The following is a 119,918-nucleotide window of genomic DNA, read 5'->3' on the forward strand; positions in this document are numbered from 1 at the left end:
CGGAAGAGGCACCTTCTGAGCTGGGCTGTGGTGGGTGAGCAGGAGTCCTCTGGGAAGGAGAGGGGAGGAGAGCACTGGCAGAGGGATGCGGGGGAGCGAATGGAAAGTGTGGTGTGTCCCCCCTGCCATGGCTGGAGGCCAGCGTCTGTTTAGAGAGAAGAGGAGTGACAAAGGCTGAGTCTGGAGAGGTGCGTGCTGGGGGGTGGGGGGCACTTTGAATGCCAGGCAAGGAGTGCGGGGCTGACGTAGCAGACACTGCGGGCTCATGCCAGGCATCGGAGCTTGGCGAACGTGGAGGGCAGATGGGCAAATTTGTGGGGGTGGCTGGGACCACGGGATACAATGCCTGAGCTGGCAGGATGGCTTTGAGCTCTCCTTCTCTGGAAAGCTCAGTTTTATGATCTATAACCTGGGTGCAAGAGGGGGACCCACTCCCAGGGCTGCCCAGGGACTCCCCCAAGGCGGTACCTGGGCCTGGGGCCTGAGGTAGGGGCTGGGCCGCCCCTGTCCTGTGACATGTCTCTGCTTCCTCTTCCTCCCCGCGTCAGCTGCAGTTTCACTCTCAGCTTCCAAAGAACAAACAGACTCTCAGAGCAGAGGAAGCAGGAAGCGCGGCTGCTCTGAGCCCAGCTGCCAGGGCGCTGGGACGGCAGGATGGAGTCCGTGGCCCTATACAGCTTCCAGGCCACAGAGAGCGATGAGCTGGCCTTCAACAAGGGGGACACACTCAAGGTAGGGTGGCCAGAGGGAGCTGAGTTGGCCCCACATGGGCTGGGGGAGGGTTAAGAACCAGGGGCCCGGGACAGCCCCCCAAACAGAGTCCAGTCGCTGGAGCAGGACAGGCCCAGCATCTCCAGTTATTGGCTATGTGATTCTGGACAAGCCACCTCTTCCCTTCAAGCCTCAGTCTCCCCATCTAGGAAACGGGGAGATGGTTAATGATCCCTCCTTTGGGACTGCCGTGAGGACTCAAGGAGACATGAGCATAGTGCCTGGCAGGAGTTGGTTCGACACCGAGTCTTCTAGGGAAGAATTTGAAAACACAGTTGGGGAGACAGAAAGAGAAAGGAAGACAGGGAGGACGGGAGGGAGACAAAAGGTCTTAGGAAAGAATCAAGTATATACACTAACCTACTGGGGCTAAAATAATTGTGATTTAAGTGGGAAGAATGAGCTTCCCAGCAGTGTGGAGAAAATGGAAAGTAGTCATGCTATAGCTCATTTCTTCTTGTCTGGGCCCTTTTGATGGACATCAAGCCTTCCAAGGCAGTCCAGGCAGAGGAGTTTGTGGGCTCTCTCTCTGGAAATGTTCTTGCTTACAAGTTTGTATAGGAAAGCAGAGCTCAGGGCCAGATTCAGGAGTGGCCACGCCAAGACTTAGGCATTGGAGCCGCCACTAACTCCTGCAAAGGAAGCCACTGCCCCCTCAGGCCCCAGTCTCCACGCCAGAGCAGTGGGCCTCAGACTGGCTGTCCCTCCACTCTGAGCCCTGAACCCTGCGCTTGGCCCCGAGCTTCAAGCACAGGAAGGGACAGAAGCTCCCGTTTGCTGACACCCTGATTCAGCCAGGGCCCGAGCTCAGCAATGCACCAACATCCCATTGAAGCTGCCAAGATGGGGAGGACGAGTGCCCTCATTTCACAGGTGACTAAGCTGAGGCACAGGGAGGTGACAGACTTGCTTGGTACAAGAACAAATTTGAACCTAAGTCCTTTGACTCTGGAACCTGCGTTCTGTCCCCCATGGGGCTGAACAGGCTGGGCTGGGGAGGGGAGGGTTGGCGTTCCCCGAGAGGAACCACGGCCAGTGAGGAGCTCCCCACTTCTCCATGCCAGGCTGCTAGCACCTGGGTCCCCTGGAGCTGCCGGCTGGGCCCCAGGGACATGTGGCAGCTGGGGACGGGGCAGGCTCAGCACCAGCTCTGTCTAGCCAGGGCGTGATCCTCTCTGTGGGACCCAGGTCTGCTTTAGAGGCCTTGTTTACCAATCTGAGAGCAGTTTGGGGTCCCTAGACCCAGATTTGAGGCATGGGAGGGAGGGGGACAGTGTGGAACTAGGAATGGGCGGGCAGTGGGCTCTAGCTGAGGCTCAGAGGGGTCGGCCAGGAGAAGACAGGGTGGGTCAGTGGGGGCCCCAAGGCAACCGTCGTGAAGACCATGACATCCCACTTCCCCCCCAGACCTCTGTGCACACCTGCCCCCGAGATTAGTCAAGTTTCCCACTAACCTCTGCTAAAGCCTTGGCCAACTCCTGGGGTGTTTCTTCAAACGGAGGTGCGGGCTGCTAAGGAAGGAGTGAGCTCACACGGGCCTCATCCTCAGGGCTGAGGACACAGCAGTGAACAAACAGCCCTGCCCTCCTGGAGCTCACGTTCCAGAGATAAGTGACGTCAGGAGGTAATAAACGGACTGAAGAAATCAACACAGGGAGATGGATGCAGAGCGACGGCAGAGGGAGGACGCAGTGGAACAGCTTTGGGTGGGGTCAGGGGTCTCTCAAAAGAGGTGACAGCTGAGCTGAGACTGAAGGATGAGTGGGAACCAGCCATGCAAAGAGCCGGGGGAAGAGAGCACCAGACTGGGGAAACAGCTGCTGCAGAGGCCCTGGGACAAGACCATATTAGTATGTTCAAAGAGTTGAAAGAGAGGCCTGTGGCTGAAGAGCCGTGAGCGAGAAGAAGGGGGTAAGGATGAAGCTGGGAGGTAGGCGGGAGTCAGGACCTGTGATGGATTTCATTCTAGATGTGAGTTGTGTTCACGGAAGGGTTTCCAGCAGGGAGAGGATTTGATCAGATTTGTTTTGAAAAGATAACAGAGGGAAGAGGAATGGAAGCAGAGAGGGGCTATTGCTATCTACTAGGTAGAAAGAATGTGGCTTAAACTAAGAAAAAATACACAACAAAAATGTCAAAATATTAACGTCCTTGATATGTAAAGAGCTCTTATAAATCAACAAGAAAATCACAAACAGCATAATAAAAAAATAGGCAAAGGATATGAACAGGAAAATTGCCAAAGAAGCAATGCAAGGAAGTGCCCAATTTCACCAATAACAAAAGATTTGCAACTTGAAGCAACTAACTATTTTCCATTTGCCAGATCAGCAAAATTTTATTGTAAAAAGAATCTCCTAAATTGTTGAGGGTGTGGGAAAATATGCACTTTTACAGGTGTGTGGTGGACAGGTAAAGTGACATAGTCGTTTTGAAGGGCTTTAAAAATATCCATGCCCTGTGACCCAGAAATTCATCCTCTGGGAAACTGAGATGTAATCAGAGATGTTTGTGCGTTCCTCCATGAAGGGCCCAGGGAGCATGCAGTGTGTCCCGGTCCTGGTCTAGGCACTGGCGACTCAGCAGGGAGAAAACAGACACAGTCTCTGCTCATGAGCTGCTATGCTCGTGGCAGATATGGGCCACAAACCAGATGAATAAGTAAAATACAGGGCTTGTCAAGTGGAGACAGCACAGCATGGAGAAGAATGAAGCAGGCGAGGGGTGGGTTGTGAGAGATGGCTGGGGAGGGGCTGCAATGCTGTAGAGTCAACCTCGACTGCCAGAGCAGTGATGGTACAAAATACTATAGAGCTCTAAAAACGCTATTTGGGGAGGGTATTTAATGACACAAAAATGCTCATGATGCAATGTTAAGTGGCAAAAAAGCAGAATACAAACATATGTCCAGTCAACTCCACACAGATGATCAAAGATTAATTGTGTGAAGGGAAAACTGACATTCACGCACTGGATTTGTGCCTAGAAAACAGACTAGGGGGCTGGCCCGATGGCGCAGTGGTTGAGTTCGCGTGCTCTGTGTAGGTGGTTTGGGGTTCACAGGTTAGGATCCCAGGTGTGGACCTACACACCGCTCATCAAGCCATGCTGTGGCGGTGTCCCACATATAAAATGGAGCAAGAGGGGCACAGATGTGAGCTCAGGGACAAAGTTCCTCACCAAAAACCCACAAGAAAACAGACTAGGAAGAATGTCCTGAGAAGCTAGCAGCTGTTGGTTCTGGGCGGCAGCCCCTGAGCGATTGGTTTTCTTCTTACTCTTGCCACACTTCCTCGATGTTCTCCAACCAGCAAGTGCTCCTTGCAGGACTGGACTCACGGCGGGGCCCTTACTCTCACAGTTGTGCAGGTGCAGGGTCAAAGCTTGCCTTTATTTCAGATTTTCATGGATTTTTTTGCATTAATTTTTATTTTTATTTATTTATTTACTTTTGCTGAGGAAGATTGGCCCTGAGCTAACATCTGTGCCAATCTTCCTCTATTTTGTATATGGGACACCGCCACAGCATGGCTGACGAGAGGTGTAAGTCTGCGCTGGAGATCTGAATCTGCGAACCTGGGCCACTGAAGCAGAGCGCACCAAACTTAACCACGACGCCATGGGGCTGGCCCCTGCATTAATTTTTAAATAGACTTTATTTCTTAGAACAGTTTAGATTTACAGAAAAATCCAGAAGATGGTGCAGAGGGGTTCTCATCTGCCTGCACACAGCTCTCCCTGTTGGTAACATGTTACATTATTAGCATGGTGCGTTTGTTACATTAATGGATCAATACTGATACATTATTATTAAGTAATGACCATATCCAGAGTTTTTGCATTAATTTTGATTTTTTAACACACTGCCTGAAAATACTATTTACCTTGATTCCCGAGTTCTTTGCAGCTCCCTTAAATTTTGTGCCTGAGGCACCTCACCCGCCTCATGCTAGCCTGGGACCCACTTTCTATAACCGTAAAAACGCGGCTGTGGTCCCCTCGTCCTCTCCCAGCCAGGTCTGCAGTGCGTGGGGCTGGTGGCCGGCTCTTTCTGGCAGGGCTGGGTGGGGCCGAGCCCCATGGCCTGTGCACTCACTCGTCCCACGAGCGTTTCCTGAGCACCCTCTGTGCACCAGACCTGGGCCCAGCAGCGCCCCCAGCCAGACAGATCCCGGCCGCAGGGAGGAGCAGACCACAGGGAGCAAAGCTCAGCTCTGGGCTTAGATGACAGCTCGGCGGCCCCGGGACCCATTCTGGACAGACGGTCTCAAATGTCACTTCCCTGGAACAGAGCCCCTGTCCCTAACAGGCCAGGCATTTTTGGGTGCACAGTATCCCACAGCTCCCAGCTGGAGGAGGGATGTGGGGGGTGGCTTCACCCCATCTCTCCATGGACAGCTTGGCCCCCAAGACCCAGACTCAGGGAGCTCACGGCCTCCATGGAATCTGCACGGGGAGGCTGACGGCACCTCAGACCCAACACAGCCACCCTTGAACTCACCTTACCTGCTCCCCAAAGCCATTCCCTTGGCAGCTGATGGCTACCAGCCCGCCAGCACTCAGGCCCAAACCCTGCGTCTGAGTTTTCTCGGCCGCTCCCCATCCGTCTCCCGTGCAGCCTGTCGCTGAATGCTGTCAGTGACTCTGCCAAAACCTACCCTGAATCTGATAGCTTCTCGGCGCTCCCCAGTCCAGGCCTCGATCATCATTCATCTGGGCTGGTGCAGCAGCTTCTCCCTTGGCCACCCCCCCCCCCGCTCCCGCTCCTAGCCCAGGCCCCACACAGCAGCCGTAACTCAGAGCCTGACCCCCTCCCAATGACCTTGCAATGGCTTGTCTTGGTTTTTAAAATAAAATCTGAACTGCTTCCTACCCTGGTGTACAAGACCTACGTTCTCTTGCCCACCCACCTCTCCCCGCTCTTCTCTCAACGCTGCCCCTCCCACCTCAGCTCCAGACACACTGGCCTCCTTTCTGTTCCAGGGACAGAGCTTGCTCCCACCTCAGGACCTTTGCACTGGCTGTTCCTTCTGCCTTGGACACTGTTCCCCACATCCTCTTACATCTGGTTCCTTCCTGTAATTCAGGCCTCAACTTACATGTCACCTCAGCAAGGCCTTTCTTGACCATCCCATCTGCCCTCTGTTAGTCCCTCTGCCTCCAACCAGACATCCTCCATCCATGTCTTCCTGACGTACGTTTTTTAGAGCATTTACCACTACGTTAAATTACCCGATTTACTTGATTCCTTCTGTGTCGCTTGCCTGCCTCTGCCCATGGAATGTAAGCTCCTCATCCCTGCTGTCTTGCAGGGCTCAGCATGTGCCTCACAAGCAGGCGATCAGGAATAGCCGCTGAGCAAGTGCCCCGGCCAGGGGACAGCGGGCAGGACGGCGGCCTGGGGAGGGCAGGGCAGGGGCGGGCGCGGGGCGAGCCCCACAGGGAGGAGCAGGTCTCCCTTCTCTGTGGGGCCGCTGTGTCTCAGAGGGCCTGCAGCTTGTGGGCAATGCTCACAGGCAGAATTCAGCTAATGTCACCATGGAGAACACTTCTGGGTCCTCAGAGTGGAGAGGACAGGAGCACAAACCAAACCAGAATGAAACAAAAGAGGGATTTGATCCAATATCTTACATCCACGCGTGCACACAGGACTTAGTTCACAAGACTCTGCCACGTCCAGTGCGGGCTGTCACACGGACGAGGGAGGTGAGGCCAAGACTGCAGAGAGTCAGAGGCAGACAGTGTCCAGAGCCCAGGCCCCAGGCGTCGTCCCCGACTCGCGGCATGGCCGGCGGCCCACAGGCCCCCACTGTCTCACTCAGTCGGGGGACTTGTTTTGTTTTGTTTTGTTTTCGGCAAAAGTTTTCCTGAGTCAGCCACCTGCTTCCGTCTGTCCCTGGGCTGCTGACCTTGCCTGGGCGACAGGGGCAGGAAGGAAGGGGCTCAGCGGGGCCTGGCGGACAGCCGGGGGTGCCCGCCTGCGAGTGCGGGGCCTGGCCTGGGCCTTGGGTGCGCGCCCGGCTCCTCCTGGCCAAGTCGGGCTGGCCGTGCTGCCACCCTTGCGCTGGCCTGCCCGGCCCTGCTCCTCAGCCCAGCCTGGGCTGCTGCTCCGCGCCCACCATTTTCTCTCAACAGATGTCCCCACTAGGATCGACTGATGATGAGAGCTGCTCAGGACTGACGGAGAGATGCCCCCTGGGCCTGGGTCCAGAAGCAAAGTGGGAGGTGGGGTGGGGTGAAAACTGATGGGCAGGCTCCCCCTGGACCAGCTGAGCCAAGACCCCGGGCCCCAGAGTCCCAGCTCACTGCATGGCTCCACCCCACCCCTGCTGTGCGGCCGTGTTCCCTTCCCCTCGCTGGGCCTCAGTTTCCTCATCCGTGAAACAGCCTCTGGTGATGTGGACCACAAGGGTTGTCTGAGAACCAGGTGACACACAGAAAGCATGCCCAGGGAAAGGAGGAGGGAGCCCCAAGCTTCGTGCTGTACCTACTCCCCAGGCCTGGCCGGCCCCTCCTGCCGCTTGGGTGCTCACCCGCAGCACCCCCGCCGCCACCCCCACCCCCGCTCTGCCTGTTTCAGTTCCTCTCGGCCCACCTGTGGGCTGCAGGGTCCACGCCACGGACAGGGAGCCATGTGACCTCAGCAGGCTAGGCCTTGGCCTCATCTCCCTTACTTGCTCCTGGCGCCTGAACCCTCCCCCACTGAATTGTCACCCGAGCTCAGACTATAAGGGCAATTTAAGTGCAAGTGGCCCCGGTGACCGCCACTAGGCACTGAGCTCAGGCTGGGGCTCCCTGACCTTCCTGGGGACCTCAGACCTTCACCCATGGCTCAGGGCATGGCACGCAAATGCTGTGGGTCCCCCACACTCCAGGGCAAGGCTCAGGAACCGAGGCCCCCCCAGATCTGTCCCCCAAACCCCATGGTCTGCTGGGGTCTGAAGCTCAACCCACCACCAAAACTTCCTCTGGTTCCCTGACTGTCCCACCTGGGGAGGCTATGACCCTCCTGGGGACAGGCGGCCCTGGGGCCAGGGAATGAGCAGGCCTATGGAATCAGACACAACTCCTGCGACCTTGGACAGGTCCCAAGCCCGATTCTGTGAAATGGGCCCCAGGGCTGCAACGGGCGGAACCCGCCCAGGGCCTTCAAGCAGCAGGCCCTCAGCAGGTGACAATTGCCCCTCCTTGGTGACTGAGTGGCCATGTCTCTTCTGCCCGCAGATCCTGAACATGGAAGACGACCAGAACTGGTACAAGGCCGAGCTCCGGGGCGCAGAGGGCTTCATCCCCAAGAACTACATCCGCGTCAAGCCCCACCCGTGAGTGGCTGCCACCCCAGCCCTGCGTCCTCAAGGCATCCCCTCCCCAGCCTCCATCTGTCTGGGGCCCCCAGTCTCTTCCCCAAGGGGGAGCAGGTGACAGAGATGTGAGGACATGTCCAAAGTGGTGGCAGAACCAGGGCCAGCCCAGGCCACAACACTGAGGACCTGGAACACCAGAGAACATCCAGGAGAGCCCAGGGGGGGACAGGCCCTGAGCTCTTAGCTGGCTGGGCCATGGGCTACTGTGCGGCCTCAGGCAGGTCCCTGTTCTCCCTGTTCCTCAGTTTCCCTATTTGTAATACAAGGAGGGCAGAAGCTCCAATCTGTGGAGGGTTCTAGAACTTTCTCTAAGAGGCTGGCTCAGCCCTCTGCAAGGGTGGGAAGTGAGCGGGGCGATGGAGGGGTGGAGGGGTGGGCAGGAAGCAGACCCTGTGGGCCCTGTCTTTGGAGAATGGGAGAGAGCTGGACATTGGCCAAGCAGAGTCTGGGGCTAGGGCAGAGCAGGAGTTGTGTGTGGGCCCCAGGTACCCTGTGGAGCCCCGGTAAGGCTCTCAGCAGGTGGTGTCCGATGCTGCTGCCTGGCAGTGGCCAGGGCAGGGCCCAGCCCCGGAATAGGCCTCAGAGGCCAAGAAGCTCTGAAAAACCAATTGGATATTCTTGAGATGATGGCTGAGGCAGGCCCAGAATATAGCTGCTTACTCAGTCATTCACAAACACTAGTCACAACCCCTGGGGGCCCAGCCTGGGTGATGCTGGAGACATATGAGGAGATATTGGGGTTAGAGTGGCCCCATCCTGTAGGAGAGACAGGACACAAAGTACGACGGGGGCCGGACCAGTGGTGGAGTGGTTAAGTGTGCACATTCCACTTCTCGGCGGCCCAGGGTTTGCGGTTCAGATCCCGGGTGTGGACATGGCACCTCTTGGCTAAAAGCCATACTGTGGTAGGCGTCCCACATATAAAGTAGAGGAAGATGGGCACAGATGTTAGCTCAGGGCCAGTCTTCCTCAGCAAAAAGAGGAGGATTGGCAGCAGTTAGCTCAGGGCTAATCTTCCTCAAAATAAAATAAATAAATAAATAAATAAATAAAAGAAAGTACGACACGGGGAGATAGTCAGCACTGAGATAACTAACCAGGGAAGGCTTTTCAGAAGAGGTGGCAATGAGTGAGGTTTTGAAGGATGTGTAGGAGTTAGCTAAACAGAAAAAGAGAAAGGCATTCCTGGGAGAGGAGACAAGGAGAGCAATGAGGGAGAACTCATGGCAGTGGGACTGGCAGGAGGGCCTCAAATGCCAGGCCCAGGGTGGTGGGAGTCACGGAGGTATTTGAGCAGAGGATGTAGACGCAGGTGACAGGGCCAGGCAGACTGGGAGCCGTCACGTGTGTGCGGCTGTGGGGTGGAAGGGGAGGGAGGTTGAGGGCCAGGGTGGGGCCTGGTAGGTATTTCCTCTTTATCTGTCTTCGAGTTATTTCCAATGCTGCCACCGCCTCCGGCTTCCTGTGCTGAGAAAGGCCCCGTCCCACCCAGGTCCCCTGCCACTCTGCCTGGGCTCCGGGTGCCCCTAGCCTCCCCCACAAAGGCTACAGCCCTGGGTTCCAGGCCCCACAGTGTCCCTCCAGCTGTGTGACGTTGGGCAGGTGTTTGCCCCCTCTGGCCTTACAATTATTCTCTTAGTAAAGTGGGGGCATAAGGAGAGAGACAGAGAGAACCCAGCCTAGGGCCACGAGGCAGGGCCGGGTGCCCCAGGCATCTAAAAGCCCACAGAGGACATGGGCAGGAGCGACCACTGTGGGCGCCCGGTCGGGAGGGTCCAGGTGGAGGAAACGGCCTGGTGGGGGCTGGGAGGCCAAGCGGGGTCTCTGTGTGCTCAGCACCAGGCGGCCTGCTGCGCGATGCCAGGCCTGAGGCAAGGCCCTGCCAGGGCAGTGGGGACCTAGCGAGGGCTCAAGCCTCTGATGCCCCTGGGTCCCTGGGGTCAGCTCTGCGCAGAGCAGGAGTGGGGGTCAGGCCCCCAACCCCACCGCCTGAGGCCACGCCCAGTGAGCTTTTTGCAAGCCTCAGGCTGCCCACCCTGAGACCTGAGACTGCAGGCACTCCGCTCGGCTGCCCGCTGGCCAGGGTGGGACCGGCACTCAGGCAGGCCAGGGGGTGCCGGCCACGTGGCCCCAGCGGTGAGGGCAGGCTCCTCAGGAGGGCTGGTCGCTGGGCCTGCGAGCTGTGGTGGGGGCTGCGGGGGAGCAGAGGCAGGCTCCAGGGAGCACCATGTGGGAGGCCCTTGGTCCGCCACCTGCAGGCGCCAGCGCCCCTCGCCCAGGGCCTGTGCTCGTCCGGTCCCACGGACGAGGAGAAGAGGCCTGGGGAGGCCGAGTGGCTTGTCCAGCCTCCCCCGCTGCAAGAGGCCGGCGGGGTTTGCAGGGCGCTGAGGGCCTCGGGCTGGGCTCCCAGGAGGGGCGGCTGAGCGTGAGAGCTGGGCAGAGTCTGACCAGACTTGCCCTGCAACCTTGTGGGGATCCCTGCCCCTCCTTGGGCCTCAGTGTCCACATCAGCAGCGTGGGGCCCATGCGAAGTGGCCAGGAGTGAGTGCTGCTGGTGTCGCCGCATGCGGCTGTCCTTTCAGCTCCCTGGGGCGAGCCCTGCCGTCCCCCCCTGGGGGCTGGGCCGGCCTCCCCGGAGGGCGCAGTTGCAGCACCCTTTGAGGGCGACAGCCGCCCACACACTGACGCCTCCTGTGGGGTTTTGTGGGTTCTTTGGAGACACCCGGGCCCTCAGGAAACCCCCGCTCTGGGCCCCTGGGCCCCAGCTCCTGCGGCACAGTACCTGCACCTGTGTCCTGCCGGACCTTGTGGCTGGAGGAGCTCTCTGCCCCGGGCCCCAGCTCCCAGCCCAGCCTCTGGCCTGGAGCCCTCCCAAAGCCCCCAGAGGGCTGCCGTGAGCCCCCATAGGCAGCAGCCCCCTTCACCGCCTCCCCTCCCAGGGAGCCCACCAGTTTGGGGGCAGCAGGGGACTAGAACCTCACTTCTGGGGCGTGGGCCCCTGAGAAGCAGTGCCTGAGACAGGGTACGAGGACGAAATGGAGCTGGGCAGGGAAGAGCCAGCAAGGGGTGTGGGGTCCACACAGCTACTGCCTGTGGCTGCTGCCTGTGCCCGCTGGAGCTCAATGGGGCTGGGGAGGCCGGGAGACAGAGCAGGTGCCCAGTGTGCCCACGGGGCGGGGAGCGGGGTGTCTATCCACCTGCTCCCCTCAGTCATCACTCGAGAAGCTTCCAGGGGCTCAGCCCACCCTGCACACAGGCCAAGGATGTCAGTTGCCAGAAAAAAGCATGTTGTTATCTGTGGAGCGAGAGTGGGGATACGGGCAGGACACCACCGGCATCTGCCACTGCACCTGACGCTGTATGCTCCGGGCCGGGGGCTCGTCCACATCCTGAGACAACAGGAAAAGTCCCACCTCACTTCCGCCCTCGGCGCCAAGCTCAGACTCAGGAAGCTCTCGCGGAGGGAGAGAAGGGGAAAGTTACGGGGACACAGAGGCTCTGACCCCCCCCTCGGAGTGGTGGAGCCAAAGCTGGGCTAAGGCACAGGGCCAGGAAGCCAGTCAGAGAGCACCTGGCCCCTCCGGGGTGGGCGAGGCCCCAAGAGGCCAGGGCTGCCTGGAGCCACGCAGCAAGATGGGCAGGGCTGGGAGAGAAGCTGGGCCCAGCCTTTCACCCCCGGGCCCTGGGGCCGGAGGGCTTGGGGGAATCTTGCAAGACTCGAGGCATCTCCCAGGCACCTTCTGTATGCCCAGTTCTGTTTGGTCAGCGGGAAAAGGACTTGTACCTGTGAGAAAAAGTCTAGGAGTCCCCAGTCTGTGCATCTGTGAAATGGGGACAGGGAGAGTCTTTCTCACCAGATCAAAGCTGCTATTGTTTTTGACATCCATTTTTATATTTTTTGACTTTTAAGAATCTACCACCTAAAACGGCAAAGCTCACCTGAGGCTAGCTGAGTGGAGGTTCACTGGGGTTGATTTTTCTCTTTTGATAAAGGTCTGTGTTTGCCTGGCATGGTGGGAAAGGCTGGGGCTTCAAAATGCTGGGATTGGGTCCCAGCTCCTGCCTGCCATAGCGTGTGACCTTGAGCCTGTGGCTTTGCCTCTCTGTGCCTCAGGCTCTCCATCTCTAAAATGGGCGCAGTCACAATCCTGCGTCCTGGGACTGCTGTGAGGAGCCGCGCTGCTGAGTGCCTGGCGCCTGGTGGGGTGGCCCAGCCTCCCCCTGTCTTCACCGGCCCTCTCTCTGCAGGTGGTACTCGGGCAGGATTTCCCGGCAGCTGGCTGAAGAGATTCTGATGAAGCGGAACCACCTGGGAGCCTTCCTGATCCGGGAGAGCGAGAGTTCCCCAGGGGAGTTCTCCGTGTCCGTGAAGTGAGTTCTGACCCATGAGGGTGTGCAGAGGAGGGTGGGAAGGGAGGCAGTGGCTGAGCTGGGCCTGGGAGCGCAGGACAGGGGGGCAGAGGGGGCTGCAGGGAACGGCGTCCTTGGAGGAGGGGCAGCTGGAGCCAATGCCTGGAAGCAGATGACCTGCTGGGGGTCGGTGAGTGACATGCACCCCAGGGTGTGGCCCAGAGCAGGGGTTGTGCCTGGAAAGCAGGCTCAGGACAACTGCAAGGCCTGGAGTGCCAGGCTGAAGGGTCTGGATGTTACTCCATGAGCAGTAAGGGTCCACCCAGGATTTGTCATGAGGAGGAAGGATGCCAGCAGCTGGTGCGGTGGGACAGACGGGGGGGCAGGAAAGCACCGGGGCCCAGGGCAGACGTCCAGGGTGTGCTCTGGACAGGGTCCCACTATCTGGTGACACAGTTGCAAGCATGGACCTGGGGTCAGCTGCTTGGGTTTAGATTCTGGCTCTGCCACCTCCCGGCTGTGTGACCTCGGGCAAGTCACTGTGGCTGTTTGTTCACACGTAAAATGAGCTGCTGCAGGGCATAAAGGAGTTGATGACCCAGAGGGACTAGAACAGGGCCTGGCGCTGGAGTGGGTGGCTGTGACGGGAGTGCCAGCTTTGTCATGGGGCCGCTCTGCAGGCATGGCGTGGCAGCCTCCGGGCCGTGCCGAACCCAATCCCAAAGGCCACCCCCAGGGCAACTGAGGAATCTGGATGGAAGGTTGGGGCACGGGGTGGGGGTGGGGGGAGGGCAAAGTGGTCAGGGCCTGGCTGGTCTCTGTCCTTCCTGCTCCCAGGGCAAAAACAGAGGGATCCGGACGCATGAATTCAAGGATGTTCATTGAGCTACATGCCACGTGCCCAGCTATTCTGGGGATTTGGGAAAGGACAGGGGAAAAGCGGCTGCCCTGGTGGCTTTATGTCTTCATGGGGGAGACAGACAGCAAACAAGGCCACAAATACAGCAGGAGCCAAGGTGTCAGCGATGGCCTTCTGAGGAGGTGGCGTCTGACCTAAGATCTGAGCCCGGAAGTGGAGGCCACCTGGGGCCCCGGGAATGAGGACCTGCCAGGAGAGACTTCCAGGCAGAGGGACTGGTGAATGCAGAGGCCCCGAGGTGGGAACGTGCCTGGGTGTGTCAGAGCCCACAGGGCGGCGCATTGCTGGGGTAGAGTGAGCAAGGCCGGGGCGGTGGGGGGGTGGGTACAGTCAAAGAGACGGGGGCCAGATCACAGGGTCTGACAGACCCTGACAAGGAGGCTGGGTTTTCTCTCGGCGACAGGGAGCCATGGAAGGTCTCGGGCGGGGGAAATGTGATTGGCTTCCAGGTTTCAGCTGATCACTCTGGCTGCTGTGAGGAGGAGGGACAGAGGGATAAGCAGGAGCCCTGGGAGGTGAGAGAGGAGCCAGGCAGGAGGTGGTGGCATCTGGGACTGTGGTGGGGGCTGAGGGGACAAGTGGCCATGTCCGGGAGGTGGCATGGATCTGTGAGGTGGGGACCACTGGCAATGCCAACTCTCAGGGTTGCTGTGGGCGCTGGGCATGGAGCCTGCACAGAGGAGGCACTCACTGCACCAGCTCTCGCTGTCACTAAGACAGTCCTGGGGGACAGCTGCCCGCGGAGGGAGGAGCGGGAGGTGGCAAGGCACGGGCAGCGGGGCTTCTGGGAGGCAGTGGCCGCTCTGCGTGTACCTCTGTGCGACGCCCCTTTTCCTGCCACTGGGTTGATTCACAGGCAGTGGTCCGACAATTCCCCGAAGGACGAACAAACACAAGACGCTGCTGCTGGTTGGCGCTGGGGCTGGGTGTGAGGAGGCACAGTGGGTGGGGCGCTGGGGTCAGGGGATCCCAAAGAAGCAGAGGGTGGCTCGGTGTCCTCGCGCGACTCCAAGCAGGCTGGGCCACGGTGGCCCGCGAGAGGGCCCCCTGCAGAGATGTACCTGGGGTTGACACCTTCCAGGTGGCCTCAGGCCTGCGGTGGCTGTGAGCCCTGTGACGCAGGCATTGCTCGTGGGTCCGTATCTAAAGAGCTCTTGGTTGAGTGTGATCAGCATGGGCATTGGAGCCCTGCGAGGTGGTGATCTCCCCGTCTGGGCCCGGAGGCATCCACGCAGGGAGGACCTGCACAGTCAGGAAGGCTACTGGGGGTTAAAATGATCCATCGTGAGGGGTCTCAGCACTCATCTTGACCCCCCTAAGCTGTGTCACCAGCCATCGCTTTTTTCACTTCCCTTTTCCCCTGAGAACAGCTGGCTACCCCAAGGGCAGGAATGGCTCTTGCCCTCTCTGAGCTTATTTCCCTATCTTAAAAACGGGAAGGCTGTCAGTGTGTGTGTGGGTGGGGGGCCGGGGGGAAGTGTACTGTGTCTTGGCCCTGACACCCCTAGGATGGTGGTGGGCACCTGGAGCCGCCTCCCCTCGCTCACCTCCCCACCCCCAAGGCCCAGCCCCGACTTCCCACCGGGCTCCCTGAAAAGCAGGAAATGGCAGTTTTCCAAGCGCTGGCTTCCAGGGACCTGGTCACCTCCTGGGAGTGACGCCTCCAGAGTGGCTTCTGGAACCAGCCCCAAAGCCCGAGTCACCCAGCAAAGCAGGGGCTCAGGGGACTCCCTGAGGCCACTTCTGGAGCCTGAGCTGAGCGGGAGGCGGTGGCTCCCCCCGGAAACCCCCTCTCCCAGGGGCTCGCCGGCCGAGCCTCCACCAGCGCCTGGTGCACTGCCCTCTCCTGGCGGCTTCTGTAAGCGCAGCCCGCCGCTCGTGCGCAGGCGCAGACCTGAACGCCTCAGCCTGCCGCGGCAGGACAGACAGGGCTCAAACCCAGGACGAGGTGGGGAAGTAGACACGGCGGGCCCGGGGGGCCTTCACGGTGGATGAATGAATGAATAAGGGAGATTCAGTGATAGCAGGCACATTCCACATGGTGAAGGAGGTGACATCTGAGCTGGGCCCTGAAGCAGGAGTTGGAGTTTGGTGCACAAAGAACAAAGAGGGTCTACCAGGCACAGCGAGGAGCACGTGCAAAGAGCTGGGGTGCGATTGGACAGCAACAAGTTGTCTGACCAGGTGGAGAGATGGGCAGTACCAGGAGCAGTTCTTGAGCAGGGGGCCAGCACCGATATTGACCTGGGAGGAGTCTGGGAGGGTCCCTCAGAGAAATCCCGGCGAGTGCCTCCAGCGCCACCCCTAAGGCGTCCTGGCCGAGTCCCCCAGGCTGGAATGGGCGGGAGCTCCGTGGCTCCGCTGGCTGTGGTTTGTGCACGCACCACCAGGTGGCGACCTTTGCCGTCGGGTTCGTCCAGCTGGGCTGGGGCTCTGGGGTCCTGCTCCCGCTCTGGGGTCCCTGTCTCCCATGGGGACCTTTCAGTGGCCCTTGGAGGACCACCGGGCAGGGATCAGAGTAGAAACTGAGACGTAGAGGGCGTGTGTGGCTAGGAGTGTGGGCTTTTGAGCAAGAATCTCAGCTCTGATGCCTACTAGCTGTGTGACCCTGGGCAAGTTACCCTCTGAGCCTCAGTTTCCCCATCTGTAAAATGAACACCTATGTAAAGTGCTTAGTGTGATGCCCAGCACATAGTAAGTGCTCCAAAATGCCAGTTATAGTAATTATCGTTATATTAACCCTCCAGGGGCCACAGAGTGCTTCCTGGCCCCTGCCCCTGGCATGCAGGGCTATTGGAGAAGGGGCAGGGGCCTGGGGAGGTGGGGACCCAGTTCTCGTCCTGGCTTGTCTCTGGACCTGCTGTTTTACATCAGGCAGGTCCTGGGTCTCTTCTGGCATAATGTCCTCATCTACGACGTGGAGATAGTCACCCCAGACCTTAGCAAGCCCAGTGACCTGATGACCACCCAGAAAAGTGACAGCTGAGTCAATTCGTGTGTGAGAGCTTCTGCCCTCGCTGGCTTGGCTCCTGGGGACTCTGACCCCACTATGCGGGGCATCTCCCGCAGGCACACGCCAAGCCCCATAAAGCTGTCAGAGGTGGGGTTAATGGGCCTGTGGGGCCTCATGGAGTGATAGTGGCCACGGCCGGCTGCCCTTTACAAGTTTACAAAGGGCTGTCTGCCTCCACCTCCAGGAGTACGTCTGAGCTGGCGGCCAGCAGGCCAGGGGCCACGGCCGGGGCGCCATGCCTGGGCTGTGTAACTTTTGCCCCACGCTCCAATTCAGGCTGCTGTGGATTCCTCTGTCATAAGTGACGGTTTATTCCCAAGTGAGCTGTTTCACTTCCTTCCAACCCAGAGGTGCCCTGGGGGTCAATGCACATCTGTTTGCTGTGCCTCTCTGTTCATTGAGCGCCTTCTGTGTGCCAGGCCCTGTTCCAGGTGCTTGGCAATCAGCCATGAACAAAATAGGGCAAGGTTCCCTGTCGTTTAGGTACTCATGTTCTACTGGGGTGACAGACAATAAGTGATTAGTAAATTATATAAAATCTTGGAAGATGATAAAGGTTCTTGGGAAAATAAAGCAGGAAAGAAGATTTATGCATGCAAAGACAGGGAGGAAGTGATCCCCAGAAACCCAGTCTGCAGGTAAGGAAACTGAAGCTCAGAGAGGTGCAGTAACTTGCAAGGAACAGCAAAGCTGGGGCCCACTGGCCCTCTGTGTCCTGACAGACCCCGTCTACCTTTCCACCCACCCTCCCTGAGACCCAAAGACCCAGCAGGAGTCTGTCTCCACTGGCCCCTCCTGAGGTCAGTTTGATTTGATGTCTTGTCTCCTGTGGTACAGGTGTCGCACCGCCCCCCCTCTTCACAGATGGGGACACGGAGGCTAGAGAAGGGCCATGTGTAGTGGAGACCACCCAGTGGGCAGTTAGCACCCAGGCCTCTGCCCAGGGGGTCCGCAGGCCCTGGCTGGGGCAGTCCTGGGCTTCTGAACTCACCCCAGCCTTGTTTATCCTCCCTGGGCTGCCACTGTCACCTGTGCTGTTGCCGTTGCCAAGCCAGAAGAACCTGCCAGGCAAGACTGGCTGCTGACCGGTCAGGCCCACTTGGTCCTCGGGCTTTCCAGACAGCCCCGGGCCGGCTGGCCCCTCAGCTCCCTGGTAGGTGGGTATGGGGGTCACACACAGAGACAGACACAGCCACAGCTGTTGAGAGAGGGACACACACATACAGACACTCTCACAGAGCAGGGAGAGTGACACACGCACACACCCAGACACGATGGAGACAGACACCTGACACACACACAGGCCAGGACACACGCGCACAAGCCCCGGACACTGCCCACTGTCATGGACCAGCTCCAGGTGCCCCCTCTTCCGGCGGTGCCCGGGCTCCGACCCCTCCGGGCTGCCCTTCCCTCCTCCGGCTCAGGAGGGCTCACCAGCAGGGCTGTCGGCACTCAAGTCGTCCCTCCCAGGTCAGGGGTCATCGGGACTCGGACTCGGTTCCCTCTATGTGCCCTGCAGCTCCTCTGGGCCTGGGGGTGGGGGTCGAGGTCTGGAGAGTCCATGGAGGGCAACCTCTGGTCTAAGGGGTCCTTGGACACCTCAGGGTGCACCCAGGCCTTGAAGGTTGGCTAAGGCCAAGACAAGGGCCCGGGGAGGCTGGAGACAGGCTGGCCTGAGGACAGAGACCCTGCCCCAGATGCCGAGGCCTTGGGCCGTCAGAAGGAGAGGGCCCTGCCTGGCCTCAGGCAGCTGCGGTCACAGGTCAGGCCAGGGGCCGGTGCAGCAGGAGGCGCCTCGCCGGGCCTCGGGGGCAGCAGCAGCTTTGCCAGCCCCTCTCCTCTCTGGGCCCCACTCTCCGACCAGGTGGGAGAGGGGACAAGACCTACCATTTACTGAGCACCTACTGTGTGCCACGCACAGGCTAGGGCTGGAAAATACGAGCTTCCCAGCTTTGAGAATTCTCAAATTCTTGGGTTGGAAGGTTCTAGAATTCCTGGGTCCTTGTCTCTTTGCCACATCTCATCTCTCACCTGCGGTTCCCCACTCCCTGACCCTCCTATACGATCAGGAAATGCTTTGTTCTAGATGACTTTCCAGGTCACTGAAGATAAGCTTCAGACACCAAGATGTTCAAAGTTCTGGTCATTTGGGGTTGAAATCTTTTCCAACCCACCACACCTGTGTGTGCCCCTGACCCAGAGGAGAGGGGACGCCTGAGCCCCAGACTCCTCCTTGGGGCCAGCACTGAGGCAGGGCGTTTGCCTCTGCTCTGAGTGGCCCAGATGTGGCATCGTTGGGGTCCCTGACCCCTGGCTTCTCTCCTGCCCAGTCATTGGTCACCTCACTCTGCTGCCTGGGTGCCACAGCCAAGTCCAGGGGCTGCGGAAGCCCCCAGCTCACTGGGATGGGGCCCCAGGGAGTCACTGGGCTCAGAGGCTGCCTCGAGGGAAGTGCGCAGCCTCGGGAGCCTGCAGCAGACAGGGTGGAGGTGCCGTTCACCCGCCTGCCCTCCTTCCGCCCCGGGAACACAGACACGCATGTCCCCTGGACGACGGCATGAACGGCTTAGTCACCTGGGAACACGCCTGCTGACGGCCCATGGGTGGCTTTGCCTCGGGTTCAGGGATCACTGCTCCCGTTGGTCGCAGGGCCTCGGGCGTTTCTGTCCTCTGTCCTCGTGAGGAGCCGGCTCCCTTTGAGCGAGCTGCCCAGAGCTGGGGGCACCCTAGAGAGGACATGGGCTTGTTTCAGGGGCAGGACCCCTGGAGGGCTGGCCTCGCAGCTCAGAGCTGACTGGAGAGGTTTCAGAAATCAGGCACCTGCCAAGCACTTAAGCCTTGGGCTGTCACGCTCCATTCCCCGAGTCCAGCCTCTCCCACTGGGCTACGCCCTCTGGGCCACTCCTGCCTCCCTTCCTTTCAGGGTCTAGCATGGGAGCCATTATGAGTAGCAGATTACAAGAAGGCTGTGCAAGGGGCTGAGGTACCCAAGGAGATGCCTGACTTTGACTGAGCGGGTCTGAGGCAGCTCTCAGAGTTCGGGCCATTTTATCTGGGCCTTGAAGCATGAGTAGGAGTTTGACTTGAGAAGAATTTGGAGGAAATAGTGTATGCAAAAGCCTGGAGGTGTGTTTGAAGGTGGAGAGAGAAGCTCTGGTGGTTCAGAGCCCTTGACTCAGGGAGGGTCCGGGGGTCCCACTGTGCCTCCCCCAAACACACACACAGACTGGAGGGCGTTTATCTTGGACAACTCTTTATCTGAAACGTTCAACAAAGCAGCATGCCGGCCCCAGGGCTGACAGGTGGAGGGAGTGAGCCCCAGGCAGGGACGGGCACTGCCTCCTGTTCGGGCCCTGGAAGAACTTGGACTGTGAGTCTGCAGGAGCTCAGGAAGCGGGTGCACCCGGCTTGTGAACGCACTGCGTCCAGAATCGTGTAAAGAGATTTAAATTTAGGACCAGGAGGTGTTTTTCCTTTGTGCTATCAAGTCTCCAGACCAGTGTGTGGTTCCCATTTAGTCCCAAACCAAATGAGAATACAGCCTGTGCTCAGGAGGCTGAGGAGGCCTCTCCCTCCCAGTGGCCATCCTGTGCCCCCAGCGCCCGCACCTGGCCACGCCCACAAGTCCGCAGGGTTTCCTGGATCTCAGCTCAGCCGGCCGGGTTCCTAAACTGGCTTGTTCCTGACGGGGAGCTGGAGCTGTTCTGTGTCGGGCCACCAGCCCAGCGAGGCCTCCCTCACCTCACCCACGGGGAGAGCAACAGTGTCCCTTCGACCCCAGCCCCGGGCAGGTGAGGACACTGAGGCCCCAAGAGGGGAGCCGGGGTGTAAGTCCAGGTGGGCTGACTGTGGAGCTGGGAAGGGTGGCTGCGATGTGGCCAAGCACGGAGGAGGAGGGACGGAGGGCCTCCTGGGGGTCTCAGCCCGGGGACGACACGGTGGAGTGGGACTGGACAGGGATGACAGGATCTGGGACACTGTCAGTGTCACAGTTGGAATCGTTATTGCTATTTTCATACAATGATCACCAATCGGGAAGCACGTCAGAGTGACACCTGACATGGAGGAGCGCAGACGTGGCCCCAGCTCCAGCCTGTATTGCTGTGTGACTCTGGGCAGGTCATGGCTGCACTTGGGGCCTCAGTTTCCTCACTCTACAAAGGGCCCTGTGCCAGGGAGGGGAATCACGATGGTTTGCGCTGCCCCTTGTCCTGGCCCATGCCCGCTCCACCTCCAGCCCCAGTCCTGCATGGCCTGTCCCGGTTTGGGACATGCCGCGTGTGGGAAGGAGCCGCGCAGGTCACTCTGCTCAGTCCCAGCCAGAACAGGCCCTGCCCCGTTGGCCTGTTTTGGAGAGGCAGGCTATCTCCTCAGCGGGGCTAGAAGGCGTGTGGGAGGATTTGGTGGTAGTGGGTCGGAAGACTGGGCAAAGGCTGGGAGATGGGAAGGAACGGGGCTCGTTGACTGCATCAGAGAGCACATGAAGGCAATGAGGCTGGACATGTAATCAGAGCCAGATCTTGAGTCTGAGGTGTTAAGATTTTATCCTGAGGGGAATGGGGAGCCATAGAAGGTTCTTGAGGTGGGGGCAGGTGTGGATGGGGAGGATGTGAAGCATCCAACATGCCTGAGCTCCTCTCACAGTGGCAGGCTTTGGCCTGAGTCAGGATGCTCTTAGGACTCACTCCTCAAAGGCCTGCAAGGGCCAGGAGGGGCCAGGGCAGGGAGAAGAACGTCAAGGCTGAGGGGGGTGTTGAAGAGCGCAGAAGCTGTCTGATTGCCTCTCTCAGAGGAACCCATTTAACATTGCTGATAAACCATAGTCAGCATTTTCTGAGCATTTACCCAGAAGGGAGCTGTTATTACAAGGAAACTAAGGTTCAGAGAAGTTAAATGATTTGCCTAAGGTCACACAGCCAGAAAGTGGCTTGGTCCAGGGCCCACACCCTGCACCCCATACTCCACTCCCAGGCTGGCCTCACCAGGTCTTATGTGGAGCGGGGTCAGTGGACCTGGGGACTGTCCTCCGCCACCGGCACCTTCTCCTGACTCCAGGTCTCACCAGGGGAGAGAAAGGCCTGGTTCCAGGGGGTGAGCAGGGAGGCCCGGGGCTGTGCCGGGCGGGGCTTGGCCACTGGGGCCGTCTGAGGTGGCCGTGGTCCTCTCCCCTAGCTACGGGGACCAGGTGCAGCACTTCAAGGTGCTGCGCGAGGCCTCGGGGAAGTACTTCCTGTGGGAGGAGAAGTTCAACTCCCTGAATGAGCTGGTGGACTTCTACCGCACCACCACCATCGCCAAGAAGCGGCAGGTCTTCCTGCGGGACGAGGAGCCCCTGCTCAAGGTAGGTGGCCGGGAGGCGGGAGGCGGGGCAGGCCGGCCGCATCGGCCTCTGAGCCGCCTCTGTCTTCAGGGGCCAGGACACCCGGTGGGACCGGGTCCCCCACCCTCCGCCAGCAGCCCCGTGTCGCAGGAGGAGGGGTCCGGCCCACGTGCAAAGTTCTATTCTGGTGGCGCTGCAGTGAGGCCACCAGGGTAGGAAAGGAGAAGAGGGAAAGGAAAGGAAGGAACAGAGTGGAAGTTCCATGGGGCAAACCACGTCTGGCTTGTCCCCAGCTCCTAGAGCAGTGCACGGCACACAGTAGGTGCTTAATAAGTGTCTGTTGAATGAAAGAAGGTGCTGACACCTGCTGAGCCTACTGAATGCCCTGCACTGAGCTGGAGCCTCGTCGTCCCCATTGTACAGGTGAGGAGACAGGCTCAGAGGGTGGTGACGTGACTCAGCCAGGACCACCCATGAGAAGCTGGCCTTGGGTGGAGTGTGGGGCAGCGTGAGTGTTCGTGGGCGAGGGCCTGGCCGGGCGCAGGGTGTGTGGGGGTCCGGCCGGCCCTCATCCTCACAATAACAGCAATTTGCCAGCCAGCCCTTTCATCAAGGGGCCCCGAGGACAGCTCTCACTCTCATTAGGCTGACGACACCAGCCAACGGGGTTATTAGCCCCGACATGCTGTTTGCCTCAGGTCGGCAAGGCCTGGGGCTGGAGGTCAGGACCCTGGGAGAGCCCAGTCGAACTTGGGCTCTGCAGAGGGTGTGGGGGGGCACCGCCATGGCCAAGGCCAGGGTGGGGGCTGAGGGACTGCTGCAAAGAAGCTCCAGCCTGCCCTGTTCCTAGACCCCGCCCCCTCACCATGCACGACGTTAGGGCCAGTTCACCCTTCAGCTGGGCCTCAGTTTCCCCTGTGTCCAATAAGATGAGCCCTGGGATCTGACATGCTAAGAGAGTCAGACAGTGCCTCGGGAGACCCCACTGGTGCACCTTCTGTCCCCCAGGACACTCCACCTCCTCAGCCCGACCCTGGGGGCCAGGTCAGCTGTGAGCTCTCAGTCTTAGGGACTCTCCCCGCCTGGGCCTCCATCTCCCAGACCTCTATCCAGTCCCCTCACTGCCTGGGCCGGCTCTGCCCTTGGAGAGCGTGAGGGAGCCAGGATGGAGCTGGGGGGCCACCTGAAGGCCCCCGTACCCACCGCCTCGCCCTGGCTTGGGCCCTGGGGTTGCCCACCCTGTGGGCAACTCCAAAGCTGCCTCAGTCCCCTGGGACCCATGCCGCCTCCTCCTTCCTGAGCCGAGAACCGCTAATTATAGCCTGCCCGATCCTATCGCCGTGCTGGATAAGATTCCACAGGCTCAGAGCAGAGATCCTGGTGGGACAGGCAGGGCCAGGGCGCTGGGCGTAACCGTCACGGTGCCGGGCTGATGTGCCTGCAGAGAGCTCTGGTCCAGCTGCCTTTCACAGGTGGGGAAACCGAGTCCCACGAAGGGCAGGGACTTACCCAAGGTCATCTTGGGGCATAGACAGGACTGGAACCTAGGCCTGAGAGCTGGGAGCAGCTCAAAGTGACAATCTCTCCCTCAAAGCTGGGCCAAGGGCAACAGCAGTAAACTCTGCTCTTAGCTACACCTCACTTTACAGTTTATAAGGCCCCTTCCTGTGGTTCCAGGGCCTGGAGTCAAAAGTTACCACAGCTGCTAGAGCCAGGGAAATGAGACCCCAAAAAGGGGCAAGGACCTAACCAAAGTCCTGCACTGAGGACCAGGACGCAGGTCCCCTGACCGGCCAGGCCTGTGGTCCCAGCGGCCGCCAGGACAGTCGTGTTGCTCTGTGTAGATGCAGTGTCCGTGCGCAGACCCGCAGGGGGCGGGCGCAGGAGGGCCGTGTGTGTGTGGGGGGGGGGGGGGGGGGGGGGGCGGGGTGGTGGTGGCCGTCTGTCCAAACTTGGAGGCAAAGGCACTTCAGCCCCAGTTCAGCCCGGAGGACTCTGCCCTCCCCACCTGCGGGACCCCTCCTCTGTGGGCCCTCCGGGTGAGCGGGTGCGGGGCTCCTGGGGCCCGCACTGACCGCTCCCTCCCCTGCAGCCGCCCCGGGCCTGCTTTGCCCAGGCCCAGTTTGACTTCTCGGCCCAGGACCCTTCACAGCTCAGCTTCCGCCGCGGCGACATCATCGAGGTCCTGGAGGGCATGGACCCGCACTGGTGGCGGGGCCGGTTCTGCGGGCGTGTGGGCTTCTTCCCGCGGAGCTACGTCCAGCCGGTGCACCTGTGACCAAGCGGGGCCGTGGGGCAGAGCCGGCAGACCCTCCATCCCCCCGACACTGAGGTCGAGAGAGAGGACGTGGACACCCCCTCCCCGGGTCCCACAGGGTGAGCCGAGGGCCTTGGACTGGAACGTGGGCCTCCTAACTGCCACCTCCCGCCACTTCACCAATTGGGACAGACTACAGCGCCTAGCATCACCCGGTGTTCAGGGGCCCACCGGGCACCGGGAGCTCCCAGGACTTCCTGCCGGCCTCTTCCCATTGGCCACCTGCTGTGTGACGTCCTAGGGCGGGCCCCAGAGCCCCGCCCACTCCCGCCATGATGGACCCATCCTCAGGGAGGGTTGAGGACTCCTAGGTCCACCCATTGCAGGCCCAACCTAAGGAACCCTGGGCTTGGTGGGTGGGTTCACCTGGGGCAGACTATCCCCTGGGCCTGCCTGCCCCTCCCGTAGAAGGCCCCTCAGGTATTGGAGAGGTGGCTTAGTCGTAAGGTCAGGCAAGGGCACTGCCCCCCTGTTGACCTGGACTGGCCAGACAGACTCCAAGTGGAGATTGCACAGCGACTTGGCCTCCATCTGGGCATCCAGCCCCCCCCCCACCCCCCCCAGTGCAGACATTTGGGCGGGGGCTGGAGGCCCTGAGGATGGGCAGTGGCGAAAGGAAGGGAGGCAGCTGCTGCTCTCCCGGCGGCCGGAGCAAGGCACAGGCTCTGAGGGGCAGGCCCTGGACGCAGCCCCCTGGAGACTCCACTCTTGTTCCACCAGCTCTTGTTCCACCCAGACCAGGGCCCAGGGGAGCTTGGGGGAACTCCAGGCCAGCTAGGAAGTTGGGGCCAGAGCTGGACTTTGAGGTCCAGCGGCATCCAGAATGGGGCGAGCAGTCTAGCGAGGCCCCAGCTTGAGGAGGGGCAGGGCATCCCCATGGGATGTGCGGCCAGCAGGGGATACTGAGCAACACCTGCCTGGAGCCTGGGCACCTTTGGGAGCAGGAGTAGTAAGGGCTTTGAATGCCAGGCTGATGGCGGAGGGGGTGGGGGGCAGGGAGGGAGGGGAGGGGCTCCTGTGGCATCTGGCAGCAGGTGGGACAGGGATCCCAGCGAGGAGGCGGCTGCAGGCCCCATCGTGGGCACAGGAGGCTCTCCCTCTGCCCGGGCTGGCCCGAGACCCTTCGAGCCCTGAGCTCTGGCAGGTTGTCCGCCCCTGACCTGGGCCTGAGTACTCAAAATAAAAACGGTAAAACGACTATAAGGATGTTCATCAGAAATCTAATTTTCTTTCCAATCACGACAACTCTTTTTGAAGTATCAAACTCTTTTCTCCCGTTTCCGCCCTAAGTTTTCATGGGTGCTGCTTTGCTGGCTCAGCCAGTCCCTGGGCCCTGACCCGCCATGGAGCCGTGAGGGGCCTCGGTGTCCTCATTAGGGAAGGGGTGCACCCCACGGCTCTGAGGGCTCCGGCCTTCCTGCCCGGGGACAGCATCAGGCAAAGTAGGCATAGAAGAAGATGTTGACGCATACGAGGAGGATGGCATTGAAGCCGCAGACACGGGCCCAGAAAGCATATTTCTGGGCTGTTCGGCTATCACCTGGAGGGGGTGGGAGAAGGAGAGAGCCAGCTGAGGGCCATAGGGCCATACCCGGCACCCACACCCGCAGCCCCCTCCTCAGGGTGGGGCAAGATGGAGTGCCTAGGGCCACACACGTACTTGTTTTGGCTCCTGGAGGCAGGGCCCGAGCCAGGGTCCACCAGGTAAGGTTCTCAATCTGCAGGGAATAGGGAGGGAGGGGGGTGTGGCAGGACGGAGGAGGACAGCGGTCAGTGACGGAAAGAAGGCAGCTGAGTTCAAAAAGGGCCGGGGCCAGGTCCAGAGACAGTTAGGGGCCAAGAGCTAGAATCTTGAGTCAGAGAGGGTCAGGGGTCAGAATGGGACCAGACTCAGAAGTTGTTAAGGGCCAGGGGTCAGGGATAAGCCTCGGAGGGTTAGGAGTCAGAGGCCAGCGCAGCTCACCTGAACACTTTCAGGGGGTGGCGTCAGCAGGCTCCCAGCCACCACCACAGCTCCACTGAGCACAAAGAGGGCGATGGCAAAGTGCAGGTAGTGCATGCTGCCGAGGACGGCAGGCCGCGTGTCCGGGGCGCCGCAGGGCGGGGCTGGGTGAAGGAATTCCAGGACCAGCCTCGTGGCGCCCACCGCCAGCCCCACCATCAGGCCCCAGAAGGCCCCCTGAGGAGGAGGAGGCAGGACAGCTGGGGCCGTGGGAGGAAGGCACAGGCGCAGGGCAAGATGCAAGCAGGCTGCAGCTCACCCACAGGGGAGGACAGAGCCCCACCCCACCTGCCCAGGCGCCCCTCACCAGCCGCCCACCTGCTCGTTGGCACGCTGCCAGAAGATGCCGAGGACGAAGACTGCTGTCACTGGGGGTGCCAGGGAACTGGTCACCGACTGCATGTAGATGAAGAGCTGCCCGCTGTTGGAGCCCTGCAGGACGGGGATCCAGGCCACGCTCACACCGATGAGCACCACGATGACCAGCCTGCGGGCAGGCAGTGGGCACGCTCACCCGAGGCCCTTCCCCAGCTTTCCCCCACGTCCCCCTGGTCACTAGGACTTGCTCTCGTTCTGCCCTTGCTGCCCCAGCTCCAGCCTTCTCCCTGGCCCCTGGTCCACCCCTCGGGGGTCGTGGCCAGTCCTGCCTCACTCCGGACTCTCCTCTGGCTCCCTGCGCCTGCAGAAGCCAACTCAGCCTGTCTGCTCCTTCTGGTCCCTGGGGGCTCTGCTGAGTCAGCCCTCAGAGAGGCCCCCAATGGCCCCCCAGGATCTCCCGCGGGTCTTCAAGACACCCAACCTCTCCATGGACGTCTATCTGGGCATTCACTTGCCTACTGTCTGTCTCCCCTCCCGGCTGGAGGCACCAGGAGGGCAGGAGCCTCATCTCTGGAGTTGACTGCTGCATCTCCTAGCACATAGTAGGTGCCCAATAAACACTGGGTGACTGCGTGAAAGACGTACTGCCCTCATATTTGGGCCAGACTGGCCTCTTTTAACACTGGCGGCCTCTGCAGGAGCTGTGACCTCTGTCTGGCACATCCATACCCCCACAGCCCTTGGCTGCTGACTCATATTCATCACAGCTCGACCCCGTCGTAAGAGTCCAAGGTTGGGAGCCAGGCGGCCTGGGCTTGGGTTAGGACCTGGACTTGGCTGTGAAGCTGGAGCCCTCTGACCAGCTCGTGTGAGCCCTTCCCCTCCCCACCCTGCGTGGGCTCCTTTTATCGGCTCCTGTCTGCCTCCCCACGGGGCGCAGGCCCCTCCACAGCAGGGACATGCTTCATTTGTTCATTCGACAAACCACTCACGAGGAGCCCTCCTGACTGTAGGGCTCTGTGCTGCTGAGTAGACCTGGTGATGAGTGGGCCCAAGTCCCTGCCCAGCATCCAGGGTCAAGTAAGGGAACAGATGAGCCTGTCACCCTGTGCTCAGGGCTGGGCTGAGGGGGCCCAGAGGAAGTATCAATCCGGGAGGTCTTCCAGGAGGAGGGGACCCTGGAGCCTTGAAGGTGTGTGGGATCCAGCTAAGGAGACAGAGCTGGGGTGAGGTGTCCCATCTGCTCCTTCCTGGCTGAGTGCCCCTTGCCCCTGTGTCCTGGGTCAGTTGGGAGCCCCTCACCCCCGAGGTGGGTGGTGGGGGAGACCCCTGGAAGGCCGCACAGGACGGCAGGGGCAACAGAGGCCGTGTGTGCAGCTGGGGTGTGTCCCCCTTGCTGCATGCCCACCCTCCTGCCTCCCTGTCTTCCCTTCCAGGCCCGAGGGAGAGGGTGGAGGAAGGAGGTGCCACCCCGATTAAGGCTAATTAACCCTCAGCCTGGCGGGCGGGCGGGTGCTGCTCTCTTCAAAGGCACAGGAGGGCTCCATTGACACCATCCCACCCCGCCCTCCCCACGCGGGTTCCCGCTGCCCGAGACCAGACTCAGCATCTCTGCTGCGCGGCCTGGGCTTCCGGGCTGGCCTGGAGGGGCCCTGGCCTTCCCACTGCCTCTGCGGTTTCCTCTTCTGACTCAGCCGCCTCCAGGCTGCCAGAGGGACCCCAAACTTAGAGGCCGTCCCTTCTGCCTGGAACGGCTTCTCCAACGCCTCCCCGGGCAAACCTCCCTCATCCTCCAAGGCCCAGCTCAAGGCCCTCCTCCAGGGAGCCCTCCTGACCAGCTCCCGCACACACACTGCCGGCGGCATGGCTGGCCCCACCAGCTCCATCGCTCCTGGGCTGCCGCTGTGGTGGCCGGGGAGCCCCTCCGGGGCTGGGGGCTCTGAGATCTCTCTGGATCCCCTGTGTTGCCCAGCTTGACACAGGGTACCCGGGAAGGCTCAGGCACTATTTGTGGACTGAGTAATAGACAAGGTAGACAGAAGGGGGTAGCAGGGGAGGGAAACGAAGGAGCAGAAGGATGGAGGAGTGGGCCTGGGGCTGGCAAAGACCAGGGCCCCAGACGCGAGGTCATCACTGGCCCCAGGCCTGTGCTGGCTGCTCTGGCACCCCCCACCTGATGAGACTGTCAGGTCAGTGGCACGCCCCTGCCTGCCCCTGCCCCACGATGGCCTCCTCCCCAGGCTTCTGGGTGCGCCCTGCTGCCCTCTCTCTGTAAGTCCCATCCGTCCTTGGATCAAGGCTTCAGAGATCCAAGACCCCACACGGTCTAGGAAACGCAGCTTGAACAGTGTTGTTGTAGGCAGGAGGAGGCTGGAGGTATGGGGGAGGTGTCCTGGCACTTCAAGAAGGAGGGATGGTAAAGCTGAACCCTGGTCCCACACAATGTTGGGCCCTTTCCACTCTACCGAACTGGCAGCTGGGACCCAGAGAGGGCGAGCCACCTGCCCTGCATCACACAGCCTTTCACCCACAGGGAGGCTGGCAGGGCCCAGCTGGGGCGGAGTGGGGCTTGACTGGGTGGAAGAGGTGGGAAGGAGGGCCAAGGGCACTGTGGCTGGGGGCCCAGGCACATGCTGAGCAGCAGGATGGCAGCCAGGTCCCCGCTCCCGGGATGCTGGAGCATGGAGGGGCTCAGGAAGGGGTCTGCGAGGCAGGGCGGGCTCCCCTGGCAGGGAGAGGCGGTCGGCCGGGCGTGCTGGTGCAGAAGCGTCCTGCAGGCGCGGAGAGGCTCCTTGTTTGGAGGCCGTGAGCCTGCAGATGAGCTCATGCTCGCTCGCCCGCTGCCTGGCGTGTCCCAACAGGGCCCTTCCGACAGAAGCCCGGCTTCTCCGCCTCACTGGGACAACCGCCCGCAGCTCGGGGGAGACCCCACCCTGAGGACGGGGGCCATGGGCTGCTTGCCGGAGGGCACATTGTTGGCCAAGCTAAGCACCCAAGGGCCAGGCCCCTGGACCAGCAGAGTGGGGGGGCCACATGGCTTGGAGGGAGACGGAGGGGTGGGACCCAGGAGAGGGCCCAGGCAGAGGGACACGTGCACACACTCGGAGATGCCAACCCCTCATCATCCACTGCTGAGTCCAGCCCTAAAGGACTCCCAGGTACTGGCAGAGCACGGGGCTGGAGGGCTGGGCCAGGTCAGCCCCTGCCCACCCCCATGGGGCGGGGCATCAGGGAGACAACTTGGATCTATGGGAGCCGTGTGTGCTGCGGGGGGAACCTGGCAATAGTCCCCTGTGGGCAGCTTAGAGAGAAAGAGAGGGGTTCATTCCTTGGTCAGGGGTATCAGGGAGGGCTGCATGGAGGAGGGGACACAGGCAGAATCTAGAAAGAGCAGAGTGAGTCCTCGAGGTAATAAGGAGGGGACAGGCAGGGCTAGGAGGAAATGGACAGAAGCTCAGCGGGGCTAGGTGCACAAGGGCTGGAGAGACAGCTGTGGCCTGAGTGTGGCCACTCCTGAGCACGGGCTCTAGGCCCTCTCTGGGGCAGCCGGGAACCACCAGGGGGCTAGGGGCCCAGATTTGGGGAAGACAGACAGATCTCTGGCATGGTTGGGGGAAGGGGTTCTCCCTGGCAGAGACTCCCTCAAGAGTTCAGCTCAGGGTAAGAGACGTCCCCGAGATGAGGGCTGTGACCGTGACGGCGTGGCCAGGAGAGTGATGAGGGAGCTGCGATGGACAGGATGTTCTCGCCTCTTCTCTCCTCTCCTCCGTGGCATCCTCCTTTCTCCAAATGGCAACCTCCTACTCACCCCTCAAAGCCCACCTGTGGTGGGGCCTCACCGGCTGTTCTCGGGCTGGGGAAGCCTACCGCCCAGCCCCTCCCCAGGGGCCTCGCACCGCCACCATACCGTCCCACCAGCAGCAGCTCCCGCTCGCCGGCACGGGGCCGCAGCCGCCTCCAGATGTCCATGGTGAAGAGCGTGCTGCTGCTGTTGAAGATGGAAGTCAGCGACGACATGAGCGCGGCCATCATCACTGCGATCATCAGCCCCCGCAGACCTGGGGCAGGGACAGGGGCTGCTGAGACCCTGCTGGCCCTCGCCCTGCCGCGGGAGCCCCTCCCGCCTGGGTCTCACTTCTGAGGCTCCCTCGGCATCAGCTATTCATTCACAAGCCCCTGTGAGCAGAGCGCCAGCCGGGAGGGGGCTGGGGGCGTGGGAGGTGGTGGAGAGAGACCCCAACATGGGAGGAGAGGTTGAGGACAAGGGGGCCACCTGTGAGTCTGCTGCTGGGGCCAGGCTGCTGGCAACATGGTCGGGGCTCTTCTCGGCCCCCCCCGTCCGGGCAGAGCCGCGCAGTGACGCAGCGCTTTCGCAGCCATGACTTCACTGGACGAGGGTTCCTAACCCTTTGACGGGTGAGGACGTGGACACGCAGAGAGGGGAGGAGCGTTGCAGAGGGGCCCGCAGCAGGCCAGAGGCGGAACTCTGGGAAGGGCTGGGGGAGCCCTCGGGGGGACCCTCAGCTCGGAGGTCCCACCCTGGACAGGGCAGCGGCCCAGGGTCCGGGGTCCCCCTCACTTCCTGTGTGGGGCAGCCCCCAGCAGGCACAGGCGGTCCTCTCCCTCCTTGGCTCTGTGGAAGAGGAGATGCAGTGCCCCAGGGAGAGAGAAAAAGCCACCCGTGACTGGCTGAAAATGAGTGAGGGGTCGCCATCGAGGTGGGCGAGGCAGTGCTGTGCAAAGCCTTCTGGGGAGCTGTGGGCTGGAGACGGACTGAGGTGAGGGAGGACCCAGTGCTGTGTGGCTTCAGGCTAGTCTCCCGCCTCTCTGGGCTTCAGCCTGTGTCTCCAAGGCCTCTTGTGTTTTTCCGTCAAGCGTCTAAGCACCTCCTTCAACTCTGCAGATTCCCCGTCTGTCTGTTCTCCACTCCCTGCCCTAGAATAAGCCTGACCCAGACCCCGCTCCCCTGAGGGCTCAGCTTTACAGGTGCCATTTGTTGCCTGGCTGGGTTGCCTGGCCCTGGTTCTGCATCTGACCCGCTGTGTGACCTCCAGGCATCCCACGCCCTCTCTGTTCACTTGTCAGGCTAACTGGGATGGGGCCCAAAGGAAAGTGAGTTCAATCATGGTTTTCTCCAAAACATTTCTCCACTCTCCTCCCTGCTCAAGAGAGGTGGATTAACTTGGGGCTTATTCTGCACCCACTTTGCAGACAGGAAGCTCAAGGCCTAGAGAGGGGTTGCGGCCCAACAATGGCTGGGTGTCATCCCTGGGGAGCTTAGTGAGCACCCCCAGAACCGAAGAGGAAGGTGAGGCCCAGAGGTGGGACCCACAGTGCAGCCAAGCCTTGCACCAGGCAGTTTCCCTACCTTATTAGGTTTAATCCCAGCAACAAGGCAGATGGGTGGGTAGGCGTCATTATCCCAATCTACAAATGAGGACACTGGAGCGCTGAGCAGGGGAGCGACATGCCCCAAATCTCTCTGCCAGCAAGTGGCAGAGCTGAGACCTAATCCCAGGTCTGTGTACTCACGGCCCTTGGGCCTCGGCTCCCGGGGGAGGGAGGAGCACAGTGGGGCCAGGAAGCTTCCAGTGGGGAGACCAGAGGGAGGGCAGCGGACACCCAAGGGTCTGAGAATCAGAGGGGAAACCCTCGAACTGCAAAGGGCCTCAGAAAGCTTAGGTGGGACCTCCCATAGCCCTTGCGGTATAGCCTATGCTTGCATACCTCCCGTGACTGGGAACTCACCACGCCGTATCCGACTGGCTGGGCTGCTGCTGCTGCCATGAGAAAACCTGCCCCTTAGTTCTACCTGTTGGCCGTGGTCTCTTGGGGAGGCGGAAGGTCCTGGCTCCTGTGGGGGCTTGAGCCCGTGGTCCCGCAGAGTAAGCAATGGGCTTGTGGCCAGACAGCCTGGGGTTTGTGTCTCAGCCACTCTGTAGCCCTGGACAGCTCACTTTCCCCTCCCTGTGCCTCAGTTTCCCCATCTGTAAAATGGGGCTGATAACGACAGCCTCAGGTTTTGAGAGGAGGACGCACGTTAATCACGCGTGGAGCCCTTGGAACAGTGGCTGGCACACGGTGCGTGCTGTGGGGGTTCTCTGTTATTATTATTTCCCTCTCTTCCCCGTGAGCAGAACATCCCACCTAGAGGTCACACAGTGTCACTCTGGGTCCAGACCTGCCTCCAGAGCCCCGGAGCCCCCCCGCCCTCCTTAGGCCCAGCGAGGTTCTGCCCCACGCCCCACCCTGACCCACCCAGGCGGCCTCACCGATAGGCATCAGCTCCATGACCAGCTTGGGGTAGGCGATGTTGGAGCAGCCAATCTCGGCCCCGCAGGCCCGCAGGCATTCAGAGGGCGCCACGCAGGCCACGTCATCTGCGCAAGAGGGGTGTCCAGAGTCCCGCACCGCCCACAAAACGCCCCCCCCCCCCAGAGGTGTGAGCACCTGGGTGGGCAGGACCCTGCTGAGGGCAGGAGCCTGGCCTGGACCTGCTCTGTCACCGCCTCTGGCCAGCAGCTGCTTGGCCCTGGGCCTCAGTTTCCCAGGCTGGGTCACAAGGAACAGGCTGGCCTCTGAGACCTGTTCTGGCCCCTAACCAGAATTGTTAACTCCCAGTCTGACTGCTGTCCTCTGTCACAATGTCTGCTCCCTGTCCCCACACCTTCTGCCGGCTGAGCAGGCTGCCCCTACAGCCCCTCTGGGCAGGAGTCTCCCTTCCCTGCCTCCTGCCCCCAGGCCCAAAGGGGCAGAGGGTGGCTAGAGAGGGGCCCTTCTCCCACCCCTGGGGCCAGAGCTTCAGGCCAGGGCCATTTCCCCCACCCCTCACCCCCTCACCCCCCAGCTGTCTCCAACAGCTTCCGAGACTCCAACCGTGAGGGGAGCCAGAGGAGCCCCGGCCTGGGATCGCTCAGCTGTCCACAAGACCCTCCAGCACCCAGGCTCAGCTCCTGGGGCCTGTCTCGTCCCTGCTCCCCTCCCACGACCTCCAGGAGCAGCCGCGCCAGGCCTTCCTGCCCTGCCCCCACGCTGGCCCCCTCCCACCTGAGGCCGGTCTGCCTGGAGCAGCTCTCCCACTCTCCCAGGAGCACAGGCTCAGAAGTCGCCTCCTCCATCTGAAAGCAACCCCACCCCACTCCCCGGGCCGTCTCCTCCCCCACCTCACTTTTCCTCCCTTGGGACCACCTGAAGACCCTCCTGGTGCCTCGCCCCTGGCTCTTGTGTGCTTGCGGGGGGCGGGGGGGGGGCGCGGTTCTCTCCAGCCTGCCTCACCCATCCCCCCATGCAGGCAGCCGGGGGGCCACCCCTGCCTGGCTCACCAGCACAGTGTAGACAACGGATAGAGTCAACCCCATGTTCACTTATTCCTCCATGAAATACTTTCTAAACACCTTTGACCCCTGACCCCTGGGATTTTCAGCAGGGCCCACAGAGCGTGGCATCATGGCAATTAAGGGGAAAGTTCAGAAACAGCAGCTGCCCACTGGCTCAGAGGGGACTGGAACAGAGCCCCTCGGTACAGGGGCTGCTGGGTGGTAGAGTTTCCACATGGGCATCGATGTTTCCAGGACTCGGTCCTCCCTGTGCAGACCGGGCACTCCTGGGTGAAGAACTGTCCCCTCCCCTCCATATGCTCCTTCTGAGAGACCCTCCTTAGATGCCCAGCCAGCTGGGGGGTCTCGGATCCCTTCCTCTAGCCGGTGGAGCTGGAGCAGCGTGCCCCCTCGGCCCCAGCCCAGTCCCCAGTCCAGCCTCTCTTGAGCTCCAGGCTGCCAGGACACCCGCTCCCTGCGGTCCCCCGGGCACCTCCAACCAGATGCATCCCCTCCCCCGCAGGTCCCAGTGATGCCTCCACCCTTCTCCCCCACCGCCCGCTAACCCCCCAGCCCCGTGGCTTCTCCTCCGTCACCCACCCGCCTCCCTCAGCTGCCCCTACATGTTGGGCACCGGCTCCTCTCTGCCTCCCTTCCATCCTCTCCATCCTTTCACAGTCACAACTTTCTCATACCAGTTACCTCTCAGGAACCCCTCCCCACCCGCCCCAGGAGCCCCTGGCTTCCTGGGAAAGAATCCTTTCCACACGGCACTTAAGGCCTTGACAACTGGCCACAGGACCTCCCAGCCGGCACCCATGCGCCAGCCACCTGGACCTGCTTGCGTGTCTGCACACACCCAGCACTTGGGCGCCTCCATGCCTTTGCAGACGCGGCCCTCCTCCCGGCGCTCCGTTCCTCCCCTTGTTTACCTCCTGCTTCATGGCCCAGCACAAAGGGCTTGTCCTCTGAGGCCTTCCCTGACCCTCCCCCACCCCAACCAGGGCAAAGCAGCTTCCTCCCAAGGGTTCCTATGGTCTCAGGCTGAGTCGCAATTGTTTGTTGTTATCTACTTTACCGCCCCCACCAGACTGGGAGCTCCCTAAAGGCAGACACAGGGCTTGAATCATCTCCCGGTCCCAGGTATCACTCAGGTCAGGGCTGGGCCCAGAGACCTTCTGTGAACAGTTGTGAATGAATGAGTGAGTAAGCAAGTGAGTGGTTGGGAGGAAGGAGGAAAGACACAGGAGGAGAGGAGGAAAGGGAGAAAAGGTCCCAGAAAGAGCCATGAAGGAGTTCAGGCACTGTTTGATCTAGCTGCCCTGCCCTATCATCTCCACCTCCACCGTTGTACAGATGAGAGAACTCAGGACCAGAAAGGACATAACTTGCCTGAGACACACAGTCAAACCCAGGACAGAGCCTGGGGCCCCATGGCAGGACTCTGGGGCCACTGGGGGTCCAGCATTCAGAGGGTAGGTGATGGGCCCCTTCTGACAGGCTCTGGGCCTGGACCAGCCAGCTCTGGCACTGGGAGGACCCAGCCCTCCTGGGAGGGACAGGTAAGGAGTCACAGCCACATAATGGCTCAGAAAGCCAGAGTCAGGAGATTCCGCCCGAGTTTATTCAGCCCATTCCAGCCCATTCGAGGCTCTGGGTATGGAGCACTGCCTCTGGCACCGCTGGCTCGCCTGGGTTTGTGCTGAACAGCAAAAAAAGAACCACCGCTCCTTTATGACAGCAGCAGAGGTGTCACCACTTAAACAAAGTCCCCTGAATGTGCCAACTCAGGAGTGGGTGGCCCCAGGCCAGCGAGGGCCAGGGAACAGGGGCGGCGGGGGGGGACTTCTGGGTTTGCTGCAGCACCAGCTTCTGTGGGCCTGGGAGCCCCCTACTGGGCTCCCCTTCTGCATCAGCACCCCCATCCAGGCAGGGACCTCGCCAGAAGCCTGGAGTTGCCCTCCCTGAGGCCAAGGTGAAGTCCACTGGGCCTAGTGATGGGCGATTACCCACCCCTCGCTGCCCCACCCTGCCCCCTCTAAGCCACCCTCCTTGAAGGCAGCAGAGGGGACTCCTAAACCCAGCACTCTGCCCACGGTGCTCCCCGTTCCTCCCTCCTGTGGCTCTCCATCCCCTGCAGGAGGAAGCACGAAACTCTAAGTGTGCCACTCAGGGCTCCCCACCCGTTTGGCCACCCTCACCCCTGCCGATTTCACCTAAACCTCTGGGCCTCCGTGTTTGCTGTTCCCTCCCCCGGGAATACCCTTCCCTTCTTTACAAACCCAGGGAGCTCATATTCACTGCTTTCAACTCTGCGGGTGTCCAGGCTCCCGAGGCTTTGGGGCAACATCCTCCATAGCACCAATCACTCTGTGACTGGTGACAGTCCTGCCTCCCCACAGACTACGACCATGGGGACCCAGGGAGGAGCCCGGCCCCAGCGGTGCCCAACACAAGTCAATGCATGACAGGCTCTGCTGGTGTTTGCTGACTGACTGAATGACCCTTTCCCAAGCTGGCCCCTGGACACACCACCCTGAGGAATAATCAAGGGGCTCCCCACTCCCCAACCAGGCCTGGCTCATCCCTAGGATCCAGTCCAGAGGTCAATGTCGTAGTGGTGAGCAGGCAAAAAGCACTCTGCCGGGGGTCGAGTCCAGCTGACTGTGGATGCTGGCTGATTATTCTCTGAGGCTATTTCCTCCTCTGTACAACCCCTCTGGGGCCATCCAGCACCCAAAAACTCAACTTCAACCTCAACTTCAAGACTTACACAAAAATTAACTCAAAATATATCACAGACTTAAATGTAAAACTATCAAACTTTTAGGGAAAAAAATAGGAGAAAATCTTTGGGACCTAGGGCAAGGTGGAAAGTTTTTAGACTTGACATCAAAAGCATGATCCATTAAAGGAAAAACTGACACACTGGACCTCATCAAAATCCAAAGTGCTTGCTTTGTGTAAGACATCTGTGAAAAGGATAAAAAGGAAAGGTACAGAAACAAATTCAGTAAAGTTGCAGAATACAAAATCTACATACAAAAATCAGTTGAGTCTCTATACGTGACAACGAACTATGAGAAAAAGAAATTAAGAAAACAATCTCTGGGGCCGGCGCGGGGTGCAGCGGTTAAATGCGCACATTCCGCTTTGGCAGCCTGGGGTTCGCCGGTTCGGATCCCGGGTGTGGACATGGCACCACTTGGCAAGCCATGCTGTGGCAGGCGTCCCACATATAAAGTAGAGGAAGATGGGCATGGATGTGAGCTCAGGGCCAGTCTTCCTCAGCAAAAATAAATAAATAAAATAAAAATAAGGGAAAAAAAAATAAAACAATCCTATTTACAATTCCATCAAAAAGAATAAGATACCTAGGAATAAATTTAACCGAGGAGGTGAAAGACCTGGACACTGAAAACTATAAAACAACGATGAAAGAAAGTGAAGACACAAATAAATGGAAAGATACTCCGTGCTCGTGGATTGGAATAATTCACATTGTTAAAATGTCAATACAACCCAAAGCAATCTACAGATTCAACACAATCCATACTAAAATTCCAATGATATTTCTCACAGAAATAGAAAAAACAACCCTAAAATATCTGTATGGAATCATAAAAGATCCTGAGTAGCCAAAGCAGTCTTAAGAAAGAAAACCAAAGCCGGAGGCGTCACACTCCCTGATTTCAAACTATGCTACGAAGCTATAATAAGCAAAACAGCATGGTACTGGCACAAAAACAGACACACAGATCGATGGAACAGAATCGAGAGCCCAGAAGTAAACCCACACATAAACGGTCAATTAAATGACGACAAAGGAGCCAAGAATATACAATGGGGAAAGGACGGTCTCTGCAATAAATGGTGCTGGGGAAACTGGACAGCCACATGCAAAAGAATGAAACTGGCCCACTGTCTTACACCATACACAGAAATTAACCCAAAATGGATTAAAGACTTGAATGGAAGACCTGAAACCACAAAACTCCTAGAAGAAAACATAGGCGGTAAGCTCCCTGACATCAGTCTTGGCGATGTTGTCTTTGGATTTGACACCAAAAACAAAGGCAATGAAAGCAAAAAAAACCTCAAGTGGGACTATATCGAACTAAAAAGCTTTTGCCTAGCAACGGAAACCATTAACAAGATGAAAAGGCAACCTATGGATTGGGAAAAAAATATTTATAAACCGTATACCTGATAAGGGGTTAATATGTATAAAGAACTCGTACAACTCAATAGCAAAAAACCCCAAACAATCTGATTTAAAAATGGGCAAAGGAACTGAATAGACGTTTTTCCAAAAAAGCAATACAGATGGCCAACAGGCACATGAAAAAGTGCTCAACATCATTAATCATCAGGGAAACGCAAATCAAAACCACAGTGAGCGATCACCTCACACCCGTCAGAATGGCTATCACCAAAAGGATGAGAGAAAACACGTGTTGGCAAGGATGTGGAGAGAAGGGAATACTCGGGTACTGATGGTAGGAATGTAAATTGGTGCAGCCACTATGGAAAATGGTACAGAGGTTCCTCAAAAGATTATAAAGAGAACTACCACGTGCCCCAGCAACCCCACATCTAGGATAGATACCTTAAGGAAATGAAATCACCACCTCAGAGAGCTATGTGCCCCTCTATGTTCATTGGAGCACTATTCACAATAGCCCAGACACGGGGATGACCTAAGCACCCACCAACAGAGGATTGGATGAAGAAGACGTGAGATAGAGGTACGTAACGGAGTATTACTCAGTCGTGAAAAAGAAAGACATCCTGCCATTCGCAACAACGTGGATGGAACTTGAGGGCATTATGCTAAGTGAAATCAGTCAGACAGAGAAAGACAAATACTATATGATATCACGTATACACAGAAATCTAAAAACGCTGAACTCATAGAAACAGAGACTAGAACAGTGGTTGCCAGGGGCTGGGGGTGGGGGAAATGGGGAGATGCTGGTCAAAGGGTACAAACTCCCAGTTAGAAGATGAATAGATTCCGGGGTCTAATGCAGAGCGTGGTGACTACAGTTCATAACATCGTATGACACACTGGAAAAAAAAGAAAAGCTACAGACCAGGAGAAAATATTTGCAGGCCACTTACCTGACAAAGGCCATATACATATGGAATATACAAAGAGCTCTCCAAACTCAACAGTCAACACCAAACAGCCCTATTAGAAAATGGGCAAAACACACGAACAGACATTTCTCTGAAGAGTACACACAGACGGCAAGAAGCACATGAAAATGTGTTCAATGTCACAGTCATCAGGAAAAGGCAAACTATCACGCGGCTATCAGCATGGCTAAAAGAAACAGCAGAGGCAACATAACACGCTGGCAAGGCTGTGGAGACGCTGGCTCACTCACACATGTTGGGAATGTACAATATACACACTATAATATGTCCACGTGTACCTGTATGAATTAATTTGTGTAATTTGTACACGAATATTCACAGCAGCTTGATTCGTAATAGCCAAAAACGGGAAACAACCAAAATGTCCCTCAAGAGGGGAAACGGTTCAAAGAACTACCGGCCGTCCATACCACGGAACACCAGTCAGCACAGAAAGGAGCAAGCCGCTGATGCACACCACCGCCGGGACAGACTGCCAGAGACGGAGGACAGACAAGCGGCCCAGGGGTCAGGGATGGAGGCATGGGGACAGCTGGAAAGAGGGAGATCTTGGCGGAGACAGAACAGCGCTGCACTTTGATTGTGATGGTGGTTACACAAATCTACACAAGTGATAAGGGTGCACACATCTACACACGCACACACACACAGGAGCACCTGTAAACTGGTGAAATCTGTGCAAGCCCCGGCTCGTACCAGGTTCACTTTTCCAGCCCCGGTATAACTGTGTTATAGTTATGCAAGATGACACCACTGGGGAAACCGGGGGAGGCTGCAGGTGACCCCTCTGTTGGTTTTTTAAACTACTTTCTGTGAATCTGTAATTAAGGGCAGGTAACTGCAGAGGTTGGAGGGCCAGAGGCCTTGCAGCCCTGGAGCCAGCAGTCTCTTCATGAACGCAGGGCCTCTGTGCAGCAGTGAGAGCAAAAGGAGAAGCTGAGGCCCCGAGGCTCCAGGACTCCCAGGGCAGTGCTGGCCCACGGGGCCCCTCTGTCCCCTCCTGGCCCTGTGGGGTAGGGAGGATGCAGGTATGTGTGCATGTAACTGGTAGGAGCTAGGGCACTTGTGGGACTGTGCTCAGGGAGGGGCCTGGCCTGGTCTTGGGGGCCACTAAGTTCAGACTCAATGTGACACCCTGGGGCAAGGGTGGAGCGCAGGCCCTGAGGCTTGAAGAGTCCGTGATGGGGACTGCAGGGGTGCTGTGGCTGGGAGACAGAGGTCACTGCTCAGGGCAGTGGGCTCAGGTGAGAAGGCCTGAGAGGCACATGGATGGGGTTGAGGGTCCTGGGGGAGGGGGGACCACGGGCCCAGGCCTAGAGATGTCACCAGCCAGCCCTCAGCAGCACAGAGCAGGGTCCTGGGCCCCAGTCCCAGCCTGAGCACAGAGCAGCCCCATCCAGGGCAAGTGTGGGGGATGGGAGGGAAGGGCTGGGCCAGGTGCCTGGCTGACTGGTTGTGGCACGAGATGGGGTGGGGGCTGTTTGTCCCGCCAGGTTTAATGGGCTTTGCTTTCCCCGCCCCAGCAGACTGTTTTCAGATGTGGTCCCCACACCCCCCATAACTGGGGTCCCAAGCCCCAGGGACGCGAGGCAGAGAGCCCGGCCTGACCGCAGCCCACAGAAGCCCTCTCTGGCCCTCCTGGCCCCAGGGTTCAGGTGGGACAGGCTCATCATGCAGGACCAGCCCTGGGTAGAAGGAAGGAGCCCTCCCAGTGGGGAGCAGGGCTTGGAACTAAGAACTGGGGAACTGCTCTGTCCACATCAGGCCCTGTGAAGGCTCCTGGGGTTGGGTCAGACCGTGCCTCCTTGGGGGCTCCCAGCCCAGTACCCCAACTCTACTTCCACAACTGGACAGCTGCGAATCTGCAGGGACATCCCGTCCCACCTGGGAAAATGGGCACAGGTAGGGATGGACTAGGGTCACCAGCAGGCAATGTGGGCGGGAGTGGAGCGGTGCCAAGGCTGTTAACTTGCTGTGTGTCCTGAGGAAGAACACTGTCCCTCTCTGGGCTGCAATGTTCCAGAAGCTATTGGACTTTGGTCCCCGAGCTTTTCATAATTCGGCCACCCGAGGCTGAGCGCAGCAGAGGAGACAGGCGCACACCCACCGACCGACCGCAGAGTCCGTCGGCCCCGCGGGGCGCGGGGGGGGGGGGGGGGGCGCGGGGGGGAGGGGGGTGAATCAGCTTCCGGCCCCGCCCCCAGGGCCGCACGTGACCGCAGGTGGCGGCGGCGGCGGCGGGGCAGCACTTAGTCACCTGCCGCAGCCCGTGCCCCCGCTCGCCCGCGCGGCTCCTCTCGCCGGCTCCGCGCCCGCCCGGTAAGCAAGTCCGGCCCGCGCCCCCGGCTCCCGGCCCCCGCGCCGCCGCCGCCCACCGCACTCCCCAAGCCTCCTCCGGGCAGGCCCCTCGGGTTGCCGCTCCGGCGCCCGGGATTTGGAGACCCCCCCTCCCTTCCCGGAAGCCCTCGGAGTGCGGGGCGCCGCTGAGCCGAGCCGGGGCCGTCCGGGTTCCTCTCCTGCTGCCGCTCTCGGAAACTCCTGGGAAGTTCCCCGCCTGCGCCCGCCCCCCCCCCCCCCCCAGGCGGCCTGGGACCCGGGTAGCTCCAGAAATCCCCTGGGATGTGGCCCCGCGGCCCCACACGAGACACGCCCGGCCCCAGGCCGCGTCCCCGCGCCGCCCCCCGCCGACCCCGCCCCGCCCGGCCCCTGCACTCTGCCCTGACCCTCCTCCCTCCTCCCTCCTGCAGGCGCCTGATGGCAGAGGCGCAGCGGCGGCTGTGAGGCCCAGAGCGAGCTCTGCCCAGCGCGGGATCGGGACCCCGACCCTGCCGAGCGTCCCGTCGCCTGCCAGCCGGCAGAAGCGCCCCGGCAGGTGGCACCATGGCCTTCTCCCAGGTACAGTGTCTGGACGACAGCCACGTCAACTGGCGTTCCAGCGAGTCCAAGCCCGAGTTCTTCTACAGCGAGGAGCAGCGGCTGGCGCTGGAGGCCCTGGTGGCGCGCGGCCCCGACGCCTTCTACGAGGTGCTGAAGCGGGAGAACATCCGAGACTTCCTCTCGGAGCTGGAGCTCAAGCGCATCCTGGAGACCATCGAGGTGTACGACCCGGGCTCTGAGGACCCTCGGGACACCAGCCGCCCCCAGGAGCCCGAGGACGATGGATTGGGTGATGGCGAGGAAGTCAGCGGGGCGGGTGGCATCCCCACTGAGGCTGAGCCGTTGCCCTCGCTGGAGTACTGGCCCCAGAAGTCAGACCGCTCCATCCCACAGCTGGACCTGGGCTGGCCCGACACCGTCGCCTACCGCGGTGTGACCCGGGCCAGCGTCTACATGCAGCCCCCTATCGACGGGCAGGCCCACATCAAGGAGGTGGTCCGCAAGATGGTCAACCAGGCCCAGAAGGTGAGCCCCCCGTGGGCAAGTGTCGGTGGAGAGGAAGCTGGCCGGGTGGCCTGACCCGGCCCCAGCACCTCTGCTGCCCGGTGCCCGCTCGCTCAGCCCACCCAAGTCTCTTGGCTGCCTCCCTGCTGTCTCCCCTCCTGCCTTCATGGGGTTCCTCGGTTTCTTTGCAGAAGGATAGGGTGCCCAGATCCTCTAGCAGGTGACGGTGGGCTGCCCCATCTCAAAGGGCCTTTGTGCATTGTTGGGGGGTGTTTCTGATTTCCCCAGACCTGGCGAGCAGGTTCCCCGGAAGAAAGTGCTGCGATGGGGTGGGGCCGGCAGGGATGGCAGGACTCTCTCACTTACTGTCCCTCGGGATGGCTCTGATTCACCCCTGAGAAGCAGCAGGCGCTCGCACACACCCTGAGCTCCCTGGTGTTGCTTTTGGGGGGTGTGGAGACAGGCTGGGGCGGGGGAGTTGGCATGGAGACTACGTAGCCTGAGTGCGGCTGAAGCTGGCCTGGAGACCCGAGTTCACGTGCGCCTGTTTCTTGGCTGTGCTGGGTGACAGGGTGACTTGCTCACTCTCTGAGCTTCTTCGTGAGCTTTGCAATGGCAGGACCTTTCCAGGCTGGGGGATGCGGGGGTGGGGATGGCGCGGCCCTCAGGGGCGGAAGCAGAGTGATTCCAGCTGAGAGTTGTCCGTCTGGGTTGAATTCCGCCACTGTAAGGGACCTCAAGCGTTGTCTGGACCTCCCCTTCCCGACCCCTGCCGAGCTGTGCAGTGTCCCCCACGTGGGTGACCATTCTCCGCTGACACACTGACACACATTCTGAGGAGGGGTGCTCGCCACTTGCAGAGACAGCCGAGGCCTTCGCTGGACAGCTGTGACCGCGAGCTGGTGCTTCTTCCTGCAGAGCAAAAGTGCCTTTTCATGGTTTCGGAGCGCGTCCTGACGTGACTGATAAAGCTTGCCCAGTCAGCTGCATTGAGAAGGATTCTGAGGCCCAGTCTGGGCTCCGCAGAGAGCAGTGTGTGATTAGCAATGTCTGTCCTGGCCTTGGGTCGCCGGGCGAGGTATTTCTAGAGGAGTCTGATCCCCTCACTGTTCCAGGCCCAGAACCGGGCAGTAAATTGCACAAGACCCAAACACTGGTTCTGGGGACCATCCTGGCTGACAGACAGGGCCTGGGGGAGCTCTGGGGCAAAGAAACAGAAGTGGGTCAGGAGCTGATGACGTGGCCCCGGCTTAAATTTGCAGGAAGGTGGAGTCCCGTCCCCCGAGGGGGCGGCGAGTTAGATGGCCTGTGTCAGGGAGCCCGGCTTGGCCCGATCCCATGCAGCTCTGGGGCTTCGGGTCTCTGGTCTGTAAAGCGGAGGTGGGGAGCATAAATCCGCTTCTTTGGCTGTTGTGAAGATGGAGTCGGGTGACAGCCATGAGAAAGAGGTGGAGGAAGAGGCCGTCATAGTTTTCAGGCTGAATAACCCGCCCCACGCCTGCCGCGGAGTAGGAAGGGGCTGTGGACAGAGGTGCCTGACTTCAGGGCGTGAACCCAGTTCCCTGGGAGGGCCTGTTGGGATCCCATTACCCAGCCTCCACTCCCTTTTTAAAAATGGGGAAACTGAGGCCCTGCTGGGGGGCTTGACCCACTGTGTCAGGGTTCCCCCTCCTCCGTGCCTGTCCCCCGCCAGGAGTAGCAGGGAGGCAGGCACCAGGGCCCAGCGTGGCCTGGGGAGAGCTACAGAGCCTCCTCTCCCCAGACAGAAAGACGGGTGGCCTGGCCTGGTGATGGGGCCAGAGAGGGGTACCAGGGCCAGGCTGGACCCCAGGTCATCCTCCTCACATCTCCATGGCTAGGACTGAGACCCAGCCACCCCATCAATCCCATGGGGCCCCATAACTTCATTTGCTCCCCACAAAAGCCCCACAAGGTCACAGCATCCTCTCTTAAGGGGACATAGCCAGGAAGAAGTCTATCTCAGGTTTGATCCCCGTCTGTGTGGCACCCATTGGTTCCTTCCTGCAGCCCCCCAACAGGCAGGCATTGCCCCCTGCTTTCCTCCCTCTCACTGCCCATGTCGCACAGCGAGAGCCTCCGTCGCAGGCCTGACAGGACAGGTGAGGTCTCAGGCGGTGGAGGCCTTGCCTCCCATCTTACAACGGGGCACTGAGGCATGGGAGGGACAGGGGCTTGTTCGTACCCCACAGCACTGGCAAGCCAAGCCCCTGCTGTCCAGCCTGCATTCCTGCCATGTCCACCCCAGACCTGTGTCCAAAACAGTGTGCGTGTGGCCGGCTGTGATAACAGTGGCTCCTGTTGACAGTTGCATCATGACATGTCAGTCACCGGCAGAGTGCTTTAATGACGGTGGTCCCGTAAGACGGGTACCACACAGCCTAGGTGTGGAGTAACCTACACCACTAGGTTGGTGTAAGTGTGCTCCATGATGTTCGCACAGCGACAGAATCACCTAACAACGCACTTCTCACAACGGGTCCCTGCTGTGAAGCGACGCCTGACTTACTGAGTGCGAGGCACTTTATAATCTCAGGTGGTATTATCTGCCCCATTTTTTGGATGTAGAAACTGAGGCCTGACTGGTTAGTCCTTGCCAAGGTCACCTAGCTAGTTCTTGGGTGGAGGGGTGGGGACCAGGCCCGTGTTGTCCTCAGACTCTGGGATGGGTCCTCTGCCCCTCTTGCCCTGGCCTTGGCAGGACACAGTGACAGGCAGGGCAGGGAGGCACAGCTCATCAGAGCAACCTGCAGTCCTGCCTCTTCCCAGGCTCGCAGGGGCCGGCTGTGACGCTGACAGATGCTGACAGGGCGCCTCGCCTGGCCCGCCCACCTGCCCGCCCTCCTGGAGCGCTTCTTACCTTATCTCTGCCCATGACTCACCCCTTTTCCTTCGGCTTTGCATCCTCCTCTCATCCTCTCGGTACCAAAGCAGGGAGAATGCCCACCCCTGCCCCGGGATGGGGGTCCTGTGGTTTGGCTGCCTGGCCCAAACGCCGGCCCCTTTCCTACCGGGGCACCTGGGCTGGGGCTGCTGGTGCTGAGTCAGGGCGGCCCAGCCCGCCACCTCCTCATCCTGGCTTGTCATCAGTGCGGCAGGTAGACCCTGGGGCAGGGAAATGACACAGCACACACTCAGCCCGCCCCAGCTCTGCCGCCAGGGAGTGGCTGTGTTCCCGTCAAGGCTGCCACCGGATACCCCCTTGCCCTGAAGACTAGAATGGAACTAATGGGCCACAGTACCAGAAGCCAAGAGTGCTGGGGTCAGGCCCTTGCTCCACCTCCACCGCTGTGTGACCCAGCAGAAGCCCAGCTCCTCTCTGAGCCCCGGTCATCCCATCTGTAAAATGGGTACAGGCACTGAAGACTGTTAAGGGTCCCTTCAGCTCTGCCACCCTGCTGCCCTGTGATTCTAGACTCCTCCGGGACAAGAGACTGGTCCAACTCCACTGGCTGTGTGGCCCTGAGCAAGCAGCTGGTGCTCTCTGAGCTGTCTTCTGGCCCCATGGGCTCCAGCTCTCTGAGCTGGAAGGTCATCTGCCTGCCCCTCGCCCAGCCCCTGGGAGCCAGTGATTTATCTGGGGAGAAACCTGCTGTGGGGTTCCAACTGCATACCAGAGGCTGGGCCTGTAGCATCACGCCTAGGAGGGCCGAGCCCCGGCCTTGCTTGGCTGCAGCCTCTGAGGGAGGGGTGAGGCTGGGCTGGGGAGGGATTGCCTCAGCTGTCTACCTCAGGGGCTCCCGCCGTGCTGATGACAGGCCAGGAAAGAGGATAGATGTTCTAGCAAGATGTTCTTCCAGGAGACGCTCACACCCCCGCCCCCCAAACACACGCACATGACATGGGGCAGGGTCCCCTCCCTGCCCTGACAGCCCGGGAGGCCCGGGGTACGGGGGCGAATCATTACAGGTGAGGAAACTGAGGGAGCGGGAGGGAGAACGAGTGGCGAACGCTGGGTTAGAACCCAGCTCTCATGCCGTCCCGGCCAGGGCTTGGAACAGAGACCCAAGTTAGGTATCTTGCCTGGGGCCACACAGGAAGGGACTGGAAGCAGGTTTCATGATGCCCGATCAGCCCCACGTCTTTTCTCTCAGGCCCCCACCTTCACACGCTGTAGTCCTGGCTCACGGCGTGGCTCTGGGAGAATAAAAGCAGCTTAATGAGGCATTTATTGAATGCCAGCTGCGCCCCAGGTGCTGAGCAGACACTTTACCCACACTGTCATCCTCCCAGCAGCTCCATAAAGAGGGTGTTGTCTCCACTGTGCAGAAGAGGACACTGAGGCTGGGTGGGGCTCAGAGAGGGCGAATAAGTTGCTAAAGGTCACAGAGCTGGTAACCGGAGGAGCTGAGCCCAGAACCCAGGTCTGCAGGCCCTGAGCCCCTTTCCCTGGGCAAGCGGCATCTTGGCTGTTCCCTGGGGAAGCCTGCCTCTCATGGGAGCCTCGAGCCTCCTGCGGGCCCCAGCTGGGCTCAGGACAATCAGAGCATTTTCACAAGGCTCCGTGTCCCCATGAGGGTCCCAAACACTGGGTCCTCCAACAGGAGGCAGAAGTCTGACCACACCAGGACTGCTGAGAGCAGGGCGATGGGGACCCAAGGCACCTGTGGGCCCCTGCAGCCAGGAGGCAGGGCTTTCCCCGTCCCTGAGCTAGGCGGTACCAGGACAGCCTCGACACCTGGAGAGGCCGCAGGGGTTGCCCAGTCGGCTGTCCCAGCTCGTGCACTGGCTCCTGGGAGATGGCTCCTGCCTGTGCCAGCAGTTCCCAGCCCGGCGCCCAGGGCCCTCACCTGCCAGGTGGGGAACCATCTGATAACATAATTCCAGGTGTTGGCTCCCATCTTCTCCTAAGGCTTCCCACCCAACAGCATTTGTGTCTTAATTGAGTTTGGGGAGAGTCAGGAGCAGCTCTGCCAGGAAGGAGGGCTGGCACCTCTGGACCAGGTGCACACCCGGCTCCTGGCACACTCAGACAGGCAGCCTCATACCCAGCGGCACTGCCCTCCCTCCCACGACCCCGCCAAGTAGGTCTCTCCTCATGCTCATGTCACAGATGAGGATACCAAGGCTCAGAGCAGGGCAGGGCCTGCCGAAGGTCACACCAGGGTCTGCAGCCTGTCTGGCCTAGACTGGCCTCCACAGAGCCGCAGTTGCCCTGGTTCGGCTGGCTCACCGTGAAGCCAAGCATCCTCCCCGTGGGCCCGCAGAGGGGAGCTCAGAGGCCCCTGGCTCACCTGTCCAGCTCAGTGACTGCCTTGATGCGTGAACTTGGGCCTCAGTTTCTTCATCTGTAAGATGGGGTTTGGGCACTTGTCTCAAGGCAGAAATAGTCATGAGTGTCCACTGGCTGCTCATTGTGGGCAGGGCTGCCCCCCTGCATGGGCACTGCGCCCTGGGTCCTGGTAGGCCCTGGCCGGTGTGGGCTGTGCCAGCCTCCTTCACGGGCTCCAAGTGATCCCCAGGCTCAGGGACCTTCCCAGATTAAATGCCACGTGGGGTTGGGGGAAGGTAGTCTTTGGTATCACGTGGACCCAGCCTGAGCCCTGGCTCTCCTGTGGTCTAGCCACGCCACCTGAAGACAGGCGCTTCCTCCTCAGCACCACGTGGTGCCAGCACCTGCCCCAAAACCATGGTGAGATTTAAATGGGACAAGGGGATGGTGAAAGACTGGCACGGTGCTGGCACTCACTCCGTGCCAGTTCTCTCCCCTCCACCTTCGCCCTCACCCCTCTCCTGACAGCCTCTCTCTGGGATTGGTCTGGATTGAGAAGTGGTGAGCTCCCCAGCCTAGAGGAGTTCAAGCAAGGCCTTGGTGGAATGCAGCAGAGAGGACGTGGGCATCAGGCAGCCCATGGGCCTCAGCCCTGCCCTGGCTTGCTGTGTGACCTTGGGCAAGTCCTTTCTTCCTGGAGTCTTTCTCCCAAGTCCCAAGTCTTCCTGGAGGATTTGGACGCTGGACGACCCCACCTCATCTGTCACTCTTGGACCCCGGAGAAGCTAACGTTTTAAAGGCGCTTAAATGTATGATTCCGAGCTTTTCCAGTTTGGGAGTCCTTGGCTCGTGCCGTCCGCTGATGACTGTGGGGTGGTCTGGCTGGCTGGATCCTGTGCCTGTAGGCCCGGAAGCTTGGAGAACTGAGGTCCCTTGAGGCTGGCGGGAAGAGGGTGGGATTTGTCCTCTTGTCTCAGCCACGGCACAGCCCGGGTCCTCTGACAGCGCTGCCCCGTGCTCTGCCGGCCCCTTGTCTTTGCAGCATTGCTGAGCTGTGCTGAGGAGGCCGATGTCTACTAGGGAAGGCTGGAGACTCAAGGCAGGGCCCACGCTGCCACTGGGCTGCGGCCTGCTCAGAGGGCTCCAGATGTGACCAGTATGCGCTCCTTGACCCCATCCTGCTGTGCTTGGTGCTCAGGAGGCCTGAGCCTCCTTTAATTGGCCTTAATGAGGCTTCTGTCTTAATAGTCCAGAGGGAGGGGAAGGTGCTCTCAGAGCTGAGGAATGCCGGAGGGGGCAGCTCAGGTCATCCAATCCAACCCCCCATGTTGCAGAGAAGAGAAACTGAGGCTTTGAATGGGGAGTGCCCTGCCGTAGGCCACCTGGGGAAGGAGTGGCAGAGCCGGCGGGTCCTGGGGCATTTACCGTCTGGGCAGTGCGGATGGTCAGGGGGTGTTTCAGGGCCCAGGGCAGGCTCTAGGAGGCAGGGGGTGGGGTCACAGCTAGAATTTACACAGGACCCGCTGGGAAAGTAGCCCAGGAACAGGAGGCCTCTGCCACCAGCTCACTGTGTGGCCCTGGGACAGTGACTTCCTCTCTGGAAAATGGGGAGTGGTCATTGCTGCCCCTCCTTGGTCTCTGGAAAGGGGACACCCATACGAGTGTCAGCAAGCTGGTCCTGGCTGGGTCAGCATTTGTTACCATATACACAGACTCCCTCCCCATCTGCCCGGGAGGCAGGACCAGGCTGTTACCTGGGCGACAGGCCTTCCGAGCCAGAGGATGGGCAAACTGGTTTGGAGAGTGCCGGGAGTCAGGGGTGGTGCTGCCCACAGTGGGGCCAGGGGCTCCTAGCAGCCTTTCCCAATGTCCAGAGAACCTTCCAGGCCTTTCAGACTGTGTCTCATTAGTCCTGCCAGCACCAAAGGTGGGGAGGGGAGGAGGGCCATGTCAAGAACATGGGAAACTGAGGCACTGCAGCCAGGTCTCCCCCAGCCCTCCTGCTGGAGGAGGAGGTTGGGGCAGGAGAGCAGCTCTTCCTGTCTCTGTTCCTCACCCCCAGTGCGGGAGGGGGAGCCTGTGCCTCCACCATGGAGGCAGCTGCCATCCCCTGCAGCCCCAGTTTCTGCTGGGTGGCTGTAACTGTAGTGCCGGTCTGCTGGGGATGAATTCTCTCAGCATTTGTATGTCTGAAAAAGTCCTTATTTTGCCTTTGGTTTTGAAAGCTATTTTCACTGGGTATGGAATTCTAGGTTAACAGTTTTTCCATTTAGTACCTTAAAGATGTTGCTCCTGTGTCCTCTGGCTTCCACAGATTCTGAGGAGAAGTCTGCTTGTCTTTGTTCCTCAGTGTGTAATGGTCTTTTTTCCTCTGGATGCTTTTAAGATTATCAGTTTATCACTGATTTTAAGTATTTTGATTATGATGTGCCTTGGTGTAGTTTTCTTCCCATTTCTTCCGCTTGGAATTCATTGAACTTCCTGTACTTGCGGATGTGTAGTTTTCACCAAATGTGGAAATGTTATGGCCATTATTTTTTCAAACGTTTTTCCGTCTTCCCTTCCACTCTCCACTTCTGCACCTTCTGAGACTCCAGGTACATGTATGTTAGACCTTCAGAATTGACCCACAGTTCTGATGCTCTGACCCTGTTTTTCAGTCTCTTTGTTTCTCTCTGTTACTTTGGATCATTTCTATTGGTATGTCTTCCAGTTCACTAATCCTTTATTCTGTAGTGTCTAATTTGCCATTAATCCCGTCCAGTGTATTTTTCATCTTAAATGTTGAATTGATTTACCCCTTGAGGTTCAACTCGGTGTTTTTTTTAAAAAAATATCTTCCGTGTCTCTAAGCAGCTTTTTGAACATATAGAATAGTTATAACTACTTTCATGTCTTTATCTGCCAATTCTAACATCTGTATCCATTCTTGCGTCTGTTTTGATGGTTTTTCTTTTTCTCGTGTGGGTCATTATTTTCCTGTTTCTTTGTGTGTCTGGTAATTTTTGATTAGCCACCAGACACGGTGACTTTTGTGTTGTGGGGTGCTGGAGTTCTGTTTTGTTTTTTCCTTTAAATATTTCGGAGCTTTGTTGTGGGATGCAGTCAAGTTGCTTGGAAACTATTTAATGTTTTTGAGACTTGCTGTTAAGCTTTATTAGGCAGGACCAGAGCAGATTTGTCCAGGGCTGGAGTTGGCAAACTGTGGGCCAAGACTGTCCTGCTGCCTGCTTTTGTAAGTAGTGGAAGACAGATACCTACCTTTGTTTACGTGCTGTCTATGGCTGTTTTCATGCTATGACAGCAGAGTAGAGTAGTTGTGTCACAGACCATATGGCCTGCAAAGCCTGAAGTATTTACTCTCTGGCCCTCTACAGAAGTTTGCCAACCTCTGGTCCAGGGCTTATGTGCCCACTGTTTAGGCAATATCCTCCGGAGGACTCTCCTGCAGGCCCCGTGTGTTAGAGGGGTCTGCAGTCTGGCTGGGGGAATGGAAACGATCCAGTCCCCTGTGAGCACTGGCAGTTGTTCCAGCTGCTCCTTTCCAGCAGTTGCCCCTTGGCCTCGGCCTTTTCCTCTTGTGCACGTGCTGCTCGGTCACCAGCTGAAGGCTCAAGGGGACACCCTCTGCAGGTTCATTCTGTGCAGCTCTCTCCCCTCCACTGCTCCATCCTGCAAATTCTGGCTGCCATGCTCTGAGCGAACCTTGTCTCCTCGACTCGGGAGACTGCTGGACTCCACTGAGGTGCCCTCCCCATGTTGAGGCCTGGAGGTGGCTGGGGCAATCCTAGGGCTGACCTCGTTTGTTTCTCTTCTCTTAGGGATTACTGCACTGGCTGTGCTACCTGTTGGCCATGGTTTCATAGATTTTGCCTGGTTTTTTATTGCTAAAGTCGGAGGGTAAGTGCAGGCCTTATTGTTCCATTACAGCTGGAAGTGGAAGTTGAATCCAAGGTCTTGATGGTCATTGTCCCAATCTTTAGGACAGTCTGAAGCATTCCCTGTATTGTTCCTGTGAGCTTCTGCCTTCCACCAGCCTTCCGGCTGGCACGGAGGGAAGCAGGAGACGGGTGGCGATGATTCCCAGCCTGTCCGCCCCGGGGGTGCTACGGGTCTGCTGGATCAGGCCTTGGGTGGGTGCGATGCAAAGGCAGCAGCTGGCGTCTGCTAAGCATGGGCTCTCAGGTCCTGCGCTGGCTCTGCACCTGCATTCGTTCACTTCACCCTCTAACAGCCATGCAGGTGGCATTTTTGTCACCCCGTGAGGAAACCAAAGCACTTGTCTGACGTCAGGCAGCTTCCCGGGAGGATAGTCTGGAGCCTGTGCTGCTACCCTCTGTGGAGTGTCAGACCCAGAGATGCAAGAGTGTCCCCGTCTCCTGCACTTTCCAGGCGGTGAAAGTGAGGCCACGAGGGATTTGCCTGCTTGTGCACCATGTCTGGAGCGCTTTTGGGCTCCAGGGTAGGTGGGGTATGTCTGTCTGCCCGTAACTGCCTGAGTGATGGGGGGGCTCATGGTGGAGCATCGGGGGCCTGTGCCAGAGACCCATGTCCACCACCCCACTGGCCAGTCCCCTCCCCTCTCTGGGCCACAGCCTCTCATATGGGGTGTATGTCTGTCCACTCATCCCAAGGATATTTTGGGGATTCTGAAACCGGCAGGAGATTGGCAGGGGGGTGGGGTGGGTGGAGGGGGGAAGGCCAGAGACAGTCTTAGCTGCATGGAGAGAGGCAGGGGATTTGGGACACGGGTAGGAGGCAGGATGGGGAGGACCCGCAGATCTGTGGGATTGGGGAGGGCATGGCGAGGGAAAGGAGGAGTGGGGAGCTGCTGGAGGAAGAGCACATCCTGGGGGCTTGCACATATGGCATACCCCCCGAGAGACATGGGGAGGCATTTAGGTATGAGGCGCATTGAGGCCCCGTGCCGATACCAGTCCCTGCGTGTCCCCTTCCAGCCCGGCCTGACCCGCCTCTGCCTTTTGCCCTTGCTGGCCCCCTCCTGGCATGGCCATCCTCTCACCGCCTACTCCCGGGCGTCACGCAGCACCACCCTGCTGCTCCTTGGCGCTGGGAATCAGGATGGTTGCCGTGGGTATTCAGTCCCTCCTGGTTCTGGGCTGCATCTCAAGAGAAGGCTTTCCCCTCAGTAAGACGTGTGGGGACCGGTGGCCTCCCTCCTTCCCTCGGGAACTGGACTGGGGGGCTGGTGCTGCCAGCGATGCCAAGCCTGGAATATGGGACACGCACATGCCACCCTGGGAACCGCTCACATGGACACGGCTGGTTCCTGTGGTCACGAGGAGCCAGCTTTAGACCCAGGCCACCTGCCTTTTGACCAGTGCCATCTCCTAACACACGGCGGGGTGGGAGTGGTCTCCCTGTTCCAGCCTCCTCTCCCTCTTTTCCACGGGTTTGGCCCAGGACCCGCGCGGGACCTGGCTGGGGCTGCTGCAGGCGGCCTCTGCTTCCTCCAGGCAGGGCCAGCAGCTCTGTGCTCAAGCCGCGGATGTGCAAGCTGGGTAGACCATAGGAGTGAGCCTGGCCGACACCCCCATTTGACAGATAGGGAAACCGAGGGTCCGGGAGTCTGTGGCTTGTCTCAGGTGGCCCTCATTCCCACCATCGCTCTGGGGCCAAGCCATTTGCTCTTGTTCTCAGTTGACAAAAGCACCCCGAGGCCACATTGGGCTTGGACGGGGGCTCTCCCCTTGATGAGCTCCCAGTGTCACTGGCGAGCTGGGCCACCCAAACAGATAATTAGGCAAGGGAGTGAGTCCCTCCATGCCTCAGTTTCCCTCTCTGTGAAATGGGAATAATAACCACTGCCTCACAGCATGTTTGTGAGGCCTGAACGAGGTGCTGTTGTCAGGGCTTGTCATAAAGCGGCACGCAGTGCGAGGGCCAGGACTGGCTCGCACTGTCTGAGCAGGATGTGCTCTGGGTGGGGCGTGTGCGAAATGGGAAGGGCATGCAGGACTCAAGGGCTGCCAAGAAACCTGTGTGGTTCTGACAGTGGACAAGTTGTGGGGGCCTCCCTGGGCAGTGCCAAGCCCTCCTCCCCACCCCCAGCCTCAGGTGGCACCTGTTGCAAGCCCTCCTTTGACCACCCCCAGCACCAAGCCCAATGCCTGGGGAGAGCCAGCACTCAGTCCTGGGACCCCATGGGGATACACCATCCGGGGCAGGCCCCAACAGATTCCGCCCGACAGCAGACCGTCCCTGGATCAGGCGATGTGGAGATGGACGTACGTGGAGCGGGTGCTGCTGGGACACGCTCCCCAGCCCAGGCCCGGGGCAAGTCCTTGTCTGCCGCGGCGGGCAGGGCCTGGAACCAGACCGGACTGATCCAGTGGTGGGGGCCAGGGGGGCGGTGCTGCACTCTTTCTGCGGTGGCGCGTGCAGCTGTTTGCCTGCAGGAACGGCTTATCCAAGGGGATCCCAGGGCTGTGCGGTCCAGATGAGTAAGTCCCTGCCGCCAGCCCACCCACCTCAGGGTCTTGTAACCCTCGACTGGAGTGACACCCACAGCCGTTGTGAGCCCACCCGGAAGTGACACTGTGTCTCATCCGTCCTCTCAGCCACCCCTTAGCCAAGCAATCTCTGGCCTTTCTTTGAACATCTCCTGGGATGGGGAGCTCACTCCCTCTCAAGACCTCTGCCTAACTTTGGGTCAGAAAGCATTTCCTCTTCTGGTGCTGACCTCCTCCTCGTGGCTTCCCCCTGCTGGTCCCAGCCCCTCATAGACTGGACCTGCTCCCTCTGCCCTGCCTCACACATCCCTTCAGAGATTCAAAGACAGCGAGCTGTTGTGCCCCAGAGGGCAGAGAAGAGCCTGGGCATGAGCCATCAGGGAGCCCTGGCTGGTCCCACAGCTCTGCTGCACCCATTGTACCGATGAGCACGCTGGGCCCAGAGAACCTGGGTGTCTTGCTCGGGGTCACACAGAGATCGTGTCCATGGCAGGGCAGGCAGGGAAGAGCTCCCAGGGGTATGAGCTTTACTGCTGGATGCACAGCTGGCGTCAGCAGGGGCCTGAGGCCTGGGAGGAGCCCAGATGGGCCTGCAGGGGCCAGTGGGGTGAGCCTGCTGGAGTGTGCAGACACATCCCCAGCAGACCCCAGGCCACCTGCCAGGCTACCCTCATTATTGGGGTGAGAGTGAGTTCAGTGGCTGGCGTGGGTCGGTTCTAGCCTGACTAGCCCCAGCCTGCTGTGTGGCCCAGAGCACATCCCCAGCCTCTCTGTGTCAGGCTCCTCCAGGAGGTTCTCAGACCCAGGGTGGAGTGGGGGCGCGTGCCTTGGAAGGTGGGAGGGGCTGGACATCTGTCTGGGTCAGGAGCATTGGGCCCAAGTCTCTCGTGCTCCCCACTGCTACCCAGTGGGGCAGGGAGGGGGATGGGAGAGATGAGGACCAGAGCCTGCCAGTCCCTGATCACCCCAGGCCCAAGAGCCCCCTGACCACCCCTGAAGCAGGCCAGCGTGTTCATGGCCCTGTCCTTTCCCTACGCCTCTGCCCTCCTTGTGCCTTGACTCAAGTCACTGCTCACACTGGGCTGGGGGTGGGGCAGTGCACCTTGACCTCTGGGACTCACCCTGAGCCACGTCCGGGAGGCTGGAGGTCGGCTGCTGTGGGGACAGATGTTGTCAGATGACAGGAAGTGCTCATGTGCTGGTTTGGGCGCTCTCCAAACCAGACGGAAGAGGTGACAGTGAGGGAGCCTGCCAAAGTCCACACCAGCCCAGGGACACAGGGGTGACCTCAGCAAGCAGTGTGCCAGCTGCTGGCCCTCCTCCCTAGCTGTTGGCACATCTGCGTCATCTCGGCATCCTGGGGTAGTGGATGGAGGGCAGTGGCGTGGCCTGTCCTGACTCAAGAATGCAACCCCAGAATGGACTGAAACAGGACCCCTGGGCTGAGCCCTGACACCCGCACGGAGGGGACCGGCCCGCTCCTCATGACACTGACCCTTCCTGACTCTGCGACCTTTGAGAGCCTGCTCCTCCCAGGCTCCTCGGCAGCTCTCCCCTCCCTGCATTCCTCCCCTGCCAGGTGACTGGGCTTTGTGTTCCAGGGTCTTGTGTTATGGAAGCAGCGGGTGTGTTGAACGTGCTTCTCCTGTGCTCCCTGCTGCCCCAGAGTCCAGTCTGCACCACCAATCGAGGATCTTGTATCCCAAGTGTTGAATCCTAAGCCTAGAACTTTGGGGCCAGAGAGGCCCCAGCCCGTCACTTCCCTGTCCCAGTCCTGAGGCTGTGGGGAGCAGGGCTCGAGTGGGCACCCAGAGAGGGCGGCGGGCGAGGGAGGGCCATGCATCCTGCTGAGGCACCTGTCCCCACTGCCATCTGCCATGCTGCCTGACATCCCTGGTCTCTCTTTCCGCTCGCAGGTGATAGCTGTGGTCATGGACATGTTCACCGATGTGGACATCTTCAAAGACCTGCTGGATGCTGGCTTCAAGAGGAAAGTGGCAGTGTACATCATCGTGGATGAGAGTAATGTCAAGTACTTCCTGCACATGTGTGAGCGGGCCTGCATGCACCTGGGGCACCTCAAGGTGAGCCAGCAGGTCATGAATGGCTGATTGGTCACTCAGTCAGTCAACAAACACTTTGAGCACCTGCCTTCCAGGGATGGAGCCTGTGCTGGGCACACAGAATTCAATGATCCTAGAGCCTTCTGCCAGGTGGTCACCTGGCCTCTGCTTGAATGCCCTGAGGGACAGGACACTACCTGCCTCCAACAGTCAGAGATAAGATAACCTTGAGTAAGGTCCGGCTGACCAGGTGCTGGAGCAGGGCGCTACGTCACATGTTATTTCAAAGCCGCCTATGCCTGTTGGTTACCTGTCTTGGCTTGCACACCTTCAGTGACAGGGTGCTCACCACCTGGGCTCCAGCAGCTCACCTCCAATCGGGAGACCTCTGACTCCCAGGAAGTCCTTTCTTGAGTTTAGGGCAAAATCTGTCTCTGTAGAATGTTTTCCCACCGGCTTTAGTATCTGGCTCGGACAGGGGAAGCTCCCCTGCGCTGAGATTAGAGAAGGCTTCCTTGAGGCCTGCAGAGTTGAAATGGATTTGAGGAGCAAGAGCAGAGTAGAGGGAGGGCCCAGGGAGCAGAGGTGGGCCGTCTGGTGGGCTGGCTCTCAGTACTGTTTTGCTGTGTGTCTTTGAGCATGTCGCCTCCCCTCTCTGGGCTCTAGGATCTCATTGGTCCAACAGAGGGGTGTGTGGGCTCTTCTGCTTGGACACCCTGGCATTCGGTGCCTTGCTTGGGGGTAGAGGGAGCCCTCTTTCCACCCAGCCATCACTTGGCACATACTGTGTGCATGTTTCCCAGAGAGTAGGGATCAGTATGCACAGTGCCAGCCGATCCTGCCACAGTGTCTGCCGGGTCCCAGGCCCGTCCTCGGCACCCCACCTGGCTGACTCATTTACTCTGCACTGCCGGATGGGACACGGCAGTTGTTCCCATTTTCAGATGAGGAGGTAGAGGCGCCCAGGTGTCACTCACCACTGGTACGTGAACGATAGGGGAGCGGGGGCTCAGAACCCCGGCTGGGCCCCACCCCCAACAGGTCAGAATTCCTTGGGCTTCGGGCCTGTGATCCGAACAGAATCCCGGGAGAAGGGCGACGCCAGCTGGGTAACCAGGGGCTGGGCCCTGTGCCTGTGGTCTGTCGGCATCTGTTGAGTGTGCCCCCCACACCAGTGGGTCCTTTCAAGTGGGCGTGAGCTCTCTGGGCGGCGAGTCTCTGACTGTTGGGACATTTTTATGTGGTGTCCCTGGTGAGTTGACCCCAAGCCCCACGCTCACCCTCTGCACTGCTCACCTTGTAATTAGCACTGAGAATTGACTCCCTGGGGAGACAGCTCATGCCGAGAGGTCCAGGGTGTGGAAAAGGCATCTTTTGAAAAGTGACTGCAGAGGCCTCAGCCCTGTGGGCAGCAGATCAGACAACCTCAGGGCTCCCTGTGCAGCCTTTTCACAGGCTGGGGAAGAGACCCTACGGGCCTCCCCTGCCATGCCCTGCCACATGCCCAGTGGTGCTTCACACACGTCCCATCACTCAGCCCCTGCCATTCCCCCGGTGGACAGGTGACGAGGCAGGGAGTGGGACCCGGACCTGGGGCTGGCTGCTCTGGAGGCCTCGCCCCCTGTCCAGTGCCCTTGGCCTTTTCTCAGTAGGGAAGTCCCAGATGCGGGTCTCCGCAGTGTTCAGCACTCCCAGGGAGTGGGAGGCGGCTGGGTTGGCTGAGAATGTGGCCCAGAGGGCTCACTGCTCCCTGCGAGGTCAGCTCCTGCCCCTCGCCGCCCACCCATCCCACCCTCTGCTCCCAGTGCGACTGGGGGCCTCAGGACCTCCTGCAGCCCCAGAGCTTTGTGGGAGCCTGGAAAGCCCGAGCCAGAAGGGGCCTTGAGGCCATCTAGACTAGGCTCCCACAGGACAGATGGGGAAACTGAGGCCTGAGGGAGGCTGTGACTTGCCCAGATGCATTCCGCCAAGTTAGGGGCTGGACCTAAAAGCCAGTAATGAGAGGTTGGCACAGACAAGGAGGGCACAGACCCTTGGTGCCCAGTTTCCCCGGCTGAGCCTGCACCTGCCAACAGGGCCAGCCTGGTGCACACACGGGCTTCTTGGCTGCTGCCTGGTGGGACTTGGGCACATGGCCCCACCTCTCTGGGCCTCCAGCGCCTCACGGCCATAATGATGCCTCATAGGCTGTGTGAGGATGAAATTAGAGGAGACGATGGTTGTAAAAGCGCGCTGTGAGCTACGGGGAGTTACTCAGCTGCTGGCAATAACAAGAAATTATAGACCCCAAGCCCTGGGCAGGGGTGGGGGGGATGGGTGCGAGGCCTCCCCCACCCCTTGAGCTTGAAATGAGGCTATAGCCCAGGGTGTGGGAGGGGCAGCTCTGGCCCACCTCCCTGCTCTGGGGAAGGTGGCAGGGACTTCAGGGTGATGTGCCCAGGAGCCAGACACCGTGGGAAGGCTGGGTGCTTTCAGGGGAAAGACTATGTTGACCCGGCCTCCTCATTCTCACCCCTGAGCCTGCCCTTTCCACAGCCTGGCGGGTGGCCAGAGGCTCCTGTGGGCCCAGCCCTGGCCAAGTGTCACCCTGTCGAGGGCCTGCCTGCACGGCCCACCTCCCTGCCCGCGGGCCAGCTGGGCCCGGACCTGTCTCCGGAGCACTTCCTTTGCCAGTAATCCCTGGGCCCGCCCTCATGCCCTCAGCCGCTCGCCGTCCCTGCCCAGCTCTGCAGCCACCTGCCCTCAGATCCTCCAGGCCAGGATACAGGTTGCACCTGGTGGGGTCATACCATGGTGGTGACTATGGCGGTGGGATGTTGGCCACCAGTCTGGGGGAACACCAGGAGCCAGGCCTGAACCCCAGGCCTGCTACCTGCATTGTCACCTCGGGCAGAGACACCAGATCTTTCTGAGCCTCAGTCTTCTTATCTGAAAATGGGCACATGATCGTTTATCTGGCGGGGCTGCTGTGAGGAGTGAAGGAGGCGTGGGGCAGGGCATTCAGTAAGGAGCTCCCTTGCTGGCCTGCTTGTGGTTGGAGATGGGCGTGGCCCTCCCATGAGACCCCAGCTCTGGTCTGAGTGCCAAGAGGCTTCCCTTCCCCCTCTGAGCCATGGTCTGGCTGGGGACCACCCTTACACCTCCCTCTCCAGGCAGCCCTCCCTGCCTCCTGAGCTTTGAGCTCTATTGCTTGAGAACCCACCCTCCTCCTGGTTTCTAGCTGAGGTGGGAGGACACGTGCCAGCACCTCCCACGGTGTAAGGTCCCCAAGCGCCCCTGCCTGCTGGCTCAGCTGGCCCCTGAGGGCCATCAGGTGGAGAATGTGGGACTGATGGCCCCATATGACAAAGGGGGAACAGGCCTTGAGAAGAGGACTCAGCCCTCTCACTCCACCCGAGCCCAGGGCCAGGCCACGAGTCCGAGCCACATTTGGGGGTGAGGCTGGGTGCCGAGGGATGGCCTGAGCCAGTGGGAGCTGGGCGCCCTGGGCCTCGAGGCTCATAGCGTAGGACAGGACGGGAGCTGTGAGATGCCTGGCTCATCTGAAAAGCCAGTCCGGCTTTCTGCAGCCCAACTGGAAAAACCAGCAGCCACTTGGGCGAAGGCTGGACCTACTTCTGATCAACAAAGAAGCGCCAGCCCGGGTCACTGTGGGAGGGCGCGTGGTGAGGGCGCGTGGACTCGGCCTGCGGCTCAGGCTCCACACGGGACAGGCGAGCCCCCGCCCCTCTGGTGCCCAGGGCTTCCTCCTGCCCATCCTGCCTGCCCTGCCCTGGCCTGGATCGGTACGGGGTTCAGGGTGTGGGCGGTGCTTCTCAATAGAGGGGTCGCCGGCTTGGGACATGGGCAGGGTCTGGAGACGTTTGTAGTGGTCGCGCCTGGCGGCCGATGGGTGGAGGCCAGGGTGTTGTTAAACGTTCTGTGAGGCGCAGGACGGCCCCACCACAGAGACTCAACCCAGCCCAGAGTCTCCACACTGCCGAGCTGAGTGACCCCGCCTAGGGGAAGAGCCAGGGGCCCCTCAGTCAAGGCCCTTAGCTGAGCTGGCTCAGCCCTGCCCCAGCCCCCGCCCCCAAAGTGCTTCCCCTCCCAGCTTCACGACAGCCCCGGGGGGCCGGGGTGAGTTATGGCTCCCCTCCCCAGCACAGAGAGTGGAACAGCCCCTTTAGAAGAGAGCAGAGACTGTCCAGGCACCCAGCACACGGGCACATGGGCTCTCGCCTCCCACCTGAGGGCTCTGTCCCCTTGGCCTGATCTCGCTGTCACCAGCAGGCCTGGTCAGGATGCATCTCTAGGTCTCCACTCTCTTGCTCTGGCCCAGAGGATGCCAGCAGGCCCCTGCAGAGGGTTGGGAGTGAAGGAGCTGCCACGGTGCGGCTGGAGGCTGTCCTCACCTGTCCTCAGTCCCAGGGGCTGGACCCTGCCCACCGGGAGACCGTGGGCAAGTTGCTCCCCTTCCTGAGCCCACCTGACCGTCACTATGGCTGACAGCCCTGGCCTTCCTGGGCCTGAGTGCATGCCATTCCAGATGTTTCCTGTTCCTCTGTGTTCAGGCCCTCCTGCTCCCCTGGAGGAAGGAGCCCCACTCACGTGGCGCCGCACGTGCTGTCATAGCTCCCTCTGTCGCCTGTGTTTGCAGAGCGCCCACTGAGTGCTGGTGTGCATCACAGCTTCACTCAGCCCTGGCAGCAGCCCTGAGGCAAGGGGGTGGGTCGACCCATTTCACAGATGAGAAAACCGAGGGGTGCGGAGGCCAAGTTGGCATCTGTTTGGTGCCAGGCCTGGAGCTGGGTTTGGCTGGAGCTCAAGCATGCCTCGGACCCGCCCTGCTTCAGGGGGCCTGGGCTTGTCCCCTATGCTTCCTGCCAGCCCAGGCCTGAGCACTGGGGGCCGTGTGAGCACAGGAGGCCCCAGGGGGAGTGCAAGGCGGGTGCTGTGGGTTTGCCCCAGCCCTAGTGCCCACCCTACCCTGCCCTATACACGCCAGGACACAAGCTGCCCTTGGAGAGGATGAGATGCTGGCCGGCCATCCTCCCATGATGCTCTCAGGGAGCCATCACCGCCCCCTCTTACGTATGAGGAAACTGAGGATCTGTAGAGGCCAAGGACTTACCCAGGACACCCCAGTGGGCCAGCCTGGGTGTCCCCGCCCTGCCTGCTGCGTGCTCTGCTGGGGGTGTCCAGGGCTCAGAGACAATGCCTCTTTGTGGGTCCTCCACCCCTGCTCCCCCGAGCCCGGCTCCTGAGACGTTACCTCATCCGGACTGGGCCCCATGGGGTGGGGCTCACCAGGAACAAGCAGGCGGGGGAACAGGCCACGGGGGGAGGGGCGCGCCGCTACAGCTCCACCTGCTGCTGAGCCCTAGGGCCCAATGGGCCTGAGATTTGAGGCCAGCCCCCTAGCGTGCAGACAGAGAGACTAAGGCCCAGAGAGGGCTAGCTTCGAGTCACACGGTGAGTCTGGCACAGCGGGGCCTGCCTCTCACACGGAGTGAGTCACTGAGATGAGGCGACTTCTGAGCCCATCACTGGGACAAAGTTTAGGGTGTGTGGGGCAGATGCTGGTGAGGGGAGCTGAGGCTGGCGGCCATCCTTCCAGGCCACGAGAGGCTGTGGCCCCAGCATGCGGAGTGCTGGGCCAGGAGCCCACAGAAGCCACGGGGCTGGGCTGCGGTCAGGCACAGGTGACAAGGGAAGGCCTCACACCGCCTCCAGGATCTTTGTTCTGACTTCTGGTCCCGAGCATGCTCTGCGTTGGGTACAAAGTCACAAGCACTAATTGTCCTGGACCCGGGCCAGCTTCCCGCTGAGCTGGCTGTGTGCAGACAGGCAGCCTGGGGGCAGGGGTGGGCTGGCCCTGGGAGCAGAGGCTTATCTGCCTTCTGGGCTGGGCCAACAACAAAAGGATTGTTCACTCCATAGCCAGGTGGGCATCCCTGCGGACTCGCCCCTCAATGTCTGTGGACACTGTCCTGAGGCTGCCCCGAGCAGAGAGGGGTCCAGGACCTTCACAGAAAGGAGGGATGCAGGTGCTCCTGGGGGTAGTGGGCTGGAGTGCAGGGCACGCCCCAGCTCCCTCAGACCCACACCCATCTCCCTGAGGTCCACTCCTCACCCGCAGCAGCCCCTCCGTGTCCTCCACCTCTGGCTCCCCCTTCATTTCACACATCCTCCCACTGCCAGAACTCTTCTTCAGGTGTAGCTCCAACCACATCACTCCCTGCTCTAAATCCTCTCATGGCTCCCTACTGCCCCCAGCGCCAAGCCAGGCCTTTCAGCAGGTGTAGGGTCTTTTGTCAGCATCCAGCTGGGCCCGCTTTGCAGGCTCTGTCACCCACCCGCCTCCTCCAAGTCCTTGCATTTCTTAGATGCACTGCCGCTCTCATTGCCGGGCCTCTGTATTCCCACATCTGGAATGCCGTGCCTGGAATGGTAACCCTCACCCCCTCTTCCTCATCTTTCACATGATATCCAAGAAGTCAGCCTGCCCTGGAGCCTGCCCCACCCTCCCACAGCCTCCCCCTCACCTCCAGTGTGGGATCCTTGGCACAGTCATCTCTATGTTTGCAGCTGGGGGCCCTGGCGGGGGTCAATGAAAAAGTGGGCAGTTAATAAGCTGGGGCCAGTGAGTGGGTGGGGGGGGGACAGGTGAGGAAGTCACAGAAGGTGTAACAGCCCAGTGCCAGAAGCTGTTAAAAATGTAATTCCCAGCCTGACCCCAGTTCTGAGCCGAATCTCTGGGGCCCCCAGAAGCCTCTGTTTCTAACACACCGCACTGGCAATGGTTGCACCAAATGAGCCCAGCCCGAGGTGCTACTTTGGGGTGCCCTCAGCTGTCCCTTCAACTCCTGGGTCTCAGCCAGGCTTGCCCTGCCCTTCCTGGGGTCCGCCATGCCCCACCACTGGCTTTTCACACCTGCCCCTCCCTCAGAGCAAGAGCCTCCTGCCATTGAGGGGAGCCTGCACTGGAGCCCTGCAGCACCAGGCCCACCGACACCCAGACTCCACGGCAGAGAGGGAGGACCCTCCGTGGCCGGCGTCCAGAGAAAGGCAGGGGCGACCTGGCCTTGGACCCGCAGGGGTGGTGGGCCTGGCTCTGTCGGGGATGCCTGGGAGACCCCCCTTCTCTCTGGGTCTTAGCCCTCCCTCCTGTGATTTCTCAGGGCCTTCTGGCTTGCTCCTGAGCCAGGCAGTGCCAGCCCAGTGGGGAGTGGGATCTGACCGTTTACTGAACTGCTCCTGGGTACCAGGCAGTGGCTGGCCCGAGAGGAAGTAGGATGGTTTGCTGTGAGCCCTGCCCTCAGTGAGCAAAGCTGAGTGGGAACGATAAACCACCAGTGTGGAGAAGACCCTGGGAGAGGCCCAGCCGGTCACTCATCCTGGGAAGGCCACAGATTTGCCAGAGGGCAAGACCCAGGTCCCTCAGGGCAGCCCCCCATCCCCACCCCACTGCATAGCCCCCAGCCATCAGCGGGACCTTCCTAAAATGTGTCCACACAACCTTTCTGCTCGAGACCCTGCACCGGCCTCCTACCACCTGCAGCAGCCTTTCCCACCCCGGCCTGGCCAGCCGGCTCTTGTCTTGGTGGGGCTGCTCTGTGGACACCCTTCAGGCCACGCCCAGTCCATCCTGCACTGCGCCCTTTGTCACCAGCCCCTACTCTCCTCTCGTTTCGTGTCCCACCGCTTCTAGCCTTGGCCCAGACCCTGTGGTCCCACGCACACCAGCCCTTTCTCCAGGCCTCGCCACCTTGTCCTTCCCCGTGAGAGCTCCCCCAAAGCCCTCCGTGAGCCCTGAGCAGAGGCTGGCGCCCCTGGTGTGGCCGGTGCCACTGTGTAATTCTGTCTCTCATCGCCCAACACAGAACCTCAGGGTGCGGAGCAGCGGGGGCACAGAGTTCTTCACGAGGTCGGCCACCAAGTTCAAGGGCGCGCTGGCCCAGAAGTTCATGTTCGTGGATGGAGACAGGGCCATCTGTGGCTCTTACAGGTGACTCTTCTGCTTTCTCGGGGCTCAGGGGAGAGGCGGCTCTGGTTCCCACCGGGTTTCTGCCTGTAATCCTGCCTTATGACACCCTGGTTATTCCGGTTCATTGGTCCCAAAACTGCTGAGGCGTGAGCGAGGCTGGGGCACGCCCGCACGCCGCCCGCCCGCCCCGGAAGCAGGCCGAGGAAGGCTTTTGTCTGCCGACTGTTGCTCCAGCCTGGAGGTGGGGTGTGGGCTAGGCCAAGCTGCATCTTCCCGAGCTCACAGGGCAGTCACTCTGGTCATTGGTCAGAGACATCAGTGACAGCACCAGCCACTGTATGCTGGACGACGCCAGGTGCCGGGCTGCCCTGGGCATTCTGCATGCAGCCGTGAGGGGTGCTGTGGCACCCAAGAGCAGCGCAGCACGGTCTGTTTTACATGGCTGAGAGTGGCTCCAGGTAACTGAGTTGCACGAGGTCTGACCCCAAGGCTGGTGCCCCGTCCTCTGGTCTGCTTGCTTCTCGATCCAGTCCCAGGGCCCCACAAGCCACAGGCTGATGAACACCAGCCTGTGGGTGGACAGTGGCTTGCTCAGACGCCCACTGCAGGTGGTCTCAGGGCCCAGGGGAGGAGGCAGGTCCCCACGTGCCTGACCTGGCTGCCCCTCCCCCTGTGTTGTAGCTTCACGTGGTCAGCCGCTAGGACGGACCGGAATGTGATCTCCGTGCTGTCCGGCCAGGTGGTAGAGATGTTCGACCGGCAGTTCCAGGAGCTGTACCTCATGTCGCACAGTGTCAGTCTCAAGGGCATCCCCATGGAGAAGGAGCCCGAGCCAGAGCCCATTGTGCTGCCCTCCGTGGTCCCGTTGGTGCCCTCAGGCACCGTGGCCAAGAAGCTTGTCAACCCCAAGTATGCGCTGGTCAAGGCCAAGAGTGCCGACGAGATTGCCAAGAGCTCCTCTGAGAAGCAAGATGTCAAGAGGCCTCCAGGGCCGCAGGGTGCAGCGCTGGCCGAGCGGCCGGGAGACCTCCCCGAGCCGCTCCTGCCCGTCCACCCGGGGCTGCTCAACCTGGAGCGGGCCAACATGTTCGAGTACCTGCCCACGTGGGTGGAGCCGGACCCAGAGCCTGGCAGTGACATCCTGGGCTACATCAATATCATCGACCCCAATATCTGGAACCCCCAGCCCAGCCAGATGAACCGTATCAAGATCCGAGACACGTCCCAGGCCAGCGCCCAGTGGAGGCAGAGCCAGGACTGCAGCCCCGCCCCGGCGCCCAGGGCCCCTCAGGACGGGGTCCCAGCTGAGAATGGCCTCCCCCGGGGGGACCCTGAATCACGGCCCCCGGTGCCCAAGCCCCGGACAGTCCCTGTAGCAGACGTGCTTGCCCAGGACAGCAGTGGTGTCGGCTGGGCCCTGGAGACCCCTGCAGAGGGGGTGCCTCAGAATGGGGCAGACCACGGGCTGTCCAGGACGGCCGGCCCGGGCCATGCCCCGCTCCAGCGGCAGCTGTCCACGCCTCAGGATGACCCCGATGGCAGGGGGCCAGCCATCCCCAATGGGCTGGATGGGGAAGAGGAGGAAAATGACGACGACTATGTGACCCTCAGTGACCAGGACAGCCTCTCGGGCAGCTCTGGCCTTGGCTCTGGCCCCCGGCGGCCTTCGGTGGCCTCTTCTTCCGTGTCAGACGAGTATTTTGAGGTGAGGGAGCGCTTGGCCCCTCTCCGGAGGCACCATTCAGAGCAGGTGGCCAACGGGCCAGCCCAGTCCCCCCGCCGACAGCTGAGTGCCCCCCACATGACCCACGGGACCTTTGGTGGACCCCAGGCTGTCTCGTCCTGGGCCCAGGATCAGGAGCGAGAGGAGGTGGGCACTCCGAGGAGGACGCAGGCCCCGCGCTCCGTGGACAAGAAAGCACAGGTGGGTCAGGGTCCCTGCACACTGGGGTCCCGGGACCGCTGCCGTCTGCTGGGCTGCTGCATGCCCGGCTCCCACAGCTTTCCTTGTTACAGATGGGGAAACTGATGACCGGGGCGGGGGTGGGGAAGGAGGCACCCAGGGTCACACATGTGGGCAGGTCGTTACCAATTCTGGGGACCTCAGCCCTAGTGTCCCTAAAGGCAACCTAAGCCAACTCCCAGGAGCTGAAAGGAAACGCACCAGAAACACCCAGAGGCTGCAGGTGCCTGGCGTTACAGGAAGTTGACGCTGCCCTTCCACGTGAGTGGTCTACTCCCTAGTTTGCAGATGAGAAAATGGTGGCTACACAGAGATGTTCCTTTACACCCCTAGGTCACACAGCACTAAGTGGTGTCTGGACGTTATGCCAAGCCTCCTCCATGCCGGTCCCTTTGATTGTGGCCCTGGGGACCACTCTCCTCCCTGCTCCCCCAGGCCAGGAGACGGCTCACATCCATCCTTTGCCACCCCTCTGGTGACCTTTGCAGGGCAAGGACCCAGAACCCTGGGTGTCCCGCAGCCCCAGCTCAGCCCCTGACGCCTGTCCTACCTGGGAACAGTGCACGGCTGATCATCCCCGGCATGATCATCAGGCCCATGGGCAGCATCTTGAGGTAGCTGGCCAGGATGGAGCCCGCCTTGGCGTGGTTCAGGTCCCGGGCAGACAGTGACCGCTGCACGATGACCTGGGGACACAAGAAAGCAGTGAGTCCCAGCCCCTCAGGGACCCCTGTGGCAGGATTTCTGCCTGATGGGCCTCAGGGCACGGCATGAGACAGACTCTGCCCTGCTAGCCTCAGACCCGCCCGAGACCACCACAGCTCAAGCCTGACAGTTCCACCCAGAGCAGAGCTCACTCCCATTGACCAAGCACCAGGGGCCAAGGTACTCTCGTTCCAGGGACTCAGTCTCCCCAACTGTCGAGTAGGCTACTCGTGTGGATCCTGCCTGGCCTGCCACTCCGATTGTCAGGGCTGGAAGAGACCCTGGGTCGGATGTATCGGGGACTACCCACCGTCTGATCCCCTGTACTCTCCCGAGTGCAGCTGGTGTGCTTACACAATGCAGGTGTAGACACTGGCACCAGCTGTGTTTGTGTCACTGGCAGAGGTCAGGAGCTTTCCAACCTGGGGTTTTGGAAAGCTTGCAGGTCAGTAGTTGAGGGATGCTGGAAACTGCCTCAGGACAGCTCCTTACGTAGCCTTAGGAGGATCCTAACTAAACCTCAGTTTCCAGATCTGCAGATTGGGAGGAGGGGGCGGGTAATTGGAACTGATGGCATCTGAGATCTGTCTCAACTCTGACATTATGATTCTACTTTAAAAAAAAAAAAATCTAACTTTTTAAAAATACTTTTACTGAGATATAATTCACATACTTTTTAGCCACATGAAGTGTGCAGTTCGGTGGTTTCTAGAGTGTTCACAGAGTTGTGCAATCTATAACTTTTAAACGTAAATATTTTTCCTTATCTGTTCTGCAGTTTAGATCACCACCTGCAATTCAGAAGTAGAAATTACCTGTGGTTTTAACTTATTTTGCAAACATGCTGGTCTAACAGGTCGCTTCCAGCTTTTCCCCCCAGCCACGGCTCTCGTGAAGCCTTGATTACAGGGCGCTGGCGCGGCAGCACTGGGTATGCGGGACAAGCTGATTGCAGCCCTGTTTCTCCACCGGCTTCCCATGACTTGGGACAAGTCCTTGCCTCACTTTGGGCCTCAGTTTCCCTGTCTGGACAGTGAGGGGTTAGACTCAGTCCTGGACAGACCCTTCTTCTCTGATGTCCTGTGATGGCAGGAGCCCGGGCAGCGCTCCTCAGAGGAGAGAGGAAGCGTTTCCCTAACCCTGCACATCATGCTCCATTATTCCCGCCGTGCTCACAGTGGCCGGCTCGGGGCCGGCTCGGCAGGCGGGACAGCTGCTGTCGCCCCGTTCTACAGGTGCAGAAGCTGAGGCTCGGCGCCCCAGCAGAGCAAGTGGCGGGCAGCAAGGCCGGGACTTCCCCTGCGGGGTGAGCGGGCCCCTGCTTCCCCGCGCCTCTCACACAGGCCCAGCGTGGCCATGCTGGAGGCCGGCACTCACTGCCATGCTCAGCCTCTAAGCCACAGCTTCACCCCCATGAACGGCTGTGTCGTTGTCTACAAAATGGGAGACTCCCACGGACCCGCAGGGTTGCTGCAAGGACTGAGTGAGGCCGCTCTGTAGACCACCAAGCTGTGCCTGGCTGGTCTCGAGTTCCCCAATTTTAGGCTTCCCTGCGGGTGCAACCTCAGGGCCAGCCATGGCTCGGTGCCAGCCCAGGAGCATTTGGATGCTGGCCCTACCCTTCAGAGAAGTCCTCAGCTGGCCCGGGTGTCCGTCTCCTCAGCTGTGAGATGGGGACAGGAGCCTTCCCATGAGTGAAATGAGGTGTGGGTACCACCCAACACTCCTGGCCTGCATCAGGAGCCGGAAGCATTGTGGTCATTGTTATGATTGATGCAGCTGCTGCTGCCTAAAAGGAAGACCCTTCGTCTGAGCTGCAGCAGCAGCAGGCAACAGAAGGCCACTGCCGAGGTGGGCAGGCCCCAGGAGGTCCTTCCCGTCTGTGTGCCTCCCCATTCTATAGACAGGGAAACAGGTCAGGGAAGGGCATGGCAGATCCCAGGCCGGCACTCTCTGCCCTGTAGACCTTCTATCTCTTGTCTTGTTGGTTTTGTTTGTTTCTGATACGAGAGTGTCACCGACGTATTATGGATGAGCTGGGAGATAGTGAAAAGTCTAACGAAGATGACGGAGAGCACCCGTGGTTCCAGCATGTGGAGCTGCCACCTGGCGCTGACCAGACTGGGCGTCCTGGAGGGCTACCCTGTCCAAGGGACTGAGTGGTCAGCCCTCCAGGCACCCTGCAGAGCCCCTGGGTGCTGGTGAGGGTCACAGCAGAACAGGACCTGGAAGACCAGGCAGGCAGGTGGCCCCAGCCCGCTGGTCCCTGCTTTGCGGGGCTTCTGGACCAAGGCCCTGCTGCCCCCTGGGCAGACCCAGCCTGAGCGGGAGGACAAGGTGGGGTAAGACTGAAGCCAGGCCGTGGCCTTCTGGTGCCAGTGGTACTCTGGACCCCCCTGGGGTCAGTGGTGTCCTGTCTCCATCTCCGTGTGACCGACCCTGTCTTATCCAGGCAACAAGGCCTCCAGCCCTGACCTCGAGGCCAGGCCGTGTGCTGGTTCACTTGGCCTTCATGGGAAAATCTCCTGAATGATGTTCTCCCCAGAGACACCAGGGCCATGCCAGACCCGTGCTGAGTGGGGAGGGAACGAGGTGCCCTGGGGTGAAGGGGCCCAGGCTGGCCCAGCAGGCAGTCCAGGCACCGCCAGCACACCCTCCACAGCCCCTCGCCCACCCATCCCTCCCAGGGGAGCTGGGAAGACACCTGCTCTGGGTCCACGCGTTCCCTGAAGGCCCACACGTGAGGCGCAGCCCTCGTGGGAATCTTGGGCACCACGTGACAGATGGGGAAGTTGAGGCGCAACCTCCCAGGGTTTCTGAAGCCTCCCAGCCTGGATCGCTTCCCACTGTCCCAACCCAGGGAGGCTCTTTGGGGGAACACGCTGAGCATTCCCCTCGCGGGCAGGCAGCCCTGGTCCCAGGAGAAGTCACTCTGCTCTGGGCGCACATCCCAGTTCTGCCCGCTGGGCCTCAGAGTTCCAGCCCGTGCACGGGTTGGCCGGGCCTACCCCAAAGGGAGACTGCCCTCATTCACCCCCAGGTCTGGCTGCCCCATTCCCGTGGTGAAGCCCTTGGGGGCACGGGTCCAGAGGGGAGGGCATTGTCAGGCCTGTGGCCGCTGAGTTCTGCTGCTTCCCAGGCTGTTTCCCACCCTCGGTGCTGCCTGTAGCTGCCCGTGGCTTCTGGAGCAGGTGGGGCGGGGGCAGCAGCTGCTTCTGCCCAGAGAGGGAAATTGGCTATCTGAGGTCACCTGGTGGGTTCACAGCTCGGGCAGGACAGGACCGCACTCACCAGGACACCGGACCGCATCCAGGCACTGCCTCCGACAATCCCACCCAGCCCCATTTACAGATGGAGGAGTCTGGGCAGGGGCATCGAGCAGCAGTGCAACTTGCCTTATCACAACCACGAAAGGCAGGATTATTCCCATGTGACACGTGGGGAGACTGAGACACCCAGTATTTGAAACAAACTTGGCCAGGACCACCAGCTGGTGAGTGGCAGGGCCAGGAGGAAAACCCAGAAGCTGCCGCTGCAGCCTGCCCGGCAAGGATCCCGAGGGAAGGGATGGAGTGGCTCCTGGGATCTCACTTACCCTGCTCTCTCTCTCCCAGGGCCCAAAGTTCCACTATTATGGAGTCCCTGCCTCGGGGACCAGAGATAAGGATGGCTTCCCACGGCTGTCAAGGACCACAGGACCTGCACGGTGCCGCCCCACTGCTGAAGGCGTCCAGAGCTCTACCAGGAAAGCACGCCCAACCGTGGCAGGCCCCCATCACTGGCAGGCCAAGGGTGGCCCTGGGCCACGCACGCTGCCAGATTCTGGGAGCCCCCTGGCTGATGGCAGGGCCACCGAGGAGCATCCAAGTCCTTTTGGAATCCCATACTCCAAACTGTCCCAGTCGAAACACCTGAAGGCCAGGACGGGCGGTGGCCAGTGGGCCTCATCCGATTCCAAACGGAGGGCCCAGGCCCCCCGGGACCGCAAGGACCCCTAGCACGCTGTCCCCAGGCCTGGAGCCAGGCTGTCCATGGCCTTGGCCCCAGCCCAGACTCACCGTGCAGGTGTTCGAGGGGCCACGCCGAGGATTGGCAGAGGGGCCGCCCCGACCCTCCAGAGCCAACCCCGGACGGCAGGAAGGTGGGGCAGGCAGTGATGCTGACACTCACCTGGTCGGTGCACCAGTACCAGGTGGCCATGATGGTCAGACCGAAGGTCATCCCAGTCCACGGGAGGTCCCCTGTGTAGGGGTCTCGGAACATGTGCATGGCATCTGCGCGCGGCAGGTGGCAAGTGGTGTTGGCGATGATCCTGGTTGGGACGGCCTGGGAATAGGCTGCCGCCAGCTGCTCATACCCGCCAATCTGGTCGAAAGCTGGAGGGGTTGGGGGACAGGGACTGGTTTGTTGCTGGTGGCCCTGACTCCCGGCTTCACTGCCCTCATCTCACAAGTAACTTCCTGTTGCATCAAACTTGACTTTTCCCCACTTTACCTTTCCCAATGTCTGGAAAGGCACGGAGGGTAGAGGGTTTTAAAAAAATAGGTGAGTTCAAATGACTATTTTATTTGTATTTAAAATAACACTATTAAATGAGCATTTTGCACGTGGGCACCCCAGTGTCCTGTTGGCCTCTGGATGCTCGTTGGCCTTGGGTACGGGGTTCTCTGCCAGGTTTCAGACTGTCGATTCAAGGAAGCAACAGTATTTTTTCTTGGCATTCAGGGCCTTTCCTGAGGAGTCTAAAGTGTTGAAGCCCTGACCGAGGGGCTCGGAAGGACGTGATTTTGGCGGAGCTGAGAATGGCTGGCGGTGATATGGCACTCAGGCAGAAACTGAGGTCCCAGAAGGGCCAAGGGCCCAACCAAGGTCATACAGCCAGCCAGCTGGGGCTCGAGCCAGGGGTCCTTCCTCTTGAGCCCAGACCATATCCGCCTCCTCACTGTTCCTGTCTGCCTCAGGGTCAGGGTCCCGCGGGGCCAAGCTCCGGCCCGTCGGTGGCTTTTGCTGTGTCTGTGATCACTCCCGTCCTCTCCAGACTGGGCCTGGCTGCCTGGGTCCCTCTTCGGCAGTGGGTTCTGGGGACATGGGCCCCTGGTCTGAGAGGAGGCAGATACACAGAAGCCTGGACACAGGAAAACCCCTGTCTCAGCCCCAGGCCCACTCCCTGCCTTCGCCAAGCAGGAAGCCTGTTGCCGGGACACTGGGCCCGCAGCATCATTGCCCAGGCTAGGCCGGGGCGGGTGCTCGGAGCAGACAGACGCACACCGTACAAGGGTCAGAACTGCCCAGCCCCGGGAGCCTAGAGTCTGAGGCTGGAAGAGACTTTAAAGGCCCCTGTTTGCCCTCTGTGGGATGCTCCTGGCTCTGCTTGCATACCTCTGGGGACGGGGAGTTCACTTCCTTTCGGAGCAGCCCTCTGAGCTTCCTCCCCTCTCCCAGACAGGTATCAGCGATCTGTCTCAACTCCCTTCTCCCCCAGCAGTCATTGCAGTGCTTCCGGGCATCTTGTACGTGATTTTAAACACCTGGAGCAGATGCCCGGGAGTCTTGTGGGCCCCTAATTGTGTGTCTGCACATCTGCCTTGGCCCCACCTCACGGTCAAGCCTGGAGCCGGGCCCTGTGTTCCTGAGGCAGCTCTGTGCCATACGCGGGCTGGCCCAGATCTAGTGACCGACATGCAGCTGGGCCCTGGGAACAGGAGGAGAGCAGGCAGCCTCTGTCACCCTCATGGCTTGACCAGGGAGCCCACCACATCCCCAGCAGTGATGCCTGGGTCCTGCAGGGCAGCAGCCGGATGGCACAGGGCTTGCTGCCGGGACAGCCCTCACCTTTGATGGTCAGGATGACAGCACCCACCACCATGATGAGCGTTTGCAGGGCATCTGTGTAGATCACAGCAGCCAGGCCTCCTGCAGAGGAAACAAGTGAGCTGGAGGGGCCTGGCCTCGGGAGGAGGGACAGCTGTTCCACATACGTGTCCCCTGCCTTTCACAGGTGAGTGAGCTGTGGGACGAGGCAGCTGGGCCAGCAGAGCCGGGCTTCAAGTCCCCAGCTGTCTGACCTAAACCAACTGCTTCCCAGAGGTGGCCCTCTGCCTCCAGCTCCCGCCCCCGGGCTCCCACCAGCCTCGGATCCACCGATGCCCAGGCCAGTGGTCAGGCCCCTCTGCGGGAGCCCCATCCGAGCCCTGCGGGGCGCCGTACCTGCAATGGTGTACAGGGCGGTGATGACGAGCATGAGGATGGTGGAGAGGTAGAAGTTCCAGCCCAGGCAGATGTGCACGAAGAGAGCCCCCGCGTACAGGTCGATCTGGGGGGAAAGGCCGAGGTGACCGCAGGACCCACAGTGCGAGCCAGCCCCGACTCCACCATTCGCTCGCCCGCCGTGTGGCCTCAGTGCCCCACAGATGAGCAAAGGGAGACCCCTTGCTCCCGGGGTTGTCATAGGGGTAGGAGGAGGTCCTAGCTGTGGACGAGCCACGTGCAGGGGATGTGCTGTTGTTAGGAAAGTGCTAAGTGGCTGGTGTCCCCAGGAGCAGCGTTGTTGCCTCTGGCCCTGCCCGGGGAGGCAAAGGCAGAGCGATGTCCCCTCAGTTCCCACAGGTCCTTGACGAGGAGGCCACGAGGGCTCCTGGGGGCCCCGGATTAGTGGGCCTCAGAAAACAGGTCCCTATGCCTTGGCCTCCAGGCCCACGTCCAGCTGGGTGCGCCCCCTGTTCTCTGCGCCCTGTTAGGCAGGGGTCCCCCGGACAAGAGACTGGACTTGTGCCCGGGGTGGGCTGGGGGACAGAGGGCTGGTCTTGCTTATTGCTCCCCTGTGGGGTTGGAACTAAAGCCGAGACCCCGTCTCAGGCTGACCCTGGGGCAGCACGTGGGGCAGGAGCTGCAGCCCCAGGCAAGCCTTACGACCTTCTCGTGGGAATGGGCCCACAGACAGCAATCACCTGCAGGGCAGGAGGACAGCGCCCCGTCCTGCGGGACCTCGGGGCTGGGCAGCGGGCTGCACCCCCTCCAGATTTCCAAACCTGCCATTCTGTGCTGGCTCGGCAGAGGGGAGACAACCCGGAATACAGCCTCTGGGGCCGAGAGACTCCTGAGGAGGCTGGGCAAGGCTGTGGGGCAGCTGAGCTTGCCAGTGCGTGGACCAGTCCACACGAGGCTCAGGGGTGCCGGCCCCTTCCGGCTGGCCCTGCCACTGGCCCAACTGGGAGCCAACCAGCACTGCCCAGAGCCAGGCTCCTGGAGCCCCTGCTCCCGCAGGCCCCGGGCCCACATGAAGCAGCATCTCCCTCAGAGCCCACATCCCCTGCACCTCTCCCTGCAGGCTCCTCCTCTGCCCTCTCCTGGAGAGGAGGAGGGGCTCAGAACTGCCTCGCTCACTGGGCCCCTGGCTTTGGCAGCGTGTGGGGGAGTTTGTGTGTGCGCATGAGAGAGTGAGTGTGTGCTGGAGGAGGGAGGGGTCTCCCCCCCAGGCCCAGCAGGGAAGCTCAGAGCCGATGAATGTCAAGGCAGGAAGGACTCTTCAAGCTCCTTGCCCCGTGAGACCACAGGAGAAACTGAGGCACAGGGAGGGCAAGGGCTTTCGTAAGGTCAGGCCCCGGCAGATATCAGAGACGAGCTGTCAGGCGAGAGAAGGCCAGGAAGCAGCAGCCCCTCCTCCACCTGGTCATCCTCCGGCCACTGCTCAGGACCCCTCCCTGGACCCCAGCCGCCCTCAGAGTGGAGGCCTGGTCTGGGCGCCCAACCTTCACAAGCACAGTTGACTCTGGTCACACCAGCTGCCGCCGGTCCGCACCCAGCACTTCGTGGCTCACCTGGTCCCTCAGTCTGGAACTTTCCAGTCTCTGCATCTCATCTTTCAGAACTCAGTCTTCGCAGACGCCCTGCTCCCCTGACCCCTCTGCTCCTCAGGGACAGTTATGGTCAGCCCTCCATGTCTGCAGTCCTGAATTTGCGGGTTCAACCAACTGTGCATCCACAGGCCTAGGATGGCTGTGTCTGTACTGAACATGTACAGACTTTTTTTTCTTGTCATGACTCTCTAAGCAATACAGCATAACAACTACACAGCATTTACGTTGTATTAGGTCTTGTAAGAAATCTACAGACGACGAAGTATACAGGAGGGTGAGCGTAGGTTACATGTATGCAAATACTGCGCCATTTTACTTAACGGACTCAGATTGTGTATCCGCAGGGGTCCTGGAACCCATCCCCCACGGATACTGAGGGACGACTGTATCCCTTCCTGCCGTGGCAGTAGGCCCTCAAGAGTGACAAGGTGTGTGACAGGCGGCAGGAACAGCACAAAGGGGCTGTGGTGGGACTTTGCTGTCTTCCCTCCAGGGCTCTACGCAGCGTTTGGTAAACGTGCTGCTGCCGCTGGAGCCACAGCAGCCACTGTGCGTTCGCCTGCAGGCTCCAAGGAGTCCCAAGAGGAGGCCCTCTAGACGTCCGCGGTCCCATCTGACCTCTCCTTTTGCAGACCTGGCTCTCTCTCCTGTGGGCCCAGGCAGGCTGCAGGATGGTAAAAGCTAAGAGCCCTGAACCCAGAGCCACACGGATCTGGGTCAGTGTCCCTGGTCCACTGTGTCCCGGTCACCTGGCTTTGAGCAGGTCACTTCACCTCCTGAGCTTCAGTGGCCCTTATCTGTAAAATGGGGGAGTGGATGTGAAGAGGGGCAGGCACTTGCGCCCACACGCAGGCAGGGGTGCCCAGCACCCTCCGTCACTGCTGGACCCTTCTGCAGACCCCTGCAGGCTGGGGAGGCTGGGGGAAGGGCAGGCAAGAACTCCGAGGGAGCCGACTCCCCTCTGTGGCTCCCTCCCTGGACGGCCGGGGAGCACATGCAGAATTGGGAGGCCAAGCCGGAGGAACTTGCCCACAGTGGCAAAACTCTGGCAACAAGATCGAAACGACAACACCAGGGAGCTGAATCTCAAAGGAGGGGCTGCTCTCAAGGGCCTTGTGCCTCCTCCAGCCGCTGCTCCACCCTCACTCAGAGACCTGCCATGGCTCCCCGCTGCTGCAGGCCATTGCCCGGGGTCATCTGCTTTCTCCTGTGATCTGACTCCAAACTCGTGTGCCACCAACTGCACTCACCACCTCCCGTCCCTTCTTCCCCAAGCATGACGCCCAGGCCGCACCCACACCACACCTTCTACCTGCAGTGGCTGCTCCCCCTCGTCTCGTGCCCAGACACCCAGCCACCCTCCGAGGCCTGCTCCCCCGGGAAGTGCTGGCTGGGGCTCGGTAAGCCGTGTGCCGCACGCTGCCTGAGCACCTTCTTCCCAGCGTCTCCTGCGGCTCTGAGAGGTAGATGTGACGGCCCGCTCCACTCCGTGGATGAGGGCGCGGCACGGAGAAGACCGCGCGAAGCCCGTGGTCATGGCCATGAGGCAGGGCCCGAGGCCGCTGGGCCGACCCTGGGGACTGAGAGCTCCTGGTCTGGACAGAGGGGGCCCTCTCCTGCACCGTCTCCTCGGACGTGCAGGGACCTGAGCCCAGGCCACTGGGGGAGCGAGGCTGAGGGGGGGCGCGGGGCTGCCCGCTGAGCTGACTGGAGGCTGGGGCTCATCTGCCGGCCGCCCTCGGGGGGCCCCTGCCCTGCCACTGGGGGAGCGAGGCTGAGGGGGGGTGTGGGGCTGCCCGCTGAGCTGACTGGAGGCTGGGGCTCATCTGCCGGCTGCCCTCGGGGGCCCCTGCCCTGCCCCGCGCCGGCCACCCCTACACGGAACCCCTCCTCTCCCCGCTTCAGAGGGTTGCAGAGATGCTGGGGTGGTTCTCACTGACATTTACCACAAGTTTACCGTGCATTTTCCCCAACATCATCCTGACATCCCCTGTCCCCAAAGCTTGCCCATCCCCATTGAGGCCTCCACCCTCGGAAGCCCCGACGCCCCCGCCCACTGGGCTGGTTGGGAGGAAGATCAGGACGTCTCTGCCTTTCCCCCGATGCAGAACCAGATCCACCGCCCGCCCGGCCCTGGCCCTGCGCCACCGGCGCCCTCCCGCCCCTGGTCCTCGCCCGGCCATGGCTCCACAGGCTCCGGGCCCACCCGCTTCCTGCAGCTGCCAGCCTGGGATGCTGCTTCAAGGCCAGCATTTTCGTCCCAGGCCGCTCTCCCCAACTCCAGCCTGACGGCTCCCCTGCTCTCTCCCTTCTCGAGTTCAGCCCTGCCTTTGCTGCTTCTATCACACTTTCACCATTTCATACAATTGTACTGGTCAGTTCATTTATCTCACTGTCTAGAACACAAGCTCCCTGAGAGTGAAAAGCGTGCTCACCATCCTGGGCTCACTCAATGCCTGGCGCACAGTAGGTGCTCAGTAAATAGGCACGTTCACCAATAACAGGGCTTGGCGCGCTAGCGCCCACAGAGTGGATCCAGTCGCGCCCAAGGGCATTGTCTTCCGCCCTCCAGCGGCATAGGCAAATAGTTTGCACATAGTCCACAAAACCAGAAATATTTACTCTCTAGCCCTTCCCAGAAAAAATGAGCTGACTGACCCCTGGCATGTGTCTTCCACTCAGTCCTGTGAGGTGTGCCGGGTGCATAGTGGCACTAGGATACATCAGTGAACAGAGGAGAAAATGAAGGAGACAGACGTAAATCATTCGGCCTGCCGGAAGACAGTATGTGTATGAAAAAGGGCGAGCAGGTAAGGACGCATGGACCTGCGGGGGCAGGGGTAGGCCTTGTTGAGGAGGAGGGATCTGAAAGGCTTGAGAGAGGAGGGGGATATGGATGGAATCCCCACGGAGATATCCAGGGTATTCTAGACAGAGGCTACAGCAAGTGCAAAGGCCCTGAGGCAGTATTGTGCCTGGCATGTTCACAGAAGTTCAAGGCCAGTGTGGCTGGAGTGACATGTGCAACAGAAGAGGGAGAGGTGAGGGCAGCAACATAGCAGGGGCCAAACCTTGGAGGGCCTTGTAGGCCACAGTTGGCCTTTACTCCAACTGGCCTGGGGTGTCATGCCAGATTTCTCTATTTTTCAGAGGTTAAATGACTGACCCAGGGCCACACAGTGATAGAGCTCAGTTCCCCCCAGCCCCGTCTGAGGATCAGGGTGGGGCTTTCTGCACTCTGCCATCGCATGTTGTCTCTGAGACCAGTGTCCCCGCCTGGGGGATGGCAGCAGGCGGGCCCTGTGGTCTCTGTGCAGACAGGCTGCAGCTGAGATGGCTTCCGGATGTGCAGACACATGGGGCATTCCCTGGGCTCAGCCCAGTGAGGTCACAGCCTCTGGGGGCCGGCTGGACACTTCAAACAGCCTTAGCCCAAAGCCATCAGCCAGGACAGCCCCATCCCTCGCAAGCCAAGCCCAGCAGAGGTGCTCCTCTCACTTCCCTCTGCTTCATCCGGACAGACCCGCTTGGTGCTGAAGCCCCAGGCTTGACGTCAGCTGCTCCCCATTTTATCGGTGGGTAAACTGAGTCATCCCCCATCACAAAGTGGAGTTTGAAGTGTCACTTCCTGGCTGTGTCAGTGCAGTGGGGCAGCGGTCGGGCCCCTGGGCTGGGGGACTGAGGCCAGTGTTCTAATGCTGATCTCTGCCTGATCCACCTTGACCTTGAGTGGGTGACGGCCTCTCTCTAGGTCTCAGCGGTCTCATCCGTGAATTGGGGCTGCAGGACAAGATGGTCTCTAAGGACCCTCCCACTTAACCCTCCGCCATTTCTGGAAGTCCTGCCCAAGCCACCCACTTTAAGCTTGCTCTGTGAGTGAGACAGAAACTCTTTTGCGGAGCTATCAAGAGGATGAGACTGGGGGTGAAAGAACCCCTGTGCCCACAGCTCGGCCTCGCCAGACCCCCACCCCGCCGCAGGCCCTCCTCACCTGTCACCTCTGTCTCCTCCAGTCCATCCTCTGGGAGGCGCCAGAGGGACAAACGGACCTGACCGTGTCACTCCCCTGCTTAAAGGCCTGATGCCCTTTGGCTACTTTGACCCCTTACCATCAGAACCCCCAACCCCATCTCTGCCTGCAGCCCTCGAGGCGGGGGGTGGGGAACCGGCAGCCTGAGACCAGATGCAGCGCCAGATCTGTGTGCTGTGAACGCTGGAGCACGCTCTCCGGGTCGCCTCGGTCTCCATCGCTCCCGATTACCTCACTCCCAGCTCCTCCTCACAGTTTCCTACCTCGTCCCCGAAAGCGTCTGCCTTAGAGACCCCCAGAGTCTAGGCTCCTGACTCGACCACCCCCCAGACACATCCTACAGCGCCCCACTCTCCTTGGCATTTGTCCCCCTGCCCCAGCTGTATCCCTTCCTCCGTCAGAGCCCAGCTCAAAGGCCGACCCCAGCAGGCTCGCCGCCGCCCCTCCCGGTGGACACACGGGCCCCCTCCGCTCCGGCGGGACACGGCCCGGCTCTCACTTATTTCCGTGTCCCTGGCTTCCGGGCCGGCTGCTCCGGGGGCTCAGGAAGCGCGGGGGAGGCAGGAGGAGCAGGAGGGGGAACTTCGGGCCTGGGCCTCGAGCGCAGCCCGGGCCGGGCCTCCCTTCGGCGGGGCCGGGGGAGCAGAGCTCTTGACCCCTGCGAGGTGAAGAAGGCGGCGCCCGCTCGCTCGCTAGCGCCCCCGAGCCCGCCCGCGACAGGCGCCGGCGCTGGGGGCCCTGCAGTCGCCCCCGGGCCCATCGCGCAGGAGGAGCCGGGCCCGCTGCTCCGCACCCAGGGCCGAGGAGCGGGTCAGCGGCAGGTCAGCCCCCGTCGGGGCCCAGAGAGGGCTCAGGGTGGACCAGGCCCCCGAGGAGCCGTCGCCTCCAAGGGCCTCGTTCCGGGGCGCCCTGCCCTCGGCCCGGCCCACCAGCGACCCTCAGCCCCTCGGCCGCGCTCCCCGCACATCAGCGGCTCGCCCGGGCTGTCCCCGTCCCGCGCCCAGCTGACGGGCCCCGGAGGCGACTTCCCCGCCGAGGAGAGAGCGCTCCAGCCCCACGCCTACGCCCCGGCGCCCCGAGCAGGCGCGGGAACCACGGCGACGTCGCCGGAGGCCTGGGACAAGTTCTGTCCCTTCCCTGGGCCTCGGTTTCCCTATCCGTAAAATCAGGGCCCAGGAAAGCCAAGCCCCAGCGAGTGCCGACTGACAGCCGAGGTGTGCTTTCTCCTCCGGCCCTGCCCGCGGCCCGGGGCCAGGCCCAGGAGAAGGGGCCGGGGGCGCCCACCGGGAGGGCCGCCCGCGGTCGGCAGGTGCGGCCGGCTGGGCTCGGCCGGGACGCTGCCGCCCCAGGCAGAGGCCTCAGCTCCGCGCCGCCTCGGAACCGGCCCGACGCGCGGGCTCTCGGCGCCCCCTGGTGGGCGGTCCCGGCTCCCCGGGAGGACGCCCAGGCCAAGCCCGGACCCCACCAAGCCCTCAGACTGAGAGCACCTGACGTGCCAGCATCTAGAGCCTGGGGCCTCCGCGCTGCCCCGAGCTGTGCAGGCTGCCGAGCCTACACTCCAGGGCCCCTGGACCAGCGTCACAGACTCACTGTGTGACCCTGGGCAAGTCATTGTCCCTCTCTGGGCCTCAGTTTCCCCAAGTGTTAAATAAGGCAGAGATGGATGAGAGGATGTCAGGTCCGTTGGAGGGGCCCTCAGAGGCTATGCTGGGTGGAAGCTGGGGTGGGGAGCAGCTCACCGATATCTTGGTGAAGACGGACAGGAGCAGGGACAGAACAGACAGGTACATGCGTATCCGCTGGCCTCCGAAGCGCTTTTGAAGGTACTCAGGCATGGTGACGATCTGGGGAGGCACGGGGCATGAGGTAAGCACGGCCCGAGACCACGCCCGGCGTTCAGGGCCAGGGGCTTCTCAGGGCAGGGCCCAGCCCCCTGACTGGCGCCGGGCCCTGAATTGCAGGCTAAGGGTTCTGACCATGTCCTCAGGGTGCTCGGCAGGGGAGTTGCAGGCTGACGTTGGCTCTCCAGGGCTGATAAGAGGAGCAGATTGGAGGGGCTGTGGCTGGGGACAGTGGGACAAGTCTGGAGGCTGTTGTGACACATCCACATGGGCTATGATGGGCTGGATGGGGAAGGTGGCAGTGAGGAGCAGAGTAGGGGGCACACTGAGAAAGATGCAGGAAATGGGATCCACTGGACTTAGTGACTGCCCAGCTGGGGCTAAAGGAGAGGGCAGAGTCGAGTGTTGCCCAGGCGCGCCATCCAGGTGTGTGCCCAGGTGTGCAGCCTGTTTGCCCGGGCAGGTGGAGCATCATCCCCAAGATGCAGCACGCAGGGCCAGTGGAAACCATCAGACAAGGCGCCCGGGCTGAGGTCCTGGGGACCTGCCTTGGTGGGTTGGTAAGAATGTTAGTTGGACTAATTACAAACCCAGCCCTGAGAGATCCCCAACTTGTGAGTGAAGCCAGGGGCTCCTGCCCATCACCACCACCAACTCAGACCAGGGCCCAGACCCAGGAGAGGCTGTCCTGAGGTCCCAGGAGCAGACTCACCTCCGAGGAGATGTAGATAGGCACGAACACCCACGCCAGGGCCAGCAGCACGTACGTGGCCTGAGGGGTACAAAGGCAGGGTGAGTACAGCAGGCACAGCTCCCACAAGACATGCTCCAGAGACGCAGTTGGACCAGTGGTCTGGAGGCCTGACCTGCATGACAACCTGGGGTGACTCCTTCCCCTCCCTGTGCCTCTGTAAACAGATGGCCTGGACCAAGGCCAAGAGCTCCCTTCCCGCTGGCCTATCCAGTGTGCTGGCATTTGGAAGACCAGACGTGCCCAAGGACACCGCAACACAGAGCCCATCTGGACATTGGCTGACTCGAGCTGCTGGGAGGTGCCCTTGCGCCATTGGGGGTGGACTCCCACGGAGCCCCCGTCCAAGGCCTTTTGAGGCTGCTACGCCCTCCCACAGCCTGCATGCCCCTCCAGGAGCTCACATTCCATTCGAAGCCCGCCACAGCCAGGCCTCCAGCCGCGCCCGAGCCTGCAAGTCCGATGAAGAGGCCTGCACCCTCACTGCTGGCGAAGAGGGAGGCTCCGATCTGGAGGGGAGAGAGGAGAGGGAATCAGCTGCAGGCCCACCCAGACTGCAAAGCCTCTGCACTTTACACAACTTCCCACACCCCATCCCTACCTCCCAAGTTCGGGGACCCCCTGCCAGCCTCAGCCTAGGCTGCTCAAGCCGGCCTGGGCGGTGACCTTGGGGAGGAAGACACGCAAAGTGGCTGACCCAAGGGCTGTGGATGCTAGCTGACGTAGATGTCAGGTGTGGACGCCCCAAGCGGGGGTGGGAGGAGTCAGGGGCCACTCACCGGCCACCACGTCATGTCCCGGCCCGCCAGGAAGTAGCCGCTCACTGTGTTCCTGCTGGCCCGACATGAGGACTGCAAGGACAGAGGCAGAAATTGGGACCCTTGTGCATTGCTGCAGGGAATGTAAGATGGGGCCACTACTATGGAAAACAGCCTGGGGGTTCCTCAAAGAGTTAAACATGCAATTAGCCTATGACCCAGCAATTCCACTCCTAGGTGTATAACTAAGAGAACTAAAAACAGACACTCAAACAAAACTTGTACTTGAGTATTCATAGCTGCAGTGTTCACAACAGACAAAAGGTGGAAACAATCCAAATGTCCATCAACTAGTAAATGGATAAACAAATTGTGGTCTATCCACACAGTGGAATATTATTCAACCATGAAAACGAATGAAGTGCTGATGCACGCTACTACACAGTGATCCTGGAAAACATTCTGTTAAGCAAAAGAGGTCAGACACAAAAGGCCACAGATGTTACGATTCCATTTATATGCATGTCCAGTACAGGTAAATGCATAGAGACAGAAAGTAGCTTAGTGGTGCCAGGGGCTGGGAAGAGGGGGCAGGGGAGAGTGACTGCGAACAGTGTGAAAATAAATAAAGGAAACGTCACTTAAAGAGAAAGGAGGAGAGTGACGTCAGCATCATGGCAGAGTGGACTTGCCCAGGAATCTCTCCCCTCTAACATACAATGAAAAGGGGCATCCATCCTCCAACAGAGGACATCCTAACACAACATAAAAATGTAGGCAAGACACGTAGCCACATGACAGAGGGTGGAGAGGCTGGAGGTCTCCTCGGAGGAGCTGGAATGGGGTAGGAGAAATCTTCGCTCCCTCCACTAAAGACTGTGATCTGTGACCGTGAAAGGATCTGTGAGGGAAGGAACGGGGCATGGGATGTTCGTTCATAGGAACATCAAGGACCACCAAGGGCCTGTGCAGCCTAGAGGGAAGACCTCTACTGGGGCGAAAGCTTTCATGGGGGGTGACATTAAGCCAACACCCCAGGAGAGCAAGATAGTGAGATCAGAGCGAGAAAGCCTGGAGTGCATGCAGGAGAAAGCACCTCTTCCCCCACCTGCCCTGCACCCACTCCACTGCCTGGGATCTTGGCTGAAGGCAGAGGGCTCAGAATACATGGCTCTTGACCCCCACCCAGTGGCGATAGGTGGTAACTGTAACTAAACAATAGCAGAATGCTTAAGATCCAACCCACCTCCTCTAGCAATATCAAACACTACATCAAATCTCCAGACCAGAGAGAAAACAAGTACCCAGAATTGAGTCCTGAGGAAATATGACAGAAATATGTAATCTAAACAACAATGAATTCAGAATAGCTATCATCAAAAAACTCAACGAGGTTAAACAGAATGTAGAGAAACAATTCAACGAGTTCAGGAGCTTCTTCACAAAAGAGATGGAAACTATAAATAAGAATCAGTCAGAAGTATTAGAGACGAAAGACACAATTGATGAGATAAAACAAAATACAGATTCCCTGAACGCCTGAGTGGACACCATAGAGGAACATATCAGCATAATCAAAGATAGACATGTTGAAATGCTCCAGATAGAGGAGGAGAGAGAGAACTAAGACTAAAAAGAAATGAAGAAAGTCTCTGAGAAATATCCATCTCAATTAAGAAATGCACCATAAGAATTATAGGTATTTGAGAAGGAGAATGGAGCAGAAAGCATGTTCAAAGAAATAATAGCAGAGAACTTCCCAAACCTAGGGAAAGAGAGGGAAGTCTGTGTGGAAGAGGCTTCCAGATATCCTCGATTTGTCAATGTAAAAAGACCTGCTGCAAGGCATATAGTAGTAAAACTGGCAAAAATGAATGACAAAGAAAGAATACTAAGGGCAGCAAGGCAGAGGAAAATAAGCTACAAAGGAACCCCTATCACACTTTCAGTGGATTTCTCTGCAGAAACCTTACAAGCTAGGAGAGAATGGAATGACATATTCAGATCTTCCAAACACAAACATTTTCAGCCAAGAATACTCTATCCAACAAAAATATCCTTCAGCTATGAGGGAGAAATAAAAACTTTCCCAGACAAACAAAAACTAAGGGACTTTGTAGCCATGAGAAGCCCACACAAAAGAAATCATCAAGAAGGCCCTCATACCTGAAAAAAAAAAACAAAACTGGAGACAGTGGTCACAAAGCACAGAGTGAGGAGATAAACAGGTAGACAGAATCGGAATAGGATAGCAAATACTCAAGCATAGCATTAAGCTAAAGGGAAGGAAAACACCAAAAACAAAGACAATCCTGTCATTTTAGCCACAGACTCACAACACAAGATGGAATAAGATGTGAGAAAAACAATTTAGGAGGGGAGGAGGAAAGAGTCTGAATCGGTTGAGACTAAGCAAACAAGAGGCCATCAGAATATGGACTATCTTATACACGAGATTCTGAATAGAAACCTCAGGGTAACCACTAAACAAAAAAGCAGAACAGAGACACAAAGAATAAATAAGGAGAAAACAAAGAAACACATCATAAAAAAACTACATAATTCAATGGGTAGACCAAAACAAACAGGATGAGAAACAAAGGAAACGCAGGAAAACTGGAAAATGAGTGATAAAATGGCAGCATTAAGCCCTCATACATCAATAATCACCCTAAATGTAAATGGAATGAATTCTCCAATAAAAAGACACAGAGTGGAGAGATGGATTAAAGAACAAGACCCAGCAGTATGCTGCCTCCAGGAAACACATCTCAGCTCCAAGGACAAACACAGGCTCAGAGTGAAGGGGTGGAAGACGATACTCCAAGCCAATGGCAAACAAAAGAAAGCAGGTGTCGCAACACTTATATCAGACAAAGTAGACTTCAAGATGAGACAGGTAAAGAGAGACAAAGGGGGCAATATATAATGATCAAAGGGACACTCTAGCACGAAGACATAACACTTATAAATATCCATACCCTGAATACAGGAGCACCAAAGTTCATAAAGCAACTATTAACAAACCTAAAAGAAGATATTAATAATAATACAATAAAAGTAGGGGACCTCAACACCCCACTCACATCAATGGACAGATCATCCAGACAGAAAATCAACAAGGAAACAGTGGAATTAAATGAAAAGCTAAACCAGTTGGACTTAATAGACATATATAGAACACTCCATCCAAAACCAGCAGAATACACATTCTTCTCAAGTGCGCATGGAACATTCTCAAGGATAGATCATATGTTGGGAAACAAGGCAAGCCTCTACAAATTTAAAAAAATTGAAATAATAACAAGCATCTTCTCCGATCATGATTCTATAAAGCTAGAAATTAATTACAAGAAAAAAGCTGAGAAAGGCACAAGGATGTGGAGATTAAACAATACGCTACTGAACAAGCAATGGATCATTGAAGAAATTAAAGAAGAAATAAAAAAATACCTGGAGACAAATGAAAATGATAACATGCCATACCAACTCAGTATGGGATACAGCAAAAGCCACATTAAGAGGGAAATTCATCGCAATTCAGGCACATCTTAACAGACAAGAAAAATCCCAAGTCAGCAATCTTAAACTACACCTAACCGAATTAGAGAAAGAAGAACAAACAAAGCCCAAAGTCAGCAGAAGGAGAGAAATAATAAAAATCAGAGCAGAAATAAATACTATTGAAACAAAAAAGGCAGTAGAAAGGATCAATGAAACAGAGAGCTGGTTCTTTGAGAAGATAAATAAAATTGACAAACCCCTAGTCAGACTTACAAAGAAAAAAAGAGATAGCTCAGATAAACAAAATCAGAAACGAAAGAGGAGAAATAACAGAGAATACTATGAAAAACTATATGCCAACAAAATGGATAATCTAGAGGAAATGGATAAATTCTTAGATTCTTACAACCTCCCAAAGCTGAATCAAGAAGTAATACAGGGGCCAGCCCCATGGCTGAGTGGGTAAGTTCATGCACTCTGCTTCGGTGGCCCAGGGTTTTGCTGGTTCAAATCCTGGGCGTGGACATAGCACTGCTCATCAGGCCACGCTGAGGTGGCATCCTACATGCCACAACTGGAGGGACCCACAACTAAAAATACACAACTCTGTACCAGGGGACTTCGGGGAGAAAAAGGAAAAATAAAATCTTTTAAAAAAAAAGAAGAAGAAATAGATAATTTGAACAGACCAATCACAGGTAAAGAGATTGAAACAGTAATCAAAATCATCCCAAAGACTAAAATCTCAAGACGAGACAGCTTTCCTGGGGAATTCTACCAAACTTTCAGAGAGGATTTAATACCTATCCTTCTCAAGCTATTCCAAAATATTAGGGAAGATGGAACACTTGCTAACACATTCTATGAGGCCAACTCTGATACCAAAGTCTGACAAGGACAACACAAAAAACGTAAACTACAGGCCAATATCGCTGATGAACATAGATGCAAAAATTCTCAGCAAAATATTGGCAACCTGAATACAGCAATATATCAAAAGGATCATACACCATGATCAAGTGAGATTCATACCAGGGACACAGGGATGGTTCAACATCCACAAATCAATCATCGTGATACAGCACACCAACAAACTGAGGAATAAAAATCACCTGATCATCTCAATAGATGCAGAGAAAGCATTTGACAAGATCCAACAGCCATTTATGATAAAAACTCGTAACAAAATGGGCATACAAGGCAATTACCTCAACATAATAAAGGCCATATATGACAAACCCACAGCCAACATCATACTCAATGGGCAAAAACTGAGCACCATCCCTCTGAGAACAGAAACAAGACAAGGATGCCACTATCACCACTCTTATTCAACACAGTACTGGAGGTTTTGGCCAGAGCAATTAGGCAGGAGGAAGGAATAAAAGGAATCCAAATAGGGAGTGAAGAAATGAAACTCTTGCTGTTTGCAGACGACATGATCTTATATATAGAAAACCCAAAAGAATCCATCGGAAAACTATTAGAAATAATTAATAACTACAGTAAAGTTACAGGGTAAAAAATCAACTTACAAAAATCAGTTGCTTTTCTATACTCTAATAACGAACTTACAGAAAGAGAACTCAAGAATACAATTCCATTTACAATTGCAACTAAAAGAATAAAGTATCTAGGAATAAATCTAACCAAGGAGGTGAAGGACTTATACAATGAAAACTATAAGACATTACTGAAAGTAATCGATAATGGCATAAAGAGATGGAAAGAGATTCCATGCTCATGGATTGGAAGAATAAACATAGTTAAAATGTCCATACTACCCAAAGCAATCTACAGATTCAATGCAATCCCAATCAGAAATCCAATGACATTCTTCACAGAATTAGAGCAAAGAATCCTAAAATTCATATGGGGCAACCAAAGACCCCGAACTGCTAAAGCAATCCTGAGAAAAAAAGAACAAAGCTGGAGGAATCACAATCCCTGACTTCAAAATGTACTACAAAGCCATAGTGATCAAAATGGCATGGGACTGGTACAAAAACAGGCACACAGATCAATGAAACAGAACTGAAAGCCCAGAAATAAAACCACACATCTACAGACAGTTAATCTTCGACAAAGGAGCTGAGAACATACAATGAAGAAAGGAAAGTTTCTTCAATAAGAGGTTTTGGGAAAACTGGACAGCCACATGCAAAAGAATGAAGGTAGACTGTTATCTCATGCTATACACAAAAATAAATCTAAAATGGATCAAAGACTTGAAGATAAAACTCCTGGAAGATAATACAGGTAGTACACTCTTTGACACTGATCTTAAAAGGATCTTGCTGAATACCATGTCTTCTTGGACAAGGGAAACAAAAGAAAAAATAGGCAAGTGGGACCTCATCAGACTAAAGAGCTTCTGCAAGGCAAAAGAAACTACGATCAAAACCAAAGGACAACACACCAACTGGGAGAAAATATTTGCAAATCATGTATCTGACAAGGGGTTAATCTCTATAATATATAAGGAACTCACACAACTGAACAATAAAAAAACAAACAGCCTGATCAAAAAATGGGCAGAGGTGTCATAGGAGTGATGTCAGCAACATGGTGGTGTGAGCTCACCCGGGACTCTCTCCCCTCCAAATTACAACCAACAAGAGCAACTGCTTTCCAACCAAAGAAAAAAATCCTAATAACAGAAATCATTGGAGACCCACAGCAGCCAAACAACAGAGGGCGGAGAGGCTGGAGCCGGCCTCGGAGGAGCTGGAATGGGGTAGGAGAGAACTTTGCTACCTCCCCTAGAGGCTGGGATCGCTGCCGCGGGTGCAGGAAGGAGCGGGGAAAGGGGCTGTGCATCCGGGATTGTCCAGGACTCCGGCCGCTCATGCAGTAGAAACCCTCTAACAGGGAAAGCTTTTGCGTGGGGGAATCCCATCAAGCCAGGGCCCCGGGAGACCAGAGAGTGAGAGCTGATCTGGGTGCAGGTCAGGGTGCAAGAGAAAGTGCCCCTCCTCCCCCAACCGGCACTGCGCACCCCATCAGGGCTGAAGGCGCTGGGCTCAGAACACGCGGCTCTCGACCCCCATCTGGTGGTGACAGCCTGTAACTGCAACCGAATAATAGCATCATGTGCAAAAACCGCTCCTCTACTATCCAGCAATTTGTAAAATCTCTGGTCCAAAAGGAAAACAATAAAAATACAAAAGTAGGTCCTGAGGGCTTGGAAATGGGTAAACTAAGTGAAGAGGAGTTCAAAATAGGTATCCTCAAAATATTCAATGAGGTAAAGGAAAATACAGAGAAACAAGTCAATGAGTTCTGGAGTTACTTCACAAAAGAGAGTGAAACTATAAAGAAGAATCAATCAGAAATACTAGAGATGAAAAATACAATGGATCAGATAAAAGAGAATACGGATTCCCTGAATGCCCATGTAGACACCATGGAGGAGAAAATTAGCATAATCGAAGAGAGACAGGCTGAATGGCTCCAGACAGAGGAAGAAAGAGAACTAAGAATTTAAAAAACTGAAGAAAGTCTCAGAGAAATAGCTGGCTCAATGAGAAAATGCAACTTAAGAATAATCGGAATTTCTGAGGACGTGGAAAAGGAAAATGGAGCAGAAAGTGTGCTCAATGAAATAATAGAAGAGAACTTCCCAAATCTAGGGATTGAGAGAGAAATGTGTGTGAAGGAAGCTTTCAGATCTCCTAGATTTGTCAATGTAAAAAGACCTACTGCAAGGCATATAGAGTAAAACTGGCAAAAATGAATGACAAAGAAAGAATACTCAGGGCAGCCAGGCAGAAGAAAATAACCTACAAAGGACCCCCTATCAGGTTTTCAGCAGATTTCTCTACAGAAACCTTAAAAGCTAGGAGAGATTGGAGTGATGTATTCAAAACTTTAAAGGATAAAAATCTTTAGCCAAGAATACTCTATCTAGTAAAACTGTCCTTCAGACATGAGGGAGAAATTAAATCTTTTCCAGACAAACAAAAGCTAAGGGACTTTGTAGTCACAAGACCTCCACTACAAGAAATCCTCAAGAAGGCTCTCATACCTGAAATAAGAAAAAAAGGGAGAAAAGGGCCACAAAACACAGAGTAGGGAGACAAATAGATAGAATCTGAATAGGATAGCAAACATTCAACTATAGCATTAGGATAAAGGGAAGTAAATCATCAAAGCAAAGACAGTCTTATCACTCTAACCACAAACTCACAACACCAGTTGGAATAAGAGATGGAAATAATAATTTAGGAGGGGAGGAGGAAAGGGACTGAAACAGTCTAGGCTAAGGAAGTAAGAGACCACCAGAAAATGGACTATGTTATACACGAGATTCTGAATATAAACTTCAGGGTAGCCACTAAACTAAAAAACAGAACAGAGACACAAAACATAAATAAGGAAAAATCTAAGAAACCCAGCATAAGAAATTGCAGAAGTCAATGGGTAGGCTAAAACACACAGGATGAGAAACAAAGGAAACACAGGAAAACCAGAAAACGAGCAACAGAATGCCAGCATTAAGCCCTCATGCATCAATACTTACCCTCAATGTAAACAGATTGAGCTCACCAATAAAAAGACACAGAGTGGCAAAATGGATTAAAGAACAAGATCAAACAATTTGTTGCCTCCAGGAAACACACCTCAGCTCCAAGGACAAACACAGGCTCAGAGTGAAGGGGTGGAAGACAATACTGCAAGCTAACAGCAAACAAAAGAAAGCAGGTGTCACAATACTTATATCAGACAAAACAGACTTCAAGATAAGGCAGGTAAAGAGAGACATAGAGGGCCAATATAGAATGATCAAAGGCACACTTCATCAAGAAGAAATAATGCTTATAAATATCTATGCACCCAACACAGGAGCACCAAAGTTCATAAAGCAAATATTAACAAACCTAAAAGAAGATATCCAAAATAACACAATAATACTAGGGGACCTCAACACCCCACTCACATCAATGGACAGATCATCCAGACAGAAAATCAACAAAGAAACAGTGGAGATAAATGCAAAGTTAAAACAGTTGGACTTATTAGACATATATAGAACACTCCATCCAAAACCAGCAGAATACACATTCTTCTCAAGTGCACATGGAACATTCTCAAGGATAGATCATATGTTGGGAAACAAGGCAAGCCTCTACAAATTTAAAAAAATTGAAATAATAACAAGCATCTTCTCCAATCATAATGCTACAAAGCTAGAAATTAATTACAAGAAAAAAGCTGATAAAGGCACGAGGATGTGGAGATTAAACAATATGCTACTGAACAAGCAATGGATCATTGAAGAAATTAAAGAAGAAATAAAAAAATACCTGGAGACAAATGAAAATGATAACATGCCATACCAACTCATATGGGATGCAGTAAAAGCTGTATTAAGAGGAAAATTCATCGCAGTACAGGTACATCTTAACAGACAAGAAAAATCCCAAATCAGCAATCTTAAACTACACCTAACTGAATTAGAGAAAGAAGAACAAACAAAGCCCAAAGTCAGCAGGAGAGAAATAATAAAAATCAGAGCAGAAATAAATGCTATTGAAACAAAAAAGGCAGTAGAAAGGATCAATGAAACAAAGAGCTGGTTCTTTGAGAAGATAAATAAAATTAACAACCCCTAGCCAGAGTTATAAAGAAAAAAAGAGAGAAAGCTAAAATAAACAAAATCAGAAATAACAGCAGACTGCACAGAAATACAACGGATTATAAGAGAATACTACAAAAAACTATATGCCAACAAAATGGATAACCCAGAGGAAATGGATAAATTCTTGGAGACCTACAATCTCCCAAAGCTTAGTCAAGAAGAAGCAGACAATTTGAACAAACCAATCACAAGGAAAGAGATTGAAACAGCAATCAAAAGCATCCCAAAGAATAAAACCCCAGGACCAGGTGGCTTTCCTGGGGAATTCTACCAAACTTTCAGAGAGGATTTAATACCTATCCTTTTCAAGCTATTCCAAAAAATTAGGGAGGATGGAACACTTCCTAACACATTCTATGAGGCCAACATCATGCTGATACCAAAGCCTGACAAGGACACCACAAAAAAAGAGAACTACAGGCCAATATTGCTGATGAACATAGATGCAAAAATTCTAAACAAAATTTTGGCAATCTGAATTCAGCAATTCATCAAAAGGATCATACATCAGGATCAAGTGGGATTCATACCAGGGACACAGGGATGGTTCAACATCCGCAAATCAATCAACGTGATACACCACATCAACAAACTGAGGAATAAAAACCACATGATCGGAGCGGGCTTCCAAGATGGCGCCGTGAGTAGTCCTCTTTGTCTCTCGCCCTTCGAGTCTACAATTATTTGGACACTTATCGCTTGACAAAGGATATCCAGACAGCATCTCAGGACGTCTGAGACACCCACGCGACTATACATCGGAAGGTGGACGGACTTTCCTCCGGGAGGATGTGGAAATAGGTGAAAACTCTCCGACCCCGACGGGCAGCCTAGTACCCGCAAGCGGCTTTCTTCCAACGGACGCCCCCAGAGGATCCACACACATCTAGGGCAGGAGCGAGAACACAACAGAGGAGCGACGGTGGAAACAGGTGACCAGAACCCTACTTAAACCCCCCGCAATTACTCCTAAACGCAGAGGGAAACTTTGGAGTTGCACACCTGAGCCCGCGGGGAGAGTCTCTCCCCGCCATTGGCGGGGAGACCCGGCCTGGTGCTCGGGGCGCCCGGAGGGTCCCAGAGAGAGACACGGTGGGCACGGAGGTCTCCCAGCTGCCGTTGCCCGCCCCGTGGGACTAGGGATTGCCGGAGATCTCGGAGAGGACCGGGGCGGGGGATCTTTCAAAGGCGGGTCCGGCGACCCGGTGGGGAAGCGCCAGAGCTCCGCCAGGCAGCAGACAAAACTCTCTGTCTGCCGGTAGCAGAGGGGCCACGCTGAGCATTCAGAGCTCCCGGCAGAGGCCCGGACAGAAGCCCAGAGGGCGGGGCGACCCCCAGCTGCCGTTGCCCGCCCCGTGGGACTAGGGATTGCCGGAGATCTCGGAGAGGACCGGGGCGGGGGAATTTTCAAAGGCCGGATCGGCGACCCGGAGGGGAAGTGCCGGAGCTCCCCCAGGCAGCAGACAAAACTCTCTGTCTGCCGGTAGCAGAGGGGCCACGCTGAGCACTCAGGGCTCCCGGCACAAGCCCGGACAGAAGCCCAGAGGGCGGGGCGACCCCCAGATGCCGTTGCCCGCCCCGTGGGACTAGGGATTGCCGGAGATCTCGGAGAGGACCGGGGCGGGGGAACTTTCAAAGGCGGGTCCGGCGATCCGGTGGAGAAGCGCCGGAGCTCCGCCCGGGCAGCAGACAAAACTCTCTGTCTGCCGGTAGCAGAGGGGCCACGCTGAGCATTCAGAGCTCCCGGCAGAGGCCCGGACAGAAGCCCAGAGGGCGGGGCGACCCCCAGCTGCCGTTGCCCGCCCCGTGGGACTAGGGATTGCCGGAGATCTCGGAGAGGACCGGGGCGGGGGAATTTTCAAAGGCCGGATCGGCGACCCGGAGGGGAAGTGCCGGAGCTCCCCCAGGCAGCAGACAAAACTCTCTGTCTGCCGGTAGCAGAGGGGCCACGCTGAGCACTCAGGGCTCCCGGCACAAGCCCGGACAGAAGCCCAGAGGGCGGGGCGACCCCCAGATGCCGTTGCCCGCCCCGTGGGACTAGGGATTGCCGGAGATCTCGGAGAGGACCGGGGCGGGGGAACTTTCAAAGGCGGGTCCGGCGATCCGGTGGAGAAGCGCCGGAGCTCCGCCCGGGCAGCAGACAAAACTCTCTGTCTGCCGGTAGCAGAGGGGCCACGCTGAGCATTCAGAGCTCCCGGCAGAGGCCCGGACAGAAGCCCAGAGGGCGGGGCGACCCCCAGCTGCCGTTGCCCGCCCCGTGGGACTAGGGATTGCCGGAGATCTCGGAGAGGACCGGGGCGGGGGAATTTTCAAAGGCAGGATCGGCGACCCGGAGGGGAAGTGCCGGAGCTCCCCCAGGCAGCAGACAAAACTCCCTGTCTGCCGGTAGCAGAGGGGCCACGCTGAGCACTCAGGGCTCCCGGCACAAGCCCGGACAGAAGCCCAGAGGGCGGGGCGACCCCCAGCTGCCGTTGCCCGCCCCGTGGGACTAGGGATTGCCGGAGATCTCGGAGAGGACCGGGCGGGGGAACTTTCAAAGGCGGGTCCGGCGATCCGGTGGAGAAGCGCCGGAGCTCCGCCCGGGCAGCAGACAAAACTCTCTGTCTGCCGGTAGCAGAGGGGCCACGCTGAGCATTCAGAGCTCCCGGCAGAGGCCCGGAGAGAAGCCCAGAGGGCGGGGCGACCCCCAGCTGCCGTTGCCCACCAGGTGAGGCTAGGGATTGCCGGAGATCTCGGAGAGGACTGGGGCTGGAGAGAGTTCCAGAGACCCAGCTTAGTAGCCTAGGGGGAAACCCTACAGGCTCACAGAAGCCTTAGGGAAAGCCTCGGCACAGCACCAGTAGAAGGCACCCAGCCGCCAGCCACAAGGCTGGAAGACCCCAGGGCAAAAGCAGCATAGCTAGGTGTACTAACCACAGACTGTAGAAGATGCCAATAGCTCTCCTGCGACCCATAGAGGACAAGTGAGATTTGGTGGGTGCCGACAGCAACCGAGCGACAAATAAAAGTGATCCCACCCCTGGCCGCTGGAAAAGCCCATAACACCGTTGCAGACCCCAAGGAGAGAGCACATCTAGGTGGGCAACAACAGTAGGCACCTGCAGTCTGAAGCCCCCCGTGACGGCCCCCACAGCAGAGGAGGGAATCCAAAGGGCCACTGTGGCTACGAAGAGGGGCCCAGGCCCAGTTAGCAACTACGGACAGGGTTCCTGGTTGGTGAAGTATAAACAGCTGCTCCCCCCACCGCAGCAGCTGAAACAAGTGAAAGGAGCAACTAAACTCTATCTCCATGCGGAGGCACAAATCAACATCATCAAGCAATATGAAAAAATACATCAAATCTCCAGAACAGAAAGAAAGTAACAAATACACAGAAAACAATCCCAAAGAAAATGAGATATATAACCTAAATGATGATGACTTCAAAACAGCCATCATTAAAATACTCACTGAGTTAAGAGAGAATTCTGACCGACAACTCAACGAGTTCAGGAGCTATGTCACAAAAGAGTTTGATACGATAAAGAAGAACCAAACAGAAATACTGGAAATGAAGAACACAATAGAGGAGATTAAGAAAAATCTAGATGCTCTGAACAGTAGGGCCGATAATATGGAGGAAAGAATTAGCAATTTGGAAGATGGCAATATAGAATTGTTGCAGGCAGAGGAGGAGAGAGAAGCAAGACTTAAAAGAAATGAAGAAACTCTCCGAGAATTATCAGACACAATTAGGAGATGCAACGTAAGGATTATAGGTATACCAGAGGGAGAAGAGAAGGAGAAAGGGGCAGAAAACCTATTCAAAGAAATAATGGCTGAGAACTTCCCAAATCTGGTGAGGGAGATGGATCTTCAGGTGACAGAAGCCAATAGATCTCCAAACTTTATCAATGCAAGAAGACCAACTCCACGCCATATAGTAGTGAAGCTAGCAAAAGTCAACGACAAGGAGAAAATATTAAGGACAGCCAGGCAAAAGAAACTAACCTACAAAGGAACCCCCATCAGGCTATCAGCAGATTTCTCAGCAGAAACTTTACAGGCTAGAAGAGAGTGGAATGATATATTCAAAAATCTGAAGGACAAAAACCTACAGCCGAGAATTCTCTACCCAGCGAAAATATCCTTCAAATACGATGGAGAAATAAAAACTTTCCCAGATAAACAAAAATTAAGGGAGTTCATTGCCACAAAACCTCCTCTTCAGGAAATCCTCAGGAAAACCCTCATTCCTGAAAAATCCAAAAAAGGAAAGGGACTACAAAACCAAGAGCAGAGGAGATAAGTAGAAGGACAACAACAGAGAGTAGCAGCTCTACATCAGAACAGATTAAACCATGGGACGAGAAACAAAGGAAACTGAAGAAAACCGGAAAACAAGACACAAAATGGTAGTGGTAGGCCACCACGTCTCAATAATCACTCTAAATGTAAACGGATTGAACTCCCCAATCAAAAGACACAGAGTGGCAGGATGGATCAAAGAACAAGATCCAACAATATGCTGCCTCCAGGAAACACACCTCAGCCCCAAAGACAAACACAGACTCAGAGTGAAGGGATGGAGAACAATACTCCAAGCTAATAATGAACAAAAGAAAGCAGGTGTCGCTATACTAATATCAGACAAGGTAGATTTCAAAGCAAAACAGATAAAGAAAGACAAAGAGGGACAGTATATAATGATAAAAGGGACTCTCCACCAAGAAGACATAACACTTATAAATATATACGCACCCAACACAGGAGCACCAAAATTTGTAAAGCAACTCTTAATAGATCTAAAAGAAGACATCAACAACAATACAATAATAGTAGGGGACCTCAACACACCATTAACACCAATGGACAGAACATCCAGACAGAAAATCAACAAGGAAATAATAGAATTAAATGAAAAATTAGACCAGATGGACTTAATAGATATATATAGAACACTTCATCCAAAAACAGCAGGTTACACATTCTTCTCAAGTGCACATGGAACATTCTCAAGGATTGACCATATTTTGGGAACCAAAGCAAACATCAATAAATACAAGAGAGTTGAAATAATATCAAGCATCTTTTCTGATCATAACGCTATTAAACTAGAAATCAACTACAAGAAAAAAGCAGAGAAAGGTGCAAAAATGTGGAGACTAAACAACACGCTTCTCAACAAACAATGGATCATTGAAGAAATTAAAGAAGAAATCAAATATTATCTGGAGACAAATGAAAATGAGAACACGACATACCAAATCATTTGGGATGCAGCAAAAGCAGTCCTAAGAGGGAAATTCATCGCAATACAGGCTCACCTCACTAAACAAGAAAAAGCTCACGTAAGCAACCTCAAACGACACCTAACAGAACTAGAAAAAGAAGAACAAACAAGGCCCAGAGTCAGTAGAAGGAGGGAAATAATAAAAATAAGAGCAGAAATAAACGATATTGAAACAAAAAAGACAATAGAAAGGATCAATGAAACAAAGAGTTGGTTCTTCGAAAGAATTAACAAAATTGACAAACCCCTAGCCAGACTCACCAAGAAAAGAAGAGAGAAATCGCAAATTAATAAAATCAGGAATGACAGAGGAGAAATCACAACAGATACCAATGAAATACAAGAGATCATAAGAGAATACTATGAAAAACTATATGCCAACAAATTGAACAACCTGGAAGAAATGGACAAATTCCTAGACTCCTACAATCTCCCCAAACTGAATCAGGAAGAAATGGAGAATCTGAATAGACCAATCACAAGTAAGGAAATAGAAACGGTAATCAAAAACCTCCCCAAAAACAAGAGTCCAGGACCAGACGGCTTCTCTGGAGAATTCTACCAAACATTCAAAGAAGACTTAATACCTATTCTCCTCAAACTGTTCCAGAAAATTGAGAAAGATGGAGAACTCCCTAACACATTCTATGAAGCCAACATCACTCTGATCCCCAAACCTGACAAGGACAACACAAAGAAGGAGAACTACAGGCCGATATCACTGATGAACATAGATGCAAAAATCCTCAACAAAATTTTGGCAAACCGATTACAGCAATACATCAAAAAGATTATACACCATGATCAAGTGGGATTTATACCAGGGACACAGGGATGGTTCAACATCCGCAAGTCAATCAACGTGATACACTACATTAACAAAATGAAAACCAAAAACCACATGATCATCTCAATAGATGCAGAGAAAGCATTCGACAAGATCCAACACCCATTTATGATAAAAACCCTCAGTAAAATGGGTATAGAAGGAAAGTACCTCAACATAATAAAGGCCATATATGATAGACCCACAGCCAACATCATACTCAATGGACAAAAGCTGAAAGCCATCCCTCTGAGGACAGGAACAAGACAAGGGTGCCCACTTTCACCACTCCTATTCAACATAGTTCTGGAGGTGCTGGCCAGAGCAATTCGGCAGGAAAAAGAAATAAAAGGAATCCAAATAGGTAACGAAGAAGTAAAACTCTCGTTGTTTGCAGACGACATGATCTTATACATAGAAAACCCCAAAGAATCCACAGAAAAACTATTAGAAATAATCAACAACTACAGCAAAGTAGCAGGGTATAAAATTAACGTGCATAAATCAGTAGCATTTCTATACACTAACAATAAACTAACAGAAAAAGAACTCAAGAACTCTATCCCATTCACAATAGCAACGAAAAGAATAAAATACCTTGGGATAAACTTAACCAAGGAAGTGAAGGATCTATACAATGAAAACTACAAGACTCTCTTGAAAGAAATAGGCGATGACATAAAGAGATGGAAAGACATCCCTTGCACATGGATCGGAAGAATAAACATAGTTAAAATGTCCATACTACCTAAAGCAATATACAGATTCAATGCTATCCCAATCAGAATCCCAAGAACATTCTTCACAGAAATTGAACAAACAATCCTAAAATTCATATGGGGCAACAAAAGACCGCGAATTGCTAAAGCAATCCTGAGCAAGAAAAACAAAGCCGGCGGAATCACAATCCCCGATTTCAAAACATACTACAAAGCTACAGTGATCAAAACAGCATGGTACTGGTACAAAAACAGGTCCACAGATCAATGGAACAGAATTGAAAGCCCAGAGATAAAACCACACATCTATGGACAGCTAATCTTCGACAAAGGAGCAGAGGGCCTACAATGGAGAAAAGAAAGTCTCTTCAACAAATGGTGCTGGGAAAACTGGACAGCCACATGCAAAAGATTGAAAATTGACCATTCTTTTTCTCCACACACCAAAATAAACTCAAAATGGATCAAAGACCTAAAGATTAGGCCTGAGACAATAAGTCTTTTGGAAGAGAATATAGGCAGTACACTCTTTGACATCAGTTTCAAAAGAATCTTTTCAGACACTGTAACTCCTCAGTTGAGGGAAACAATAGAAAGAATAAACAAATGGGACTTCATCAGACTAAAGAGCTTCTTCAAGGCAAGGGAAAACAGGATTGAAACAAAAAAACAGCTCACTAATTGGGAAAAAATATTTACAAGCCACTTATCCGACAAAGGGTTAATCTCCATAATATACAAAGAACTCACACTGCTTAACAACAAAAAAACAAACAACCCGATCAAAAAATGGGCAGAGGACATGAACAGACATTTCTCAAAAGAAGATATGAATATGGCCAATAGACACATGAAAAGATGTTCATCATCGCTAATCATCAGGGAAATGCAAATCAAAACTACACTAAGATATCACCTTACCCCCGTTAGATTGGCAAAAACATCCAAAACCAAGAACGACAAATGTTGGAGGGGTTGTGGAGAAAGAGGAACCCTCATACACTGTTGGTGGGAATGCAAACTGGTACAGCCACTATGGAAAACAGTATGGAGATTTCTCAAAAAGTTAAAAATAGAAATACCCTATGACCCAGCCATCCCATTACTGGGTATCTATCCTAAGAACCTGATATCAGATATCTCAAGAGTCCGTTGCACCCCTATGTTCATTGCAGCATTATTTACAATAGCCAAGACGTGGAACCAGCCTACATGCCCAGAAACTAATGATTGGATAAAGAAGATGTGGTATATATACACAATGGAATACTACTCAGCCATAAAAAAAGACGAAATTGGCCCATTCACAACAATGTGGATGGACCTCGAGGGTATTATGTTAAGCGAAATAAGTCAGTCAGAGAAAGACGAACTCTATATGACTCCACTCATAGGTGGAAATTAGTATATTGAGAAGGAGATCTGATTGGTGGTTACCAGGGAAAAGGGGGGGTGGGGGGAGGGTACGGAGGGGGAAGTGGTGTACCCACAACATGACTAACAAAAATGTACAACTGAAATCTCACAAGGTTGTAATCTATCATAACATTAATAAAAAAAAAAAAAAAAAAAAAAAAAAAAAAAACCCAAAAATCCAAAAAAAAAAAAAAAAAAAAAAACCACATGATCATCTCAATAGATGCAGAGAAAGCATTTGACAAGATCCAACAGCCATTTGTGATAAAAACTCTGAGCAAAATGGGGATAGAAGGGAACCACCTCAACATAATAAAGGCCATATATGACAAACCCACAGCCAACATCACACTCAATGAGCAAAAACTGAGCGCCATCCCCCTGAAAACAGGAACGAGACAAGGATGCCTACTATCACCACTCTTATTTAACATAGTACTGGAGGTTTTGGCCAGAGCAATTAGGCAAGAAAAAGGAATAAAAGGGATCCAAATAGGGAGAGAAGAAGTGAAACTCTCACTGTTTGCAGATGACATGATCTTAGATATAGAAAACCCCAAAGAATCCATTGGAAAACTTTTAGAAGTAATCAACAACTACAGCAAAGTTTCAGGGTATAAAATCAATTTACATAAATCAGTAGCATTTCTATACTCTAATAATGAACTAACAGAAAAGTAACTCAAGAACACAATACCATTCACAATCTCAACAAAAAGAATAAAATACCTTGGGGTGAATTTAACTAAGGAAGTGAAAGACCTATACAACGAAAATTACAAGGCTTTTCTGAAAGAAATGGATGACAACATAAAGAGATGGAAAGACATTCCATGCACATGGATTGGAAGAATAAACATAGTTAAAATGTCCATTCTACCTAAAGCAATCTGCAGATTCAATGCAATCCCAATCAGAATCCCAATGACATTCTCTACAGAAATAGAACAAAGAATCCTAAAATTCATATGGGGCAACAAAAGACCCCGAGTTGCTACAGCAATCCTGAGAAAGAAGAACAAAGCTGGAGGCATCACAATCCTTGACTTCAAAACATGCTACAAAACTACAGTAATCAAAACAGCACGGTACTGGTACAAAAACAGGTGCACAGATCAATGGAACAGAATTGAAAGCCCAGAAATAAAACCACACATCTATGGACAGCTAATCTTCAACAAAGGGGCTGAGGGCATACAATGGAGAAAAGAAAGTCTTTTCAACAAATGGTGCTAGGAAAACTGGAAAGCCACATGTAAAAGAATGAAAATTGACCATTCTTTCTCATCATTCACCAAAATAAATTCAAAATGGATCAAAGACCTAAAGCTGAGACCTGAAACCATAAGCCTTCTAGAAGAAAATGTAGGCAGTACACTCTTTGACATCAGTATTAAAAGGATCTTTTCAGAGACCATGTCTTCTCAGACAAGGGAAACAATAGAAAGAATAAACAAATGGGACTTCATCAGATTAAAGAGCTTCTTCAAGGCAAGGGAAAACAGGATTGAAACAAAAAAACAACCCACTAACTGGGAAAAAATATTTGCAAGTCATACATCTGACAAAGGTTTAATAGCCATGATATATAAAGAACTCACACAACTCAACAACAAAAAATCAAACAACCCGATCAAAAAATGGGCAGGAGACATGAACAGACATTTCTCCAAAGAAGATATATGGCTAGCAAATAGGCACATGAAAAGATGTTCGTCATCGCTGTGTATCAGGGAAATGCAAATCAAAATTACACTAAGATATCACCTTACACCCATTAGAATGGCAAAAATAACTAAAACAAATAGTAACAAATGTTGGAGAGGTTGTGGAGAAAAAGGAACCCTCATACACTGCTGGTGGGAATGCAAACTGGTGCATCCACTATGGAAAACAGTATGGAGATTCCTTAAAAAACTAAAAATAGAACTACCATACGATCCAGCTATTCCACTACTGGGTATCTACCCAAAGAACCTGAAATCAGCAATTCCAAAAGTCCCATGCACCTCTATGTTCACTGCAGCATTATTTACAATAGCCAAGATGTGGAAGCAACCTAAGTGCCCATCAACAGATGATTGGATAAAGAAGATGTGGTATATGTATACAATGGAATACTACTCAGCCGTAAAAAAGAACAAAATCGTCCCATTTGCAACAACATGGATGGACCTTGAGGGAATTATGTTAAGTGAAATAAGCCAGATAGAGAAGGATGATCTCTGTATGACTCCACTCATATGAGGAATTTAAAAATGTGGACAAAGAGAACAGATTAGTGGTTACCCGGGGAAAGGGGGGGATGGGGGGTGGGCACAAAGGGTGAAGGGGTGCACCTACAACACGACTGACAGACAATAATGTACAACTGAAATTTCACAAGATTGTAACCTATCATTAACTCAGTTACAAAAAAACGGACAGAGGGTAGGAACAGACATTTTTCCAAAGAAGATACACGGATGGCTAATAAACACATGAAAAGGTGCTCAACATCACTAATCATTAGGGAAATGCAAATCAAAACTACACTAAGATATCACCTTATACCTGTTCAAATGGCTATAATCACTAAGACTAAAAATAACAAATGTTGGAGAGGGTGTGGAGAGAAGGGAACCCTCACACACTGCTGGTGGGAATGCAAACTGGTGCAGACACTATGGAAAACAGTATGGAGAGTCCTCAAAAAACTAAAAATAGAGCTACCATATGACCCAGCCATCCCACTACTGGGTATCTACCCAAACAACTTGAAATCAACAACCCAAAGTAACATATGCACCCCCATGTTCACTGCAGCACTATTCACAATAGCGAAGACGTGGAAACAATCCAAGTGCCCGTCTACTGATGATTGGATAAAGAAGGTGTGGTCTATATATACAATGGAATAGTACTCAGCCAGAAAAAAAGACAAAAACATCCCATTTGCAACAACGTGGACCTGGAGGGAATTATGCTAAGTGAAATAAGCCAGACTGAGAAACACAAACATCAGATGATTTCACTCCTATGTGGAAGATAAACAAGCACATGGGCAAAGAGAACAGTTCAGTGGTTGCCAGGGGACGCGGAGGGGAGCACAGGGAGTGAAGGGGAGCACTTATGTGATGACAGTCAAGAAATAACATACAACTGAAACCTCACATTGATGTAAACTATTATGAACTCAGTAAAAAAAAACAGTCAGGAAGCCCTGAGAAGGGAGCTCACACAGCACTCGGTGCAGCGGCGTAACCGGCAGGAGGGGAAGCTGAGAATTATTTTGACAAGGGAGGGCATCAGTCACATGGGAATACCATCCCCTGTTTTTAAGAAAAAGAAGGAAGCTTAGTCCCTGCCCCAGCAACGATCCACTAACCATGGCTTGTGGCCAAGGGGAAACCAGCACAACCTCCAACTCAGGCTCTCCAGTGAATTTTCATTCAAAACAACCCTCCCCAATTTCCTCCAAAAACCCAGTAAAACCTGACCTTTCCTCTGTCCCCTGGACCCGCCTGTGTCTCACCATAGCTTTCATGCCCCGAATTGCAGTTGCTCTGTCATTCCTGAATAAACCCCTTTTGCTGGTAAAATAACTGGCTGGGTTTTGTTTGTCTGTGTGTTTGTTTTGCTGAGGAAGATTGGCCCTGAGCTAACATCTGCGCCGGTATTCCTCTATTTCGTGTGTGGGACACTGCCTCAGAATAGCTGACGGGTGGTGTAGGTCCACGCCCAGGATCCGAACCCACAAACCAAGGCCTCTGAAGCGGAGTGCACCAAACTTAACCACTAGGCCACAGGGCCAGGCTGGCCCCCAGTTTTATTTTTAAGGTCAACAGTAGGTATGGGGTTTCCTTCTGGGGCGAGGAAAATGTTTTAGAACTAGATAGATGCAATGGTGGCACAACATTGTGAATATCCTAAATGCCACTGAATTGTGCACTTTCAAATGGTTAAAATCGAGAGTTTTGTGTTGTATGAATATGAGTCAATTAAAAAGAAAAAAAACAGAGGCAGGCAGCTTCCCATCCACAGCCCACCACCCCAGGCCCGGGACCCAGCGGTCAGCTTCTCCTGGGCTTCGCTCATTTCCAGCTTGTTCTGGACAAAGGTCCCCCGGGAAGAGCTTTTGGCCCAGAGAGGGATGGACACAGACCCAAGAGGGAGCCAGCGACCGTGAAACCACCGCCCGCCACCGCTGACTACAGCACCACACACTGGCGGGGCCAGGCTCCCCAAGCTTCTGGTCGCTGGCCAGAGAAACAGCCTCAGCCTCAGCCTTGATCCCCACGAGACCACCCCGCAGCGAGCAGCTGAGCCAAGGTTCCCTTTCTGCCTGCTGATGAGGACTTTGAGCCAACGAGCCTGAGAGCCCTTTGGCCTGGGCTTCTTACTTCTAATATTTATATTTCTGATACAATTTAAAAATTATCACTTGAGTATTCCTGCACGCCTCTTTTGGGGGAAGAGACTATAGAATTTGTTCTCCCTTGTATGGAATGAAAAATCTGAAGTCAGAGTGTCTGAGAGCAAATCCTGTCTCCTCCTGGCCATGCGACCTTGGGCAAGTTACTTAACTGCCGTGCCTCAGTTTCCTTTTCTGTAACATGGGCCAAATAAAAGTTCTTCCCTTGTAGGGTTGTTACGGGGTTGCATGAGTAACACATGTAACACGCTGACAGCGGTGCCTGGTGTCCAACAAGGGCCAGTGATCAGGTGGGTTATTCAAGCCCCGTTTAGTGCTATCTGGACAAGAGGCATTGAAAAGAAGTGAAATTGAAAACAGGAGAAACTTGAAAAGAGGGACACAGGAAGTGTATCTAGATACATACTTTGCATTTCTTTTTCACAACACATATATCAATCAATATACGGCCTCTTTCTCCCTGACTTTAGTTGCCCCCCCACCATCCGATATTCAGGGTGATTAAACCAAATTGTCCAGATCTGTCGTTCCAAGCTCATGTTGATGTCGCTCCTGCCTGCCTCTCTCCAGCCCCAGCCCCCTATTGTCTCTCTGTGCACTGTGACCCAGCTGCACGGAATGCAGCACAGTCTGAAGGTTCTCACGGTCTTAGCAAGGATGACCACATCCAGCTGTGCAGGCTGTGCACAGCACAACTCCGGAGTAGCTCAGATCTTAGCCCACCCTTTTTCCTGTGTGTCCTCTCCTCTGTCAAGGAGATGATGGGCATTGCCAATCCCCTCCTTATTTCCCTTTCCCTTGTAAAGGGGCCTTGTCCTTCCCAGCAGTTGGCTTGAGTGCTCCCAACCCGATCTCCAGCTCCAGCGGCCCTGAGACATCTAAGTCTCAGAGCCTCTCACGTTCCTTAGCCGTCACGCTGGGCTCAGGGACAGTCACTGACTTAAGGGGGTGCAGTCAGAGTGAAGCTGGGATTGCTCCTGGTGTGCTGAGTGGTGGACGAGGGATCTGGGCTCCAGGGCCTGCTGGCAGCCATGTATACCTAGTTAACATCCACTGAGAGCCTCTGTGGCAGAGTTGGTTCCCAGTGCTTTACCTGTATGAGGTGTTGTCTTCACAACAGCCCCATGAAGTAGGTACCCTGATTGTCTCCAAACCACCAATGAGGAAACCAAGGCTTTCAGGAGTGAAAGGATATCCGGCTAGTAAGTGGTGGAGTCAGGATTTGAACCCAAGCTCAACCACTAGGCTGGGCATCTTGCTTCCAGGAGGGAAACGGGCTCAAGACAAAGCCACACACGGATGGAGGTGGAGAGAACCACAGTGAACTGCAGCTGTAGCCTTGATGATACTGGGAACCCCTGGGTCACACTGCACCTGAAGCCTTCTCTATTGCTAGCTTTTCAGTATGGATGTCGTTGCATTTCCTTTGGTGTTTGAGCTCATTTGAAATAGGTTTTCTGTCACTTGTTAACAGATAGCCTAATGGATGCAAAGGCTAAGCTCAAGGTCCTTTCCTCCTGCAACATCTTCTTGAAGGCCCTTTTCTGGCCTGCCTAACCCCAATCAGGCTCCTTCAGAAGGCTGCACCTGCACAGCTTGCTCTGTCTGCCTATGGGCCACGAGCACCTGCATCTGGTCCCTGTGGGGTCCGGCCCCAGCACGCTCCTCATCCGCCCCATTCTTTCCTGCACTTGTTCACGGCTCTCTGCCAGCAGCACCCAGCTGGGCGCGCAGCCTGCTTGGAGACACGTCAGAGCTCCCGCAGCCCCACCGCCTGCAACAGCAGCCTGCAAACGGGAAGGCAGAGCTGGGCAAGGGGGTCCTGGGCAGCCATGGCTGCTGGGCCTGAGCCCCCCTTCCAACTGAAGTCCCGCTTGTGCTGCCGGGAAGGCCTGCTCTCGCCTCCCCGTCCCTCTGCAGGTGCTGCTGCCCTCCCGGGCCCAGCTCTCACCTCCCTCACCCGGGGAGCCTCTGTGGCCTGGTCTGCGCCATGCAGCTCCCTGCTATGAATTCCCAGCCACCGACTCTCCCAGGAAAGGGCACGCTTGGTTGTCCATAGGCTTTCCCATCTTATGTCCCCTTGTGCTCCCTGGAACAGCCACCCGCGTGGTGTGTTTGAGGAAACTGAGGCCCAGAGAGGTTAAGTGACTTGCTCCAAGTACACAGACGGCGCCAGGACAAGAATCTAGCTTTCCTGATGGCCACCCCTGGGCGACTTGTGATTTACTATTTAATTGCATGGGAGTTAACTCCCGTTACTGCTGCTGCTGCTGCCACTTCTACAACCACGACTACAGCCACCACTGCCACCACCACCACTGCCGCCACGACTACCACCGCTACCACCACCAGTACAACTACCCCTATCACTACTACCATGACCACCAGCACTACTGCTACCACCACCACCTCCGCCAGCCCCAGCACACCCGCACCGCTCCCGCCACTGAACCAGCAGCGACAGCAGGGTCCCCCCGCACAGGCGCCTCGGGTAGGAGAGCTCCTCCCACCCCGGCCTGAGACTCGGGGGAGCTGGGTGGTGTGTCCGTCTTATATATCGGGACCCCCAGGCCCGGAAAGCCGAGCAGCCTCCTAGGATGCCAGAGCCGGAGACGAGACGAGTCTTCTGCCCTTGGGTTTGTGCTGGGAGCCAGTGAAGATGGGAAGGGGCGTTTATTCTCCCCCAGGAGAGGATGGCTACAGCGTCGCAGGGCTCAGGACCGCTGGCCTGGGGACCTCTGCAGACCTGAAGCTGGCTGGCTCGCTGTGGCCACCTCCCTGTCAGGAAGGCCTGTGAGGTCAGCATCACGAATAGACAGGCGCCTCCCCTCCGTGCAGGGGCCTGGGGCTCACCGGGCAAGTCCCAGTTCCCGGGGGCACCAGGGTTCCCCTGCTAAAGGGGCTGGCCTTTTCTCCAGGGCTGTGGGAGGACAGGCCGTCTGCGCGGTGCCCCCACTGGAGTCGGTGAGGGGCTCAGGTCGCTTCTCTTTCCTATCAAGGGCATGAGGAGCTGGCTTATAAACTGGACTAGGCCGGCAGACACAGAGGCCCCGGGGAACGTGTTAACCCTAAAGACCCCCAGGCCCCGCAGGCCCCTGCCGCCTCTGGATTCTGACCCAGCAGGTCTGGGTGCAACTGGGAACCCTGTGATCCTATTGTTCAGGCGGAGTTCACCCCGCGAGCCCACCCGACATGGAAGCGAGGAGGAACAGCCACGCAGGGGCTCCAGCTGGTCAGCCGCCAGCCCAGGGAGCTGCCCACCGGGCCTGTCCGTCAGAGCGGCCTGCCGCTTCCTCACTTTGTGGGCAGAGAAGCTGGTGCCCAAAGAGAGAAAGGGGCTGGTGGAGGTCTCCCACAAATCTACCCCAGGGCTGGGAGGAGGACCCCAGCAGGCCCTGGGCCTCCGGGGGAGACCCTGTGGATGCCGCAGGGACGTGCCACCCCTGTCCCCAGGCCCCAGCGCCCACCCTGGTTGGCCGCCCACCGTGGTCCTCTCACCCATATGCCCACGGCCACGTTCAGGGCAAAATACACGGTGATGACGATGATGTCCGCCACGCTAAGCTGCGGCCCGGACGCGTGGGAGTGGGTGGTGGAGTTGTTTGCTATCATCCTGCAGCAGCCACCAGCACAGAGTGGAGGGACCGAGGGCCGGAAAGGGCCTCCTGGCAGGCAATAAATTGATCATTAAACCGAGCAGGCCCGTGGCATCCCCAGCCCACTGTATGGCCGCCTGCTGGGAAACTGCTTCAAAGTGCAGCTCCCTCTCCCCCCCGCCCCCCCCCCCCGCCCCACCGTGTGGGGAGCAAATCCAGAGGCAGGAGCTGGGGGAACTGGGGGAGGGGGACGGGAGCCTCCTGGAGCTCGGAGGAGGTTTGGGGAAAATAAAAGGAGTTTAGCGGATCCAAAGGCAATCAGGATGGTCCCAGAAAGAAAGGGCTCAGTCACCTAACAGGTGGCCCAATCTACATTTAATCTGTAGGAGCAGCGTGGGAGGTTGGGGACAGAGGCCTCACCTCTGGGGACACCACTGTGATGGGCAGCGGAGCCCTCCTGCAGCCGTTGGGCTGTGAACGGACCAAGAGCCACTTGGGATGGTAAGTCCTGCATTATGTGGTTTATTCCAGCCACGACAGTCCTGGCCCCAGAGCGTGCCCCTGTCGGACAATAAAGGCCTGTCATCAACATTTCTGCCCTCTTTTTCTAGACCAGTGAAACAGGCCTGAGCCCCACCACCTGACCATTCATTTGGGTCCCTGTGGGTCTGGCAGCACCACAGAGGGACTGATATCTGGCAAGAGCCTGTGAGGGGCCGAGGGATGTGCCTGGTTGTTCTACACGCTATCCAGTGTCATGCTCGGAGCAGCCGCTCTGAGGAGGTGGTGTCACATCACCGTCAAGGGACGGAGGCCGGGAGGCTGAGCCCTCTGTCCTTTGACAGCCACTTCAGGGGCGAGGCTGGCATTTAGCCCCAGATCTGACCCCTGTCCTCCCCGTTCCTGGCAGTGATGGTTCTGTTTCCACCGGATTCCGTGGAGTCCTTCCTGCTGGGGTGCTTGCTCACTAACTAAATCAGTGTGCACAGCCAGGCGGGCGTTGCAGCGCTGTGGTCTGTGGAGTTGCAAAGCATTTGAAGTTTAACTGACACACCGCCCTTTCAGAAGTGTTAATGAGTGAGCGCCTGCCACTGAGAACACGCTGGCCTGCAAACCCAACCGTGTCTACTGCTCAGTAACCTGAGACGGAGGGTTTAAAGATTAATCCTCTCACACTCAGGACTAGATAGAGGAGAGGAAAGTTAAGTCGCTGCTTGTAGTAAACCCAGGCGAGCTCTGACGGCCCCCCACCCGCCAAATCTCCTCGCCTTCCACCAGCGAGACTCTCAGATGGTGTTCACTCTCCAAGCCACCGTGAGACACGTAGCATAAATCAGAGGCTCACTTTGTACCAGACAGGGGGCCCACTGGATAAGGTCCAGATTTACTAATCCTGTCTCCCAAAGACAAAGTATTGGAGAAAATAGTGTTTGGTCCTCTCCCTCTGCCTGGGTCTCAGAAAGAAATAAACCCTTGGAGACACACCCGCCACTGCTGGTCAGAAGTCCTGGGAAAAGACGCCGCGAGAGGCCAGCCCTGCCCTGACGGACGGAGACGGGCAGAGGACATGAGGGAGAATGCAATTTGCTTTTGTTTTAATTAATAGATTTTATTTTTTCAGCTGTTTAGGTTTTTGGAAAATTAAGCAAAAAGGACAGAGTTCCTCTATACTCCCTCACACCCCCCAACCTGGTTCCCCCCATCCCCTCCTGCAGCAGTGGGGCGTTTGTTGCAATGAGGGACCACACAGACACATCCCTGTCACCGAGAGGCCGAGGTTCACGTCAGGGCTCGCTTTGCGCGTTGTACCTTCTGTGGGTCTGACACACAGCTGTGCCTCGCTTTATCGCGCTTCGCGCATACATGTTTTTTAGGAACTAAAAGTTTGTGGCAACCCCGCGTTGAGCAAGTCTATCAGCACCATTTTGCCAACAGAATTTGCTCACTTGTGTCTGTGTCACATTCTGGTAACTCTTGCAATATTTCAAACTTTTTTCACTATATTCACTATATTCAACTTTTTTCACATATATTTCACTATATATTCACGATATTTGTTACAGCCATTGTGATCTGTGATCTTTGATGTTACTATTGTAACTATTTGGGGAGCCATGAACCACGCCCACATAAGAGGAGGAACTTAATTAATAAATGCTGTGTGTCTTCTGACTGCTTAACCCCCAGCAGTCCCCTCATCTCCTCCTCCTCCTCGGGCCGCCCTATTCCAGAGATACAGCGACACCGAAATCAGGCCAGTCAATGACTCTACAATGTCCCCTAAAGGTTCAAGTGAAAAGAAGAACCGCATGTGTCTCACGCCAAATCAACAGCTAGAAATGATTAAGCGTGGGGAGGCGTGGACTCAGTAACAAAATGGAGCGACATGCATCAGGGCTTCTAAAGTGGAGCTGCGAGGCCATCGAGGAAGGGAGGCTTGCGCACGTCCACCACGTCTCTGCCCAGATGGAATGCGACTTTTTGAACTGTGCCTTCCTCTTGTTATCTTGACCTTCCTTTAAGAAGAGAAAAAATCGCTTACTCCTATAGAAAAATGCTTACTCCCATACATAACAACGCTTTTGCCTTGGACAAGGTCTTAGGAACCAATCACGCGTAGCCGGGGGCTAACAGCTGCCCGCGCCAATCACTCGTCTTGCAAAACAACCTGAGGGAGTCCTCTCTTTTGTCTTTTTTAACCCTTGCCTTGTCTTCTCCGGAGCACATTTTGGGTTTTTGAATAAAGTGCGATTCTAATTGCCCAGAGAAATATCTGTTGCTTAAATTGCTGTGATTTTTCCTCAGTCGACAGAAGAAAGCATGTCAAAAGCCGAGACAGGCCGAAAGCTGGGCCTCCTGTGCCAAACAGTTGGCCAAGTTGTGAGTGAGAAGGAAAAGTTCTTGAAGGAAATTAAAAGTGCTACTCCGGTGAACACACGAATGACAAGAAAGCGAAGCAGGCTCATTGCTGACGCAGAGACAGTTTTAGTGACGCGTCCGTGTGGGTCTGTCATTGTAACGAATGCCCCACTCTGCTGCAGGAGGTGACAGTGGGGGCTACAGGACCAACCCAGCCACGACCGTCCCTTAAGCCAAAGCCTGATCCAGAGCAAGGCCCTAACTCTCTTCAACTCTGTGAAGGCTGAGAGAGGGGAGGAAGCTGCAGAAGAGAAGTCTGAAGCCAGCAGAGGTTGGTTTGTGAGGTTTAAGGAAGAAACCATCTCCATAACACAAAGTGCCAGGAGGAGCAGCAAGTCCTGATGTAGAAGCTGCAGCCAGTTCTCCAGAAGATCTGGCTGAGATAAATCATGAAGATGGCTACACTAAACAAAGGTTTTCACTGTAGATGAAACAGTCTTCTATTGGAAGACGAAGCCATCCAGGACTTCCATATCTAGAGAGGAGAAGTCAAAGCCTGGCTTCAAAGCTTCAAAAGACAGGCTGACTCTCTTGTTAGGGGCTCATGCAGCTGGTGACTTTAAGTTGAAGTCAATGCTCATTTCCCATCCGGAAAATCCTAGGGCCCTTAAGATTTGTGCTAAATCTACTCTGCCTGTGCTCTGTAAATGGAACAACAAAGCTTGGATGACCGCACATCTGTTTGCAACTTGCTTTACTGAATATTTTAAGCCCACAGCTGAGACCTACTGCTCAGAAAAAATGATTCCTTTCAAAATATTACTGCTCGTTGACAATGCACCTGGTCACCCAAGAGCTCTGATGGAGACGCACGATGAGATGGATGTTGTTTTCGTGCTGCTAACACAACATCCACTCTGCAGCCCATGGATCAAGGAGTAATTTCAACTTTCAAGTCTTATTACTTAAGAAATACATTTCGTAAGGCTATAGCTGCCATAGCCAGTAATTCCTCTGATGGATCTGGGCAAATAAATCCAAAACCTTCTGGAAAGGATTCACCATTCTAAATGCCCTTAAGAACATTTGTGATTCATGGGAAGAGGTCAAAATATCAACCTTAACAGGAGTTTGGAAGAAGTTGACTCAACCCCTCGTGGATGACTTTGAGGGTTCAAGCCTTCAGAGGAGGAAGTAACTGCAGATGTGGTGGAAACAGCAAGAGAACTAGAATTAGAAGTGCAGCCTGAAGACGTGACTGGATTGCTGCGATCTCACGATAAAACTATAATGGATGAGAAGCTGCTTCTTATGGATGAGCAAAGAAAGTGGTTTCCTGAGATGGCATCTACTCCTGGTGAAGATGCTGTGAAGATAGTTGAGATGACAACAAAGGATTTAGAATATGACATAAACTTCGTTGATGAAGCAGGGGCAGGGTTTGAGAGGACTGACTCGATTTTGAAAGAAGTTCTACTGTGGGTAAAATGCTATCAAACAGCATCACATGCTACAGAGAAATCGTTCATGAAAGGAGAAGTCAATCGGTGTGGCAGACTTCATTGTTGTCTATTTTAGGAAATTTCCACAGCCACCCCAGCCTTCAGCAGCCACCACCCTGATCAGTCAGCAGCCATCAATATCAAGGCAAGATCCTCCGCCAGCAAAAAGATTACAGCTCGCTGAAGGCTAGGATGATGGTTAGTATTTTCTAGCAATAAAGTATTTTTAAATTAAGGTATGTACATTGTTCTTTTAGACACAATTCTATTGCACACTCAATAGACTACAGAATAGTATAAACATAAGTTACACTCACTGGGAAATCAAAAAATGTGTGTGACTTGCTTTATCGCTATATTTGCTCTAGTGCCGTGGTTTGGAACCAAATTTGCAATATCTCCAAGACAGGCCTGTGTTTTTTCTTCCCCTTCTCTCTCTTCATTTTCTGGGACTCCTGTCATGCATGTTGGTAAACTTGATGTTATTCTACAGGTCTCTTTAGCTGTCTTCATATTTCTTCATTCTTTTATCCCCCATTTTTTAATTGTAAAATACACATAATTTTTTTACTGTCTTTATTTTTAAGTGTACAGTACAGTGGTATTAATGATGTTAATAATAGGGGCCGGCCCCGTGGCCGAGTGGTTAAGTCTGCACGCTCCACGTTGGTGGCCCAGGTTTCGCTGGTTCGGATCCTGGGTGCATACCTAGCGCCACTCATCCAGCCACGCGGAGGCGGCGTCCCACACAGAACCAGAATGACCTACAGCGAGAATATGCAACTATGTACTGGGGGCTTTGGGGAGGAAAACAAATTAATGTTAGTAATAATAATAATAATAACGTTATGCAGCCGTCTATCCAACTCCATATGTCTTCTCATCCTGTAAAACAAACTCTATACACATTAAACAATAACTCCGTCTTCTCCCCTCTCACCAACCTTTGGCAACTACCGTTACTTTCTATCTATGATTTTGACTAATCTAAGCACTTCGTATACGTAGAATCAGATGGTATTTCTCTTTTGGAGATTGGCTTATTTCACTTAGCATAATGTCCTCAAGCTTCATCCATGCTGTAGCATATGACAGAATTTCCTTCCTTTATAAGTTGAATAATACCCCATTGTGTATGAATGCCACATTTTGCTTATGCATTGATGGCCACCAGGGTTGCTTCCACATTTTAGCTGTGACGAATAATGCTGCTATGAACATATTTGTACGAATATCTGCTTGATACACTGCTTTCAGTTCTTTTTGGTATATACTCAGAAGTGGAATTGCTGGGTCATATGGTAATCCTGTTTTTAATTTTTTGAGGAATCTCCACACTATTTTCCACAGCAGCTGTGCCATTTTACATTCCAACCAATGGTGCTCAAGGGGTCCGGTCTCTCCACATGCTTACCAAGACTTGTTATTTTCTGGGCATTTAAAAAAATTTTTTTTTATGGCAGCCATTCTAATGGGTGTGAAGTGGTAGCTCATTGTAGTTTTGATTTACATTTTCCTAATGATTAGTGGTATTGAGCATCTTTTCATGTGCTTATTGGCCGTTTGTATAACTTCTTTGGATAAATGCCTCTTCAAGTCCTTTGCCCATTTCTGAATTGGGTTGTTTGAATTTTTTGTTGTTGAGTTTTCTATATGTTCTGGATATTATCCCTTTATATTTATTTGAAGATATATAATATAATGGATATATATTATATCCACAATATATATATGATTTGCAAATATTTTCTCTCATTCTGTGGGTTGCCTTTTACTCTTGTTGATATTGCCTTTTGATGTGCAGAATTTTTAATTTTCAGTGAGTCCAATTTATCTATTTTTTTGTTGTTGTTACCTGTGCCTTTGGTGTCATATGTAAGAAATCATTGCCATTGTGAAGATTTTGCCCTGTTTTCCTCTAAAACTTTACTAGTTACTATAATTTCTTCTGAAAGTTTTAGGTCTTTCATTCAGGATTTTGATCCATTTTGAGTTGATTTTTGTATATGGCGTTAGGTAAGAATCCACCTTTATTCTTTCACATGTGTGTCTCCAGTTTTCCCAGCACCGTTTGTTAAAAAGACTGTTTTCCCTACTGAATGGTCTCGGCACCCTTGCCAAAAATCATTTAACCATGTATACAAGGTCTATTTCTCGGTTCTCTATTCTATTTTTGTGTGTGTGTGAGGAAGATTGGCACTGAGCTAACATTTCTTGCCAATCTTCCTCTTTTTTTTTCTCCCTGAAGTCCCATTACATAGTTGTATATCCTAGTTGTAAGTCATTCTAGTTCTTCTATGTGGGACGCCACCACAGCATGGCTTGCTGAGTGGTGTGTAGGTCTGTGCCCAGGATCTGAACCAGCAAACCCCAGGCCACCAAAGCAGAGTGCATGAACTTAACCACTTAGCCATGGGGCTGGCCTCTCTCTATCCTGTTAAATTGATCGATGTCTGTGTTTACACCAGTACCACACTGTCACTGGAGCTTTGTAGTAAGTTTTGAAATTAGGAGGTGTGTCTTTCAGCTTTGTTCTTTTTCAAGATTGTTTTGTCTATTCAGGGTCCCTTGAGATTCTATATGAATTTTAGGATGCGTTTTCCTATTTCTGCAAAAAATCTCCTTGGGATTTTGGTGGAGATTGCATTGAATCTGTAGATCTCTTTGAGTAGTATTGATATTTTAACAATATTAATTCTTCCAATCCATGAACAAGGGATGTGTTCTCATTTATTCATGTCTTCTCTATTTTCTTTCAGTAACGTTTTGTAGTTTTCATCGTACGTCTTTCACCTCCTGAGTTAAAGTTAATTCCTAAGTATTTTATTATTTTTCATGCTATTGTAAATGGAATGTTTTTCCTAATTTCCTTTTCAGATTGTTTATTGTTAGTGTATAGAAATGCAGCTGATTTTTGTGTGTTGACTTTGTATCCTATTTTCCTAAATTCGTTTAATAGTTCTAAAGTTTTTTTTAATCTTTAGGGTTTTCTACATAGAATATCATATCACCTGCAAACAGAGAGATTTTACTTCTTTCCTTTTCAATGTGGGTGCCTTTTCTTTCCTTCCCTCCTTTCCCTCCCTCCCCCCCCCCCTCTTTTTTTTCTTAACCTAACTTCTCTGGCTAGTTCTCCCAGTACTGTTTTTTTGGTGGTTTTTTTTTCTGTTGAGGTAACAGTGGTTTACAACATTATATAAATTTCGGGTGTACATTATATTTCAGTTTCTGTGTAGATTATACAATTTTCACCACCCTAAGACTAATGACCATCCACCACCACACACATGTGCATAATCCCCCCTCCCCCCTCCCCCCTTCCCCTCGGGTAACCACCAATCCTATCTCTGTCTCTGTGTGTTTGTTTGTCATTGTTTTTATCTTCTATTTATGAGTGAGACCGTACGGTGTTTGACTTTCTCCCTCTGATTTATTTCACTCAGCATAATACCCTCAAGGTCTATCCATGTTGTCACAAATGGCCAGATTTCATCATTTCTTATGGCTGAGTAGTATTCCATTGTATATAAATACCACATCTTCTTTACCTCTTGATGGGCACCTAGGTTGCTTCCAAGTCTTGGCTATTGTGAATAATGCTGCAGTGAACATAGGGGTGCATATATCTTTATGCATTCGTGTTTTCATGTTCTTTGCATAAATGCTCAGCAGTGGAATAGCTGGATCATATGGTGTTCTATTTTCAATTTCTTGAGGAATCTTCATACTGTTTTCATAGTGGCTGCATCAGTTTGCATTCCCACCAGCAGTGTATGAGGGTTCCCTTCTCTCCACATCTTCTCAAACACTTCTTATTTCTTGTCTTATTAATTATAGCCATTCTGACGGGCATGAGGTGATATCTCATTGTAGTTTTGATTTGCATTTCCCTAATAGTTAGTGATGTTGAACATTTTTTCATGTACCTGTTGGCCATCTGTATATCTTCTTTGGAAAAATATCTGTTCAGATCTTTTGCCCTTTTTTTTTTACTTTGTAGCTTTCCTTTATTAAACTGTTTAAAATTGAGGTCATAATAGTTTATAACATTGTGAAATTTCAGTTGTACGTTATTATTTGTCAGACACCATATAGATGTGCCCCTTTACCCCTTATGCCCACCCCCCAAACCCCTTCCCATCTGGTAACCACTAATCTGTTCTCTTTGTCCATGTGTTTATTTATCTTCCACATATGAATGAAATCACGTGGTGTTTGTCTTTCTCTGTCTGGCTTATTTTGCTTAACATGATACTCTCGAGGTCCATCCATGTTGTTGCAAATGGAATGATTTCATCTTTTTTATGGCTGAGTAGTATTCCATTGTATGTATATACTACATCTTCTTTATCCAATCATCAGTCAATGGGCACTTGGGTTGCGTCCAAGTCTTGGCTATTGCGACTAATGCTGCAGTGAACATAGGGGTCCCTAAGTCTCTTTGAATTGTTGATTTCAAGTTCTTTGGATAAATACCCAGTAGTGGGATAGCTGGGTCATTTGGTATTTCTATTTTCAGTTTTTTGAGAAATCTCCATACTGTTTTCATAGTGGCTGCACCAGTTTGCATTCCCACCAGCAGTGTATGAGGGTTCCATTTTCTCCACATCCTCCCCAAAATTTGTTATTTTTTGTCTTGGTAATTATAGCCATTCTAACAAGTGTAAGGTGATATGTCATTGTAGTTTTGATTTGCATTTCCCTGATGATTAGTGATATTGAACATCATTTCATGTACCTGTGGGCCATCTGTATATCTTCTTTGGAAAAATGTCTGTTCATATCCTCTGCCCATTTTTTGATCGGGTTGCTTGTTTTTTTTTGTTGTTGAGTTATATGAGTTCTTTATATATTTTGGTGATTAACTCCTTGTTGGATATATGATTTGCAAATATTTTCTCCCAGCTGGAATATTGTCTTTCAGTTTTGTTCCTGGTTTCCTTTGCCTTGCAGAAGCTCTTTAGTTTAATGAAGTCCCATTTATTTTTTTCTTTTGTTTCCCTTGTCCAAGTAGACATAGTATTTGAAAAGATGCTTCTAAGACCAATGTCAAAGAGTGGATAGCCTATATTTTCTTCCAGGAGTTTTATGATTTCACATCTTACCTTCAAGTCTTTAATTCATTTTGAGTTAATTTTTGTGTATGGTGGAAGATAACGGTCTACTTTCACTCTTTTGCATGTGGCTGTCCAGTTTTCCCAACACCATTTATTGAAGAGACTTTCCTTTCTCCAGTGTATGTTCTTGGCTCCTTTGTTGAAGATTAGCTGTCCATAGATGTATGGTTTAATTTCCGGGCTTTCAATTCTGTTCCAGCAATCTGTGTGTCTGTTTTTCTACCAGCACCATGCTGTTTTGATTACTACAGCTTTGTGGTATATTTTGAAGTCAAGGACAGGAGTGCCTCCAGCTTTGTTCTTTTTTCTCAGGATTGCTTTAGCTGTTTGGGGTCTTTGGTTGCCCCACATGAATTTTAGGATTCTTTGTTGTATTTCCATGAAGAATGTCATGGGGATTCTGTTTGAGATTGCACTGAATCTGTAGATTGCTTTAGGTAGTATGGACATTTTAACTATGTTTATTCTTCCAATCCATGTGCACAGAATATCTTTACATCATCGTCAATTTCTTTCAATAAAGTCTTATAGTTTTCATTGTATGTGGTTGTATGAGTCTTTCGCCTTCTTGGTTTAATTTATTCTTAGATATTTTATTCTTTTTGTTATGATTGTAAATGGGACTGTATTCTTGAGTTCTCTTTCTGTTAGTTTGTTGTTAGAGTATAGAAATGCAACTGATTTTTGTAAGTCGATTTTGTACTCTGCAGCTTGTGGTTGTTGACTATTTCTAAAAGTTTTCCGATGGATTCTTTAGGGTTTTCTATATATAGAATCATGTCATCTGTAAACAGCGAGAGTTTCACTTCTCCCCTGCCAATTTAGATACCTTTTATTTCTTTTTTTTTGCCTAATTGCTCTGGCCAAAACCTCCAGTACTATTGAATAGGAGTGGCAAGAGTGGGCACCCTTATCTTTCTCCTGTTCTCAGAGTGATGACCAGTTTTTCCCCCTTAAGTATGATGTTGGCTGTGGGTTTGCCATATATGGCCTTTACTATGTTGAAGTACTTTCCTTCTATACCCATTTTATTGAGAGTTTTTATCATAAATCGCTGTTGGATCTTGTCAAATGCTTTCTCTGCATCTATTGAGATGATCATGTGATTTTTATTCCTCATTTTGTTAATGTGGTGTATCACATTGATTGATTTGTGGATGTTGAACCATCGCTGTGTCCCTGGTATAAATCCCACTTGATCATGGTGTATGATCCTTTTAATGTATTGCTGTATTTGGTTTGCCAATATTTTGTTGAGTATTTTTGCGTCTATGTTCATCAGTGATATTGGCCTGTAATTTTCCTTCTTTGTATTTGTATTGTCCTTATCTGGTTTTGGTATCAAGGTGATACTGGCCTCATAGAATGAGTTAGGAAGTGCTCCGTCTTCTTCAATTTTTTGGAATAGCTTGAAAGGATAGGTATTAAATCTTCTTTGAATGTTTGGTTGAATTCTCCAGAGAAGCTGTCTGGTCCTGACGTGTTTTTTTGGGAAGTTTTTGATTACTGTTTCAATCTCTTTACTTGTGATTGGTCTTTTCAGATTCTCCATTTCTTCTTGATTCAGTTATGGGAGGTTGTATGAGTCTAAGAATTTATCCATTTCTTGTGGATTGTCCAATTTGTTGGCATATAGTTGTTCATAGTATTCTCTTACAATCCTTTGTATTTTTGTGATATCCATTGCAATTTCTCCTCTTTCATTTCCAGTTTTATTTATTCGGAGCCTTGTCTCTTTTTTTGTTAGTGAGTCTGGCTAAGAGTTTGTCAGTTTTGTTTATCTTTCAAAGAAATAGCTCTTAGTTTCATTAATCTTTTCTACTGTTTTTCTTTGTTTGTTTCTATTTCATTTATTTCTGCTCTAATTTTTATTATTTCCCTCCATCTGCTGACTTTGTGCTTGTTTGTTCTTCTCTTTCTAGTTCTGTAAGGTGTAACTTAAGATTATTTATTTGAGATTTTATTGTTTGTTGAGGTGGACCTGTATTGCTATGAATTTCCCTCTTAGGACTGCTTTTGCTGCATCCCATATGAGTTGGTATGGTGTATTTTCATTTTCATTTTTCTCCAAATATTTTTTAATTTCTCCTTTGATTTCTTCATTGATCCATTGATTGTTCAGTAGCATGTTGTTTAGTCTCCACATATTTGTCACTTTCCAAGCTTTTTTTGTGTGGTTCATTTCTAGTTTCATAGCATTATGGTTGGGAAAAGATGCTTGGTATGATTTCAATCTTCTTACATTTATTAAGGCTTTCCTTGTTTCCAAACATATGGTCTATCCTTGAGAATGTTCCATGTGCACTTGAGAAGAACATGTATTCTGCTGTTTTGGATGGAGTGTTCTATATATATCTACTAAGTCCATCTCATCTAGTTTTTCACTTATTTCCACTATTTCCTTGTTGACTTTCTGTCTGGATGATCTATCCATTGATGTTAGTGGGGTGTTGAGGTCCCCTACTATTATCATGTTGCTGTTAGTTTCTCCTTTTAGGCCTGTTAATAGTTGCTTTATGTACTTTGGTGCTCCTGTGTTAGGTGCATATATATTTATAAGTGTTATGTCCTCTTTGTGGAGTGTCCCTTTTATCATTATATACTGCCCCTCTATGTCTCTCATTGCCTTTTTTATCTTGAATTCTACTTTGTCTGATATAAGTATGATATAAGTATGGCAACATTTGCTTTCTTTTGTTTGCCACTAGCCTGGAGTATTGTCTTCCATCCTTTCACTCTGAGCCTGTGTTTGTCTTTAGAGCTGAGATGTGCTTCCTTGAGGCAGCATACTTTTGTGTCTTGTTTTTAATTCGTCTTGTCAATCTTTGTGTTTTGATGGGACAATCCATTTACATTTAGAGTGATTATTGATATACAAGGACTTACTACTGTCACTTTATCACTTGTTTTCCAGTTGTTCTGTATTTCCCTTGTTTCTTGTCCCATGTATTTCCAACTGCCAATTCAGTTTGGTGATTATGATGGTTTTCTCATTATTTATCATTTGTGTTTCTGTTCTGATTTTTTGTTTAGTGGTTACTGTAAGGTTTGTATAAAAGATCTCATAGATTAAATAGTCCATTTTCTGATAGCCTCTTTTTTTCTAAGATTTTATTTTTCCTTTTTCTCCCCAAAGACCCCTGGGACATAGTTGTATTTTAGTTGTAGGTGCTTCT

At 55.2% G+C, this 119,918-nt stretch overlaps 3 protein-coding genes across 4 annotated transcripts; 2 read left to right on the plus strand and 1 right to left on the minus strand.

The window, feature by feature from the left end:
* Nucleotides 1–548: 548 nt before the first annotated feature.
* Nucleotides 549–25,255, plus strand: GRAP (GRB2 related adaptor protein). 2 transcript variants are annotated; one of them, XM_023653630.2, is made up of 5 exons: nucleotides 549–732; nucleotides 7,996–8,093; nucleotides 12,384–12,506; nucleotides 21,593–21,761; nucleotides 23,833–25,255. In XM_023653630.2, exons 1-5 carry the CDS (start codon nucleotides 655–657, stop codon nucleotides 24,016–24,018), a joined length of 654 nt encoding a protein of 217 aa, XP_023509398.1. In that variant the 5' UTR covers nucleotides 549–654; the 3' UTR covers nucleotides 24,019–25,255. The 2 variants fall into 2 exon arrangements, with proteins under 2 accessions (XP_023509398.1, XP_070084398.1); XM_070228297.1 differs by lacking the exon at nucleotides 21,593–21,761 and having other exon boundaries at nucleotides 552–732.
* Nucleotides 25,256–25,261: 6 nt separating this feature from the next.
* Nucleotides 25,262–108,027, minus strand: SLC5A10 (solute carrier family 5 member 10). The gene is made up of 16 exons (XM_001488061.6): nucleotides 107,685–108,027; nucleotides 107,167–107,333; nucleotides 81,898–81,969; nucleotides 81,523–81,627; nucleotides 81,080–81,139; nucleotides 80,266–80,370; nucleotides 72,848–72,953; nucleotides 72,473–72,553; nucleotides 70,811–71,016; nucleotides 66,486–66,621; nucleotides 32,650–32,757; nucleotides 30,285–30,435; nucleotides 26,378–26,546; nucleotides 26,021–26,236; nucleotides 25,718–25,775; nucleotides 25,262–25,597 (listed from the first exon to the last, which is right to left on the minus strand). Exons 1-16 carry the CDS (start codon nucleotides 107,854–107,856, stop codon nucleotides 25,491–25,493), a joined length of 2,019 nt encoding a protein of 672 aa, XP_001488111.3. The 5' UTR covers nucleotides 107,857–108,027; the 3' UTR covers nucleotides 25,262–25,490.
* Nucleotides 41,044–71,254, plus strand: FAM83G (family with sequence similarity 83 member G). The gene is made up of 6 exons (XM_023653629.2): nucleotides 41,044–41,175; nucleotides 41,604–42,258; nucleotides 55,857–56,024; nucleotides 63,869–63,993; nucleotides 64,654–65,896; nucleotides 70,255–71,254. The coding sequence occupies exons 2-6, from the start codon at nucleotides 41,737–41,739 to the stop codon at nucleotides 70,636–70,638; spliced, it is 2,442 nt and encodes an 813-aa protein (XP_023509397.2). The 5' UTR covers nucleotides 41,044–41,175; nucleotides 41,604–41,736; the 3' UTR covers nucleotides 70,639–71,254.
* Nucleotides 108,028–119,918: the final 11,891 nt, after the last annotated feature.

This window comes from Equus caballus, chromosome 11 (genome assembly GCF_041296265.1).
Source record: "Equus caballus isolate H_3958 breed thoroughbred chromosome 11, TB-T2T, whole genome shotgun sequence".
Lineage (NCBI taxonomy): Eukaryota > Metazoa > Chordata > Mammalia > Perissodactyla > Equidae > Equus > Equus caballus.

Coding starts and splice junctions, on each gene's coding strand:
- GRAP (XM_070228297.1), top strand. CDS start 655: ATGGAGTCCGTGGCCCTATACAGCTTCCAGGCCACAGAGAGCGATGAG. Junction 733..7,995: donor ACAAGGGGGACACACTCAAG/GTAGGGTGGCCA, acceptor TTCTGCCCGCAG/ATCCTGAACATGGAAGACGA. Junction 12,507..23,832: donor GAGTTCTCCGTGTCCGTGAA/GTGAGTTCTGAC, acceptor CCTCCCCTGCAG/CCGCCCCGGGCCTGCTTTGC.
- FAM83G (XM_023653629.2), top strand. CDS start 41,737: ATGGCCTTCTCCCAGGTACAGTGTCTGGACGACAGCCACGTCAACTGG. Junction 56,025..63,868: donor TGCACCTGGGGCACCTCAAG/GTGAGCCAGCAG, acceptor CGCCCAACACAG/AACCTCAGGGTGCGGAGCAG. Junction 63,994..64,653: donor GCCATCTGTGGCTCTTACAG/GTGACTCTTCTG, acceptor CCTGTGTTGTAG/CTTCACGTGGTCAGCCGCTA.
- SLC5A10 (XM_001488061.6), bottom strand. CDS start 107,856: ATGTTGATGACAGGCCTTTATTGTCCGACAGGGGCACGCTCTGGGGCC. Junction 26,237..26,377: donor GGCAGCGTGCCAACGAGCAG/GTGGGCGGCTGG, acceptor CCTCCTCCTCAG/GGGGCCTTCTGGGGCCTGAT. Junction 25,776..26,020: donor CACCCCCTGAAAGTGTTCAG/GTGAGCTGCGCT, acceptor TATTCCCTGCAG/ATTGAGAACCTTACCTGGTG.